The 127568-nt window shown below is 46.7% G+C and overlaps 3 protein-coding genes across 10 annotated transcripts in view; 2 read left to right on the top strand and 1 right to left on the bottom strand.

Moving 5' to 3' along the window:
* The first annotated feature begins 11910 nt into the window (after positions 1-11910).
* LOC115083763 (gastrula zinc finger protein XlCGF52.1-like) lies at positions 11911-47079 on the top strand. 5 transcript variants are annotated; one of them, XM_029587774.1, is made up of 4 exons: positions 11911-12010; positions 12581-12710; positions 23821-23947; positions 44663-47079. In XM_029587774.1, the coding sequence occupies exons 2-4, from the start codon at positions 12687-12689 to the stop codon at positions 45925-45927; spliced, it is 1416 nt and encodes a 471-aa protein (XP_029443634.1). In that variant the 5' UTR covers positions 11911-12010; positions 12581-12686; the 3' UTR covers positions 45928-47079. The 5 variants fall into 5 exon arrangements, with proteins under 5 accessions (XP_029443634.1, XP_029443631.1, XP_029443633.1 ...); XM_029587771.1 differs by having other exon boundaries at positions 44660-47079; XM_029587773.1 differs by having other exon boundaries at positions 11911-12027; positions 44660-47079.
* A 15312-nt stretch (positions 47080-62391) lies between these two features.
* On the top strand, positions 62392-101840 carry LOC115083751 (zinc finger protein 585A-like). 3 transcript variants are annotated; one of them, XM_029587748.1, is made up of 5 exons: positions 62392-62611; positions 75975-76101; positions 88095-88199; positions 89219-89332; positions 97904-101839. In XM_029587748.1, the coding sequence occupies exons 1-5, from the start codon at positions 62588-62590 to the stop codon at positions 100555-100557; spliced, it is 3024 nt and encodes a 1007-aa protein (XP_029443608.1). In that variant the 5' UTR covers positions 62392-62587; the 3' UTR covers positions 100558-101839. The 3 variants fall into 3 exon arrangements, with proteins under 3 accessions (XP_029443608.1, XP_029443607.1, XP_029443610.1); XM_029587747.1 differs by having other exon boundaries at positions 97901-101839; XM_029587750.1 differs by lacking the exons at positions 88095-88199; positions 89219-89332 and having other exon boundaries at positions 97901-101840.
* Positions 101841-117020: 15180 nt separating this feature from the next.
* Positions 117021-127568, bottom strand: part of LOC115083757 (zinc finger protein 260-like) — a 21032-nt gene continuing 10484 nt past the window's right edge. For both annotated transcript variants that reach the window (XM_029587760.1, XM_029587761.1), the window contains 2 exons: positions 126684-126810; positions 117021-119756 (listed from right to left, as the gene is read on the bottom strand). In XM_029587760.1, coding sequence (XP_029443620.1) covers positions 117418-119756; positions 126684-126810 — 2466 coding nt within the window. In that variant the 3' untranslated portion in view covers positions 117021-117417. The remainder of the gene's footprint in view (positions 119757-126683; positions 126811-127568) is intronic.

Here is a 127568-nt window from a genome sequence, read left to right as displayed (position 1 = left end):
AATCTTACCAACAAGGACACAAGGCCAGAAGAGCAGGAGAAACATGAAGGCAGAAAAATACTCTATGGGCCATCCAGTCTGCCCATCTGTTCAATTAATTTAGCTTTATAATTCTCATCACTTCCTCACAGATCCCCTGTATTTGTCCCATGCTTTCTTGAACTCAGATACTGTTTTTCTCTCCACCACTTCCATTGGGAGGCTGTTCCCCACATCCAGCACTCTCTCTCTGTAACGTCTGTCTCCACATGTTTAGAATGAAGACCACTGACCATTTTACTAGCCACCCTCTGCACAGACTCCATCCGGTTTAGATCCCTTTGAAGGTGGGGGGGTCTCCAGAATTGTAGGCAGTATTCCAAGTGAGGTCTCACCAGGGACCTATACAGGGGCAGTACCACCTCCCTTTTTCTGCTGCCCATTCCTCTCCCTAGGCAGCCAAGCATCTTTCTGGCTCTCACTGTCATTTTATCCACCTGTTTGGCCACCTTAAGATCCTCAGATACAATTGCCCCCAGATCCTGCTCTTTCTTTATGCTTAGAAGAAATTCACCTTCAGTACTGTATCTTGCACTGTCCTCTGGTTTTTGCAGCGATTTCATTAGTTTGCTCACCACAGAGTTCAGACTAACTGGCCTCTAGTTCCCAGCCTCCTCCTTACTTCCAGTTTTATGAATAGGAACCACATCCTCCCTTTTACAGTCCTCCAGAACTACTCCAGACTCTAAAGTAGCATTGGCAGGACTGCCAAGACATCTCGAAGTTCCCTTAATACACTCGGATGTATCCCATCTGGCCCCATCGCCTTATCTACTTTAAGTTTGGTTAGCGCCTCATGGAAAATAGATTGAGGTTTACTTCACTTCCAGTCGTATTTGTGTTTGTTTTATGTGGTCCTGCTCTAGGCCCTTCCACAGTGAACACTGAACAGAAATATTTAAGTAATTTTGCTTTTTTTTTTCCCTTCACCTTTGAGTCTCACAATGCCACTTTTGCACTTCCTTCTATCACTAAAATATCTTAAAAAAAAGTCTTGTTCCCCTGTTTTACCGTATTTGCTCTTTTTTCTTCTATTTGAATTTTTACATTCCTGACTACTTTCCTGGCTTCTCTTAATTTTTCCAGATATCGCCTGTCTTCCTCTTTCTGCAATCTTGTGTAGTTTATGAATGCGAACCTTTTCTCCCTTACCCTTTTCAGCTACTTCTTTAGAAAACCATAACTGCCTCTTTTTCTTCTTCCCTTTATTTACTTCCTAACAAAAAGATGAGTTGCCCTTATGATAGCTCTGTTTAGTTTTGCCCACCTGCCCTTCATCTTCTCCTTCCCATCCAGCTAACGACTCCTTGAGGTACTCCCCCCGTTTTAAGAAAGTTAATTTTCCTGAAGTTTAGGACCCCCGCCTTAGAATGAGCCTTCATCTCTTGTATCCTACTATTGAACCACTCGATCTGGTGGTCTCCGGACCCCAGCTGATCATCCACTACAACATCAGAAATACTGTCCGTGGTTTGCCCCTCAGACCGCTGCTCCTACTTTCAGGCCTGGTCCCGGTGCACGCGGCAAGACGCCAATGGTGATCTTGGCCAAGCCGGCCGCTTCTCCATGCGGTGAGACGCTGTTGCACCTGCCCCCCGTGCTTCTGTTTAGGCGCACGCATGTGGCACTGCTTAATTTAAAGGGCCTACGGCGGGAAAAGCTTCGCAGCACCCCTAGATGACGTTGGACGTGCTGGCCTGTAAAAGGCCCTTGCTCCCTGCAGTCCTTGCCTCGGCCACGGCTCTCCCTACGTTCTGTAGTGTGAGTTGCCTCAGCATTCCCTGTCTTCATTCCTGCATTCTAGCATCCTTGTCTCCAGGCTTCAGCTCCAGCATTCATCATTTATTTATTTAGAATTTTTATATACCGACATTCTTGTATCAGATACAAATCATATCGGTTTACATTAAAAACAGAGTATGCAGGAAAATAGGTTTCCTAAGTCAAATACATTGAACATATTTAATAAACAAGAGATTACGAAACACTATGAAAAAGGTTAATTAACAAAGGCAAAACTTAAGGGAATTAAAATAAGCGTAGCACAAAAGATTGCACGAAGGGGTGCACAAAGGGGAGTGCCCCTTTGGCACACCCCTTCTGCGCGCGACGTATGGCGCGCAACGCCTGGTGGAATGTGGCCGTTTACCGGCTCGCCGCTGAGCGTGATGACGTCAGTGGGGGCGGGTCTCTTCATCCCTGAGTTCACAGCATTCTCAGTTTCAGCGCGAAGGTTTTACAATTTTTTTTGTCTTTTTGGTCTCTTTTTCTCTCAGCGATTGCCCCTAAAGGTGCCCGGTACTGGTGGGCTGCCCCTCCGCATCACTGACTGGTGGAATCATCCTTGTCTTCTCTTCCAGCAGTCTTAGCCTTCGACTCCAGCCTGGGTGGTCCTTCTTCAGTCATCCTCGTGTTCCTCACCCGCCTGTTCTGCTCCCCATCTGCCAGCCTTGTCTATCCGTCTCTCTTTTCCCTTTGGGCAGATACTCGATATTGACCTCAGCCTGACTTCTGGACCTTCCCATTGCTGCCTACCTCTGACCACTGCCTGACTTTTGGACCTTCCTGACTGCTGCCTGCCTCCCACCAGAGCCTGCTACTGTCTATGCCTAACCTTTTCCTGTTCTGACTCTGCTACTTCTCCGCCGGCAGAGGCCCCCTACCTGAGACCTGCTGTCCCCGGCACCCAAAGGCTCAATCCGAGGGGGACGTGGGCTAGTAAAGCTGAAGCTCCAACTGGGCCTTTGCCTGATCGGGGTCCACGTGCCAATGGGGGGACCTGCAGGGCTCCTCCCTGTGGGTTTCGTCAACTCCGCTTCAGTCCAAGGGTCCATGCCCACAACAGATTGCCGAGGCTGTGGACCCGGAGGACTTGTCCGTTTTCCAGGCCATCCCTGGCCTAACCATAACATCCTAGCCGCAGATGTGAATCGTCCCACTGCCGGGATAGACACCCTGACTACGCCTGTTGTTCCATCTCCATCAGTAGCGGCACCAGTGCCACCACCAGTAATCAACAGGCCCATACCCGAGTAGGCCGGGGACCCCCAGAAATGTGGACGTTTGAATCCGTGCCACATGCGCTTCTCCCTACAAGCTCCGTTGCTCCCGGACGATTTGTCAGAGACCACCTGCATCCTCTCGCTGTGGGTCAGGAAGACCTTCATATGGGCCTCTCCCCTCTGGGAGGGGGCAGATCCATTGCTGCAAAACTTAGCAACAATTTACTGAGCTGTTTAAAACAATCTTCAAGAAGCCTGGTCATATGACTATTATGAGTTTTGATTTACTCCACCTCCAACAAGACACCAGAATATGCAACGGAGCTCAATGGGCGGGAAGGCTGTCTCCTTACTCTCTTCCTTGAAGGTGTCTCGCCCCCAATTAAAGATGAGCTTGCCTCTTGGGAGCGGCTCACCTGTTTGGAAGCGCTGATTGCCACTCAGCAAAGAGGAATGTAACCTGGGAGGGATCTCACCCTGCTTCAGTCCCTTACTCTTGGTGCGGTGCCTGCTGGCTGCTTCTGCCGACCTGGGCCAAGTTGAGTTGATGCTGTCATCATCTGCCTCCTACCGGGGCCCACTGGGACTGCGGCCTCACTGCTGCTGACTCCTGCAACTTCACGGAGTCGGGACCTGCCTCTGCTGCCATCACGTGGGGGTGACTTAGGGCCTGTGGTCTGGTTCAGCAGCGCGGTCTCGCTAATCCAAAGTTAACTACAAGGACCTTCAGGGAAGAGGAGGGATAGCCTAGTGGTTAGAGCAGTGGGCTACAAACCAGGAGACCAGGGTTCGAGTCCTGCTGTCGCTCCTTGTGACCTTGGGCAAGTCACTTTACCCTCCAACTGCCTCAGGTACAAACCTAGATTGTAAGCCCTCTGGGGACAGGGAAATACCTATAGTACCTGAATGTAATCCGCTTTGAAGTGCAAAAAGAGGAATATAAAATAAAGATGGGAGGACAAGGAGAGCTGGAGTCTAGAATGGGGGCAGCAGGAGGGAGATGAAACAGGAAGGGGGAAAAGAGACAGAAGACAGCAAGCATGGGGGAGAGATTGGGGAGGGGCTGAAGGGAGATGAGGAAAATGTTGCTGAAGGAGGAAGAAAGTGGTGGCAGCAGGATTAGTCCTCTCCCCCTCAGCCCCCTCTTCTCTCCCCATCCTTCTCTTTAACTCCACTGACCTCCCACCATCCTCTGCTCCCAGCCTTCATCATAATCCCCCATCCCCCTTTTCACTCTTCAGCCCCTCCTCACTCCCCCTATTTCCATCGCCCTCTTATTTTTGCCCCTGACCAGGCACCTTGGTGGTACTCCCCCCCCCCCCCCCCCAGGGAGTGCAACGAGCTTTGAAATATTTATTCCTGCTACTATATTGATGGTTTATATTTCTTGATTTGATTTAATACAAATAAGAGAAGGGGCATGGCAAACCCCCCCACACACTCACTCACACACACACTCACTCACACACACTTCGGTCATTGAGTAGCCAGTTCTGGTCTGGGGAAACGTTGGCAGCCCTAGGTGACAGCTTGGGCGGGATGATGTTTCCTGGCAATCCTGGTAGCTTCTGGTGCCTGTTGAAAGAAATAAGAAAATGCCTGCCAAAGTCCCTCCCTTTGCCCCATCTGTCCTGGAAGTGAAATTAGCTAGCCTGTGGCATCCACTGCAATGTTCGTCTCGCTAGTCAGAGTCCCTGCTTGCAGTCCTAGTTGAATGCTCACTTGATGCTTAAGTATTAAGTGCTACCATGACTACTACTACTTAACATTTCTAAAGCGCTACGTGACAGACGCAGCGCTGTACAAACACACAGAAAGGCATTCCCCGCTCAACAGAGCTTACGATCTAATAAGACAAACTTACAGGAGAAGAGACTTGGGGTATAAAGCAAGACAATGGTTAACAAGAAAGTTAGCTGACAAGACCAAAAGCAGACACTCGGGCATAAGATTGAAAAGCGGTTTCAGAAAGGTGGGGTCTTTAGATGTGATTTAAACACGGCAAGAGAGGGAGCCTGACGCCCCAGTTCAGGAAGACGATTCCAAGCTCATGGCGCAGCCAGGTGGAAAGCACAGAGTCTGGAATTGGCCATAGAGGAAAAGGGCACAGATGGGAGTGACTTATCCGACAAGCAGAGTGCGTGAGAAGTGGTGTAGAGGGAGATAAGATAGGAGAGGTAGTGAGGTCCTGCAGAGTGAAAGCATTTGTAGGGGAGAGAGTGGAGCTTGAATTATAAGCGGGAGTGGCTAGGGAGCCAATGCAGTGACTTCAGAAGAGGGGTCTTTGGCGAAAGATAAGTCGTGCAGCTGAATTTAGGACAGATTGCAGTGGAGAGAGGTGGCTCGCCGGGGGACCTGTGAGGAGCAGGTTGTAATAGTCTTGGGTGGGAGGCGATGAAAGAGTGGATAAGGGTTCTGGTGGTGTGTTCAGAAAGGTAAGGACAGATTTTGGCAATGTTATAAAGAAAGATATCAGCACCAAGGGCATTAGTATATAGAGAGAAGAGAAGAGGGCCCAGGACGGAGCCCGGAGGCACCAATTGATAATGGAATGGCAGTGGAGGAGGAACCACCAGAGGAAACGCTCAAAGTGCGAAGGGAGAGGGAAGAAGAGAACCAAGACAGCACAGAGCCCTGAAATCCAAGCAAAGACAAAGTATCAAGGAGTAGGTGGCGATCCACAGTGGCAGAAGCAGCAGACGGGTCAAGGAAGATAAGGACAGAGTAAAGACCTTTGGTTTTAGCCAGAAACAGGTCCTTGGAAACTTTGGCGAGGGCTACTTCAGTTGAATGTAGAGGGCGAAAACCATACTAGAATGGATCAAGAACGGCTTGAGTTGCAAGAAAGTCAAGACAGCGGCGATGAACAGCACACGTTCAGGAGGTTTGAAGGGAGATGGGACAGTAGTTGGCAGGACAGGTAGGACCCAGTGAGGAGTGGTGTGATTACAGCACGTTTGAAGGCAGCAGGAGAGTGGAAAACTGAGGATGTGACAGAGGGAGGGGATGACTGCAGTGGAGCTGGAGCTGAGGGATCGGGTGGGGGACAGGGTCAGAGGAACAAGTAGGGAGTTCGGAGGAAGAGAGAGCACGAGCAGTTTCCTGCAATAAGTGCCTTATCTTATTCTTTCCGACTGCAAAATATGTTTATAAATGTATGGGGTACATCGTTTTGGGTTGTTTCGTTTGTAGACTTCTGTTGCTGGAAGGATAAAAGTAAACCAGAGCAACCAGATATGTATTATACATAAACCACCCCGTGGAACCGATACCTCAGTCCTGGCGGTAACGCAAGATGTTCACGGCCTGCCGTGTCGGAAGGATGACGGCGTGCTTCACTGCCGAGATTCATGGTAATGCACTGTAAAAATGTCTAACTGCACGCTGGTTTTTGGATTGCTTATTCTCTGCATATACTTTCCTGTCTCTTCTTTTATACTTGTATGATTTTCCTTATTCTTAGCTTATTCTTATCCGCATTACAATTTTTGTTCGTCTTCAGTTATTATAGGCACTCAATTTACTGTGACAATGTGAACATTAAGTGCATGGCGTACATGGAACGGCGGTGTATAAAATGCCTAATAAATAAATAAAACTAAACACATATAATTTGTGTGTGTGTGTGTGTGTGTGTGAATTACAAAGAGAAATAATGCCACCTCGTGGAATTAACCCCGCTCCCATTACACATGCGTCCAGGCCATGACCAGTTTCACCAGTTTGACCACCAGTTTGTCCAGTCCTCGAGTACCCCTCTGGTTTTTGGCCTGCACTCCCTCCCCCCCCCCCCCCCCACCCTGTTAACCCAGACTCCTCAAGTGTTTCAAAGATACCTGGCAATGGTTTTATCTGGACTTACATCTCATCCAGGACAGAAGTAACTCTGCGCTGGGATGGACCTCGACATCTCTTGGTCCTGCCCTGGAACACCCATGCCCCCAGCAATGGTCTGCCTCCTTTTTTTCCTGATACAGTAGAGAGCAATGCTGCAGTTGCCTCAAAAGCATCAAGCCTTATTGGTAAAGGGTAGTAATCCCATGCCTTCTGATAAGGGGAGTAACTGGGGCTCTGGATTACCGCACCCCAGACGCAGGACGCTGCACTTCTTGGCACTGAATGCCAGATCTCTGACCACTCTTCCAGCTTTCTTAAATCCCTTTTCGTTTTCTCTGCTCCTCCTGGCGTGTCCACTCTGTTGCAGATATTAGCATCCTCCGCACATAGACATCCTCTACCTTCTATTTCTTCTGCAACGTCGCCGAGAAAGATATCGAACAGACCTGGTCCCAACACCAATCCCTGTGTCACTCTGTCGGTCGTGGAGACGGCGATTGTCCTGAAGATGCCACAGGCAGGGTAAGGGCAAGCAGCAAGTGCAGAACGTTACATGATGTTCCTGTAGTGCCCTTAGCCACTCCAGGAGAGGGGACACATGCAAAGTGAGCACATGAGCAGTAGTAGTAGTGTGTGTGTGTGTGTGTGTGAGTGTTAGAGAAAGTGTGTGAGTCTGAGACAGAGTATGTGTATATGTCTACCTGCAAAGCATGTGTGTCTGTGGCTGAGAGAGTGCGTCAGTGTGCGAGCATGTCTAAGAAAGCGTGTGTGTCGGTTTCTGAGAGAGCGAGAGAATGTGTGTGCGTGAGTGTGATCCACCCCTCTTTCCCCACCAATCTTAGGCGCACCGGCTATGCTGAAACCACTGCGCCATAACATGGTTTCAGCTACTTTTTACCCAAGCGGGAGACTTTACACAGTGGATCTAGTGACTTTTGTTTTAAAGTAGGAGTTGGCAACACTGCTGAGTCTCCATCTTCTTCCCTGCTTATTGTGTCTGCTCATGCAGCACAGAACCCATGCAACTGCGCCTATGATGTTTATTTTTCTATCCCAGGTTCCTAAAAGAATCCTTGCAGTGCTGACTCGGAAGAGTTCAGAGTCATTTCTGCTTCACAGCAAATGTTTCTCCTGGAGGCATGGGATGGGGGTGCAGGGCTTCCCCCAGGGCACACACCCAGTTCTGTACCCAGAGCAATGAGACTGGGCCAGAAAGAAGGAAATCCCATACAAACTGAGAAATAGAAGAAGCTGGACTGCTACAGATCCCTGCTCTAGCCAAAATCTTCTTCTAGGTAACAACCATACCCATGAAAAGGCAACACCTCAAATATTATATAATGCAGGGCTTCCCCCAACCTGTCCTGGGGACCCCGCAGCCAGTCAGATTTTCAGGCGGTGCACAATGAATATGCAGGCGATAAATTTGCATGCCACGGGTACTCAGCACGTGCAGATTTATCTCCTGCATATTCATTGTGCACCGCCTGAAAATCCGACTGGCTGTGGGGTCACCAGGACAGGTTGGGGGAAGCCCTGCATTATATAATATTTGTAGTCAAGAACACCAATACACTTCCTATTGTGTGTGTGTGTGGGGGGGTGTAGACTTATCAAACAGAAGAAGCTGGACTGTGCTCTATCCATAAGGACATAAGAAGTTGCCATACTGGGTCAGATCGAGGGTCCATCAACTCAGCATCCTTTTCCAATAGTGGTCAATCCAGGTTACAAGAACCTGGCAATTACCCAAACACCAAGAAGATCCCATGCTACTGATGCCAGTAATAGCAGAGGCGATTCCCTAAGTCAACTTGATTAATAGCAGTTAATGGACTTCTCCTCCAAGAACTTATCCAGTCCTTTTTTAAACCCAGCTACGCTAACTGCACTTACCACATCCTCTGGCAACAAATTCCAGAGCTTAATTGTGTGTTGAGTGAAAAATATTTTTCTCTGATTAGTATTAAATGTGCTACTTGCTAACTTCATGGAATGCCCCCTAGTCCTTCTATTATTCGAAAGTGTAAATAACTGATTCACATTTACCCGTTCAAGACCTCTCGTGATCTTAAAGACCTCTATCATATCCCCCCTCAGCCGTCTCTTCTCCAAGCTGAACAGCCCTAACCTCTTCAGCCTTTCCTCATAGGGGAGCTGTTCCATCCCCTTTATCATTTTGGTTGCCCTTCTCTGTACCTTCTCCATCGCAACTATATCTTTTTTGAGATGCGGCGACCAGAATTGTACACAGTACTCAAGGTGCGGTCTCACCATGGAGCGATATAGAGGCATTGTGACATTTTCCGTTTTATTAACCATTCCCTTCCTAATAATTCTCAACATTCTATTTGCTTTTTTGACTGCTGCAGCACACTGAGCTGATGATTTCTAAGTATTATCCACTATGATGCCTAGATCTTTTCCCTATGGACTACCCAGTTCTTCTTTTTTCTTCATTCTGGCAAATCTGCAAGGCTGTATAGGCAAGAGGCTGATTGAATTGAATGTGTGTTTGTCCATATGGGATTCCAAGTACTTGAGCAAGTATTTTCAAATACATGTGTACATGTTATATTTTTCACACACATAAAATGTAGGCATGTATGTTTATACAATGGGGAGAGAAAGCATGCATTCTCGTACATTGGAAATATTCACACATACTGAAACAATACTCATGTACTTTCAGAAGAAAACTACGCAGTACTTTATAAAGTGTGCAGCTTGTGCCAGACAGTTCATAAATTACTGGCATTAATCTCCCCACAGTCAGTTACATGCGCAGATGGTGTCCTGCGGATGGGTTTGAAAGTTGGGCTCCCTGTGTATTGTTATCTTAATAGTACCATAGGAATACTGCACCATGGAATGACAAGTTACTGCAGCTCACCCAGCTACAATAAAACCATGTAACATGGCTTCAAACCAATGGGATTTCAGTCGTCCCCCTGGTAAGTCATATTGTTAGCAGAAGTGGACCCACCTTACGGCACATCTTGCTTATAATCAGGGATGGAAATTGTTTTAGAAAATTGAGGCTCCAGTAAAAATTCTCAGTAGCGGTTCTAATTTTTTTTTTTTTTTATGTTTTAAATTCTTTTCTTGTTAATATTTTTTCTCTCCTGTTCCTCTCCCAAGATTTTTCCTCCCCTCCTGCTGTCTTTCTCCCTCACTTTATCTTTTCTTCTGCAGCCTTAGTGGCTGCTGCTGCTCTCCTCCCTAGCTCTTCCTCCTGACCCAAGCCCTGACCGCTGTTGTTCCCCCCTCTCCTCCTGGCCCCAACCCCAGATGCCCTGGGTCTCAGTTGCTCACACCGGTGCCAGGAATGTTAGGCAGGGTCATCGCAAGAAGTGAGCAAGGAGGGTGAGCACCTGAGGTGCCAAGAAGGGAGGGCGAAGGGGGAGGGTTCCAGCCTGCCCTTTCGAGTCAGTCTGTCTGCCTGCAAACATGCATGCTGTAAAATGAAGGGAGATATAGAAAGCAACCCTTGCTTGAAGCATCATTTTGTTCATCAACTACCCTGATGTTAGGAAACATAGTTTTTCCTAGCTTTTCTCAAAGACAAGTCTACGGCCTTTGTTGTCACATTCTGCTAGAATATTCCCCTTTCTGACCAATCCACTGACTACTGGGCCTTCCAAATTAAATTAGGACCACATTCTTGAACAGGTTGGTGTGATTTTATTTTTACTAAGGAAAGACAAAAATATTCTTGCTTAAGAAAAAAAAAAAAAAGATCCTATTGCTAGTATCATATTTTATTTCTGGTTTAAGCAGAGCCTTTCCGCCGGAGGGTGCTGTTCCCTTAATAAAGTGCCAAAGCTCGGTTTCTTTTGAATATATGTTGAAGGGGAAAGGGTTAAATGACCATCAGGAATGTGAGGAACGGGTTATTTATTACAAACGCACTAGCACAACCAGGCAGGTTTTCAGGATATCCACCATGAATATGCATGAGATAGATGTTCATACAAGGGAGGCAGTGCATGCAAATCTAACTCATGCATATTCATGGTGGATATCCTGAAGACCTGGACTGTTGATGGTTCTTGAAGGCCAGAGTTGGCGAACCCCTGCTCTAGCAGAAAATCTCACCTCAGTCACACATTAAAAAAAAACAAAAAACAGATAGACCCTAACCAAATACCGAATAAGTGATTAGAAATAGAAAGAGGCAGACAAACTAAACTGGAAACCCCAAGAAGCCAGACTCTGTGTACAGTGCAACACTGGAGAAATAGAAACAGAAATGCAAAATACAAAGAAATCAAAGATGCATATTTCCCAAAACTAACAGAGAAAATCCAAGACTTCCCACTAAAGGAGCAAGATAAACTTTGGGCGGTCCTGGGAGAAAGAGGAAAAACAACAGCTAAATATGTGGTATCATGCCAGCAGGCCAGAAATTATTTCTGACTAGGGACAATACATGAGAGAAAATGTGCATGTTATGTGCATGCAAATTTTCTCTCATGCATTTTCACTGTGGATATCCTGAAAACCCGACCCGGCTGCGGGGGATCCCCAGGACAGGGTTGGGAACCACTGGCTTAGAAGGAGGAGATTTACAAACCCAGCCCTGGATGGCTGCCCCTCCCGGCATGGATGGAGCTGGTTGGCAGCTGTGACTGTAGCCGGAGCCTCAGCAGCTTTTTGCCAGTCCCAAGATGGCGCCTGCACGAGACCCTGAGACAAGAGATCTGAGACCACGGGACCTCCGCTCTGTTTCTCTCAGTGTTGCCAACCTCGCTTATTTACCGCGAGATTGGGCTTCTTTTTGGCGGTTTTTTTTCCGATTCGCTAGTTGCTTTTAATTGGGCTATTTTTTCTGCCAGTCGCGTTTTTTTGGGCTTGTTGGGCGGGACTTGTACTCTGATGTTACAGTGATTGGCTGCGGCTGCTGCTGCTGCTGCGATGAAGCCTGTCCATAGCAGGCGCACCCTATCCCTATATTGCAGCAGTAAGCCAATCAGAGCAGGAGCTGCAAGCCTTGTTGATGCACACGTCAGGAGCACATTTTGTGGGCAGACCCAGCCAGCACCGCATCGCACGTGGGCGGAACGGGAAGGCCAGCAGCGCAGCATTGGAGAGCAACAGCAAAGGAATCCAGAGTGTGCAGCTACAGCCAAGTATCAGGAGGGAAGGAGTTAGTATGTTGGGAGGGGGAATGAGTATGTGGGGGCTAGAGATGTGCTTGGAGGGGGTGGGGAGGGGGGGGAATGAGAGTGTGGGGGGAGGCCAGAGATGTGCTGGGAGGGGGGAATGAGAGTGAGTGTGGGGGGGGGCCAGAGATGTGTGTGGGGGGGGGCAGAGATGTGCTGGGAGGGGGGAATGAGTGTGTGTGTGGGGGGGGCCAGAGATGTGCTGGGAGGGGGGAATGAGTGTGTGTGGGGGGGGCCAGAGATGTGCTGGGAGGGGGGTGGGGAGAGGGGTATGAGTATGTGAGGGCATTAACTACTATAAAAGAAATAAAATGTTTCAATCTCACGTGTTTTGGGCTTTTTTTGGGCTTGTTTTTCTGGAAAAAAGTGCTTGTTCTTTCATGAAAACCTGGCAACACTGACTGTGACTGAAACCGGAGGCTCAGAAGCTTTTTGTCAGTCACAAGATGGCACCTGCATGGGATCCTGAGACCACAGGGCTTCCTGTCTCTTTCTCTGCCCAGATCCCTCCCTCCTAACCCGGAACATTTCTTGCAGCTTCTCCGCAAGCCTCAGCCCTTGAGAGAGAAGCAGAGCCTGAAGAAAGAGAGAGAGAAGGGAGAGAGCCTGCAGCTTCCTCCCCCCCAGGAGAGCAGGAGAGAGCATGGCCGAGGCAGAGCCTGCACAGGTAAGGCTGGCAGAGGAGAACAGGCAGAGGCAACTTATTACTCCCGGAAGGAAATATTCTTTGTCCTTAACACAGCAGTTTTGCAAAATGATCTGCTGGGCTACTCAAGCTCCGCCGACAGAGGAAATAAAGGCGCAGGAAATCAAACAAAAGGAATGAAGCAGAGCAGCGGAAACCGGCACAGGCCGGAGCTCAGCAGGGGCTTTTTTTTTTTTAAGGTACCCCTGTGTGTGAGAGTCTGGATCAAGTGTAGATAGATTTGATAAGGTCCATTTTTATCTGCTGACTATACCTGGTTATCCAGTTAACTTTGCTCCTCCCTAGAACATCCCTGCCTTATGTGGTTAAATTCTAGAATTTACCCAGATCAATGTCTGACTATGCTGGGTTGTTTTTTTCAATTTAGATGGATTACGTTTAAGTTATCTGCCTAAATGGCTTTCGAACATGGACCTCAGTGTGTTTGGAGAACACCGTATGACATAGATTAAGGGAATAATTGGCAGCTTTCATTATAGATGAAATCAGATTGTGAAAAATCAGTGAATGCTGTTAATTGTCCCCTTGATGTCATACTGTGGTTCTCAAAACTGATGAGATCGCTGACCCACTTACAAAATTGTCTAATAACTCTTTGAGTGAAAGAGTTTTACCATCAGATACTGAAGCAAGTAGCCATACCTCCTAAAATAAAAATATAGTCACAAGCTGATCAAAGAGTTAGCTGATTAAAAGCCAATTTCATTTTAATACATGTTAACAAAAGTATTTGGAGCGGCATTTTTAAAAGGGTTGCAGGATTTCTTGGATGAATATGATGGTCTTGACCAATTGCAGTTGGGTTTTAGGCCAAAAAATTCCACTGAGCTTCAGATGAGATCAAGACTTAGATATTCTCTGGATGAGTTTTGACTCTGCCACTGATTGCATTCGGGTGCTGCTTATCTCACGAGTGGCTGAAACTGTATCTCAGGTACGCTTCTGGCATGGCTCACCAAGTATTTGATGAATGCTACAAGTAAACAATGGACCACAATCCTCCTGGTACCGTTAAAGTCCAGGGTACCATATGGATCATCGTTATTTAATATATATTTAAAACCTGTCAGGCTTAGGGCTTCATTATCAGATGGTATCCAATTTTTTTCACAATTCTGATGAGGTTAATACTTGAGCGCAGTGAAAAGTTGGTTTAACGCATAACAAATTAATACTTAATATAGCCAAAATGGAAATTATCTGACTCGGCAGATTGCCATCTTCCTTTTTCTCATCTACGTTTATGCTTGAAAGAATTTCTATCCAAACGAGTGCCCACAGCGATATACAACAATACAAATTTCAAATATATAATAATAATAAATAACAAAATGCATAGGTAACAATTATATCCTGTAGAAAATAAACAAACAATGTGCATACTGATATCCAAGCATCAAACTAAAAAAAATGAAGATAAGACCAAATCTAAAAATCAGCAATGCAAATAACTCGTGAAAATGCTTGCGTGAACAAGATCCTTTTCCCTGCCGTCCTGAATTCACAATTATCAGCCCCAATTGAAGTTCCATAGTTTGGATTCTGTTTTTTTGTTTTTGTTTTTTTTCAATTTAAGATTTATTGAATGTTGTCACAATACAAATGAGCAATATAACATATCTTACATTCAATACCTTGTTTTTGATTTAGAACAAATACCCCTCCCTTCCAGCCCCCAACTTGAAAACGTTCCCCATATCCCCCATTTACCTTCACACATGCCTGAGGTGCATGGTAAAGACTTCTCGCCCGGTGAAGAAAAAAGGTCAAAGTCCAAGTTCTCCATTAGTTTGAAAAGGAATGACCAGTGTACCCTATCAAACGCTTTTTCAATGTCGAGGGAAAGCAGTAAGGAAGGAACATGCTCTCTATGGACCCATCATAATAAATCGATAATCTTGCGGATGTTATCAGCCGCCATTCGGCCCGGTATAAAACCAACCTGGTCAGTATGTACTAATTCTGGTGTGACCTGATTCAAGCGTTCAGCCAATATCCTTGCCAAGATCTTAAGGTCCAAATTAATTAGCGAGATTGGACGATAAGAACCACACAGGGTTAGGTCACGGCCAGGTTTCACAAGGACTGAAATGCCCGCCACGTTTGCGGCCTCCGTGATAAAGCCCCCATCCCGTATATAATTGAAATACTCAGAGGAGCTACCAAGATATGGGAAAATTTCTTATAATATGCTCTGGAATAGCCATCTAGGCCTGGTGATTTGCGCCTGATTTCAGGGATTTTAAAACCTGTAACACCTCCGGTGCACTAACTGGTCTATCTAAGAGGAGCTTTTGTTCATTGGAAAGTTAGGGCAGAGAAACTCTAGATAAATATTCATCAATAGCCACACCCTCATAGTCAAGTCCTTTTCATATAAGGAAGCATAGAACTGAGAGAAGCACTGCCTAATTTCCTTAGATGAGGTAAGAATTTCCTGATGGGAATTTTTAATTTTAGCTATGGAACACTGCCCACGAATGACCCTTAATCTCCTAGCTAGGTACTGCCCGGCCTTATTGCCCCACTCAAAGTAGGTCTGTTTATTAATGTGCATTTGGTGGACAATAAAGTCATCTTCCGTGCTTGGAACTCAGATCTCGCTAGTGTCAATTGCCTTTGTATAATAGAAGACTGGGACTGCATATGCCTGTGAGGAAGGTCTGCAATTTTGTGAATCAGAGAGCACTGGTGCTTTTCCTTCTCACGCTTACAAAAAGCGGCGCTTGAGATAAATAGACCCCACATCACTGCTTTGGGGCATTCCCAGATAGTGCCAATCGAGGTAGATTCCATTGTATTAAAATGGAAACATTCTAACATTTGTTCTTGAAGGCGTGCACATCTTTCAGTAATGATTCATTCAGGCGCCAGAATTTACTGCCAGGATCTACATCCTGGAAAAAAATATCGATCCAGACCGGAGCATGATCTGACCATGTAATGTTACCTATGTCAGTAGCATGCACCCTGTTCTGCAGCAACTTATCCACCAAGAAATAATCTATGCGAGAATAGGAGTTATGTGGAGAGGAATAGAACATATAGTTACGTGACTTAGGATGTCTTTGCCTCCATATATCCACCAAGCTCCACTGCTTCATTATAGTAGAGAGCATGTTCCTTCCCCCATGAGGAGACTTGGGTGTCGGGGATGACAAATCAAGATGTGGGCATCGAATAAAATTAAAATCCCCCCCAACCAACAAGAGCCCTTCAGCGTGAGTCAATAGGATTTCCCCAAGAGAATGCAGAAAAGACAAATGGTTTCGATTATGTGCATAAAGTTTAACAAATGTAAATCTCAGTTTTAGCAGTAAAAAAACTGCCATGCAGGTCTGCCAGTTGAAATAGAATGTCAAAAAACAAGTTGACCGGATATCGAAATGCCTCTCCTTGTATATTTCTCCCCACAAGTGCTCGCAGCAAGATATTGATAAGGAAAACTCTTCGTAAATAGTAACTTCTCATGCCTTGTTCTCAGATGGGCCTCCTGTAATAAAGCAATGGAGGCTCTCTGAGAAGATAGCCCTTGGTAAAGCGCTGGGTATTCAGGCCTTTAACGTTAATAGACGATGCGAATAGCCATTTAGAAAAGTAAAAAGGTGACCACTCCAATGAGCCCACTAGCGTAATTGGGGTACCATACAAAAGATCCGCATTTCCTGTCTTGTATATTCCATGAATAGTTTGGCTGAAAAAAACATTCACCCGGTTCTATAACCCTCCCCCTCGACCCCACTCTCAACAATAGGATCTACCAGAAACCTCATGTAGATCTCCCCTGCCAGGGTAAGCAGTGACAGTCAAAGGAAGAATGAAGGCCCATCCACACTCCCTGTAAAGGGGCATGAACATAAGTCATTAAAAGAAACATCACTATGAAAATAAGATAAGAATGAGTACAGCATAAGCACCCTTATGGACAGTAACTCAAAACACCAAGCAACATAATCAAGTAATATAAACTTGTCATGTCCGGAAGAAAAGGAGATGTAATTAGGAGTAGAGAAAACTTCGCCCAGTCTAGTGTGGCGCAGGACTGCTCCATCAACCCTGGGCCGAGAGCGCAGAGCGGGATTCCTCCGAATGCCTTCACAGCCTGCTGCCATCTTGGAAAGGCGTTGGTCTGGATCGCAGAGTTAGCTGGCTTCGGTGTTGCGAATTTCACTGGCAGATTAGCCTTTGTAAAGACATCAACAGCCTCAGTTAAGGTCTTAATGCCATTCAGTACACATTGCAGACCAAAAGGGAAAGTCCACCGATATGGAATGTTTTCAGCTCTCAATGCCTCTGTTACCTCTTTTAGCTCAAGGCGCTTGCGAAAGGTTACCAGTGCCAAATCATTAAAATATTGCAATGGCGTAACCCTCCCAGCGCCGCTCTGCTGTCCTCCTTGCTGCCTCATAGATTCGAGACTTAAGCAGGTAACTATGTAGGCAGATGATTATATCTCGAGCCCGGTTAGGAAGCTTAGGGCACGATGCCTGATGAGCACGCTCAAAGATAATTCCTTGTGGTGAATATTCCAATGGCTCTGTGTCCTCCGTAGTATTAGCCCAGGAGGGACTCACCGATCTTCACCGCCACCTCCCTGGCGCTCGAAAATTCCGGCAGCTCAGGAACCCCTCTAATATGCAAATTACACTGCCTAGAGCGGTTCTCTAGGTCTTCCAGCTTTTCTAGCAAAGAATCCTGTTCCGTTTATAGATTTTTCTGTTGTTCTGCTAAGCGTATTCAAGGAGTCGCTCTGGCCATCTGTGCGGGTCTCGAAATCATCCACGCAGCCTCCCAAGGACGCCATGTCTTCCCGCACTTCCGCGCTGGACGCCAAAAAATCGATCTTCTGCTGCGTCATATCAGGGCAGAGCTCCATAAAACAACCACGCATTTCATCTCTTGTGGGTAGCTCGGGAGACCCCGGCCCGTTGCCAGAGGAGCCCTTGCTCTGTTACCAGCTCCTTGCTGCCAAGACTTGCTTCGGCCTGGGCGCCATCTTCGCCCTCATCCTTGTTGCTATGTTTTGTAAAGGAAAATTGCTTTAAATCCGCTGTTTTTCGCTTTGCTGCCATCTGCGATGGGTGATGAGGCAGTATAGCCACTTGAATGCTCCAGAGGCACACAAATGGTTGATATAGGCGATGGATTCAGTGAATGAGGGGCAGGAGCTCTGTAGTTAAGCTTCCTTCTCCAACGATAACGTCACTAACCTCTCCTTGGGTTCTGTTTTATTATCTGATAAATTAATCCCTGTAAAATATCCTGGGTCCCAGCTCCAAGTCCTCCTGGCCTGGACTCGTCTCCCACAGAGAGAGTTTGTGCGTTGGAAGCTGCTGAGTTTGATTGGCTGATTCAGCTTTTTCCTGTGGGTAATTTTTTCATTCCCTTCCTTGCAGGGCGCATCTCCCAGCCCCTGCAGTTTGCCGTTTGGTCTGGAATACAGTACTTTGTGGTACCTAAAAGCACATTCTTTAAGCTTTTTTATCAGAAAACCACGTTCAGAGAGTAGATTGCGACAATCCTATCTAAGGAGTCCCTATAAACTGCTTGGTCTCTGCTAGCGCAAGGGGAACAAGCCTCCCATTTTTAAAACAATTTCTAAATGATTGGATATTGTAATTCAGATCTTCAGAGGGATACCTGTGCTATCCTTTAAGTCTCATCCTCAGATTGGTTAGTCTGTAATGTGCAACCCGCCTCTTGACATTTTTGGATATTGTAAATGCATTTTTCATTTTTAATAACTACGGTAAGTACATTTCACATGACTGCTCTACTCTTCTTCATTCTGACTCCTACATTATTTTTCAGTAGGGGGCTGGGGGGAGGGGAGTTTGTGGATGTTTGCCCTGCTCCCACCTGCCAGTTTCCCTGAAGTCAATAGTCCAGACTTGGGCTGTCTGATTTCCCAAATTATACCATTTATTTCTTTAGGAGACAGACCAATCATGAAAAGAGATTTGGGATTCAAGGGCAGTCATTGGCCTTTATCAAAGATATTTTTGCACATGCTTTATCTATGGAAATGGGATTTTTAGTAACTGTTCAACCTACATGAGGGTAAAATTGCACGTGTAGTGCCACCAGGTCTGCCATTTTACCCACAGTTGGAAGAGACGTTCCTGGGGCTAGGGATGGAGTGGCATTTCAAAATGTGAGTATACTTTTGAACTTTCAAATGTGTGGATTTTAAAATCATTCATTCAAATGATTTTAAAACCCCTATGCGCCCCAGAGCTGGGAGATACATGCGAGACTCGGCCTGGCGCACACTACGCGGATTTTAAAACCTACGCAGGTACGCGCATCTCCCCTGCCTTGTGCACAAATCACAGATAACAAAAAGGGGAGGAGCTTGGGTGGGTCGAGGTTGTGGCATGAAGTCTGCACATAAGTATTGACGTGCACAAACGCACGCCGAGGTACACTACCACGTAACTGTACTTCTGCTATGGATGACATGCAAGTTATAAAATAACAAAATCTAAGCTAGTCCAAATTATCCATATCAACTGAGAAGCAGGTTGTTAATACAAACAAAAAGCACACTTTGAAATGTCTGTATGTCAATGCCAGAAGTCTAAGAATTAAAATGGGAGAGTTAGAATGTATAGCAGCAAATGATGAGATTGACATAATTGGCATCACAGAGACTTGGTGGAATGAGGATAACCAATGGGTTATATCAGGGTACAAATTATATCGCAATGATAGGGAGGATCAATTTGGTGGGGGTGTGGCACTTTATGTCTGGGAGGGTATCAAGTCCAACAGGATAAAGATCATACAAGAGACTAAATGCTCAATAGAATCTATGTGGGTAGAAATCCCATGTGTATTGGGTAAGAGTATAGTGATAGGGGTATACTGCCGTCCACCTGGCCAAAATGATGAGATGAACGATGAAATGCTAAGAGAAATCAAAGAAGCTAACCAATTTGGCAGTGCAGTAATAATGAGAGATTTCAATTACCCCAATATTGACTGGGTAAATGTAATATCAGGACAAGCTAGATACGTAAAGTTCCTGAATGGATAAATGACTACTTCATGGAATAATTAGTTCAGGAATCGACGAGAGAGGGAGCTATTTTAATCTAATTTTTAGTGGACTGCAGGATTTGATGAGAACGGTAACGGTTGTGGGGCCACTTGGCAATAGTGATCATAACATGATCAAATTGTATCTAATGACTGGAAGGGGGAACATAAGAACATGCCATACTGGGTCAGACCAAGGGTCCATCAAGCCCAGCATCCTGTCTCCAACAGTGGCCAATCCAGGCCATAAATCCTGGCAAGTACCCAAAAACTAAGTCTATCCCATGCTACTGATGCTAGTAATAGCAGTGGCTATTTTCTAAGTCAACTTAATTAATAGCAGGTAATGGACTTCTCCTCCAAGAACTTATCCAATCCTTTTTTAAGGATATATGTAAATCTGTAAATCTATATCTCTAACACTAAATTTTCAAAAGGGAAACTTTGATAAAAATGAAAAGTGCAGCAACAAAGGTTAAACCAGTACAACAGGCTTGGACATTGTTTAAAAATTCCATCTTAGAAGGACAGGCCAGATGTATTCCATGCATTAAGAAAGGTGGAAGGAAAGCAAAACCATACCGGCATGGTTAAAAGGTGAGGTGAAAGAGGTTATTTTAGCCAAAAAAAATCCTTTAAAAATTGGAAGAAGGATCCATCTGAAGAAAACAGGAAAAAGGATAAGCATTGTCAAGTTAAGTGTAAAACACTGATAAGACAGGTGAAGAGAGAAATTGAAATGAAGTTGGTGGTAAAGGCAAAAACTCATAATAAAAACGTTTTAAAATATATCTGAAATAGGAAACCTGCAAGAGAGTCGATTGGACCATTAGATGACCGAGGGGTTAAAGGGGCTCTTAGGGAAGATAAGGCCATTGCAGAAAGACTAAATGAATTCTTTGCCTCCGTGTTTACTAATGAGGATGTTGGGGAGATACCAGTTCCGGAGATGGTTTTCAGGGGTGATGAGTCAGACGAACTGAACGAAATCACTGTGAACCTGGAAGATGTAGTAGGCCAGATTGACAAACTAAAGAGTAACAAATCACCTGGACCAGAAGGTATACATCCCAGGATTCTGAAGGAACTAAAAGATAAAATTTCAGACCTATTTAGTTAAAATTTGTAACCTATCATTAAAATCATTCATTGTACCTGAAGACTGGAGGGTGGTCAATATATAACCCCCAATATTTAAAAAGGACTCCAGGGGTGCTCCAGGAAACTGACTGAGTCTGACTTCAGTGCAGGGGAAAATAGTGGAAGCTATTCTAAATATCATAATCACAGAACATAGAGAATTACATGGTTTAATGGAACAAAGTTTGCATGAATTTACCCAAGGAAAGTCTTGCCTCATAGATCTGCTTCATTTTTTTTGAAGGGGTTAATAAACATGTGGATAAAGGTGAACCAGTAGATGGAGTGTATTTGGATTTTCAGAAGAAGTTTGATAAAGACCCTCAAAAGAGGCTTTTAAGGAAACTAAAAAGTTATGAGATAGGAGGCGATGTCCTTTCGTGGGTTACAAATTGGTTACAAGACAGGAAACAGAGTAGGATTAAATGGTCAATTTTCTCAATGGAAAAGGGTAAACAGTGAAGAGCCTCAGGGATCTGTACTTGGACCCATGCTTTTCAATATATTTATAAATGATCTGGAAAGGAATATGATGAGTGAGGTTATCAAATTTGCAGATGATACACAATTATTCAGAGTAGTTAAATCACAAGCGGATTATGATAAATTGCAGGAGGACCTTGCAAGATTGGAAGATCAGACATCCAAATGGCAGATGAAATTTAATGTGGACAAGTGCAAGGTGATGCATATAGGGAAAAATAACCCATGCTGTAGTTACACAATGTCAGGCTCCATATTAGGAGCTACCACCCAGGAAAAAGATCTAGGCATCATTGTGGATAATGCATTGAAATCGTTGGCTCAGTGTGCTGCAGCAGTCAAAAAAGCAAACAGAATGTTAGGAATTATTAGGAAGGGAATGGTAAAACAGAAAATGTCATAATGCCTCTGTATCACTCCATGGTGAGACCGCACCTTGAGTACTGCCTACAATTCTGATCGCTGCATCTCAAAAAAGATATAGTTGCGATGGAGAAGGTACAGAGAAGGGCGACCAAAATGATAAAGGGGATGGTACAGCTCCCCTATGAGGAAAGACTAAAGAGATTAGGACTTTTCAGCTTGGAGAAGAGACGGCTGAGGGGGGATATGATAGAGGTGTTTAAAATCATGAGAGGTCTAGAAAGGGTAGATGTGAATAGGTTATTTACACTTTGGATAATAGAAGGACTAGGGTGCATTCCATGAAGTTAGCAAGTAGCACATTTAAAACTAATTGGAGAGAATTCTTTTTTATTCAACACACAATTAAGCTCTGGAATTTGTTGCCAGAGGATGTGGTTAGTGCAGTTAATGTAGCTGGGTGTAAAAAAGGTTTGGATAAGTTCTTGGAGAAGTCCATTAACGGCTATTAATCAAGTTGACTTAGGAAATAGTCACTGCTATTTTTGACATTAAAGCCAGGTACATGTATCTGGATTGGCCACTGTTGGAAACAGGATGCTTGGCTCGATGGACCCTTTGGTCTGACCCAGTATGGAAAATTATATTCTTATGTAAATAAGTAGATTACAGGAGTCCAAACATCTTTTCCTGGAGAGAAGATCCTGCCAGACAAACCTGACTGAGTTCTTTAATGAGTTGAGAAAAGTGATGGATCAAGGAGGTGCAGTGGATGTTGCTTCCGTCTGGACTTCAGTAAGGCTTTTGACATTATTAAACAGAGAAGACCAGTAAATAAACTGGACAGATGGGAGAAGGGCTGAAAGCCGGTAGACATGGAAATCTGGTTGAGCAGCAGAACTCGAGAGAGTCGGGTTGATGAAGACCATTCTGATGAACATTGTGGATGTGTTCCATAGACACAGTCTGTATGTGTTTCACTGCCACCCTGTATCCTGTTGTATGTATTGTTTAGCTTAGATTCTCTGCAGGTCATGTAACCTTTGCTCTGATAGGTCATTAGATCTTCAATGCGATTGTTCTGAATGGACATTTCCTGTTTTGCATTTCCTAAATCAAGAGTGTTTCTCCCTTCCCCATTGGTCCCCTGAACCCCAAAGCATCCTGGGACAGTTTGATCCTCAGGAGTGAGTCCTGCACTTTGATAAAGGCTCTTCCAAGCTTGCAGCACTTTCTGTTTTCTTTTGTCACAAACCCTGAGGAAAGTGTTGCTTTTTACCCGTTTCATTAGAAATTCAGGTAAATAACTCAGAAAAACTCGTCTCAGTTGCGACAATTCCAAAGAATCTGTGCAGTTGCTCTTGACTCCATTTCCTCCCAGATTTAATCCAATAACCATCCGGTCTTACCGCCACTTTAAAAGGTGCAGAGCAATCTAAAACAGCTACCAAAAATGAGTGAGGTGGCTGCCTGATTATCTGAGTACCTGGAGCTCTGTGGACTTGCTGGACAGAAAGCAGCCACCAGCGATCTGTCAGCACCAAACCAGTTGATTTCTTGAGCGTTGTAGCCTGCTGGTACCAACTTATCTGCTCCATGTCCTGCAGTGAAGGCAAAGACGTGATCAGTGGGGCTCTCGGCTACATCCAATTCATTCTCAGAGTATTTATTGATGATACTGCAGTCGGACTTGAACGATACGTCTGCTTGTCTGCAGAAGATATAACAGGGTAGGGCTAGAGAGACAAGGATGGCAAAGATTACTTTAACAAACAGAATGGTTAAGGGTTTGGCAGCTCTTTCCGTGCATTAAAGTGTAAAGCCTTGCATTTGGCACACAAAATCAATTAGCCAGTTAGCAACTAGGCAAGCAAGAACTGGCAACTGTCAAGCAGGAAAGAGACCTGGGAGTAATCATCTCAGACGAACTGAACATAGAAAATCCTTTTTAGTATCTGCAAACTTTAGAGGCAGCGCGTCAGGAGTTTGTGCTGCTGTGCCTGAGGCTGAGTGGGTGCTGAGCAGGTCCCTCTTCCTGTTCCAGGTCCCTGTAACCTTTGAGGACGTCGCTGTCTATTTCTCCGAGGACGAGTGGGAGATGTTGGAAGAATGGCAGAAGGAGCTTTACAAGGAGACCATGCAGGAGAATTATGAAACTCTGGCATCGCTGGGTAAAGATGATTTTATTGTTCCATTATGAGAAGTTGTGCACTGAAATGTTTTGAATGCCTTTAGTATAAGATAACTAGAAACCTAGCTGGATGTTCTCTTCCCAGCCTTTCATCCCTGTCTCCTGTGTGCCACCTGTCGCTCACTATGCCCTCTCCCTCTTCTTTCTCTGGCTCCCTCTATCCCCATGCTCTCATCTTTCTATTCCTTCCTGTGCCCTCTGTCTCTTTCTCCTTTTTCCTCCCTGATAACCTCCTCTTTCACTCTCCTTCCTCCCGTGTCCCCCTTTCTTCTCCCTCCTTCATGCCTCATTTGTCTCTTCCTTCTCTTCCCTGCCCCTCCTCTCGCTCCCTCCTTACGTCCATGCCACTTGTTTCTCTCCCCTGTGTCCTCCTCCTTACCTCCCTGCACCCTCTCTGTCTCAACTCTGTTTCTATCCGTTCTCCCCTCCTCTCTGCCTGTCCCTCTCTCCTCCAGAGAGCTGCTGCTTACAGTTATGAACTCCTAGCTGAAGAAAATCACTACAGCCACTGGGAAAAGTCGCCAGGACAATGTTCTTATGAAGTGGCGTCAGGGTAACTGGGAAAGTTTGAGCTCTGGCCGTCCTAAGATGGATGTGGGTTGTCAAGTGAGGAGACGGGGGGGAACACACACTTTTTTGCTTTCTCTGACAGACTCACATTCTCGCGCGCTCGCTGACGCAGACGTATACACAGCCTAACTTTCCATCCTATTTGTGGCACTGCATTTGTGTGCATAAGTGAGCGTGTGGAGTGCGAGCTGAACAGTCCTTAACATACCAAGTAGTTCTGTCCCAAAAGTGCGCACACATGCTTCAGTACGCAGGAATATTTCCAATGAGTGCAGGGGTGAGTCAAAACAGATGAATCATCTACAGGCACAGAAACCGTGTGACAGTCTGAATAGCGCTCTCGGTTGAAGCTCCTTACAGCTGTGTTGCTTTAACCGTCTGTACAGCAACTTTGTATTTTTGACCACGTCTGCTAAGAGCTGTCTGTTAACTACATTGGTGAAGATCGGCTTTTGATCTCCTGCTCTGTCCTTCCCGATGCAGCCACTGCGAAACAACGGCCATGCCAGGAGACTAACAGTGAATTACATCATCGTTTTCAAATACAAGATATGTCTGCCTGATAATTATTTTGAGTGAATAAACATCCTTTCTACACTACCACGGTTTCAGTGTCTGTAGATGATTCATCTATTTTGATACACCCCTGCATTAATTGGAATTTTTCCATTGGTGTATCTTGCTCTCCATTTGTCTGGTGGTTTGAATATTTCCAATGCAATGAAAGCACTTAATTTCTCTACATATTTATAAACAAATGCGTGTATATTTTAGGTGCAGAAAAAAATATATGTAAACAGAATAACTCCAATTTAAATATGGAGGCAGGTAAAACACTTACTTGCGCACGTATTTGAAATCACCGTTTCACTGATACCTCTGCCAGTTCACCCAGATCTTCCCGCCCAAAAACAGCAGAGTTGCTTACCTGTAACAGGTGTTCTCCTAGGACAGCAGGATGTTGGTCCTCACACATGGGTGACATCATCAGATGGAGCCCGGCACAGAAAACGTTTTGGCAAAGTTTCTGGAACTTTGACAGTCCCGCTGAGGATGCCTGGCATGCCACTACACATGCGTCCACGCGGGGTCTCCCTTCAGTCTTATAACATAGAATTCGCGAAAAAAATAAAATACCAACCCCCCCCCCCCCCCCAAAAAAAAACCCAATTCCGTGGTGTGGCGGGTAGTATCGTGAGGACTAACGTCCTGCTGTCCTAAGAGAACACCTGTTACAGGTAAGCAACCCTGCTTTCTCCCAGAACAAGCAGGATGGTTGTCCTCACACATGGGTGAATACGTAGCTACAGGCTGCTTCCAAACAACAAACAAGACCGACGGGCATCCAAACAGGTGCCAACGGGCACAACAACCTCGGTGCTGTCAGTCGCAGCGGGAGACAGCCTGAACCCGAAGAAAGGGCCCAAGGTAGGGAGAGTTGGTTTTCATGGCTGATAGATTATGGAGGACCGACTGACCGAAACTGCTGTCACGTCGGCCATCTTTGTCCAGACAGTATTGAGAGGCGAAGGTGTGGAGGGAACTCTTAAGTCGCCGCCCTACAGATCTCATCCACAGGTACCACATGCAAGTGAGCCACTGAAGCTGACATGGCTCGTACAGAAGGAGCCTTGACATGGCCCTCAAGTTGCAGTCCCCGCTTGCGCATAGCAGAATGAAATACAATCTGCCAGCCAGTTTGACAAGGTCTGCTTGGACACTGCAACTTCCAATCTGTTCCTATCAAAGGAGACAAAGAGTTGCGTGGACTGGCGATGGGCCGCCGTCCGGTCCAGGTAGAAGGCTAGGGCTCTCTTACAATCTAGGGTGTGCAGGACTCGTTCACCTGGAAAAAAGGTGAGCAGGACAATAGACTGATTGAGATGGAACTCCGTGACCACCTTTGGTTGGAACTTAAGGTGGTTTTGCGCACGCGTCCTATCATGAAAATATTTTGATTAAGGTGGGTATGACATCAAAGCCTGAAGTTTGCTGACCCTGCATGCTGAGGTGACCGCAACTAGGAAGATGACCTTCCAGGATAGGTACTTCAGGTTGCAAGATCTCAGGGGCTCAAACGGTGCCCTCATGAGATGGGTCAAAACTACACTGAGGTCTCAGGATCCCACTGGGGATCAGATCGAAGGCTTGAGCTGAAGTAAGCCCCGTATGAAATGCCCCATGAGAGCTTGGCTTGAGATGGACAAGCCATCCAATCCCACCAGTGATATGCTCCAGTGGCACTGAGGTGAACTCTTAGGGAGATGGTCTTCAAGCCAGCCTCAGACAGGTGCAACAGGTAGTCCAGAAGTCTCGGGTGGAGCAGGAGAACGGATCCAAACTGTTTCCCTCACACCAGATCGAGAACCTCTTCCACCTAAGATTGTAAGACTTCCTAGTTGAAGGCTTCCTGGACTCCACCAGGACCCGAGACAAGCTCTCTGAGAGACCCAGGGCATGCAGGGTCATCCGGTCAACATCCATGCCGTGAAGGACAAGGCCTGGAGTTTGGGATGGCGCAGCCTGCCCTGATCCTATGTGATCAGGTCCAGAGCAGTTCTCAGACGGATCGGAGCCCGTGAGGATAGATCCTGCAGAAGCGAGAACCAGATCTGCTGTGGCCAATAAGGCGCGATCTGGATCATGATTCCTCAGTCCTGCTAAAGTTTCAGGAGAATCCTTGACACTAGTGGAAGCGGAGGATATGCATATAGGAGGCCGGTGCCCCAATGATGAGCAAAGGCATCTGAAACTGGCCAGCCCACCATCCGTCCTGACTAGGGAACAGAAGCGATCCACCTTCCTGTTGCACAGGAAAGCAAACAGATATATATCTGGGGTTCCCCAAAGGCGGAAGAATTGATCCACCTCCTCCTGTTTCAAGGACCATTTGTGGGGGCGGAAGGCCCAACTCATAGCATCCGCCGTTACATTTTTGGCCCCTGGCAGGTATATGGTTCGCAGGAGAATGCCTTGCGAGAGAACCCAGGACCAGGTTTGTACCGGCTGCTGGCAGAGGAGGAATTAACCCATTTCCCCCCCCCCCCCCCCCCCCGCTTGTTCAGATACCACATCGCCACTTGGTTGTCGGTTTGCACCAGAACTACCTTGTGTAGAGTCATTCATCTGGGATGTGGTTATCTGAAAGAACTATATGCGATGGGGGGTGAAGCGCTGCTGTGCACAGAGCAGTAGAGAGACCTTGAGGTGATAGTGTCTAACGATCTAAAGATGGCGAAGCAATGTGATAAGGCGATAATTAAAGCTAGAAGAATGCTGGGCTGCATAGATAGAGGAATATCTAGTAAGAAAAAGGAAGTGATAACCCCCTTGTACAGGTCCTTGGTGAGGCCTCACCTGGAGTATTGTGTTCAATTCTAGAGACCGTATCTCAAAAAGGACAAAGACAGGATGGAGGCAGTCCAGAGAAGGGCGACCAGGAAGGTGGGGGGGTGTCTCCATGAAATGACTTATGAGGAGAGGCTGAAGAATCTAAATATGTACACCCTGGAGGAGAGGAGGAGCAGAGGAGATATGATACAGACCTTCAGATACTTGAAAGGTTTTAATGATGCACGATCAACAAGAAACCTTTTCCGCTGGAAAGAAACCAATAGAACTAGGGGGTCACAAAATGATACTCCAGGGAGGATGACTCAGAACTAATGTCAGGAAATATTTCTTCACGGAGAGGGTGGTGGATGCCTGGAATGCCCTTCCAGAGAAGATGGTGAAGACAAAAATGGTGAAAGATTTCAAAAGGGCATGGGATAAACACTGTGGGGTAGATTTTCAAACCGCGCGATTTGGCGTACTTTTGCTGGCGCATCAGGCGCCAGCAAAAGTACGCTGGATTTTAGTAGATACGCGCGGAGCTGCGCGTATCCGCTAAAATCCGGGATCGGCGCGCGCAAGGCTATCGATTCTCTATAGCCGGCGTGCGCCGAGCCGCGCAGCCTACCTCCGTTCCCTCCCCTCACCTTCCCCTCCCTTCCCCTACCTAACCCACCCACCCGGCCCTGTCTAAACCCCCCCCCCCTTACCTTTGTCGGGGGATTTACGCCTCCCAGAGGGAGGCTTAAATCCCCGCGCGCCGGGACGCGACCTGGGGCGGGTCCGGAGGGCGCGGCCACGCCCCCGGACCGCCCCGGGCTGTAACCACGCCCCCGGGCCCGCTCCCGACACGCCCCGAAAACGCCGCGCGGATCGGGCCCGCGCCCCGACACGCCCCCCTCAGAAAACCCCGGGACTTACGCGAGTCCCGGGGCTCTGCGCGCGCCGGTGGGCCTATGTAAAATAGGCCCACCGGCGCGCAGGGCCCTGCTCGCCTAAATCCGCCCGGATTTAGGCGGATTTAGGCGAGCAGGGCTCTTAAAATCCGCCCCTGTGGATCCATAAAGGCAAAGGGGAGGGAAATGTATTAAGAGGCATGGGGTTAACTTGCTGGTGTGGCGGATACTACCTTGACAAATAAGCCTTCATACTGTTGATGCAACTCCATCATTGTTCACTGCTTCATCGGGAGGGGGAAAAGAGGAATTGGATTCGGACAACAACCAACAAGGACATTGAACTGTACAGTCTGGGAAAACAAATAAGCATGGGGGTGACTTGCTTGATGTGGCGGTTACTACCCTTAACCAAAAAGTCTGATACTACACTTCTAATGCATCTCCAACATTGCTCTCTGCTTCAACGGCAGGGGGTGAAAGGAACTTAGAGTCAAACAGAAACCAATAAGAGCCCTGACCTTGGCAGTCTGAGTAACTGTTAAGTATGGGAAACTGATAACTATGGGAGCTTGCTGGGCAGACTGGATGAGCTATTGGGTCCTTTTCTGCCATCACTTCTATGTTTCTATGTTGGCCAAGTGATCCCAAAATGCCCATAGAGCGTACCGGATTGCCCGGAGCTCCAGGAAGTTGATCTGAAGACACTGCTCCTATGAGGACCATTGACCCTGGGCGCTGAGGCCTGCAATGTGGGCTTCCCAGCCCATATGGGACGCATCTGTAGTGAGAACAACCTGAGGCGGAAAAACCTGGAAAGGCATTCCCACTTCTAGGTTGGACAGGGTCTCCCACCACAAGAAGGATTGCAAGTGGCGTGGTGACTATGATGCAAGCTCGAAGGTCCTGGGTGGGCTGACTCCACTGAGAGCACAATGTCCACTGTGCTCTGCACATGTGTAATCGGGAAAAAGGAGTGACATGACCATTGCCGCCATGTGCCCCAAAAGACGCAGGATCTGGTGCTCAGAAGCCTGGTGGCTGCGTGAGATTGATTCTGCCGGGGACACCAGGGTCATTTCTCGGTCCTAGGGCAGAAAAGCCTTCTCCTGGACTGTATTGAACCTGGCCCCAATGAAGTCCGCCTGTAGCGATGGAAACAGCTGGGACTTTGGGTAGTTGATTAGAAACCCCAAGGCCTCCAGAATCCGGATTGTGGAGTGGAGCGAGTATAACGCTCCCTGCCTGGCGTCGCACTTGACAAGCCAATCGTCTAGGTAGGGGAAGACATGCACCCGATGCCTCCTTGGATAAGCTCCCACTACTGCCAAGTATTTCGTGAAGACACGGGGTGCAGATGCAAGGCTGAAAGGCAGCACCCAATACTGATAGTGCTCCTCCCACACCAGTAAACTGAGGTATTTCCGATGGCAGGGAGAGATCGCAATATGAGTGTAAGTGTCTTTGAGATTGAGGGAGCAAAGCCAGTCCCCAGTCCTGAGGGCACCCGAGCCCATTTAGAATTTTTCAACACCCTTAGATCTAAGATAGAGCGAAGGCCTCCAGTTTTCTTGGGAATCAGGAAATATCTGGAGTAGAATCTGTCACCCCGCTGATTTGGTGGAATAGGCTTGACCACTTGAGCCATTAAGAGGGTGGAGAGCTCTAGTCAAAATGTTTGCTGGTTTGCCGCAGGCCTCCATAAGAGGCACGGAGGAGATTGTGAAGGGGCCCATTGGAAGTTCAGTCTGTGCCCCTGCCGACCAATGGATAAGGACCCACTGGTCTGAAGTAACTGAGAGCCATCTGTCAGCAAAGATTTGTAGACGGCCCCCCCCATTGGAGGTTCGTTACTTGGCTTGGATTGCTGGCTTAAACTCCCTCGTTGCCAGTCAAAACCCCGTGGCAAGGCTCTCATATGGGGCCAGGTGCGGTCGAGGGGTGCATGGCTGCCTTACTCTTGACCTAGCTGGCGCCCACTGGGGTTTCGCCCTAGTAGCCAGTGGATAATACTTCTGCATCCTGTAAAAGAGGCGTCTTGAGGTTTGCCTTGACAGTTTTTTTCCAGAGGACCGAGTTGCTGGCAGATATCTGCTGGAGGGTTTCATGGTAGTCCTTCTGCTGCACTACTGATTCTTTGATCTTATCTCCGAAGAGATTCTCCCCGGTACAGGGCAGGTCTGCAAGATGGTCTTGTACTTCGGGCCAGAGGCCCGAAGCCAGGCCATGCTTCAAGCTCCAATGCCTGCCACTGCCACTTTCGCCGCTGTTTCAAACACATCATAAGCCAAGCAGACCTCTTGTTTGTCACACTCCTGGCCTTGTTGGACCACCTTCAGGAAATCTTCCTGAAATTTCTGTGGAAGGCGCTCCACCAGATCCTGTACTTGTTTCCAGAGGTTTCTGGAGTATTGGCTCATATAGAGTTGATAACATGCAATCCGGGATGCCAACATGGACACCTGGAACACTCTTCTTCCCAGAGCATCCAGGGCTCTGTGCTCACAACTCAGAGGAGCCGAAGCATGAGTCCACAATCTCTTCGCTATCTTTAATGCGGATTCCACCACTACCGACTAGTGTGGAAGCCAGGGTCATTCATATCCCATGGTAGGTGGCATCAGATAGTATTAGTCTTCCAGTTTACTGGTGGGATGGAAATGGGGTATTCCCATAGCTGGACGACCAAATTTTTAAAGATGTCATGGACTGGTACTGCGATCACCTCTTTTGGAGTGTCCATAAATTGCAGGGCTTCCAGCATCTTATGCCTGGAATCCTGCTCGGTCAGGAGCTGAAAAGGCACCGATTACGCCATAGCTCTCATGAACAAAGTCTTCTGGCGGAGACTTACACCTCTCCTCAGGAGGAGATGGCTCCTCCTTGAATGCTGATGAGAAGAGGACAGCTTGAGGAGGAAGAGGCGGCGAAACCAGATCCTCCCCAGAACTGCAAGGGGGATCTGTGCCTTTCACCGGAATCGGTGGGGATCACCATGGCCCCTCGGGTTCCACGGAAGGTGAAGCTTCCTCAGCCCAGGTCAGCTTCCAAGGCAGTACAGACAGTGCTGGTGCCTTCCCTTGGTCGGACGTATGTGATGACGAGGATCGATGGCAATGTTTTCTCGATTTCTCTCAATGCTCAGCCCAGTCTTTACCTGGAGCCAAAGGAGATGGCGAGGATCCAGAGCTGGAACGAGAAGAAATCAACATCGGATGGTCCCCCACACACAGTTACAGCCAGGTATCCAATAGCAGAGGAGATACCAAGGGGGTTGGGGTCAATGATGCCGAAGTTGAGGGTTCTGACTTTTTGGCGCCAAACAGCTTTTCCATTTTATCAAGGCACTTGCGACGGCCCTTTAGAGTCATCTGGACACAAAACTCTCAGCCCCGGATATCATGCGACGCCCCCAGGCACAAAACGCAGACCTCATGAGGATCTGTGAGGGACATAGTCCTGGGGCACTGGGGGCAATGGCGGAAGCTGGATGACGCCATGGGAAAAAGAATGCGATGCGAGTTTGATATCCGGCGGCTACTAGGAAGCAGCACCATCAGTAATTGACCACGAACAACGAATGACTTACCGCAACGCCCAATAACTAACCCCAAAATACAGAAAGCCGACGGGACTCGGAAAGAGAAGAAAAAGTTTTCCCACTCAAAGAGCTGAGTCCAGGCTTCCCCCTAGGTGTGCATGAAGCATGTCTACCTTTAAAGGCCCCATGGGGGGAACCTCTTCTGGTGGTGCTGGGAGATATGAGCACAATTGATGTTTCAGCAACTGATCACCTTCGCTCCGTTGTATGAGTTGCTGCCTCTGCTCGTCTCTCCAGCCCAACGTGCTTTGTCTCCTCTAGCTCCTACCTGTCCTTCTCCTCGCCTTCCTTGCCTACCCTCGGACTGTCTCCTGGATCTAACCTCAGCCTGGACATCAACCACTCTTGCCTTCTACCTGCCTCTGACCTCAGCCTAGACATTGATTGCTCCTGCCTGCTGCCTGCCTCGGACCCAAGCCCGACTCTGGACCTGCGCTCTAGCTTTCTTCTGAGAGACTCTTGCCTAAGCTCTGCCAGTCCCCAGAACCTGAGGGCTGAACCTAAGGGGAAATGGACTAGTATAAGTGAAGCTCCCGATCTATCTCTTTTTCCTATAGGTCTGCCAGCTGTCGGTGAGGACCTACTACAGCAATAAGGATCCACAAATCTGACAGTTTGCTGAGACCATGGACCCAGTGGTCTTGTCCTCACTCCAGATCATCCCTGGCTTGGCCCAGTGGGTTCAGGAACAGCAAGGTGTGCTGACCCAGGTAACAGCGGCACTAGAACGACTCACCTGCCACATGAACACTGTGTCTCCGGCACCGATTCCACTTCCATTAGCACCTTCTTCTGCTGATGGGCTCTCCACATTGAGGCCGGTATCCCAGCTTCCAGCACCTCCTCGCTATATGTGCAAGCCCCAAGAATGCCATGACTTTATTAGCCAGTGCTACATGCACTTCGAGCCACAGTCCAGTCTCTTCCCTATGGATCACTCGAAGATCACCTATATAGTTTCCCTACTTGGTGGCATGGCACTGGTCTGGACTTCTCCCCTCTGGGAATGTGAAAACCCTTTACTCCTAAATCTCCCCAACTTCCTTCAGCAGTTCCTCATGGACTTTGAGGAATCTGGATGGACCTCCTCCCTGGCTGCTGATCTGCTTCAGATCCACCAGGGGTCCTGCACACTGGCAGAATATGCTATCAAATTCTGAATGCTCGCCTCCGAGCTGTGTTGGGGAAAGGACAGTCTCACTGCCATATTTTTCAAGGGCTTGCGGCCGAATCAAAGATGAGTTGGGTCAAGATGTTCCCCGGTCACTCGCCGCATTGATTGACCTGGCCAGACGAATCAATTGACGCTTCCAGGAGAGGGCTTGAGAGAGAAAGGGCAATCGATGATCCTTGGCTCCTTGATTCCATCACCCGTTGACTCCAGCCCCGGTGCCTGCCCCTAGAGTCCCAAAAGAGCCGATACAAGTGGGTAGAAAAAAGCTGTCTCCAGAGGAGAAACTGTAGAGAAGGCAGTTGGGGCTCTGTCTCAATTGCGCCGGTCAGGGGCACATGGTTTCTCAATACCAAAAGAAACAGAAAAACTGTTGTGCCTAAGGTTGACCGGGGAGGCAACCCTAGGATGAACATTTTCCTCTCCCCAGCTGTTGGTCCCAGTCTTAATTCCCATGGAACAAGGCCTGTTTCATACCGAAGCCTTCCTTGATTGCAGCATTGGAGGGAATTTTATTAATCAAGCCCTGGTCCGACAATGCTGTATTCCTCTCATAGTTCTGAAGCAACTTAGTGACCATATCCTCAGTCTATGGGGATCCTCTTCCTAGCCAGCTCATGGAGACTACTAGTTCTCTTTCTCTTCATATTAGTGTTCTTCATACCAAGACTATCTCATTTCATTTACTCCCTCATGCTGTTAATCCCATTATCCTAGGGTTGCCCTAGCTGAAGCAACACTAGATGACAATCGATTGGTCCTCCTTGGCACTTGCCCAGTTGGGCCCCCTCCTATGCTACCCACATCCTCACTCCAGTACAGCCTTCTGTCTACTTGACTCTCGCAGCTACCATACCAGGTCTGCCTCTACAATACGCCCACTACGTGGACGTCTTTTGCAAGAAAAGTGCTGAAACCCTGCCACCACATTGTTCATATGACTATGGCAAATATCTTCTCCATGGCCAAATGCCTCTGAGGGGAAGGATCTACCTGTTGTCACCTTTGGAAACCAAGGCTATGTCGCAGTATATTAAAGATAACCTGGCAAGAGGCTTTATCCAACCATACTCCTCTCCCTTGGGGGCAGGCTTCTTTTTTGTAGCCAAGAAGAATGGAACACTCTGGCCATATATTGATTACTGAGGCCTTAACACCATCACTTAAAAAAAACGCTATCCACGTCTTCTTATCTCGGAACTCTTCGACTGTATACAAGGCCACAAGATTTTTACCAAGCTGGATTTATGAGGAGTTTACAATCTCATTCATATCCAGCGAGGGGATGACTAAGACGGCTTTTCATATGGATGGACCCCATGAATACTGTGCTATGCACTTTGGGCTGTGTAGCATTCCAACTAGGTTCCAAAACATGATCGATTACATTTTTCGAGACCTTTCTCCATAATAGTCTGTCTAGATGATATTCTTATCTACATGCAATCCCTGGAATCTCATCGAAGGGAAATCAGGCAAGTTCTTCAAAGTCTTTGAGACCACCAGCTCTACACTGTGCTCGAAAAATGTCTCTTTGAGCAAGAATAACTCCCATTCCTGGGGTACATCATCTCTTGCACAGGTTTCCTGATGGAACCTGCGAAATGGAAGGCTATTCTAGATTAGCCTCAACCAGTCAGTCGATCTACGCACTCTACAACGGTTCCCAGGGTTCATGAACTACTATTGTTAATTCATTCCAGGCTATTCCACCCAGCTCATGGCCTTGACTAGAAAAGGTGCAGACACTAAGAATTGACCTCTAGAAGTCATCGAGGCCTTTCTGGCCTGTAAGCAGGCCTTTTTGCAAGGACCTTGTCTACAACATCCAAACTCGGAGCGCCCCTTCGTCCTGGAGGTAGATGCCTTGACCCTCAGGGTTGGGTCTGTCTTCAGTGAACACAGTGCCGAAGGGACCTTTTTACCTAGCTCCTTCTCCTCCAAGAAATTCTCCCCATCTGAGAAGAACTACATGTTAGAGGATTGTGAACTTCTAGCAGTAAAGCTGGACTTGGAGGAGTGGCATCATCTCTGAGAGGGAGCCAAGCACTGGATCACAATCTATGACTGATCATAAAAACCTGGAGGATCAACAACAAGCCCAACAAGAACCCTAGACAGGTACACTGGTCACTCTTTTTCCACCCTTTGAACTTTGAGCTTTGTTACCAACCAGCAACCAAGAACTTAAGAGCAGATGCGCTTTCCCTATCCTTTCAATTAGAGGACATTAAGGAAAGCTCTTGTGGCATCATTGATCAAGCAAGAATTATTCTCGCATGCACTATCCCAGTTCCCACGGGAAGACAGTAGTGCCCAAGAGGGTACAAGAGAGAGTGTGAAAATGGGCTCACGACTCTCGCCTGGCAGGGCATCCCTGGGTAACCTGTACATTCAACCTTCATTAATGCCATTATTGGTAGCCACAAGTGAAATCAGATGTGAAGAAGTAGGTGGACGCCTGCCCTGTCTGTGTGCAGCATAAACCTAAGCATGCTTGACTTTGGGGGCTGCTACAACCATTACCAGCCCCCATGGAACACTGGATCCACCTGTCCACTGATTTCATTGTGAATCTCCCTCTTTTACATGGCTTCACTATGAAATGGGTCATTGTAGACATGTTCTCCAAGATGTCTAGCATGTCTTCAGGTTACACGGACTGCCTTCACATATCCTTTCTGACAGCGGCGTCCAATTTATGGCCCTGTACTGGAGGGAGCTCTGCCAGAAATTCAGCATTACGCTTAATTTTACCATGGCCTACCCACCTGCAAGGCAACAGGCAAATGGAGAGGATTAATCAAGTCCTTAAAACCTTTCTATGCCTATATGCCAACGAAAGTCAAGATGACTGGGCCATCCTCCTGTGGGCCAAATTCTCCCACAATAATCATGTGTGCAGCACCACAGTCTCTTCCCCTTTCCATGTGATCTACGGATGGGATCTATGAATTCCATTACCTCTTCCACTTTCTGTGCCATGTCCGGCAGCCTGACTGACAGCACAAGAACTCCAAAATCTCTGGGCACGGACCAGCCACATAATCTCTGATGCCAGGAGCAGGCCAGTCCCACGCTTTGCTGTGGATGATCTTGTATGCTGAGTACGCAACACTTATGCCATCACATTCCTTCTCTCCACCTGGCACCCCGATTCATGGGCCCATTTCACGTGAGATTGGGCCGGTAACCTACCAACTTAAACTCCCTGCTACCTCAAGGGTACACAACGTATTTCATGCCTCCTTATTAAAGCCTCTGGTCCTCTCCAAAGCCCACTGAACTGTCTTCTGAAGAAAAACACTCTATGAAGTACAAGAAATTTTGGACTTGCGGAAATGATGCAACAGGCTAGAATATCTTATTTCTTGGAAACACTGTGAACCAGAAGAAAATTAGTGGAAACCAGCAGCCAATCTCAGTCCCGTTACAGCTTCGCACTGTTCCTTCCTTCTTGCCAAAGGTAGTCTCGGAGTTTCACCTGAATCAGTCCATTTCCTTACTGTCCCTAGATAGACGCAAGGACACAGAATACTACCGCCTTCTAGGCCACTTAAACATCTGTAGGCTTTTAGTACGGTATCTGGAACGTTCAGAACCGGTGCGCAAGACGGACTGCTTGTTTGTTCTTCACGGCCCCTGTTTGACATAACACTAATATAACAGAAAAGCTGTGTTACTGATGCGGTATATCCTCTTTCTCCCCAATCTCCCTACAGAGCCATCTGGTCCCAGGCAGCAGCCCTCTGATGCCAGCTGGGAGGGCCCAGGCACGAGCAGGGATCCACCAGGGCTGAGGCGGCCACCCATGATGACGAGGCCATTCCATATTGATGCACAAACACAGTGGTCAGAGATCATACAGCTCTTTATATGATCACATTATATTCTTAGTCGATATATAACTAATGAATTCAAGAAGATTATTGTAAGCCCCTGAGGCAGCCGTTTTGAAACGGCGAAACTCGGCCAGAGTCGGGCTACCCTTGTGTCTGTGTGGTCCACAGTCCTACAGTGGCTTCACATATGTAAGGTCGCTACACACACATATGCAAGCCACTCCCCAAGGTTGACTGTCCTTGGTGATAGGGCATGTTGATTGGCTAACCAGTACAGGGCAGTCACAGGTATCTGTCACTTGTGACAGACATTCGTTAGACATAACTGTCCCTCAACAGTACAACAATCATTCACATGCTGCAGAACCCCAGTGGACTTTCCTTCCTACAGGTGTGCAGTTGCGACGGTTACAGGTAAACAACGTTGCTCACACATCATTCTCAGCAGACATTTTACACAGACTGTGTGACCTGTGTCACCATCAGGTTATGTACCCACCTCACCCCCGTTGTGCTACAAACCCTGTCGTGAAGCTCCTGTACCTGCAAGCCTTTCTTGAGGGACATCATGTGGATGGGACGCCTACCCTCCCAACGTAGCGATATGGGTGCATCTATGTCACACGGAGGGACATGTAGGCCCATGTGTGGCCCATATTCCCTATATTCTTGCACACAGCGCAGTTAGCAGTACTGGTACCACCACTGTGCACCAGCTCCTGTGCACTACATACTTGGGAAGCAAGGTAAAGGGGGTCTCCTACACATATGGCCTGTCAGGCAGTGCCACAGGTCATTCAGTATGTGGGAACAGTAATGTTCTGCTGATAATGATGTGTGAGCAACATTGGTTAGCTGTAACCTTCTGACCAGCACACCTGTAGGGAGGGAAGTACACTGGGGTTCTGCAGCATGTGAATGATTGTTGTCCTGTTCTAATTCAGTAGATTATAATGAAGATCTGTATCACTGGGTCTCACACACTTCTGTACTCATGCCATTACTAAGGACCCTGTTGGTGCACCCATGGAGAACACAATCCATGAATGATGGTTTTCCACTGTACGTGGACATCAGGAAGCTGTCACCTGTCGAACGCTTGCCATACATGGTGTACGGTGTTGCCTCCATGTCCATGGCACTGTGTGGCCTGTGTATGCACTGAGGCAGAGGCCAAGTGCAACACTGAACACTGTGATGGTATTTGTCTGCACCCTTAGGCACATCTTGCTTCACTGATACATTCCACCTCATTAAGAACAGGTAGCCATGTCAGAACATACAGCATGTACCGTGCAGCCTGTTTAACGTCTGCGACACCAGGACCACACAACTGTGGTGCAGCAGGTAGCACAATTGTTAAGGATGCACATGTGCTTGGCCAAGTGTGAGGTATTTGAACACTGTGGCCAGCCATGGCAGGGGCTCATGGCACCGTTGGCCCTCCTTATATACCCTTGTGGAGGACATCGCTGGGTGCAGCCAGGTGGCATGCTGCCAGACGGGTGCACCCTCATAAGGTACAGTATATGTAGGCTCCAGGTGTACATTTGCATGGTATCATGGTTGAGGGGCAAAGCAAGAGTGGATGGTGGTGAGGGGTGTGTGTCCTGCAGAGCCTAGGTTCCACCTGTACTACCCCGAGATGCCATCCTGGTATGGGGTGCTGCAGTGGCCAACACCATCATTGTCATATAGTGGCAACACACCAACCTGTGCCATTCACACAAGCTGGGTGGGATGGGTTTGCATATATTGTGGCCAGACTGGGGGGGAGGCAGGGTTATGGTCAGAGCGCAGACCAAACATCATCCCAATTGGTCACCTTCCTGCCCAGTGTACCATTGTACCGTACAGTATGAGGGCGACAGGGCAGTGTATCCTACATACTTTATGAGCCACAAATGCTTCCAGTATGATGATAGAGCCAGCCATTAGTTTGTCACCCGGCCTGACCCGCTGTCATCCCCATCACTGCATGTAGCAAGCGTGGAAACCGCTGTGGCTGTACAGTCATGGGTACCAACTACTGCATCATCACTCACACCCATGCACGTGCTGGTGTACCCAAGAGCTCTGGAACACGGTGCGCATAGGTTGTGTGCTGAAAGGCTGGTCGCCTCTATCCAGACATCTAGCAGACGGTCATTGTTCACCGATTCCTCCTATTCCACACCCACGTTTGTTGCCGCACAGGGGTCATACACATGTTAGGAAGGGAGAGTGGCCCGTACATCAATAGACCTCATCACCTGCCTAGCCGTACGTCTGAACCCCTTCATGCAGACATTGCACCCTGTGCAACCTCCGTCGGCATTCTGCCACCTCCATATCGGCAAGATATGGGTAATGTGGGTTCAGCCAAAGGCTTCGGCTCTATGGACAATTTCACATGTGAGTATTGACGGCCTTTCTTGACAACTCAGGACCTGTGCTGGAGGCCTGTGTGATCATGTGTCATTAGTGACATGAGTTAGTCGTCATACTCAGCAGTACGGCGGCTGTGATGAGGGCAGTGGTAGAGCCTATATAATGATGATGGTTTGTGTTTGCACAGGCGTCAATGACTGTGTGTCTGCTCACCCGGAGCGTGCTGTAGGGGTATAACTGGATGGTCCAAGGTGCTTCCACTGTCCACAACATGCCTTATGTGCTATTGACCAAACCGCAGTGGGTTACGTGGTAACAGCCACATCCACATCAGCGCCTTGTGTAGCTGTGACCTTGTGTAGCTGTGACCCATTTGTGGGTGATTGTGCAGCCCATCTGTTGAGGCCCTGGCCGAAGAGGCACTCTGTTACAGTCCGGAGAGCCGCATCGCCATTTGGCACAGATCTCTATGTTTGAATACATTGCAGCCTGCTACTTTCTGCACCTTATATACATTGGAAGGGCACCTGATGCCACATTGAGGGGCACTGCAGCATGGTGCCTTCCACCTGTCAGTCCTCTGGTGAGGGCTCACACTTCAGTAATGGCCATCTATCACTCCATAGAGCAGTATACACATGCATGCATCCTTCCTCTGCTAGCCTGGCCGATCAGCTGTGCTGCCGGTCACGGGCCCATCCGCAAGGTGGCTGCCAACAGTCAGCCCATCACCTTTGTAGCAACCAATGCGTAATGTGGCTGGGTAGCCCCATGCCACAGCTCCGTGCAGCCAGCACTGCTGACACTTTCTTCAGGTGAGATGTCATGACAGGAGTATGTCCGGCCTGCATTAAATGGTGGCTGTGTGTCCCAACAGGGGACATCTATATCATGAGGGGTCTGACAGCATGTGTGTGTGTGTGTGCTGCTTCCAGGAGCATGCATGGCCAGCTAGCTCTTCCTTGCTTCTGAGGTGCACTGTGTTGCTGAGTAACCCCATCAGATAATGTGTGCCATATCTGGAATGACACAGGTGTGTGGTACACCTTGGATGGCAGAAGTGCACTGCACAGCAACCCAGAGTATGTAGCAAGTGCTTAGCCCAATGGCACAGAATAGGTATCACACATACAGCACCTCAGCAGAGGCTTGAGGCAGCGCTTCCCCACCCTATTATGGCCTACATCCTCTGTGGTAGGGCAGCACCCCAAACAGTTGTTGGCTGGACAGACGTAGCAGGTGAAGCACGTAGCAGACTGAAAGGACCTCTGCACATTAACCTATTTCCTAACCCATCGGTGGGCGAACAGGCCTTCCGGGGCAGAGTTCTGCCCCATGCCAACCTTAAAAGTGTGTCTGTATAAGGTGTTGGTGAACCTGGCTGCCCCTGAGTGTGTTTTCATGCCGTCGTGCACGCGCACATGGGGGATCAGGTCTGAGGTCTGGAGCTAAAGCCACAGGTATTCCATGCTGAAGAGCCACATTATGGAACACACAGCAAAGCAGGATTATCCGAGCAACCTTGGGGGGGGCATACAGTAGCGCTCCCCCACTCTTGTCCAAACATCGGAAGCGGCTCTTCAAAAGGCCGATGGTACGTTCGATGACTGAGCGTGTAGCACGTAAGGCCTCATTATAGGCCAGCGGTCGCGCTGTGGCAGCCTGGAGGATTGGGGTCATAAGCCAGGGCCTGCATCCATAGGCTGCGTCTCCTGTAGCAATGACATAGGGAAGAGATTACACATACTGATGTTTGTGTCCCATGGGTGTATGTGCTCAATACATGCAGTCGAACCGGATGGCACGAGGCAGCCCATTCCAGTTTCCCTACACCTTATGTGTCTGGCGTCAGGATTGCTTTGGCACACAGCTGGTGTGTGGCTATTAGGCGTTATAGCACGTGAAGGGCCCCTAAACAGTGAGATGTATGTCAGCTCTGTGTATGCGGTTGGTGCATTACACCACTGTCCTTACAGATGACATCCCTGTGTTCAAATCATATGCATTATGCACTCCAGTCATTGTGTACTGACATATGTGCTCAAGTACACCTTCTCTGTAGGTATGCCTACCCAACAACATACATGGTGTCAACTGGCTGCCCCTCAATGTGCACAACTGAGTAGAGATGTTCATGCAAGGTCTCAGGAACGTCAGGGCCTCACTAACACCTGTGGATGTGAGCTGCTCTTACATGACAAGTCTCGATTCATCTTGCACACTGCCAGTAGCCATGGCTACACCCAATATGTGTAGGCTGTCCACCTGTGCAGTGAGGTGAGCAAGCCATGGCACATACAGGCCTTACAGGGCCTTCTGTATAGTTTGTGCTTGGCAGCCAATAGGAAGTGGTTGGGTGGCTGAGCCATTCCACCACGTTTGCTAACCCAATGTGCCACTCAGGTCTGTTGTGATGGGGACCTGTGACTCCATCCCAACAGGCATCTACATCACCTTTGTGTCCCATTACAGAGATGACCATTGCAAATATGTTATATGTATGTTAACGTGGATCTTACCTACAAGCCAACCATCGCCATACAGGCCATCTTCAAATTTGCGAAACAGAGCTGATTGCCTGAGTATGAAAGCATCGTGCGCTGATCCCGGAAACCTGGACATCACCGAGAGGATCCGCATTCCAGCATCGCACACCACTTGCACGTTGAGGGAGTGGAACTGCCTTCTGTTGCGGTAGGCTGCCTCCGTCTCACGGGGTGGAACGATGGCCACATGGGTGCAGTCAATAGCTCCAATGACATTCGGAAAGCGGGCAAGGGCATGGAAACCACGCTTCAGGTCCATCAGGTCCTGTCTGTTGCGCGGGAATGCTATGTAGCGAGGCATGCGGTCCATAACTGCTGCAATGACCTGGTGCAGACACCGGGAAAAGGTGCTCTGTGACATCCCACCCACAACAGCTACCATGGATTGGAAGGAGCCACTTGCTGTGAAGTGCAGGGCGGCCAAGAGTTTGGTCAGGCCGGGGATGGCACGGCTCTTTCGGGTTCGGGCCTCAAGGGCACCTCGTATGTCTCCATATAGTTCCATGATGGCACGAGCGCTGAGGCGATATCTGCTGATGACTACATCCTCTGGCATACCCAGCAATGAGGTTCGTGGCAGATAGATCCGCTGCCTGTAACGATGGCGACGTCGACCAACGTCCTGGCGTCTGCGTTGGGCCTGGTCAGCCATGGGGTGCACCTGCCCCATACACTGTGAATGTGTGGAGCACATTCACCTACTAAGAACAGGCCTTTTTATTGGCCAGCTGTACATTTGTAGGTCTGTGGGGATTGGTTTTGCACATTTTCGTTCAACGCGATGTTAGCGCGGTGCGTGCTGTGCGCCGCGATAGACTGTATCGCATTTGAAAGGGTTGTAGTTATTGGCCGTGTTAGGAGCCGCGCTAACACCGCCGCGGGTTTCGCGCCACGCGATACGTCCTCCCTACTTTACATTTACCCCGCCCCCAACTCCACCCCCTGAATACATTATCCCATATTTACATTTGCGAAACGCGATATATGCTTGTTATCGCGGTTCGCGAATTGACCGCACGCGGTACAGCCATATCGCGCGTGGTAACTCCTTGGAAAATGAGGCCCTATATCTCCCATGTTACATTGCTTGCAGTATCTGGCTTTCTGGGGCTTATTATTTTTGTCTGTGCATTTCCTTACCTAATTTGTGGCACCTTATTCTGTATTTGTTGATGGTCTGTCTGTGTTCTATGTGTGACTGAGGCGAGGGATTCTGCCAGCATGTAACTTCTGTGTAGGGATCCATAGCAGTCCAGCTTGTTTTGTTTTCCTAATAGGAGGTGTATTGGTGTTCCAGGGCCTGGGGTAATATTTGCAGAGCTATCTTTTTCTAGGTAGAATTCTTTCTTTTGGAGTGTAGTGAGTTAGTGCTGCTGTAGTGTGGCAAATTTACTACATAATGTGCTGAGTATTTTAGTATTTTTTTTCCAGGATTTTGTATTATTTCATAATGTCTGGTAGTAGAAGAATTTTGTGTTTCTGTAACTTAAATGACAAAAATTTGTAGGGGGGAGATATCTTACTTTGCCCCATTGTTGGAGGGATGTGTGTGTGTAGTGGTGGTGGTGCATATATTTACAGAATTTGAGGTACAGTTCTCAATCTCTCACAGTTACTGCTAGAGCTCTTCTTGATACTTGCGTTGTGCCAAACCACTACACTTTCTTGGTCTCTGATTGCATCTCTTGGTCCTTGATGATCTTCTCTCTCTCTTCATACATAGTGCACAATAGTCCCTTAGTACTGACACTTCTATTCATGATGCAATTTTTGTCATTTTCTCCTTTACCACTATGTCTGGTTTTTTAGCATCAAGCTTTTTATTGGTTGATCTAGGATTGATTGATTATACTTTATGATACCTACAGATTACGTGAATGTAATCTGCTTTGAAGTGGCTGAAAGGTGGATTATAAATAAAATAAAATGTGAAGAATGGATGTAAAGAGAGAATGACGTCAAATGTAATATAAAATAAGAAATTGGCAGTGGGAGTAGCGGGAGGGGGGTGTTGAAGCTGAGGGCAGAGCATGACCTTTGATGCCCCTCTCCATTCAAAAAGATGTTCCACTGCCCCTTCTTTAAATCCCCAAAATGTCAAACACTGACTTATCCCAGGCTGAAGCTAAAGGAACATAAAGGAAGGATTAACAGATCCTCTATGAGCAAACACCTCTCATTGGCTCTTCCTCAGAGATCTGCCTGTACATCTCATCCACTATTTCATTACCTTGCCATGCTCAGATACACCAGGGGTTGGTCCGTCCAAAACTCCATTTTTTGAGGGTCTGAATTTGGAGTCAGAGAACTTTTCCTGTGCCCCCAACATATGAAATAATGTCTGCACTTTCTTTCTTACCCAGCAGGTTATGGGATCAAACATGAAAATAAGAAACACCAGATGGGATGCGCTGAGAACCAGGAAACACACAAGATGCTTCCAGAGAAAGACAAAGAAATGTTTATCCAGGGATCAGAGGGAAAAAGAGACTGGAGGAGTGAGTCTAACTCAAACAAGGAAATTAAAATCCTTGCAAAGCCCAGAAGAGATACAGACACCAAGTCTGAAAATGTGACAACTACCACTATAATCCAGACAAGTTCAGAACAGAATTTATCTACGTGCACACTGTGGGAAGAAACTGGTGAGCTCATCTCTCACCAGATAAGACACACAAGTGAGAAAACTTTTAAATATATTGAAAATAGTAAGAGGTTAAGTTCAATTACTTATCTAAAAGAGATCCAGAAGGTGCACAGAGAAGAGGAGTCATACGGCAAAGAATACAGTCAAAGAATGGAGGTAGCACAACCTGAGAAGCCCCACACAGGAGAGAAGTCACATTTATGTACAGAGTGTGGGAAAGAATGGGAATTTAAAAAACACTCCAGAACTGATATGGGAGAGAAACCATTTACATGTCCAGATTGTGAGAAAAACTTTACTGGTATGTCAAGTATAATGGGCCATCAGAGGACCAATAGGAGACACAAACCAACTACATGTCCTGATTGTGGTAAAAGCTTTACTTGTGTATCGTATTTAAAAACCCATCAGAGGATCCATACTGGAGAGAAACCATTTGCATGTCCAGTTTGTGGTAAACGTTTTACTCAGATATCTAGTTTAAATGTTCATCAGAGGGTTCATATGGAAGAGAAACCATTTACATGTTCAGAATGTGGTAAAAGCTTTACTTGTATACCATATTTAAAACAACACCAGAGGATCCATATGGGAGAGAAACCATTCACATGTCCAGATTGTAATAAACGATTTACTGATGTTTCAAGTTTAATAGGCCATCAGAGGACCCATATGAGAGACAAACCAGGTACATGTCCTGATTGTGGTAAATGTTTTACGCGTATATCATATTTGAAAACTCATCAGAGGATCCATACGGGAGAGAAACCATTTATATGTCCGGACTGCGGTAAATGTTTTACTCAGATATCAAGTTTAAATGTCCATCGGAAGATCCATATGGAAGAGAAACCATTTACATGTTCAGATTGTGGCAAAAGCTTTACTTGTATATCATATTTAAAACAACATCAGAGGATCCATACGAAAGACAAGCCAAATGTCCCGATTGTGGTAAAAACCTTACTGATATATCAAGTTTAATAGGCCATCAGAGAAACCCATATGAGAAATAAACCAGTTACATATCCTGATTGTAGTAATTGTGTTACCTGTATATCATATTTAAAAACTCATCAACGGAACCATACACAAGAAAAACCATTTACATGTAGAAATTGTAAATGTTTTACTCATATCAAATTTAAAAATACATCAGAAAAAACATGGAATTGAAACCATTTACATGTGCAGATTGTGGTAAAAACTTTTCCCATATATTAAGTTTAAAAGTCTATCAGAAGATCCATACAGGAGACAAACCATATACATGTCCAGATTTTGATAAATGTTATACTCATAAATCAAGTGTAAAAATTCATCAGACTAGCCATACAAGAAGGAAACCAGTCATATGTCCAGACTGGTAAAAGCATTACTTCTTTATCATTTTATTAGACCATTGGAGGACCCATATGAGAGACAAGCTAGCTATATGTCCCGACTGTTGTAAAAGCTTTACTTGTATATCATATTTAACAAGCATCAGATGACCCATATGGGAGAGAAAACATTTACGTGTCCAGATTGTTGTAAAAGTTTTACTTGTATTTCAAATTTAAAACAACATCAGAGGGACCCATACAGGAGACAAACCTTATATATGTCCAAATTATGGTAAATGTTTTACTCAGAAATCACATGTAAATATCCATCAGATAATCCATATGGGAGAAAAACCATTCACATTTCCCAATTGTGGTAAACACTTTACATGTATAAAAGCCCATCAGAGGCTCCATGTGGGAAAGAAACCATTTACATGCCCTGATTGTGGTAAATGTTTTAATCTGATAGCAAATTTAAAAGCCCATCAGGGTTTCATATGAGAAACAAACCATTTACAAGTCCTGATTTTGGTAAAAGCTATTGTAAGCAATCAACTTTAGCAGCACACAATAGTGTCCATATGAATGAGACCACAGAATCCACACAAGAGATGTCTGAGGTGAAAGAAATATTAAATGTAGTAAATTTCTCTCAGCAGGTCTTGCTGACTGCATTCACATGGTGAGGCTGTGGTTAGAGCAGTTAGTGTAACTGGATTTTAAAAAGTTTTGGATAAGTTCCTAGAGGAAAAATCCATAAACTGCTATTAATGAATAAGCAATAGTAGCTTGAGATTTAATGTTTGGGTACTTGCCAAGTATTTATGACTTGGATTGGCCACTGTTGGAAACAGGATGCTGGGCTTGATAGACCCTTGGTCTGACCCAGTATGGCATGTCTTATGTTCTTATGACCTCTTTGTTTAACTTCTGGAAGAAATCTCAGCAAGGTGAACAGTACTATTAAAGAATGATAAAACAAATAATAATAATAATTCATACAACAAGTTTGCTTACCAGAAATTGAGTTCTCTATAGACCAGGGGTGGGCAAACTCGGCCCACAGGCCTAACCCGGCCCAACAATAGACTTTTTTCAGCCCTCCTCTTCAATTTGCCCCATTATATCTGGCCCGCTGGCACCTTGGAACAATGTCATCCATAATGATCTGACATTGCACGTCTTTGTTGATGATATGAATCTGGGTGTCAGCGATGATGTCCGGAGCAGGGTGGCCAGTGTGGCAAGAAGGGTAGGTGCATCACAACCCCACTAGAATCATCTGTGTGCACCGCCGGTGGACCCCCCCATCCCGCTGAAAGACAGAGAGACCCATGCAGCCACCAGTGGACACCAACCCACTGGCAGCTGAAGAAATAAAGTTGCAGTTGAGCCCATCTTATCATCGACTGTATTAAAAGCTTTCGAGGATAGCATTTTCTCTATACTGGTCTCGCAATGCATGAGATCAACTTGGAGGAAGTGCTACACCCATGAATTTCGAGTACCGCGGAGCCTGCGGTGAGGAGGAACAGAAGTGCTTCAGTAGCAGCGGTCAGCATGGCTCCTCCACAGTAGGCACTCGGCTTCAGTGACAATGGCAGCAAAGACTGAGAGAGGCTCCGAGGCTGCCAGGAAAAGAAAGAGATGGGGGCCTGCCTTCAGCGAGTGTGTATGTGTGAGAGAGAGAGAATGAATGGATGTCTGCCTGGGGGTCTCTGTGTGTGTGAGAAATGATGGATGCCTGTCTGGGTGACTGTGTGCCTGCCTGGGGCTCTTGCCCACTCACTCATTACGGTCCTCCCAGCAGGAGCTCTTAGTATTACCATCGATAAGAGAAATATATTTTGCAAGATCCTGGGAAATGTGTTTTTCATTTTTATCCCTCTGCCTCTGGAATTCCTTGCCATTTAGCATCCACCTAGAAAAGGCTTACCTAAAATTCAGGAAATATCTGAAGGCACATCTTTATCTGCAAGCCTATCCTCACCTTGATCCCACTTAATTTTTAACTTACTGCTTGTTTATTATTATTTTATTGTACATTTTAGAATTTATTTACTGTTTTAATTCTTTCCTTTTACTCTTTTACTTTACAGTGTTTGCATTATTATTTTATTCTTTAACAAGGTTGCTGTTTTGCACTGGTTATGTTAATTTGCATGATATAATTTGATATTTAATTTGTTTTATAGCTAGTTTTACTGTTAGCCATTTACGCCATTTTAATTTGTACATCGCTCTGTTTTACAAATGTAATAAGATGCAGCTCATCAAGAAATAATAAACATAACCAATGAATGGGAGCCTGCCTGGGGGGTCCTTGTGTATATGAGTGAAAATGAATGGGAGCCTGCCTGGGGGTGGTGTGTGCACATGTGAGAATGAATGGGAGCCTGCCTGTGGGTGGTGTGTGCAGGTGTGAGAATGAATGGGAGCCTGCCTGTGGGTGGTGTGTGCACGTGTGAGAATGAATGGGAGCCTGCCTGTGGGTGGTGTGTGCACGTGTGAGAATGAATGGGAGCCTGCCTGGGGGTGGTGTGTGCACGTGTGAGAATGAATGGGAGCCTGCCTGGGGGTGGTGTGTGCACGTGTGAGAATGAATGGGAGCCTGCCTGGGGGTGGTGTGTGCACGTGTGAGAATGAATGGGAGCCTGCCTGGGGGTGGTGTGTGCACGTGTGAGAATGAATGGGAGCCTGCCTGGGGGTGGTGTGTGCACGTGTGAGAATGAATGGGAGCCTGCCTGGGGGTGGTGTGTGCACGTGTGAGAATGAATGGGAGCCTGCCTGGGGGTGGTGTGTGCACGTGTGAGAATGAATGGGAGCCTGCCTGGGGGTGGTGTGTGCAGGTGTGAGAATGAATGGGAGCCTGCCTGGGGGTGGTGTGTGCAGGTGTGAGAATGAATGGGAGCCTGCCTGGGGGTGGTGTGTGCAGGTGTGAGAATGAATGGGAGCCTGCCTGGGGGTGGTGTGTGCAGGTGTGAGAATGAATGGGAGCCTGCCTGGGGATGGTGTGTGCATGTGTGAGAATGAATGGGAGCCTGCCTGGGGATGGTGTGTGCATGTGTGAGAATGAATGGGAGCCTGCCTGGGGGTGGTGTGTACATGTGTGAGAATGAATGGGAGCCTGCCTGGGGGTGGTGTGTGCATGTGTGAGAATGAATGGGAGCCTGCCTGGGGGTGGTGTGTGCATGCGTGAGAATGAATGGGAGCCTGCCTGGGGATGGTGTGTGCATGCGTGAGAATGAATGGGAGCCTGCCTGGGGGTGGTGTGTGCATGCGTGAGAATGAATGGGAGCCTGCCTGGGGGTGGTGTGTGCATGCGTGAGAATGAATGGGAGCCTGCCTGGGGGTGGTGTGTGCATGCGTGAGAATGAATGGGAGCCTGCCTGGGGGTGGTGTGTGCATGCGTGAGAATGAATGGGAGCCTGCCTGGGGGTGGTGTGTGCATGTGTGAGAATGAATGGGAGCCTGCCTGGGGGTGGTGTGTGCATGCGTGAGAATGAATGGGAGCCTGCCTGGGGGTGGTGTGTGCATGCGTGAGAATGAATGGGAGCCTGCCTGTGGGTGGTGTGTGCATGCGTGAGAATGAATGGGAGCCTGCCTGTGGGTGGTGTGTGCATGTGTGAGAATGAATGGGAGCCTGCCTGGGGGTGGTGTGTGCAGGTGTGAGAATGAATGGGAGCCTGCCTGGGGGTGGTGTGTGCAGGTGTGAGAATGAATGGGAACCTGCCTGGGGGTGGTGTGTGCAGGTGTGAGAATGAATGGGAGCCTGCCTGTGGGTGGTGTGTGCATGTGTGAGAATGAATGGGAGCCTGCCTGGGGGTGGTGTGTGCAGGTGTGAGAATGAATGGGAACCTGCCTGGGGGTGGTGTGTGCATGTGTGAGAATGAATGGGAGCCTGCCTGTGGGTGGTGTGTGCATGTGTGAGAATGAATGGGAGCCTGCCTGGGGGTGGTGTGTGCATGTGTGAGAATGAATGGGAGCCTGCCTGTGAGTGGTGTGTGCATGTGTGAGAATGAATGGGAGCCTGCCTGTGGGTGGTGTGTGCATGTGTGAGAATGAATGGGAGCCTGCCTGGGGGTGGTGTGTGCAGGTGTGAGAATGAATGGGCGCCTGCCTGGGTGTGTGTGTGAGGGAGCAAGTGAGAGTGAGTGCATGTATATTTGTGTGGGGGGAGTGTGAGAAAGAGCACGTGTCTGTGCATGAGTGAGAGAGAACGTGAATATGGGTGGGTGAGAGACAGCATGTGTGTGGGTGAAAGAAGAAAGAGCATGTGTGTGCAACAAGCCCCCCTTCCTCTCTGCCTGCTAATCCATGATCATCTCAGGGCTTCTGGAAATCAAACGTTCCCAGGTATGGAAAGTGGGGACTTTTTTAAAAAAAAAATCCTCATTAGTTTTAATTACTGGGTATTATTTGCTGTGTCGATTTAGAAATATTTGATGGGTGTTTGGAAGATTTTTATATGGTTTTTTAAATATTTCATGTTATTCTATGTATTAATTGTGTCAAAGTACTGTTTTTATTGGTGTGGTTGTTGCTTTGTTTCTCTCCCTACAGGGTACACTTGTCACTGTAACTGCGCCCCCCGCTCACAGAATTCCAAGGGGTCACCCTCCCATGCTCGAGGAGTTCTAAGGGGGGGGACGACCCACCCCCTGCTACGCTAAGCACCAGTAATATGGCCCTCTTTTAAAAAAAAGGTTGACCCACCCCTGCTATAGAAAGCAGGATGAATTAGCCATTACCTGTGGAATGATGTCATCCCTCAGCATTGAATGGACCCCTCTCTCTACATCAGTACTGCCAAACATATATAAAAGAGTTCCCACCTATGCTGCTTTCTAAGCCTCTGTTGTACATCTTAAACTTTAGCTAAGTAGTTGTCTCTCCAGGGAGGTGGCTGGGTATTAAGCATTATCCTTTTGCTAGACTCATCATGGGCGTTAATGGCACCAATTGCACTGTGGACTTCTGAGTCGATGATGCCCAAGGTCTCTGGCACTGATGGCATTGGGAACTTCCCTGCCTACACTGCCCAGGGAAGCTGAGAACTTGTGCATTGATGGTGGTGACGGGTGCTGCTGCTTCAGCGCCAGCAGGCCCCAAGAAGGAGAAGAGGCTCAGGAATGCATCACCGAGCACATCAGCACCAGTGCGCCTTGCTTGATTCCTAAAGCTATGACAGATCCAGAATCTGGTGCCATAGGTGGAGAGGAGCCCATGCTTAACTTGGCACCGAGGAGGCTCTGCTCCGGGAAGATCAGATCTGCCTATCTACCGACCTGCGAAGCTCCACCATATTCTATGCCCAGTTCTGCTGGGTTCTAGGGGACATCTTCCCAGTCCTACCAATTTGCAGAGTTGTGATCAGGTCCCAGACACTTGTAACACATATTGTGGCCATCAGGGATGGATATCTTGCAGCTACAGACATAATCATTAAAACCACTTTGTGTGGTCTTCTTGTAACTGGATGTTCTACTGTTGGTTTGGGTTTTTTTTGGCACACTAAAATGTGCTGTTTAAGGGGCTACCAAGGCAGTGAGGCAAAAAGCAAAATAAAATGAATGCCAAGACAAGAGTCGGGGAAAAAAAACAGTGGAGAGAGAGGACACATGTCTGCGGAAGCTCAGACAAAAAAAAAGACTGAAAGGCTCATAAGACAGCACACGTGGGAAGTCCTGCACATGCTCACTAGTAAAATTTTACTGAGCTAGAGAGATGGGTTGGCTTGGCACTGACAGATGACAGATGACAGATGGCTAATTCAGTCCTGCTTGTTGACAGAGAATGGATAAAATGGTGCCCACTCTTAGCTTCAGTACTAGAGCTACTGATAGTGACAGCAAAATTTATAGCTCCTTATTATCATTTAGTGGAAAGGCTTGGTTTCTCAGATGACATCAGGGATGATATTTGCCCTGGATAAATGTGCTAAGGCAACTTAAGCAAAACTGAAAACATCTTTCTGAGGATTGTAGCATAAAAGAACTTGAGCAGGAAGGTGGATACAAATATCTAGGGGTGGATAGAGCTGCACACATTTAGCCCAAGTTACAGAGAGAAAAGACCAGTAAAGAACAGTAGAGGTGAATGAAATTGATTTTGAAAAGTACTTTAATAGTATGAAATAAGATACAAGGTTAGCAGTCGACTTGCATTTCCTGCACTTTCCTATAGTTTTGGAGTAGTAGACTGGCCCGAAAAGATCTTAAACAGTTTGGGGTAGATTTTAAAAGAAGCACGCGCACGGCCTACATGTGCGCGTGCCACCGGGTGCGCGCACATGCACGTGCAGGTTATAAAATCCAGGGTCGGCGCGCAAAGAGGGTGCACAATTATGCACCTTGCTCGCGCCAAGCCGCGCTGCCTTTCCCCGTTCCCTCCCCCCTAACCTAACCTTTCCCCCCAGCCGTATTCTAACCCCCAAAATTATCTTACCTTTTGACAGCGCAAGTTGCACGCGCCGACAGCTTGCTGGCACGCGATCCTCCGACACAGCGGCAATGGCTGCTCTGTTGGAGGCCTCTGGCCCCGCCCCTTTAGCAAAGCCCTGGGACTTACACGCGTCCCGGGGCTTTACGCAGCTGCCGGGCCTTTTTAAAATAGGCCTGGCACGCATAAGGCCATTTACGCACCTAACCCTTTTAAAATCCAGCCCTTTGGATGTAAGAACATGAAAACTGCTTCATGCATATCATTATAAAAATCAGTGTATGTCGAGATCATTTGTTCCAAGAGCTGAAGGCAGTAAGGGCCTTATAAAAATAATTATATATAAAGAACTCCTATTAAAGGCCTTGAAACATACCTAACATCATCAATAGATCCTAATACTCAACAAGTGCGGAAGTACGAAAGCAAACGGCCAAAATTAGTTTCCATCTTTTAAGATCGGATGATCGTCTTGGAGAGTTGAAAGAATGAGAATTTACCAACACATAATGGGAAAGAGGCAACAGAATTCGTAGAACAAGAGAATCTGACCAGAAGACAAGGACAATCAATTGACCAAAATGTAAAGATAGTGAGAAACAGAGTTGATCCAGAAATTCCATGTGGATCAAGATCGGACTCGGGAATGGTTAAGGAGAGGTGAGCTTAGCCCTAAAGACGAGAGATTGATAATTACAGAACAGGATAGTGGATTACAGACAAGATAGCTCATAGCTAGCATAGGAAAAAAAAAGACAATAAAACAGATTCTGCAAAACAGAACTAGAAAGTTGAGAGATATCCAGTGTTGATGTCAGAAAACCTAAATCGGTGACCCTTCTCATCCACTGGAAATTGTGTAAACAGTAGAACGTCACTGATCCAGATAAGCACTGAGAATTATGACCCTGAGAGTACTGTAAGGAATGAAGAAATTGTGATCACCTGGAACATTCCCATTCCAACAAATGAAAAGCTCAGTGCCAGAAAACCGGATATCATGATAAAGGAGAAAAATCACAAGAACAGTATTGCTGACAGAAGTGTCAGTGGCAAGGGACTATTCTGTAGTTCATATGGAGAAAGAGACGATCCTTGTATAAAGATGCAATCAGAGACCAAGAAAATGTGGCAGAAAGATACAGAAATAATCCCAATTCTATTGGGTGCCACTGGCCTGATTGAAAAGAACTTCCAGGTATATCCAGACGTGTTGTCCATGATTATAACATCTTATGAACTCCAGAAAGGAAACGCTCTTTGACACAGAGAGAAAAGATCAGCAACAAGCAGTACAGGAGACTATTACTAATATGGAAAAGTGCTTTAACAGAGAATAAAAAACAAGCCACAAACCAGTGTCCAATCTCTGCAATTTCTTGTACTTTTTAAATCATAGATTGGCCCCTGAAAGATCATAACAAAATGGATCGAAGAACATAAAATGTCTCTGTCAGGGTGTGAATTAACACATAAAGTTATGGCATGGGTAGAGTCAGTAAATCTGTTCAGAGTGTGAATTAAAACTGCCAGAAACAGCTTCCATTTTCAAGCTCAGATACACCTGCCTAAACATATTCGGCTAACTAGCCAGTTATGTATAACCTGCTAACTTCAGGACAGCCCTATATCCTGACCAGTTAAGCTGCATAACCTATGCGGCTGACTCCACTCCTCCCGGAAAGGCCTCCATCCCACCCCCAATTTTATGCTGCTACATGTTGCATTTAATATCGTCATTTTTCTGTTTAGATGGATAACGTTTCAGTTACCCTTATAAATGGCTTTTGAACATCGACCTCTAGATTTACAAAGAGGAAAAGTACTGGAGAGACCAGAAGTACAGGGGGAGCCCAAAGATCTCCTGCACCAGACTCAAGCTGGCACATAAATGGTTAAAGAAAGGGCACCTGAGCGATTGGTAATCGCAGGGCAGCACAGCAGACCATGCCCAAGATGGTGACATGGAAGCACAAAATTGGGGACTTAATAGACAAAGCAGTGTTGCTTACCTGTAACAGGTGTTCTCCCAGGACAGCAGGATGTTAGTCCTCACATATGGGTGACGTCATTAGGCGGAGCCCTATTACGGAACATGCCATGATCCCTCTGTCCACAGGGATCTCCCTTCAGTCTTGTAGCAAAAAGCACGAGCGAAAAATAAAATAACAAAACGTAAGCGGACCCAACTCCGCGGGGTGGAGGGCGGGTTTCGTGAGGACTACATCCTGCTGTCCTGGGAGAACACCTGTTACAGGTAAGCAACTCTGCTTTCTCCCAGGACAAGCAGGATGGTAGTCCCCCCCCCCTTACCTAACGGTGCCGGCTCGCATTTCGCCCTCTCCCTCGCGTGGCAGGATACCGTACGGGTCAGCCATGCAGGCGCCCGGTGGAGCCTCCGTGCTCGCGCCTGCCTTCCTTGGGGTGGATGAGCGGCCAGGCCGCGCTGCAGAGGGTGCGGGGGAGCCGGTCAATCTCCGAGTGCCACGGCCCCCCTCCGAGCCCGCTAGGGGTCCCGGTAAGCGCAAGGCGTGTGGCATGCGCGCAGGGCAGATCCGCCCTTGGCCTCCCTCGGAGCTCCGAGGGCGGGACAGAGTAAAGGCTTGAAGGGGCGGAGCCGGGGGGAAAGAGGCGGGGATACGCCGACAACGGGAGACCCGCAGCGCCTCAAGAGCCCTAGAGGAGCCCTGAGGAGCAAAGACCCTGCGATTCCAGGTGCAGGAAGAGGGGTAAGCGTAAGCAGTCGGATCGTAGGCATGCGGGGTGGGTTGGGGTCAGGCCTAGTGCCCCCCCTCCTCCCATCCATGAGCCCTGCCCCCCCACTCGGCCTGCCAGGGTGTCCCAAGCCATCTGGACGCCCACACCGCTGGGCTTATTTTGGATATTTTAAGGAGATATACGGGTTCCAGGCTTGGAAATCCCGCTGATAGTGCCTCACCGACTGGAGGGTACAGGGAGGGCTTTGGTGGATGGCAACCGGCTCTGGTTGGCCACCCAGGGGCGGAGATTTTTCCTGCGGACGAGTGATTGCGGCTAGACCATAGCGGTGAAGGGAGGGTGCGGGGTGCCCCCAGGGAGGTTTTTCAGGGTCACTGCTCAAGGTCTGGCGTTGGGACGAAAGTGCCGGGGACGGTTGGGGGACGGGGTTCTTTCACAGATGCGGGGGAAGAAGCAGTCCCAGGGACGTCGTGACAAGAGGCATGGAGAGACCGGGAGTTTCTGGCACAGCAGGACGGATCGATGTCCAGTTGGATAGCGTCCACGGAATATGCAGCGGACGGTTCGAGCAGGGGTGCAGCGGGTTAGCCGGGAAGCGGAGTAGCGGATGCAGGGTCAGGTAAGATAGAGCGGCGGGAAGCGCGCGCAATTTCAGTATCCCATCGGAAGAAAAAGAGGTCCCGGGTCAGTAGTTCCTCCAGCTCGTCTTCTTCATCCTCGAGCTCAAGTGGTGCGGGCCCGAGCCAATGCACGGTTTTAGCGGAAGGGCCTAAGCAGGACATGGGGCACCCGGCCCTGGCGTCCTTAACTGAATTGTGGGAAGAGGTGCCTAAGCGCATAGTCAAGCGTATTCCTAAGCGCAACTTCGTAAATATCTTTAGGCTGTTGGAGGGTAGAAGGGTGGGCGAAAGGACAAGAAGAAGGCTAAGAAGAAGGGCAAACGGGACAGGGGTGGTCCAAAAATGTCAAAGAACATAGTCAATTGGGTTCGCGGTTTTCTGCGTTTAGCTAGCGTGGTTAGCCATTTTGACTCCACCTAGTATAGGGCGTTGCTGTCCTATGCAGACAGCTTACTCGGAGCTTTCAAGGATTATGAAGGTTGGGCATGGCTCAACTACGATGAAAAGTTCCGTGACAAAATGGCCGGGAACAAATTTATGTCCTGGGGCACACAGGATATTCATCTGTGGCTCACATAGATGACTAACAAAGGAGTTAGCGGCCCCAGAAGCGTAGGGGCGGGTGGAGGGGCAAACGGTAGTTCAGCAGGCCTTAGCGCAGGGGGAGGTAAGGGTTCCTTTCATGGTTCCCGGTTTATACGCAAGACCGACGCAGGGAACAAAGGCTCTGGGAGTGGGTCAGACCTCTGTTGGAGGTTTGACAAACTCATGTGCTTGTTTCCGGAATGCAAATTCAGGCATGCATGTGCCTCCTGTGGCGGAGCGCATCCAGCCACTAAGTGCTCCCAGGGCCAGAGCGCTGCCCTTCCCAAGGGTGGTAAGTTATGAAGCTTTGCATCAGAAGGCGGAGTCGCCGACACCGCTTGCGGCTTTAGTCGAGAGCTTGCGGGGTTAAACAGATTCAGAAGTTGCTGCTTTGTTAAGTTTGGGGTTTAGCGATGGGTTTATCATTCCTTATGAGGCTCCAGAGTGCGGGGGGTAGAGCGAGGAATGGCAGGTCCGCCTACAGAATGGCAGATGTAGCGCGTGTGAAGTTGCAGGCGGAAATTCAAGTAGGGAGGGTGGTGGGTCCTTTTGAGGTTCGGCCTTTTGATAGGATGCATTTATCGCCGTTAGCGGTCATCTCGAAGAAGGTGCCGAGCAAGTTTAGGCTGGTTCTGAACTTATCATATCCGGAGGGCTCGTCCGTAAACGATTTTATCCTGCGACAAAAGTGTACGGTCAAATACGCTTCTTTCGATGAGGCGATAGCTTTGGTGCGTAATGCTGAGCCTGGGGCTTTGCTAGCCAAAGCTGATATAGAATTGGCTTTCAGGCTGTTGCTAATTAACCCTTCGTGTTTCCTGCTGTTGGGTTTTTATTTTGAAGGCGGTTATTTTAGTCGATCGTTGCTTGCCAATGGGTTGCGCGGTTTCGTGCACTCTGTTTGAGGCCTTTAGCACTTTCATACAATAATGGGCCACTATGAGGCATAAGGGTTGTTCAGATATGTTACATTATTTGGATGACTTTCTGTTCGTTGGGCCGGGTGGATCTGGCGTCTGCCAGCAGCAGTTAACCGGCTTCTTGGAAGTAGCTAAGTATTTCCGAGTGCCCATTGCACAAGAAAAAAATGAAGGCCTGGTCACTAGTTTGACTTTTTTAGGAATTGAGTTGGACTCCGTGGCCATGGTGTCATGATTGCCGTCTGACAAGGTTGTTCAGTTGCGGGAGTTGGTTGGTCAGGTACGCGGGGCGGTTAAGGTGACATTGAGGCAGATGCAATCTTTGATCGGCTCTCTTAATTTTGCATGCAGGGTTATACCTATGGGGCAGGCTTTTATTCGTAGACTGTCAGCTAGAACAACCGGGGTGAAGGCCGGGCATCATTTCATTCATGTTACTACCGCAGTAAAGGTGGAATTGGGGATCTGGGAGGCTTTTTTAGATTCCTTTAATGGAGTTTGTATAATGCAGGAGGAGGAAGTATCCAACGAGGATATGGAATTGTATTCGGATGCAGCCGGGGCGAGCGGTTTCGGCGTATATTTTCAGGTATCACGGTGCGCGGAAAGGTGGCCGGACGAGTGGGTCTCAGAGGGATTGACAAAAAATGTAACATTCCTGGAGCTTTTCCCGATAATTGTGGCATTGACGATATGGGGCAGGGGGTTGCAGAATAAAAAAGTAGTGTGGAGGTGCGATAATTTGGGAGTGGTTCAGGTAGTTAACAAGCAGTCGCAAAATGCGTCAGAGTTTCGAGACTGCTTAGGGAGCTCATTTTCCTTTGCTTGAAATGGACTGTAACTGTACGAGCCAGACATATGCCCGGCAACAGGAATTTGATTGCCGATGCTCTTTCTCGTTTCAAGTGGGATGTCTTCCGGGCCGCAGCTCCGCAGGCGAGTTCGCAGGGAGAGATTTTCCCGGAGAACCTTTGGCAGCTTGGCATGACGTCATGTGGGACTTGATTCGACAATAATTGGCACCTGCGACGTGGAGATCTTATATAGCAGGCAGAGGAGCTGTGTCTTGTTTTTTGTGGGCTTTGGGATGGAATGGGGAGGGGGTGGTAAGAAAGAGCGAGGTAGTGCAGTTAATTTTGTGGGCTAAGCGGGAGGGTTACTCGTTGGGGTCGGTGCGTTGTCAACTAGCGGGTTTTGCGTTCTTCCAAAAGCTGGGGGGTTGGGGAAATCCGGTGAGTAGTTTCTTGGTGCACTGTGTTTTGGGAGGTTGGAGTAGAGGGTGCGGGGATCGAAAGGACAGGCGACGACCGATAAGGTACGTGGACTTGCTGGAAATAGCAGAGCGTTTGGTTACGGTGTGCCGGTCACGGTACAAGGTGGCGTTATTTCGCGTAGCCTTCTCCTTGGCGTTTTTCGGGGCTCTGCGGATCAGCGGGATTGGTCGCTAGATCTAGGATGAGTAGAGCAGGGACAGGCTTGCAAGCCCAGGATATTTGGGTGTATGAGAGGCGGGTCACCTTGCATATTTGGAAATCCAAGACGGATCAGACAGGAAAAGGGTTTTGGGTTTCATTGGTGCCAGCAAGGGATGAGGTCGCGTGTCCGGTGAGGTGCGCTCTACAGTGTGTTTGGGTACGACCTAAAACGCGGGGTTTCTTCCTAGTTCACGAGGATGGTTTACCGCTGACAATTTTTCCAGTTTACTCGTGTGCTGCAAGGGGCGGTGGCAGAGCTAGGGTGGGATGTTAGGAGATTCTCCCCACATTCGTTTCGTTTGGTGCCGCAGCTACGGCGGCTGAATTGGGGTGGTCAGGTAGGAGGATTCAAATGTTGGGTCGATGGAGGTCAGCGGTTTCCCAAAATTATGTGTGGAAGTAAGAGAGAGAGAGACGGGGAGGGGAGGGGCATTCTTGGTGTGCTAACAAGGTCATTTGCTTTGCAGACACTGATGGGGGTGGCAGCTGATAGGGAATGTGCCTGGGTCGCGGGGCCATTCTTTCGTTCACCGGGAACAGACCAATATATCCTGCTTATATATCCAAGTGCCCACCTCCCAAATTTAAATTTGGGAGGTGGGCACTTGGATATATAAGCATTGGAGTAATTTTTTACGTCATTACGTTTTTGTGACACTTCAGGTTGGGCCGTTGTGGGAGAGCGTTTACCTCTGGTTTGAAGGTAGGATATATTGGTCTTTGAGTTAGTGGTATAGATTTGTCTTTTTCGGTTTAGGCAACAGCTCTTATTCACCCGTAAAATATGTTTTTTCATTGTAGGTCTTTAATAAATAAGTTTCTAAGCAGTTTATGTTGAGAACAGATTTAATTCGGATTGGAATTGTGAAATCTAGTGGAGAGGTGAGTCCCTTTTTGGGTGAAAATTATAGATTTGAGCGTTATGAGACTTTTGCGCTCTTGATATAAAAATTGGAGAAAATTGTTAAACATCAATTTTATAATTACATGGGTACTGTTTTAATTATTATAGGTCATATCCCGTGAATTTATAGTTTGTCCCTGAGGAAGCCCTTTTGGAGAAGGGCGAAACAAGGATCCGTTGTTGGACTGGAGATGCGGATGATGAAGGAAAAAAGCAATCTTTTATGCTAATCGAATTATGAAGGACGCTTAGAAGAAAATTATTGGGAGTACATTGCATGTGTACTTCGTTATAAGATTGGAAACTGGATGAAGAAAAGTGTTTCTATCATATATATAAATAATAATCTTTTTTGATGCATTTTTGCACTTTTTGAAATATTGTATAAACTTCAATGTGTCAGTAGTGTGTTGGTTTTAAAAGTATGAAAGGGAGCGAGTGTTTTTTGTTGATTTTAACTGTGTAATTGTTTACAAGATTTATGAATAAATTTCATTGCACATTAATGGAAAAAGTTCAGATTTCTCTATGTGGAGGTAGAGTACACCTTTCAGACATAGGCATGGACCTCTTTAACAATGCCTTGGAGGAAGGATTTGCACGGCAAATATGTTGACATTGGCCGCAGTGGGGGGGGGGGGGGGGGGGAACAAGGGCAAACAGGTTGCCTTTGTTTGTGGTGGAAAAACCCGAGCCCGAAGTTGTAATGTATTGTATTGATTTGTGAAGAACATTGTGGGGGGGGGGGGGGGGGGGGGGGGGGGGGGGGGGGGGGGGGGGGGGGGGGGGGTGGGGGGGGGGGGGGTGGCGCGATGATGCTTGTGTAGCTTGGGGCTGCTACACGGAAAGGCCTAAAGAGCAAGGAGGGGGCCGATGCTCAGGCCGCACGCTTACCCTCGCTGGTGCTGTGGCGGGGTAAGAGAACGGGGGAGTGTTGAAGCAGGCTTACCACTGGGACGCGGTGGTAAGCGAAGAGGGACAAGATGGCGGTGGGGGCGGGGATTATGTTTTTGGTATTATGTATAAGAAATGGTGGGCTCGGGTTGTGAACTGTGGCCTGGTTGTTTAAAGCCATGTTGATGTGAATGCGTTTTTTGTGAGGGGAGGGGGGGGGTGGTGGGCAAGTGGTGCGAGCTGCTGGTCTTGCTTCCCTATGTTAGTAGTTCCTTAATTTTCGTAAGGAAATCCATCAGGGACTCCAAAATGCTTTTTGGTTGAGGGGGCGGAGCCAAACAAACTAACCATCTGTGCCTGTGCTTTTGCCCCATCTCCCTGCCAGGTCCCATCAATAATTGTATTAAAACTGCACAGTTCATCCACTGAAAACTGAGTAAATGCATCACCGTGCCAGAAAAAAACTGGGATTATGTCTGTGACATTATTGAAAGAAAGAAGTTTATGGTCATCCAGGACATTCATATTGCAACATGAATGATACTAAAGGAGAAAAACACAACAACCGTGACTAGTCTGTTTTATTTATTTATTTATTTATTTATTTGATGAGTTTTATATACCGTTATTCGGTTGAGCCATCATAACGGTTTACAAAAGTATACATTATCTTGTAATTGAGCATTAGTAAGAACAGAAACAGATTCTTAACAGATGGGTTGCAATACAAAACCATTTGAACCATTAAACAATATCAGAGAAATGGATATCAAGTCCAGAATGAATTATTATAAGGTTAGAGGGGGAGGGCATGCAGGTACAGGGAGAGGGGGTGAATTATGCGGTAAACAGTTGAGAGTCGGGATGATTAGATGATTTAGAGTCAGTGAGGAATTTGCGGAACACTAGTGTTTTTAAGTCCTTTTTGAATGTTTTTAGGTCATGTTGAATTCGTAAGAATTTAGGTAGGGTGTTCCACATTTTGGGTGAGGCAATTGAGAAGGCTCTTTCTCTTGTGGTTGCCAGATGTGCATCTTTGACAGGGGGAATGTTTAGGTAACCAGAGTTATTGGATCGTAGGTTTCTTGAAGGCTTTTGAGGGATTATGTTTAGTGAGATAAGACCTTGATTATCATTATTTAGGATTTTGTGGATTATAGTCATTGATTTGTATGCAATACAAATGATCCGCAAGTATCAAAAGATGCAATCAGAAACAAAGAAAATATGGCAGAAAGACACAGAGATATTCAGATCCTGGTATCATCTCAGTAACAGCAATAGAATCGCCCTTCCCTGTCTGGCATATTCTAACAAAATACAAACCTTGCAAAATGAGCAAAAAATAAATAAATACTCAGCAGTCTTGGTTTTATTACTCTTCCTTCTCTAACTCTAAGATCTCTACTGACTAAACGTTAAGAATCCCAGCAAGCAGAGAGAAGGAAGCTTTATATCCGGCCTCTGCCCTCCCGGCTCCAATTACAGCTCCTCCTGCCAAGGACTTGGTTGGCAACTGTGACTGAAACCGGAGGCTCAGAAGCTTTTTGTCAGTCGCAAGATGGCACCTGCATGGGATCCTGAGACCACAGGGCTTCCTGTCTCTTTCTCTGCCCAGATCCCTCCTTCCTCCTAACCCGGAACATTTCTTGCAGCTTCTCTGCAAGCCTCAGCCATTGAGAGAGAAGCAGAGCCTGAAGGAAGCGAGAGAAGGGAGAGAGCCTGCAGCTTCCTCCTCCCCAGGAGAGCAGGAGAGAGCATGGCCGAGGCAGAGCCTGCACAGGTAGGAGGGGCAGAGGGGGAGCAGGCAGAGACACTTCTGGGCAGAGGCAACGTATTACGCACGGAAGGAAAGATTATTTAAGTCCTTAAGACAGCAATTTTGCAAAATGATCTGCTGGGCTACTCAAGCTCCGCCGGCAGAGGAAATAAAGGCGCAGCAAATCAAACAAAAGGAATGAAGCAGAGCAGCGGAAAGCGGCACAGGCCGGAGCTGCAAAAGGCTGAGGATGGCTAAGGGAGGGACTGGCGGTAGGATTGAGAGGAAGGAGAGATCTGTAGGACTAACTGAGGCTGGGGGAGATAAAACAAGGGGCGGGAGGGAGAGAGGCTGCTAAATATTGTGTTGCTCCTTTCATAGATGAAATAATGCTTTTTAGGAAATGTATTCCAAGATCAACTATTTACCAGGATTCGAAGAAAAACTTCATGCTCAGATCGTTCCAAAGGGGGGGGGGGGGGGAAATTAGTGCAGACCCCAGGGTGGGGGGAGACCCTAAAACCTCCTCCCTCTGCTCTGCTTCCATAGATAAAACAAGTCCCGGCTTCCAGCCCGCTGCTTCTATTGGTGCACGGATGGAGTGACAGGCAGCCTGGACCAATCAGCAGAGTTCTGAGACCCTGATCCGACCTCCATCTTATCTGCACTCCTCCCCTTCCCCCTTCCCCATCTTCCTGGATTTCTTCCCACCTCATTTTACATCTAAGAAATGAATGTTTTACCTGTGAAAGCCAAATCCCCAGTACAAATGTGTGCGTGTGTGAGGCAGGATCAAGTGTAGATAGTTTTGATGAGGTCCATTTTTATCTGCTGACTATTCCTGGTTATCCATGTAACTTTAGGACAGGTCCAACTAACTTTGCTCCTCCCTAGAACATCCCCGCCTTATGTGGTTAAATTCTACAATTTAGCCAGATCAATGGCTGACTATGCTGGGTTGGTTTTTTTTTCAATTTAGATGGATTACTTTTAAGTTATCTGTCTAAATGGCTTTCGAACATGGACCTCAGTGTGTTTGGAGAACACCGTATGACATGGATTAAGGGAATAATTGGCAGCTTTCATTATAGATGAAATCAGATTGTGAAAAATGAATGAATGCTGTTAATTGTCCCCTTGATGTCATACTGTGGTTCTCAAAACTGATGAGATCGCTGACCCACTTACATCATCTAGTAATGAGACTAACAGTGTCTCTGTTTCATAACCTTTTTGAAAACCAAATTGATCTTTATGTAATATCTTATTATCTTCCAAAAAAATTCTCCAACTGTATCGACACACACACTGTTCCAGTGTTTTCCTTAAAGAGGAAAGATTGGACACTGGGTGATAATTAGACAACCCTGCACATGATTCAGAGCTCTCTCTTTTAATACAGGCCTTATCTTTGCCTGCTTGAATACACTAAGGAATTCACCTAACTGTAAAGACTGATTAACAATCCTAATCAATACAGCAATATTATTTATTTATTAGCTTTTATATACCGGTACTCGTAGGTACATCATATCGGTTTACAGAGAACTTAATGGCAATACATGGAAGAAGGGGTATGGAACTTGGATGCAAAAAGTAAGAACATGATAAAGAAAGAGAGTATATAGTAATGAATTAAAGGGGGGGGGGTGTAACATAAGGGGAAAACAATATGTACAGTAAGAGAGCGGATAGGGTGCAAAAATGCAGATTTGGAAGAGCCAGAGGGGGCATAGATTAAGAAGGAAGAGGGGCTAAAGTCTTTTCAGGAATTGGAAGGGATAAAACCTGAGATGGAATGGGAGGGGGGGAGGACAGGGGGAGCTTCTAGGGGGGAAGGTAAAGGGGGGGGGTATTTGGTGGGCTAGGAGGACCTGGTAAGATAAAGTGAGGAAGATAGAGTGCTGTTCAGGGTGTGCCTGTTTAAAAAGCCAGGTCTTTAGTTGGTTTTTTTAAATTTCTGGGTGCAAGGTCTGGAGGCATGGAGTTCCAGAGGGCGGGTCCTGCAATTGATAGAGCTCATTCTTTCGTGGAAGTGCGGTGAGTGGTTTTAGGAGAGGGTGTGTGTGTAGGGTTCCTTTGTGGACTGATCTAGTGGGTCGGTTAGAAGTGTGGAAGCGGAGGGGATCGTCAAGCCAGTGCATATTATGGTGGTTGTGTAGAGTTTTGTGAATAATTGATAAAGAGTTTTATAGAGGATTGGAAAGGATATGGGAAGCCAGTGGAGTTCTTTAAGGACGGGGGTAATATGGTCTGTTTTGGGGGAGCCGGTGAGAATTCTGGCCGAGGCATTTTGTAGCATTTGGAGTGGTTTGATGGATGAGGTGGGGAGGCCTAGGAGTAGAGAGGTGCAGCAGTCCATTTTGGAAGAAAATTGTAGCCTAAAGGACTGTGCGGAAGTCATGGAGATGGAGAAGTGGTATATTAGCAGACATTATAGTCTTCAATATTCCAAATGGACAAGGATCTAATTTACAATTCTTTATCTTGATCAAAAAGACAATGGTCTGCCAAGTTTCTGCTCGTTAAAGGGACAGATGTATCTTCACTTATAAGTACTCTGCTGCAGTACAGCGGGTGAAACTTTCATAGAAGAATAACATTTTGTACCATCTCCTGGAAATAAACTGCAAGCTCATTACTTGTTGGCAAATCAGGGGTCTTTCCTTTCTGATGGCTTAACAATTTCTTTACTATAGAAAATAACACCAAAGGTTTATTAACAACGTTCATAACTAAAGATGAACAATCATTCTTTTTTGCAGAGTTGAATAATGCTTTGTATGTTGTCATAGTCTGACCATACTCTTGTTGTTTATGTCAGATTGAGAATAATGATAGATGAAATGTAATGTGGACAGGTGCAAAGTGAGGCCTATAGGGAAGAATAATCCAGACTATAGTCACACAATGCTGGATTCCATATTGTGCATCGCCACCCAGGAAAAGGACCTTGGAATCACAGTGGACAATACTTTGAAATCCTCAGCTCAGTGTGCAGTGGTGGTAAAAAAAAACCCCAAATAGAATGTTAGTTATAGGTATTATAAGGAAAATAAAACCGAACATATCATAATGCTTCTGTATCGCTCTATGGTGCGACCATACCTTGAGCACTGTGTGCAGTTCTGGTTGCCCTATCTGAAAAAAGATAAAGCAGAACTTGGAAAGGTGCAGAGAACGAGGAAAAATAAACAGGTTAGGGATCTTCATCCTGAAGAGGAGACATGAGAGAGGTCTATAAAACCATGAGTGGTGTGGAATGGGTAAATAGAAAACAGTTATTTACCTTTTCCAATAGTACTAGCACTAGAGGACACTCCACGAACTAATGGATAGCACTTTAAAATAAATTGTAGAAAATAATTTTTCACGCAGCGTAAAGTGGAATTAAACTGTACAATTTGTTGCCAGGAGATGTGGTGAAAACAGTTAGCTGGGTTTAAAAAGCATGTGGACACGTTCCTGAAGGAAAAGTACATCCATGCAGACTTGAGGAAACCTCTGCTTATTCTGGTTATGCACAGAAAGGATTGGGTCTATTCTTTGGAATACTTCTGGGTATTTGTGACCTGGAATGGCCACTGTCAGAGACAGGGTGCTGATCCAATATGACATTTCTTAAGGTCTTATGTTAGATCATTCTGGATACTAATCCAGTATTCTAAATATCATTAAAAGTCTGACTAAAAGCCAAGTCTTCAAAATTGTCCACATCTCTGACAGCTCTCTTCCACTTGTCTTTGGTGACAGGGGAGGTTCCCAGAGACCGGAGAAGAGTGGATATTTATTTAGTACTTCATGGATTTAACTTATGCCTTTTCACTATTAGCCCAAGATGAGTTGAATTCAAATACAGTAGGTACATAGCCCCACGCAACAAAAGTGGGAACAAGGAGGAGGCAGGTAACGAGAGATACATTAGTCTTACTTCAGAAGTGGGCAAGGCTATGGAAACAATGTTAAAGGAAAAGAGAGTGCAGCTTCCTAAAATCCAGTCTGGCAGCCCCAGTGCTGCCTTGAATCAGAAAGGGCTCCCAGTAGGAGAACATCACCCTGGTGTAGCAGGAAGTGATCCTATAGCAAGGACCTGCTCTCCAGGTGATGCATTGTCCTCTCGCACTGAGGATGAGTTACTCAGGGCTACTGCCCAGGAGGGAAGGGTTAGGTCGGCCATCATAGTTAGTGATTCAGTTATTAGAAATGTAGATAGCTGGGTGGCTGGTGGGCGTGAAGATCGCCTGGTAACTTGCCTGCCTGGTGCGAAGGTGACGGACCTCACGCGTCACACAGATAGGATTTTAGACCGTACTGGGGAGGAGCCGGCTGTCGTGGTACATGTGGGCACCAACGATGTAGGAAAATGTGGGAGAGAGGTTCTGGAAGCCAAATTTAGGATTTTAGGTAGGAAGCTGAAATCCAGAACCTTCAGGGTGGCATTCTCTGAAATGCTCCCTGTTCCATGCGCAGGTCCCCAGAGACAGGCAGAGCTCTAGAGTTTCATGTGGGAGAGAGGTTCTAGAAGCCAAATTTAGGATTTTAGGTAGGAAGCTGAAATCCAGAACCTTCAGGGTGGCATTCTCTGAAATGCTTCCTGTTCCACATGCAGATCCCCAGAGACAGGCAGAGCTCTAGAGTTTCATGTGGGAGAGAGGTTCTGGAAGCCAAATTTAGGATTTTAGGTAGGAAGCTGAAATCCAGAACCTTCAGGGTGGCATTCTCTGAAATGCTGCCCATTCCAGGAGCAGGTCCCCAGAGGCAGGCAGAGCTCCAGAGTTTCAATGCATGGATGAGATGATGGTGCAGGGAAGGGGGATTCAGTTTTGTACGGAACTGGGGAAACTTTTGGGGAAGAGGGAGACTTTTCCGAAAGGATGGGCTCCACTTTAACCAGAGTGGAACCAAGCTGCTGGCACTAACTTTTAAAAAGGAGATAGAGCAGCTTTTTTTTTTTTTTTTTTTTTGTAACTTATTTTTATTGAGTTTTGAACATAGAAATCCAAAATGTAAAATGTACAAGCAACCCACAATAACAGGTCTGTTACAATAACGACAGACAACGCAATGACACTTGTAGCAATGACATAGGATTCTGTAAACCACATGTAGTCAAGAAGCGCCAGCATATCAATAAAGCAAAAGGTTCTAGGTGTGCGGGTTCCAATCTCAAATACTAAATCAACCGATAGCATAAAAGAACAAGGCAGACATAATGGGGAAGAATCAGTAGCACACACTTTGGCATTCAAGATAAACAGTTATAAACAGATTAACAGTTCCAACTAATCCCCAATCCCCCCTCCCCTTCCCCTTCCCATCCCCCCCCCCACCCCTGGAACTTGTGTGAGGGATAAGCCATAGTACTGGACTAACACAGCAAATACCTGGATGAGGTACGAAAATGCCCATGGGTGTGAGTCTAGCTATGAGTGCGAATTACTCCACTGAATGATTCCAAGTGCCCACAAAGACCGTTCCCCATCTAGTACCTAATCAGGGTATTATGTTAGGCTTAAGATATAGCTCCAACGGCTTCCAAATATTACCCATAATTTTCTGTCTATGTTCAGTAGCTGTTTGGGCACAGGTATACTCCAGAGTGAATAGCTTGATCAACAACCTGAACCATAAGTCATGTTGAGGAGGATCTGCGGAAATCCAACAAGCTAAAATGGCCTTTTTCCCAGTCAGGCTTACTCTACGTAAAAATTGCAGCTCATACTTTCCTAGTCCCACAGTGGAAGTCTGCATCAGCCCAAAGAGCCAGAGAGTAGGGTCTGCAGGGAGCTCCATGGAGAGCAAAGAACTGCAGGTACCAATAAGTTCCGTCCAAAACAAAGAAATAGCATTACACGACCAAAATTGATGGGTAAAGGTGCCCGTCATTACATTACACTTGGGGCACTTGGCAGAGGACGTAATGTGGGCCAAGAAAGCCCTGTCAGACGCCATATAATACCGTCTCAAAAATTTAAATTGGATCTCCCGATACAGCACATTCGCTGACCATTCCGGGATCTTCTCAAAGCATGATAAAAACTCCTGACTGGTAAGAGTGAATTCAGGCCACTGCACCCATTGTTGCCAGATTTTGGTGACTACATCACTCTGAAGATGTAACAGTAGGGCCTGATTGAAAGTCGCAATCGTGAACTTTTGCGGTTTGTGAATAGAGACTACTTTGTGAACCACCCAGAAATGAGGCGTAATCAGCGAGGTCATCTTATGCGTATTACAAAAATCACGCAATTGCCTATAGGCAAAATGGTCTGAAGGCGCCAGGTCGAATAATTGTTGCAAGTCCGAGAAGGGATGAAACTGATCCCCCTCAGAAGAAAAACACTGATACAACCAGGTTAATCCCTTCTCCCTCCATCTGTGAAAGACGGAAGTAGACATCGCTGGAGGAAAAAGTGGGTTACCACAGATCGTTAGGAAAGGTGTAAGTGACGGGGAAAATTTCGCCTGAACGCATAGATACGCCCAGGCCTTCCGACTTGCCCAAATCAGCGGTTGCGTTAGTAACCCCGCAGGCATTTGGGCTCTAGAGAGTTGGAGTAGGGGGTTTAAGGACTGCTGTTGCCACCAAGAACAAAGGAGTGCAAGGGGAGTGTATTGTGACGTATTACCCAGAATATCTTTCACATATCTGAGAAGGCACGCTAGATTATATCTACGTAAATTGGGACATCCCATACCTCCTTTTTTGGGGGGCTGAAATAGAATCGTTAAGGATAAACGAGCTTTACGTCCATTCCAAATGAATTTCCGAAATAGAGCATTTACCCCCCTACAATCCCTCCCCGTCAGCCAGATCGGGGTCATTTGTAGGACGTAAAGCCATCTGGGGAGAATCATCATTTTGAGTAATTGTATTCTTCCAGAGATAGACAAGGGTAAACCTTGCCATTTCCTCAATAAAAACGATGTAGCCTCTAAAAGTGGTTCCACATTCAATCTATGGAAATCCCGCACATCGGACGGTATCTGAATACCAAGATATTTCATATGTGTAGTTACCCATTTAAGAGGAAAAGGGCCTCGCCACATAGGCTTCACTCTACCCCCAACATCCAGAGCTTCCGATTTATCCTTGTTAATACGGAGGCCAGCAAATTCCCCATACTGCTCCAGGATACCCAACAAAGGAGTTATGGACCGCTGTGGTTCCGTAAGGTATATTAATATATCGTCCGCAAAAGCAGCGATAGAGAATGTTTGATGGACTGTGCCATAACCCGATATGGAGGGAGAACCCGCTATTTTCCTAAGTAAGGGATCAATAGCCAAAATGTACAAAAGGGGTGATAGGGGGCAGCCCTGTCGCACCCCTCGTTGTATAAGTACCTCTCCTGACTTACCACCGTTAGCCGTTATGTGCGATTTGGGCTGAGCATACAACATATGAAGATAGGTCAGAAAGTGTCCCTCGAATCCGTATCTCCGTAATACAGAGAATAAATATGGCCAAGACACTCGATCGAATGCTTTTTCCGAGTCTAGACCAATCACTAAGGCTGGGGAACACTGCGAGAGGGAGGAGCTCATAGCTGAAAGCAATTTAAGAATGTGCTTACAGGCTGGTCTGTTTTTAACAAATCCCACCTGATATTCTGAGATTAATTGCGGGAGTATCACGTTAAGTCTGTTGGCTAAGAGCTTGGCAAGTAACTTTAAATCACAGTTCAGCAGTGAGATAGGGCGGTAAGACGCCGGAAGTAGCGGATCTTTACCGGATTTGGGGAGAACCGTTATATATGCCGTATTGAAAAATGAGGGGAATGCCCCCTTATGGACTGCATCATTAAAAAAATCAGTCAAATGGTTGGCAACATGATGTTGTAGGAGCTTGTAAAAATCAAAAGAAAAGCCGTCAGGACCTGGCGCCTTCCCCAGTTTACTAGTTGAGATGGCAGCTAAAACCTCCAGGGGTATTATAGGTCGGTTAAGGAACGATATCTGAGATTTAGTTAGATTCGGTAACTTAAGATTCACAAAGAATGCTTCTTCTTCTTCTCTGCCTCCTTCTACGTCATCTGTGTATAATTGTTCATAGAACTTACGAAAAACCTCACAGATTTCAGCTCGGGAGGAGACCCTAGTGCCCCCCTCAGTACGCATGGCAGGAATAAAGGTCTTCCCTCTATGAGCTCTAACCAAATTGGCAAGATGTTTCCCCGCTTTGTTACCAAACTTAAAAAAGTTCCTTTCCGCTACTTGAAAGGCCCTTTGTGCCCTCTGATGTAGAACACAGTTCAGATCCCTCAAGACAGCGAAATACGCCCTCTGAGAAGTAGGAGACGGGTGGGAGGCAAACTCCTGTTTTAGCTTACCCAATTTACCTTCCAATTCCAGAATAGTTTTGTTAAGATTTTTCGTTCTAGCCGCTACAAAGGAAATAATTTCACCCCGTATAACGGCTTTAGCTGTTTCCCAAAACAGTTGCGGATTCGAGGTATGTTGGCTATTGTGATTGACAAACTCTTCCCATTTGTTTTGCAAAAAAGTTTTGAAGTGCAAGTCAGAGCGAAGAAACCCAGGAAATCTCCACAGCCTTTCTCCACTGTCCCGAGCGTGAAAATGTATATCTACCCAAATTATTGCGTGGTCAGACACCCCCTGTAAGCCAATCACAGCATCAGAAACAAAATGTAGCCCTTCTTTCGGTATCAGGATATAATCTATACGTGATAGGGAGGCATGCACCCTAGAAATGTGGGTAAAATCTTTTTCTGTGGGATGTAACGTCCGCCATATGTCCAGTAAAGAGAACTCAGAACATAAGAATGGGACCCCCTTACCCTCCCTGTTAGGGAGCAAGGCACTCGAAGGCGTCTTGTCTATGCAAGGATCCGCTGGTAGGTTGAAATCCCCCGTCACAATTAAATAACCCTTGGCGTGTTCTACCAGCTGTTCCAATACAAAAATGAAAAAGGGGTGAGAGTAGGCATTAGGAGCGTAGAGAGTGCAGATAGTCACTTCTTGACCATTAAGATGGCCTGACACCAAGAGAAATCTACCTTCCTCATCTCGCACCGTGTTAGAGACAGTAAAAGAAGCAGCTTTATTTACTAAAATAGCTACTCCCCCTTTCTTCCCTTTAGCCTGAGTGTAATAGCAATCACCCACCCAATCCCTTTTGAGTTTACTGCTTTCTAGTGCAGAGAGATGGGTTTCCTGCAAACAAGCGACCGTCGGTTTATGGGATTTAAGTTGTTTGAGGATTTTATAGCGTTTAACCGGTGATCCCAGACCATTGACATTCCAAGATATTATTCGGGTGTTATCAGCCATGAGAAAAATAAGGACCCATTGTAAGATAAGGTAAGAATCGTACCACAGTGATTAATGCTATGACTCTACCCTCCACCGAATAAAAAGACAATGTGAATTCCCCACGTGCCCTCTTCCAGTTGAAAGACACCAACCCAAATCCAAATCCCCCGTACGCACTCACTCTGTGTCTAACGCCCCATCGGGAACACTCACACTCCTTAGCAACCCACACGCATCCCAAATATTCCACACACACAAGTTCTCTTCCCTTCCCCACCCCTCTTACCCTCCCCACTACCCCAATTATAGTACCCCTCCCCCCCCACCCCATTAGAAACCAAAACCAAACAGTTCCAAACGCAACAGAATCTGCCTCGACCCTCTCCTGTAGGGTCGAAACCAGTCTCTCAATGAACTCCCCGTATATAGGGGAAGAGATCACGTCGACATGTGTTCAGGTGCCTCTTTCCTGCCCCCCTCCCCCAAGAGAGGCAAGTAAAAAGAACAAACATAGCTCTTTCAACAGAAGGACTGTGGTGACCCCGCCGCATTATGATCAAAAGTACACATGTGCGGACATCTCAGCAGTACCAATGAAGCGCCCTGAACTTCTCCTCTCTAATGGTCAGCCAGGGATAAGTCCCCCGGTTGATAGCACCACCCGATAGTCAGCGTGATCTTGCGCCAGCCACGCCGAGAAGGTCCATAGCCCCCTGAAGGGAGCAGTCTCTGCGCAACGAAATATCGTACCAGGCAGGGCATAGAAAAACCATCGAAAAGTTAACCCAGGGGAGCAGGGCAGAGGAAAAGAGTCCCAAAGTCAAGTGAAAAAAGCAACTTAGCTGCAGGGTCCCCACGGATCCTCGTCGAGCATGTCTCTGTGAAACCAAAATGGCTGCCGTACCGTTCCATTCAAATATGTAGGGTCATCTTCATAAACTTCTGCGCTTCCTCCGGTGATTCAAAAAAAGAAATTTGATTGTCGTGCCAAACTTTCAGGCGGGCGGGAAATTGCAAGGCGAACCGAACTTGCTTTTCAAAGAGAGTTGTGCAGATGGGGGAGAAGCCCCGTCTCAACCCGGAAACCTTCGCCGAATAATCCTGGAACAAACGAATCTTCTTTCCGTCATAGGCCAAGTCCGGGACTTTGCGATAAGCCTGGAGAAGGACTTGCTTATGGGCAAAGTTTAGAACTTTAAAGATAACCATCCTCGGCCTGGTTTCTCCCTCCTTACGCTGGCCCAGCCGGTGTGCTCTTTCCACTCGGAAGACATTATTTAGCTCCGGCACGTGAAGAGCCTCCGGGATCCAGCTCTCCAAAAAGGTTCCCAAGTTTCCTTCCACTAAGGATTCCGGTAAGCCCATCACCCGTATGTTAGATCTCCGTGCTCGGTTCTCAAGATCGTCTAATTTAGAAGCGTGCGCATCGACCAGTTTCTCCAGGGCCATGATTTTACCCGTCAATGCTAACGTATCATCCTCCACAAGGCTTACCCGACCCTCAAGTCTGTCCAAACGCGGACTTAACTCATCTAGGACCGATTTCACATCCGCGATTTGTGTAGATATGACCCCCAACTTAGAGTCCAAAGCTTCCATGAGGATGACCCTGAAATTTTCGGTCAGATCAGGATCCTGGCCTTTCTGCCCCGCAGATCCTGGGGTCGCCGCCATCTTAGGATCCCCAGCACTTGCCTTGTCCTTATCTCTTCGCACGGATCTGATCGGCATGGCTGTTGGCGAGCGGTTCATGTAATTGGTGATCGACATGTAAAAGGTCAGCAATGTAGATTGAGCTCTTTGGGGAGGGCTTTCGTGCCGGATTACTTGCAGATTATCAAAAAAAAATGGATCGAGGCACCCGGAGCTCTCCTGCACACGTCCACCTTCGCTCACCACATCACGTGATCTCCGATAGAGCAGCTTTTAAACTAGAACAAAGAGGAAAGCTGACAGTCACTCAACTGAAAAGCAGGTTGTTAATACAAACAAAAAACACCCTTTGAAATGGTTGTATGCCAATGCCAGACGTCTTAAGAAATAAGATGAGAGAGAGTGTATAACAATAAATGATGAGATAGATAGACATAATTGGCATCTCAGAGACCTGGTGGAAGGAGGATAACCAATGGGACAGTGCTATATCAGAGTACAAATTATATTGCAATGATATCCCTATCATGAAGTACATAGAGACCAACAGGATAAAGATCAAACAAGAGACTAAATGCACACTAGAATATGGGTAGAAATCCTATATGTGTTGGGTAAGAGTATAGTTATAGGGGTATAGGGGTATCCGTTCACCTGGATAAAATAATGAGATGAACGATGAAATGCTAAAAGAAATCGGGGAAGCTAATCAATTTGGCAGATTTCAAGTACTCCAATATTGACTGGGTAAATGTAATATCAGGACATGCTAGATTTATTTTATTTTATTTATTTATTAAGTTTTTTATACCATCACTAAGACATGCCATCGTAACGGTTTACAAATCATAAAAGTAAATGTAATAGCAAATACAATCAAAACAACTTTAAAAGAATAACAGTTTTTAAATAATAGATACGTAAAGTTCATGGATGGAATAAACAACTACTTCAGGGAGCAATTGGTTCAGGAATCGACGAGAAGGGGAGCTATTTTAGATCTAATTCTTAATGGAAAGCAGGATTTGGTGAGAAAGGTAACAGTAGTGGGGCCACTTGGCAATAGTGATCATAACATGACTAAATTTGATCTAATGTCTGGAAGAGGGCAATATATATATCTATAGCTCTAACACTAAATTTTCAAAAGGGAAACATTGATAAAATGAGGAAAATAGAAAAAAACTGAAAGGTGCAGCTGCAGAGGTTAAAACAGTACACCAGGCATAGACATTGTTTAAAAATTCCATCTTAGATTCGCAGTCCAGATGTATTCCATGCATTAAGAAAGGTGGAAGGAAGGCAAAACGAGTGCCATCATGGTTAAAAGGGGAGGTGAAAGAGGCTATTTTAGCCAAAAAAAAAAATCCTTCAAAAATTGGAAGAAGAATCCATCTGAAGAAAACAAGAAAAAGCATAAGCATTGTCGAGTTAAGTGTAAAACATTGATAAGACAGGCGAAGAGAGGATTTGAAATGAAGTTGGACGTAGAGGCAAGAACTGATAATAAAATCTATTTAAAATACATCCGAAACAGGAAACCTGTGAGGGAGTCGGTTGGACCGTTAGTTGACCGAGGGGTAAAAGGGGCTCTTAGGGAAGATAAGGCCATTGCAGAAAGACTAAATGAATTCTTTGCCTCCGTGTTTACAAATGCGGATGTTGCGGAGATATCGGTTCTGGAGATGGTTTTCAGGGGTGGTGAGTCAGACAAACTGAACGAAATCACTGTGAACCCGTAAGATGTAGTAGGCCAGAGTGTTACGACCCTGCCCGCGGACCCCATCCCGCGGGCAGGCCTTCCACCTACCCGCTACCGCTGCCAGAGGCCCCGCTCCCCAGCCGATGACTTCGCGGCCCTAGCACCGCTGCCGGGACTCCACTCCTTGCGGCCCTGGTGCCGCCGTCGTCGTCTTTCATCTTCACGGCCCCGAGCTGCCGCCGGGATCCTCTCTTCGCAGCTGGGAAGCCACCGCAGACGTCCCTCTTCGAGTGGCAGGAAGCTGCCGCCGCCTCCGCTCACGCAGCCTGAGTGCCGCTGCCGGGACGTCCCTTCGCAGCAGGAAGCTAGGCCCCAGCCAAAAGGCCATGCTGGCACCCCCTCTCTCCTGGAGTGCATGCGCGAATCTATATAAAATTGGGCGTGTGGGTAACCGACAAGGGATGGCAAAAATTACTTTAACAAACTGAACGGTTAAGGGTTTGGCAGCTCTTTCAGTGCATTAAAGTGTAAAGCCTTGCATTTGGCACACAAAATCGATTAGCCAGTTATCAACTAGGCAAGCAAGAACTGGCAACTGTTAAACAGGAAAGAGACCCAGGAGTAATCATCTCAGACGAACTGAACATAGAAAATCCTTTTTAACATTGTATAAACTTTAGAGGCAGCGCGTCAGGAGTTTGTGCTGCTGTGCCTGAGGCTGAGTGGGTGCTGAGCAGATCCCTCTTCCTGTTCCAGGTCCCTGTAACCTTTGAGGACGTCGCTGTCTATTTCTCCGAGGATGAGTGGGAGATGTTGGAAGAATGGCAGAAGGAGCTTTACAAGGAGACCATGCAGGAGAATTATGAAACTGTAACATCGCTGGGTAAAGATGATTTTATTGCTCCATTATGAGAAGTTGTGCACTGAAATGTTTTGAATGCCTTTCGTATAAGATAACTATAAATTTAGCTGCAGTGTTCTCTTCCCAGCCTTTCATCCCTGTCTCCTGTGTGCCACCTGTCGCTCAGTATGCCCTTTCCCTCTTCTTTCTCTGGCCCCCTCTATCCCCATGCCCTCATCTTTCTATTCCTTCCTGTGCCCTCTTGTCTCTCTCCTTTTTCCTCCCTGATAACCTCCTCTTTCTCTCTCCTTCCTCCCGTGTCCCCCTTTCTTCTCTCTCCTTCGTGCTTCTTTTGTCTCTTCCTTCTCTTCCCTGTCCCCCCTCTCTCTCCCTCCTTACCTCCATGCCACTTCTGTGTCTCTCCCCTTCCCTGTCCCCCCTCTCTCTCCCTTTTTTTTTTTGTATCTAATTCTTTTATTGGCAATGTATAACACAAACATAAACATATAGGCAAACGTCAAAGTTGCCATGGTTTTCAAGTTGTTGATACAACACAATGCATAACCTAATACAGAAGAAGAAAAGAAACATCTTGGAAAATATGGGTTAGCATTGCTATCTCTCCACACACACCCCCCCCCCCCCCCCCATCAGGCTTCGAACATGGTATGCAATGGATATCCTACCCCAACAGATCCATTCACATGGCGTAGAAAGCATCACCTATGTGATGCATAAGAAAGTATAGTATTCAGTTAAGCACACAGCATAGATATCCCCCTGAAAATAAACAACTGGAATCATGTACGTTGATAGAACGCAAAGCGTCTATGAGAGGAAATAGAATGCAAAGAGTCTATGAGAGTTCGCCTCGAAGCTTCCCGATAAGTACTCGGTGCTCCAGGTATTAAAGGAATCCCAGATTTTGTGGTAAGCAACCAATCTATTATGGCGCGTGGCCGTGGTATGCGCCAATAACTGCAGGTTCTGTAAACGTTTGATAAGTTTTGATGTGTGAGGAATATCCTGACTCTTCCAGAGACAAGTCAGTTCCAATCTAGCAACAATGCATATCTGCTGACATAACCGTTGTTGGGGAGCAGATAATTCTGGAATTGGATGGTCCAGTAACATGGAAAAAGGCAGTGGGGGTGATTTGTAAATCAAACAGTTGAGTGAGCCAGTCACCAATTCGCTGCCAATATGGTTGAATATGTGGACAGGACCACCACACATGAAAGTAACTTCCCAATTGCCCACAATTTCTCCAGCAGTCAGCAGAGTGTTGCGGATATAGACAGTGGAGCTTCTCTGGTGTGTAATGCCACCTGTATAATAGTTTTAAGCAATGTTCCTGTAGGTTGGTGGAAATAGAGCATCGTCATGCTCTATAAAAAAGACTTTCCCATTCGTCAGTAGATACATCTATACCAAGGTCGGTCTCCCAAGCACTCATAAAAGGAGGTTTAGATGCCGGCAATCCCAGAACCAGTTTTTAAATCTTGGAGACTGCTCCCTTAAGAACCCGCTGTTGAGTGCAATAGGTTTCAAACATGGTTTTCCCTTCTGATAAAAAATGAGAAGTAATAAGATATCGGATAAAGTGAGTTATTTGTGCATATTCCAATATATGATACGAGGTATGTGGTACCGTAGTCAACAGGGAAGCTAAAGATGAGATTTTCCCTTGCTGAAGGAAATGTCCAATTTGTGTTAATCCCTGATTCTTCCAGTCAGAAAAAGCTCCTCTGGGTAAACCCACTTGAAATGTAGTATTGTGATACAGGTGAGAGAAATGATTATAAGGCCGCTCTCCCACCAAGCGATAACGCCAGTGGTCCCAGACCTTCAAAGTGGTCCGGAATGACATGGGTAGAGTAGAGACAGTGCGCCAGGTATGTTTTGGTTGCCACATCATTGCGGTCAGAGGCATATCTCCCACCATATATTGTTCAATAAGCTGCCATGGGCTGGGAGCTGGATTTCTATGAATGTCCAGAATAGCTTTCAATTGCGCTGCGGCATAATATCAGCTTAGATTGGGGAAACCAAGACTACCGGTCTCCTTGGAACGGTACAGAGTCGACCTCGCGACCCTCGGCGGTCTTTTCCGCCATACAAAATCAAAAATCCGTTTCTGCATTTTTCACAGTAAGCTCAGAGAAAGATAAATCGGAAGTGTCTTGAAGAGATATAGTAGGCGTGGTAAAATATTCATTTTAATAGTGGCTATTCAGCCCAGCCAGGAAAAAGATTCCCTATGCCAATGGGAAAGGTCACGATCTATGAGTTTCAGTGAGGGATCATAATTAAATGAATACAATTTTGTAATATCGGTGCCCAAATGGATGTCTAGATATTTAAGAGGTTTCTTAGTCCACCTAAAAGGCAGAGATGTTTGTAACACACCAGTGACTGAAGGTGGGGCATTAATATTTAGCGCTTCCGATTTATCGAAATTCACCTTAAACCCAGACACATTGCTGAATCACTGTAGTTCAGTCATAACCACCGATAGAGTTGAGGAAGGCTCAGTTAGGGTGAACAGGATGTCATCCACAAAGAGTGACATTTTGAATTGGTTATTACCCATTTGTACACCTCATACCTCTTTGGTAGATCTAATTTGTGTAGTGAAAGGTTCTAGAAATAGGGCAAATAGCGGTGAGAGAGGGCAAACTTGCCTGGTGCCTGGTGCCTCTCGCTATGGGAAAATATTTGCCGTAGCCCTCATTCACCTTGACCTGCGCCCTCGGCCCCTCATATAGTTTTTGTATCCAATTTAAGAAATGCGCACCAAAACCCATTTTACGCAATGTGTGGAATAAAATCGGCCAATGCACCATATCAAATGCCTTTTCGGCGTCGACCGATAGCAGAACACTAGGTATGGACTCTGTATGCACCCATCCAAGTAAGTCGATAATGCGACGTACATTATCAGAAGCAGCCCTTCCAGTGATGAATCTCGCCTGATCATGGTGCACTAGTAAGGGCAGTAGAGGATTAAGCCGCTCCGCTAGGATTCTGGCCATGATTTTCAAATCTGAATTAATGAGCGATATCGGGCGATAGGAGCTACGCTGAGTCGGATCTTTTCCCGGTTTTGCAATGACAGTATTCCCCGCTGTGTTTGCATGGGGTCCCAAGCCGCCACCCGTCCGTAAAGCATTAAAGACCTCCATTAGTGGGGCGACCAAAGTGTGGGAGAGCTTCTTATAATATTTGAAAGTTAATCCCATCTAACCCCGGGCCTTTCCCTCCCTTTACCTGTTTGATAGCTTGAAGAATTTCTGCTGTCGTTATGGGGCTGTCCAGAAACTGTCTCTGTACCTCCGTAAGCTGGGGTAACGACACCGCGGACACGTACTCATCTATCTCCGGGTCCTTGATATCAGTATGGGCCCTATATAAAGCAGCGTAGAAATTAGTAAAGCTGCTCCGAATGTCCACAGACTGGGTGAGCATAGGGACCTTTGATCTTAGCAATAGCGTTTTGTAATTGCACATTTTTTAAACGTTGGGCAAGTAGGCGACCCACTTTGTTTCCCCCTTCAAAGTACTGTTGTTTAACTATAATGAGATGGTAGGCGATCTGATTGTCTAACTCTTGTATTTTCTTGTTTATAGCACTTAACTGCGTATAAGCTGTGGATTTGGATTGAGCATATGTTGATGAGTGATATCATCCAGCTCAGTTAATAGTCTCATTCTCAATGCATTACGCTGTTTCTTGCAATGCGTGGCCTGTGAGATACAATGACCCCTAGCAAATGCCTTAGAGCATTCCCAAATAATGGAAGGGTCCATGGAGCTAGTAGTCTGAAGCTTAAAATATTCTAGCATTAATTTAGCAAGGCGGTCAGTAAAGTTAAAATCAAGTAAACTGTCGTTTAGGCGCCAGTACCTGGTACCGCCGTCCAAACCCGCCATAGCTATTGCCAACCAAGTGGGGGCATGATCCGACCATGTTAATGACTCTATCTCAGTTTTACGCACTTGGTTTTGCAATAATTTATCTACTAAAAATAAGTCTATGCGAGAGTATGTGTCATGAGCATAGGAGTAGAAGGTGTAGTGCCTCGATTGTGGGTGCCATTGGCGCCAGATATCAACTAGATTCCAAGTGCTTAGGAGCGCGTGGAAGCGTCTCCTGGTATCCCCTAACGCATGGGTAGTAGAACCCGAATTGTCGAGAGCCGGTTTCAGTGTGATATTGAAATCTCCTCCCACAATTAAAGAGCCTTTGGTATACTGAGTCAGAACGTTCTCTGTATTCCGAATAAACATTTGTTGTTGCGTATTGGGAAAATAAACATTGAGCAAGGTCAATACGTCCGACCCAATGCGAATAGTAAGCATTAGTAAGCGTCCAGAAGGCTCAGCATATTTGAATAGTACTTCATGCACACATTGGGCGGAGATCAGAATAGCTACTCCGGAATATTTAGAGCTAACTGTACTGGCAGCAAAGTATTGCACCAGATAATTTTTATTGGAGAGCAGCTTTTCGTATCTAGCCTTTAAATGTGTTTCCTGGATAAAAGCTATTGTAGCGTTTTGTCGTTGTAGCTCTTGGAACAGTAGCTGTCGTTTGCGATGTGAGTTGAGACCCTTTACATTTAAAGTGAGAAAGGAAATCATGTATAATCTCGATTGTGTAAAGGTGTGCCATAGGTACTTCATACCATGTCTTAGGACCATGTGAAGTAAGCATCATAGACCTCTGCTTTAAGGCCCGATTTGTTCCCCCCCTGTAAAGTTGGTTGTCCCAAGTATCTGCTTCTACTACATAGCAGATCCTTCCCATCATGGGGAGTGCTACCCGCTGAGAAGTCAGACCCGAAACCTAAGTCTGAACCCCGGAGCCCCTCCCCCCCCCCCCCCCCCACCCGTTTATGTAAGCTATTCGTCCCAGATAGTAACGTTAACCATAAACCACCTACAACAAGATCTATGGTGTTTTGCTTTACCGTTGATGGTAATAGGTAGTAATCAGAACCAAGCATGCGCGGTACCATATTCAAACCCCAACATCTAAGTAAAACACACAGAAACACAGTAGCAAAATATATTAAGCATACAATGCAGCCTCCAGCCTTAATCTCTACTAAAAGAGTACATCAGGTAGCAAAGCATGAATTGTACCATTCAGCCTCATGCTGAGATTTAGGATTGCAGTTCTCCAGAGTGGCGCTGAAGACGTCTCCGACATCTTGGAAATTGGTCTCGCTTTGGCAAAGGGGCCGGCTTGGGCACGATGGCAAAATCCACCGGCAAGCCCGCTGTTTTGAAAGCCGCAGCTGCGCCCGCCAGCGTTTGCACTCTGTATGAGGTCCCCTGGTGTGAAAAAAAGAGGCCAAAGGGAAAAGTCCACCGGTATTTAATTTGGGCATCGCGAAGAACTCGCGTGGCTTCCTTCATCTCAAAACGCTTGCGGAGGGTAGTGGGAGCCAAATCCTGGAAAACGGAAATTTTGAAGTCCTCCCAGGGCCACTCCATTTGGCTCCTGGTAGCCTCAAAAATCTTTGATTTGAGCTAAAAGCTACTTAAACAAAGGACTATGTCCCAAGGCTTATTATCAAGGCGCGGGCCGAGGGTTCGATGAGCCCGCTCAATTTTTACTACCTTGTCCAAGTGGGGGATAGTGTCAGGAGAGACCTGCGCTAGAAAATACTCGCATATTTTTTTCTCCACTGACTTGACATCTTTGTAAGCATCAGTCTCTGGGACACCCTGAATACGCAAATTTCCTAGCGTGTAGCAGATGGACTCAGGACCAATGGGTATAGTGTGCTCCTGATAGCAGTTGGAGATGGATCAGATTTCAATCTGACGTCAGCCCTTAGTACATATACCCCTGCAGGAAGTGCAGCTCTCCAGTATTTTCCATCTCCATAGCAGTTAGGGACTGTCTGCACGCTCTCACAGCGTAAGAACCAATTCATCGAAGAAAACCCAAATTTGAAGAAAAACCTACCTCTGAAGACGAGCCCCGCTCTCCTGCGGTGATACCCTCGGGTCCCTCCCCCAGTTGAGATTTCCCGAGGTGATTTCCATGGTCCCTCGGAGGTGAGCCTCGGTCCGGCGGCCGAATCGCACCGAGACCCTAGCCCCCGATCCCGGGCGCGGCGGTGAAGGTATTTGCCTTCTCCCCCCGCAGCCATAGACCGCCCGGAATGAAACCGGGAAGCGCCGAAGACAAGGTAAGGTAGAAATCTTCAGCGTCGATTCCGGTCTCTGAGGTTCGAGGAGTCGCACAGGTCGCCGGCCGGGACCAGTGCCACCGGGTTGATCCGCCCTAGCAGGGCCAGGCCCCTGTTAGATCCAAGGGTCTACCCACGTGGAGACCCTCCGAGGTGGTCGCCATATTGCCCGCGTGGTCGCCGTCGCCATCTTGGCCCTATTCGCCGCTCCGCTCGTAGTCTCAGGCCGGGAGCACAAGTTTACTTATGTGCACAAATTACATGTGCCCATAAAGTTACACGCACATATTGTGCGCACAAGTTACACGCACAAGGGCTGCGCGCATAAGATATACGCGCGCCGCACGCCTACCGCACTAAGCGCATAACCACGAATTGGGCGCACAACTGCGTGCACAACCCACACGCGCATAAGGGTTTATGCGCCGACAACCATGGCACCACCAGAAATGGAGATAAAGGCTCAAGGTCCCTGCCCAGCATGCCATATCAGAGCTACACAAAGCGAGGAGGCCAACGCTATATGCACTCAGTGCGAGGAGGCCCTGGGAGATCCAGCCCAGGGCCAGTCCCACCCAGGGCCAAGTAACAGCTCCTCAGTGGGTACCCCGGACCTAGCAAATCCCAGCGGGACACCCCCGTAGACAGGGGCCCCTAGGGACCCAACGCCCCTCACCTTGGATCCAGCGTCTATCTCATGGGTGGAGTTCTTCAAAGGGCTACACACCTTTGTTCACATGCAAATGGAACCCCTGGCTGACCAGCCACATCCTCCGCCAGAGGACCTTTATGCCCCAGACCTCTCGAGGCCTAGACAAAGGTTTCCACCACCCAGGAGCCCCATCTATGGGGACTTGGACTACTCTGAAGAGGAAGCAGAGCCCCTAGAAGAAGGGGAACTCCCCCCGGGGACAGAGCCTCACCGAACCATGAGACGCTTCTTCACCAAGGACGAGCTCCCTGACCTGGTCACCCATAGCCTGAAGGAGCTCGCTGTCCCAGGCCCAGTCACTTTGGGGGGGGGCCCAAGCCGAATCCCCTACTGGAGGGCCCCCGCCAGACCTCCCACCATTTCCCGCTGGTCCAAGCCATCCAGCAGCTAATTGACCTGGAATGGAGCGCTCCCGAGTCCACCTTCAAAGGTGGACAAGCTATGGCAGCCATGTACCCCCTGGACCCGGCGGCCAAAGACCTTCTCGCATGTCCAGGAGTTGATGCCATGGTCTGCGCGTCTCAAAGCGCACTACTATCCCAGTGGAGGGAGGAGTAGCGCTCAAAGATGCACATGACTGGCGTTTGGAATCCATGCTCAAACAATCCTTTGACGCTGCCGCTATGTCCCTACAAATAGCGGCCTGCTGCACCATAGTGACACGTGCCTGCCTATCTCAGACCAGGAGCAACACCCCTGGGGAAGCCATGAACCAGCAGTATCATTCCTTGCGGACGCTGCCTCCGATCTGGTGCGCACAGCGGCCAGAGGAGTGTCATCTGCGGTGGCTGCCAGGAGGCAACTCTGGCTCCGAAGCTGGTCGGCCGACGCATCTTCCAAGACTCGCCTCACAAGGATGCCCTTCAAAGGATCCCTCCTGTTCGGCAGCGAACTGGAGAAACTGGCTGACAAATGGGGTGAGTCCCCATTGCCGCACCTACCGGAGGACAGGATGAAGAGAAACCAGCGACCCTTCCTCTGGTCCTCCAGGGGCAGAAGTTCACAGCGTTTCAATCCATACAGAAACAGCTATCAAGCGCCCTGCCCTTTCGGAATAAGCACAACAAGAGGAGAACCAGCTCGGGTACAGGCCCCAGCCGTACCCCACAATGAGATTTAGCCGACTCGTCCAAGGGAAGAAACCATAGGGGGCAGACTAGCCCTATTCTACCACAGATGGGTCGAGATAACTTCGGACAAGTGGGTCCTAGCCATCATTCGGGAGGGGTACTACCTGGATTTCCTGCGCATTTCTCCTGACCAGTTCGTAGAGTCCCTCTGCCACGATCTCGCCAAGAGGGCAGCAATGGAAGCTACACTGACCAGACTACTGGCCCTCGAGACCATAACCCCAGTGTCTCCACAAGAAATAAATACTGGGCATTATTCCATTTATTTTATCGTTCCCAAGAAAGAGGGGACGTTCAGGCCCATCCTGGACCTCAAGTCGGTCAACTGCCACCTGAGGATTCCCTGCTTTCGCATGGAAACCCTATGCTCCGTAATAAGGGCGATACAACCGGGAGAGTTTCTCACATCCCTGGATCTTTCGGAGGCCTACCTACACATCCCAATTCATCAGGAACACCAGCGTTATCTACGCTTCAAAATCCTGGACTGTCACTACCAGTTCCGGGCACTACCCTTTGGGTTAGCCACAGCGCCCCGGACGTTCACCAAGATCATAGTGGTGGTGGCGGCAACACTGAGAAAGGAAGGAATCCTCGTACATCCTTACCTAGACGATTGGCTGATCAGGGCGAAATCCCCAGAGGAAAGCCACCAAGCAACCAACAGAGTCAAAACTCTACTGGAAAGCCTAGGATGGGTGGTCAACACAAACAAAAGTTGTCTGCAGCCCTCACAGTCTCTAGATTACCTAGGAGTCCGATTCGACACCAAAGAAGACGAGGTCAGCCTGACTCCCCTCCACAGATCAAAACTGTGGAACCGATTACAAGCCCTGTTGAGCGAACCCCACCCCACAGCATGGGATTACCTACAAGTCCTCGGTCTGATGGCATCCACACTGGAAGTAGTACCATGGGCACAAGCTCACATGAGACCCCTGCAGCGCTCACTTCTATCACGATGGAATCCGCTGTCTCAGAACTACGCCGTACGTCTGTCATTCCCGGGCAGAGTCCGGAGCCAGCTACGGTGGTGGCCAGCCACCTGAGCCAGAGAACAAGACTATCCTCCCCAACCCGGACCCTGCTCACCACAGACACTAGCCTACAAGGATGGGGAGCACACTGCCTAAGGGCAGAAGAGTCAGCATGGAACATCAACTGCCTAGAAGCCCGGGCAGTCAGACTAGCCTGCCTATGATTTGCTCACAGACTCCAAGACAAAGTGGTCAGAGTAATGTCAGACAACGCCACAACAGTGGCCTACATCAACCGGCAGGGGGGAACCAGAAGCCAGCAGGTGTCTCTGGAAATAGACCCCTAATGACGTGGGCGGAAGTACACCTCCAGGAGATCTCAGCCGTCCACATCGCCGGGAAAGACTACATCACGGCGGACTTCCTCAGCAGGGAAAGGCTAGACCCAGGAAAATGGAAGCTGTCGCCCGCAGCCTTCCAAATGATAGTGAACCGGTGGGGAACACCAGACATGGACTTTCTGGCAAACCGGACCAACGTCCAAGTACCCAGGTACTTCAGCCGCAGGCGGGAACCTCAGTCCCAGGATCGATGCCCTGGTACAGACCTGGCCACAGGGGACCCTGTTATACGCCTTCCCACCGTGGCCCCTAATGTGCGCAATCATTCACAAGATACAGCTACACAGGGGACTAGTTCTTCTAGTCCCCTGTGTAGCTGGGGACTAGAAGGCGTACCACGGTCTTCTGGTGGCCAAGAAGACCGTGGTAAGCCGACATAAGAAGACTACTGGCAGGGAACCCCCTACCACTGCCTCCACACAGAGACCTGCTCCAGTGGAGTGTATGATATAAAATCCCAGCGCATTTGTGCTCGCGTGTCCATCCACCCAAATATGCGGACACATGCACTCCTTATAAAGGTAACTGATAAAGGGTAAAGTTTAAAAAGTATGCACGGGTGTTCGTGTGTGCACGGTTCCCGACGCTCGTACACGGACGTGCTGATTTTATAATATGTGCCTGTCGCCGCGGGCATGGTATAAAATTGGCTACCCGCACGCACATGAGAGCAGGTTCCTACTCAACGTGCATAAGAGGAGGTTGTTTTGTGAAAAACGCATGCCGAAGCGATCGGGCATTTGCCCAGTTCCCTCCCGGTCCGCTCCAGTAAAGGAGCGGACCGGGAGGAAGCTTCCCTATCCTCCTACCTAACCTTCCTCCCTTTTCCCCGCCCTGTTTCAAAACCCTGGCACTTCCGTGCGTACTGGGAGATGCGTGAGTGGCCCGGGCCATTTTGAAAGTGCACTTGGCGTGCTGGCGGCCCGGCCACACGCGGGCATCTTCTGGGATTTCCGCACCGGCCTTTGAAAATCTGCCCTTGAGTCGCTACGTTTTAAACCAGCGCGTGTGCACCCCTGTGCGTACGTTCGTCGGCCTGCTCCTGGGGATGTTACTGTTTTATAACTACGTGCATATGTTATGAAAACAGTAATGCACAGGTTCACACAGTGTTGAGTGGACGCGCACCTATGCGTGCAAATGCCAATTCTACCACGTAAGAGGGGGGAATCTTAAAAGAGATGCACACCAATGCCTTTACTAGTTTTCCCAGTTTGTTTCCGATTCGTCCACGTAAGGGACAGGCTTCCGAACCACCCTAGATGAATGGTCTCCCTTCTCCTCTGTTAGCCCTGACCTGTAAAAACTCTGCTAAACTGCCTAGATTTGTTTTTTGTTTTGTTTTACAGCTTCACGTCATCCACAGCAGAAGTAGAGTTACGTGGCAGGGCTCCCCGGCATGCGCCAGTGCGCCTAAGTGTTTACGCGTGCAGATTTCAAGTTTGAATCCAGGAACGCTCGTGCACCCCCCGACCGCACCCATACCCTTTTTTTATTTCTGAACTTTTCGTTTATGCACGAAGCGGCAGAAATACGCGCGTGTGTGCTTGGGTTTTAAAATCTGCGCGGCGCGCGTGAGCCTGACTTGCGCGCGCGCGATCTCGCAGCTTTGGCACGCGCCAGGGTTTTAAAATTCACCTTTTAAGAGTGTCAATTTTAAGACGGTGAAAGTAATGTCAGACACCGGGCGCTTTATAATTCTGCTTGGTACAGTTGATGGAAGAATGTTGACCCACTTGTACCTTGTATGGCCCTAATGTTTGCAATCATTCTTTCCTTACACAACCAACAAACATCTTGTATCTTTGCATATCCGGGGTAGGGCTAATAGACTGCTTATTCGAAAGGCGTGTCTTGAAAGGAAAAAGAGTATTCGCGCAGTGTGGAAATGGATGAGACTCCTTTTATTTGGATACGGAGGGATGCCTTTCCTAATTTAATGAGGATGGGGGAAAAAATGGCAACTGGATGGTCTTTAAGCAGAAATGTCATTTTCTAGAGATTTGGAAGGCTTAACATTCATAGATTGCTCACAAAATACGCATCTCAGCATTAAATGGTTTACATCTGGGAGGCAATTAACATTCTGTCAGTGGACCTGGGCCAAACAAACGATTCTATTTGCTTTGCGTATCCAGATTAATCTTAATATCTTTTGGGCGGCCCTTCCCGATTTGCTCATCTCCTCAAGTACGTTAAGAAGATCTGAGGAAGACTCAGAGGGGTGGGAAGGGGGGTGGGATTTGGTTGTGGACTTTGTTCGAAGTCTGTGACATTCTCATTTGTAATTTGGGAGCCAATGAAAGATATGTATTTACTGTATTTGGCAGTGGCCTGCATCAGAAACCACCACGGGCTGCATTTTGATGACGCTGCACTGATGTGTTTTTTTTCCTTAATTCTGAGCAGTTTAAAGATGAATTCCCCAAGCTTTAATATTTTATCAAACCACATCTCTGCTACGTATTGATGTCCGTAATATTTCTGGCTTCACATTTTGCAAGCGTTAATGTAAAACATCAGTTCGTGCTTTGTGTGACTATTTAGTTTGACCATTCTTTTCCTTCCTGTAGGAGAAAGATGATAGAAATCTTTTTGTCTTGGCACAGGCTCTTCGCTTGAGGAATCTTCTCTGATATCAAAGATCGAGCGTGAGGAAGCTCCGTGGGTCAGGGAGCAGCAGGACCCAAGAGGCAGGAGAAGACTGGAAAGAGGTGAGTGGGAGAGGTCAGGGGCAGGAGAAGGACTCCTGGGGCAGCCTGGGGGCATCTCTGTGTCTTTATGGGGTAGGAGGGACGGAAGAGGCTGGTTTGACACCTTCTTCTGATTCCTAGAGGATGTGGTCATTGGTGGCCTTTCCTACCCTTAGTGTCTGCTGAATTCCAGAGGTTTGGCTGAGTGTCGGCTATCCCGGGATGGCGGAAAATAAATAGTGACAAACAGGCCATTGATGAATATTCTGGGTGAGACAGGGGAAGGTCTTCTCTTGACTGAGTACAACCCCCTCCTGATCCCACAATACAAACATTTCTATCTGCTCCATGTCTGGCACAGTGCTGACGTCTGGAGTCTGGGGATCAACCTGCCCCTCGCAGGATGGGAGTGAGATCAGCACAGCCAGCCTGTGAGTGCTGATACTGCTGGCCGGGCCGGATTCAGGAGAGAGAGTGGCCCTGCGGGCATTGAGAGCTTCACGTTTCTCCACGTGGCACGCATGCTAGGTTGGGAGGCTTTCTGACCTCTCTTGGAGTCAGTAACTCACAACCCTGTGGATTTCACTTTTGGTTCTCATTAATTCTCTCTAAGATTGGTGTTTAAAATTAAACCCCAGAACTAAGGATAAAGTGTAAAACTTCAAGAGTCGAATTTGACTCTGCATTATCCACGATCAGAGCATGTATAGCAGTTGAACTTATTAAATCAGAAAAAGTGTAGAACTGCGTGGCAGTTTAAAAATGCATTTTCTAATTCCATGACCTGCATATGTGTCTCCTCTTGCACTTGCTGAGAGGAGAAGGAGACTGAGTGACTGGGCTGAGTGGAGTGTAGGTGTGCGATGGGAAGTGTGGAGCGCATGTATTATAGAAGATACCACACTATCCTGCACTCTGTCAACACCTTCCCTGCTGCCTCAAGCTCCACTCCCCCCATATCCTACAATTATAGAAAATAAAACAATTGCTTTCAGGAGAGAGATGATATAATTTACTTTTGGTTTTTTCCCTGGGAACAGACTCTTCAGCTGAGAAATTTAATCTGACTGTTGGGACTGAGCAGGAGGTAGATTCTTGTGTCCGGGATCAGCAGGAGCCAAGAGACAGACGAGCGTCTGAGAGCTCCTGTACGGGTGAGTGACAGCTCAGGGAGAGGAGGAAACTCCTGTTTATGAGGTCTTGGGGGTCATTTTTGCTCAGTCACCCAGAATTCAGTTCATTGGCCCCCTGATAAAACTCTGGACCGAAGCATCATTGCCTGACACTGTGTCACTGTCTTTTTCAGCTCTTCCCTGTCACCAACCGTCTCTCCCTCCTTCCCTCTCTCTCTGCCACTGCCTGTCTTCCACAGCTCTCGCTCTCCTCACTGCTTGTGTCTCACAGCTCTCGTTTTCTGCCCGCCAATGTCTCAGTGGACTGCGCAGATAGGGCAAGACTCCAACTAGTGCATCACATCGCGCTTCGCTCATGACCACCATTAATGGAGGAGCAATAATTCCAGTGTTCTGGTGACTCCAATTTATCCGGCCAGGCTGGAGTCATGGCTCCATTTAAGTACCCCTTCTTGCAGTCTTTGGGGGCAGTTACAGCAGCTGCAACCACAATCCTCACATCTCGTAACGTGTAGCCGGATGGATTCAGGACCACTGGGTTTATGCGCCCTTGCCAGCAGATGGAAGACGGAGTCAGGTTTCAAAGCTGATGTCACTCTAGATACACTGCTGCAGTGACCTCAGCCCTTCAGTATTTCTCCGTCTCCAGCAGCTGTGGGCATGCTTTCCCTATGGGGATCGCTGTACCTTTTGGAAGAAGAAATTCTACTTTTAAATTGGAGAAAAGATTGAGCCCCGCTCTCCTGCGGTGATACCTAATGGTCCCCCCCCCCCCAGTTGAGAATTCCTGAGGTGATTTGCGAGATCCCTCAGTGGTGTGCCTAGGTCCGGTAGCTGGTTCCCAGCGTGGACTTTGCTGCTGAAGCAGCTGAAAGGCAACGGGTGCAGGAAGCCGAGTGCAGTGGTGACGGCCAAAGCCTTCTCTCCCCGCAGCTGGAGACCATCTCTGTACTCAGCCGGTAAGCGCTGAGCCCAGGTAAGTAAAAAAAAATGAGAAGAGGATTTCCTCCCAATTCAGAGACATTGGAGGGGTTTCGGTAAGATTTCCTCCGGTCTCCATGCTCAGCGCGCCGTACCGACATCATTCCCGATCCCGTTGGGGTAAGGGGAAGTGGGCTTCCGAGCAGGTTGAGCAGCTAGGCCCTGCTTTAGGCTTGGCTGGCACACCGCACGGTAGGCCGCAGCGGCACCATCTTGCACGCGTTTTTGTGCCTGTATTACCCATTAGAGAGCTGCGGTACGCGCAGTGCATGTCGGCCGTGCGCATGACACCACGCACAACTTACTTGGCGCAGAATAAAAGAAAAGCTGGACGCGTGGGCTGTGCGCATTGCTCGTTGTGACCCGCGTAGGCACCCGAAATCTGTGCACATAAAATTTTAAGCGCAAGCCGTCTGAACATACAGTTACCGTCGCCAATGGCTCTGGCAGCAAAGAAACATAAGTGCCTTGCTCTCTGCGCTGCTTGTCATATTAGGGCTGCACAGTCTGACCTGGACTCCGACTTATGTCAGCACTGTGAGGAAGCCCAGGGAGAGTTGGCCTCCCCGGACTTTGCTAAGCCCGGCTCCTCCCATTCAGAGGATGGGGTCAGCCACAGCCTTAACCGGAAGTACCCCAGATCTGTGTAACCCCGGGACTGGGTCATCCGTGGGAGAGGGAAATTTAGTGGCACCCACCCCAGTACCTCCTGGGCTAGGCATGGATCCGGCTGCCTTCTCTTGGGTGGAATTCTTTCAAGGACTTCAAGCCTTCGTACAGGCCCAGTCTGCTACCTCACTTGCCCTGTCCGGACAGAACCTCAGCCGGTTAGCTCTCCCTCTCCCAGTCCTATCGGCAGACCTCGAGGCATGCCTCTCGCCTCACAGAGGGTATCCCTGGCAGGGACCCGGACAGCATGGATGAAGATGGAGAAATCCCCCCTGGTTTAGAACCATATCGGACCATGTTACGTTTTTTTCCATAGAGACGAATTGCCAGCCCTGGTTTCCCAGACTGTGAAGATGCTGGGAGTTCCTGGAGCAGACTCTATGATGAAACCAAAGAAGAACCCCATTCTGATTTCCCTACGGAAGGCCTCCTGCTACTTTCCACTACTGGAAGCCATCCAGGAGTTGATTGACCTGGAAAGGGATGCCCCAGAATCAAGTTTTAAAGGTGGAAGCTCTATACCCAGCAGCGAGAGAACGTTTGCGTTACCCTAAAGTGGATGCACTGGTCTGTGCCATCTCTAAGCGAACAACTATCCCAGTGGAGGGAGAAGCGGCCTTAAAGGATGCGCACGATAGGTGGATGGAGTCCATCCTTAAACAGGCCTTTGACGCAGTAGCAATGACCTTACAGATTGCTTCCTGTTGTGCCCTGGTAGCTCGTTCATGCCTGTTCCTCTCTCAGGAAGTGGATGACTCGGGGGCGAATTCCAGAGTTTTTATGGAACTCGCCGCCGCCTTTTTAGCTGACGCACGCTCGGATCTAGTCTGTAGTTCGGCCAGAGGAGTGGCCTCAGTGGTGGCGGCCGGAAGACAGCCACGGCTGAGGAATTCATCAGCAGACACAACCTCCAAGACAAATCTTACAAAGATGCCCTTTAAAGGCTCACTCTTTTTCGGAAGTGAATTGGAAGAGCTGGCCAGTAAATGGGGTGAATCTCCAGTTCCCCGGCTACCAGAAAATAAGAGAAAGCAGTTACAGCACCCCTCCCCTATGAGGGGTCGATCCAGGAGCTCCTAACACTTTCGCCCCTACAGAAACTCGACATTTCCTAGCATGTAGCAGATGGACTCAGGACCAATGGGTATAGTGTGCTCCTGATAGCAGTTGGAGATTTCAATCTGACGTCAGCCCCTAGTACATATACCCCTGCAGGAAGTGCAGCTCTTCAGTATTTTCCGTCTCCTTAACATTTCGGGACTTTATACAAGCTTGCACAGCGTTAGAGTATTCTAACCAAAGAAATCCAAAACAAGAAGTCTTACCTCTACAGACGAGCCCCGCTCTCCTGCGGTGATACCTACGGGTCACTCCCCCAGTTGAGAATTGCTGAGGTGATTTCCGCGATCCCTCAGAGGTTAAGCCTCGGTCCGGCAGCCGGCCCCCGGCGTGGTCTTAGCCCCCAGCATCGAGTGCGGCTGAGAGGCAGCGGGTGCAACCTCGAGCACGGCGGTGAACGTACTTTTCCCTCTCCTTCACCCCCCGCAGCCGGAGACCGCCTGGAATGAGACTGGGGAAACGCCGAGACAAGGTAAGGTAGAAAACTTCCTAAAAGTTTCCGGTCTCCGAGGCTCGAAGAGCCGCACAGATCGCCAGCCGGCGTCAGTGCCACCGGATTGGTCAGCTCTAACCGGGCTAGACCCGGTCCGATACGAGGGTCCTCCCACATGGAGACCCTCCGAGGTGGTCGCCATATTGCCCGTGTGGTCGCCGTCGCCATTTCCATTTGATCACTGCCCTGTCCGCCGATTCGTTCTGTGCGCACAGAGGCGAGCCGTGCGCACAAAATGACTTGTGCGCACAAGTACCAGAGACGCGCACGAGGGCGCCAGGCACACAGCCACACGCTCAACTGTGCCGGGCGCATAAGTAAACCCCGTGTGCACAGCGGCGCGCGCATCTTTTTGAGCGCGCATCCGACCTACACACACAACTTCGGCGCACCCAGAGCACATAACTCAGCCTCCCGGCGTACGCTTGAACACACAAACCGGAGTTTTTCGGCGGCACACAAACCATGGCACCACCGGTCAAGAAGCGCAAGGCTCGGGTCTTCTGCCCAGCCTGCCACATCAGAGCTGCGCAGCACAAAGAGGCCACGACTCTGTGTCTACAGTGCGAGGAAGCTCTGGGTGAACCAGGCCAAGGCCCTCCCCAGCCGGTACGGGGATCCGCATCCGCAGCTACCCCCAGCGGGAGCCGCCTTCAAACGGGGCTCCCCAGGGACGCAGGCCTCTCAATTTAGACTCAGCATCTTTCTCCTGGGTAGAATTTTTCAAAGGCCTACATACCTTTGTCCACATGCACCCGGCGCCCCTGATGACACAGCCACAGCCTTCCCCGGAGGCCACGTTCAAAGGGGGGCGAACCCTGGCAGCCCTATATCCCCTGGACCCCGCTGCCAAAGATCTCCTGGCATTCCCCAAAGTGGATGCCATGGTCTGCGCGGTCTCAAAGCGCACTACCATCCCAGTCGAAGGAGGAGCAGTGCTCAAGGATGCCCAGGACAGACATCTGGAATCCATCCTCAGTCATTCGACGTATCAGCTATGTCGCTACAGATTGCGGCCTGTTGTGCCGTGGTGACACGCGCCTGCTTATCTAAGACCAGGAACGCCGCCACACCCGTCGAAGCACTAGAACCAGCAGTGTCATTCCTCACAGATGCGACCTCCGACCTGGTACGCACCGCAGCCAGAGACGTTTCGTCCATTGTGGCAGCCAGAAGGCAACTCTGGCTCTGAAGCTCGTCGGCTGACGCGACGTCCAAGACAAGACTCACGAGAGTGCTTTTTAAGGGAACCCTCCTGTTAGGAAGGGAACTGGAGAAGTTAGCAGACAAATGGGGCGAATCCCCACTCCCGCGGCTACCGAAGGACAAGAACAAGAGAAGCCAGCGCCCCTCCCCCCCCCGAATATCTAAGGGCAGGGGATCACAGCGCTTCAAACCGTACAAAAGTACATATCAAGCATCTCGCTCCGCAGGCAGGGGCCAGTCCTTTTGGAATAAGCACAACAAAAGGGCAGCTGACTCAGGTCCAGGCCCCAGCCGCACACCGCAATGAGAATCAGCCGACCCATCCACAGGAAGAAGCCATAGGGGGCAGGCTTGCCCTATTCTACCAAAGATGGGTCGAGATGACTTCTGACAAGTGGGTCCTAACCATCATTCGAGAGGGATATTACCTGGACTTTCACAACATTCCTCCGGATAAATTTGTGAAATCTCCCTGCCACGACCTGACCAAATTGCTCGCCTTAAAGGCCATAACGCTGGTACCTACGCAACAACAAAATACTGGGCACTATTCCATCTATTTTATCATTCCCTAGAAAGAGGGTACGTTCTGACCCATCCTGGACCTCAAGTCCGTCAACCATCACCTGAAGGTCCCTCGTTCCCGCATGGAAACCCTTCGCTCGGTCATAAGAGCGATACAGCCGGGAGAATTCCTCACATCCCTGGATCTGTCAGAAGTCTACCTGCACATTCCGGTCCACCACGAGCATCAGCGTTTTCTACACTTCGTGATCCTGGACCACCACTACCAGTTCCGGGCACTACCCTTCGGGCTGGCCACAGCACCCTGAACGTTCACCAAAATCATGATTGTAGTGGCGGCGACACTGAGGAAAGAAGGAATCCTCGTACACCCATATCTGGACAATTGGCTGATCAGGGCAAAATCCCCAGAGGAAAGTCATCAGGCGACCACCAGAATCAAAGCTCTACGGAGAACCTTGGGTGGGTGGTCAACACAAACAAGAGCTGTCTGCAGCCCTCTCAATCTCTGGAATACCTGGGAATCCGGTTCAACACCAGACAAGACAAGGTCATTCTGACTCCTACAAGGAGAACAAAGCTGATGAACCAATTGCGAAACCTGTTATACAGTCTTTGCCCCAAGGTGTGGGACTACCTCCAAGTCCTCAGTCTCATGTCATCCACACTGGAAGTGGTCCCATGGGCAAGAGCTCACATGCGACCCCCAGAATTACTCCAGCTCCCGGAGGAAGTTCGAACCCAGCTCCAATGGTGGCTACAAGAAGACCATCTGAGCAAGGGAGTAAGGCTATCCCCACCAACCTGGATCTTGCTCACCACGGACGCGAGCCTACGAGGGTGGGGAGCCCACTGCCAGGAACTGACGGCCCAGGGACAATGGAACAAGGAAGAGTCGGGGTGGAACATCAACCGACTGGAAGCCTGGGCAGTCAGACTAGCCTGCATACGGGTCAGTCACAGACTCCGGGGCGAATCCATCAGTGTCATGTCAGATAACGCCACGACAGTTGCCTACATCAACCACCAGGGAGGAACCAGAAGCCAACAGGTGTCCCTGGAAATAGAACCCCTAATGGCGTGGGCGGAAGCAAACCTACAAGGGATCTCAACCGCCCATATCGCGGGAAAAGACAACGTCACTGCGGATTACCTCAACAGAGAAAGTCTAGACCCAGGGAAATGGAGGCTGTCGAACACAGCCTTCCAGTTGATAGTAAACTGCTGGGGACACCAGCCATGGACCTCCTGGCAAGCCGGTCAAATGCCCAAGTTTCCAACTTCTTCAGCCGCAGACAAGAACCACAATCCCAAGGGGTGGATGCCCTCGTCCAGACCTGGCCACAGGAAGACCTGCTATACGCCTTCCCCCCTTGGCCACATCTGGGCGGGATCATCTGCAAGATAGAGCACCACAGGGGGCTAGTATTTCTAGTGGCCCCAGACTGGCCAAGAAGGCCGTGGTACGCAGACATGCGAAGACTCGTGATGGGGACCCTCTACCTCCACACAGGGATCTGCTCCTGCAAGGCCCGATCCTCCACGAAGACCGGGCTCGGTTCTCTCTTACGGTCTGGCCATTGAGAGGACTTGCCTGAAGAAGAGCAGATACTCGAGGGCGGTGATTGACACCTTGCTCTGAGCACGCAAGTTCTCCACATCACTGACCTACATACGAATATGGAGAATATTCGAAGCTTGGTGCAAAGACTGCAAAATCCTTCCGTGGACAGTCAAAATTCCCACGATCCTGGAATTTCTGCAGGACAGCTTACAGAAGGGGTTGTCTCTCAACTCCATCAAGGTTCAGGTGGATGCGCTGGCCTGTTTTGGAGCCAAAGTGGAAGGCACCAGCCTAGCATCTCATCCGGACGTCTCCTGCTTCCTGAGAGGGGTCAAGCAGGTTCGACCACCCCTAAAGTGGCCGGTACCCCTATGGAACCTCAATCTAGTACTAGACTTCCTAGCAGGAGCCTCCTTCAGACCTATCCGAGGTCTGCCTCTATGACTCCTAACCTTGAAGACGGCATTCCTAGTGGCAATATGTTCGGCCCGTCGCATCTCCGAACTTCAAGCACTATCCTGCCGAGAACGTTCCTCAGGTTCACACCGGAACCATACAGCAACGCAAGGTCCCCTCCTTCCTCCCAAAAGTGGTTTCTCACTTCCATCTAAACCAAACCATCTCGCTACCATCGCCAGACGAGCATAAGGACTCGGAAGAATCTCGCCGCCTTCGCCATCTTAACGTCGGCAGACTCCTACTCCGATATCTGGAAAGGTCGGAATCCGTACGAAAGACGGACCACCTCTTCGTCCTTCACAGCGGGAAGAAGCAAGGGGAAGCGGCCTCGCGGGCAGCCATAGCCCGCTGGATCAAAGATGTAATCAAGGCGGCCTACGTAGAGGCAGGCAAGCCTCCACCTCTACAAGTCAAGGCCCATTCCACAAGGGCCCAGGAAGTGTCCTGGGCAGAAAGCAAGATGCTGTCACCCACCGAGATCTGTCGGGTGGCGACATGGTCCTCCATTCATACCTTCTCGAGGTTCTACCGCCTGGATGTCCAGGCTCGGGAGGACACAGCACTCGCAAGGGCAGTAATAAGTGGGTCACGGGCAGCCTCCCACCCTGTAGAGGAGGTAGTTTTTGTGCATCCCATTGGTCCTGAGTCCATCTGCTACATGCTAGGAAATGGAGAAATTACTTACCTGATAATTTTGTTTTCCTTAGTGTAGACAGATGGACTCAGCATCCCACCCATGGCTGCCGGCAATCACGGAACCTCGGGTGACAATCCCCGCCAGCGAGACAAGTACGGGTAAGCCACGCTTTACTCTAGTTAAGACACCCATAGTTACCGGGTGTCAGCGTTTCTCGGTTGAGTGCACTGGTGGTCTCCAGCTATAGCCAATATCAACCAGCTCAAGTTAATCACGTTATTCAAGTTAATCAAGTTATTCAAGTTAATCAAAGTTAACCAAGTTAATCAAATTATCCAGACACACATATATCCACAATTGCTTTTCGAAGAGAATACTGAAGAGCAGAGCTTCCTGCAGGGGTATATGTACTAGGGCTGACGTCAGATTGAAATCTGATCCGTCTCCAACTGCTATCAGGAGTACACTATACCCATTGGTCCTGAGTCCATCTGTCTACACTAAGGAAAACGAAATTATCAGGTAAGTAATTTCTCTAATAAAATAAGAAATTGGCAGTGGGAGAAGCAGGGGGGGGGGGGGTGTTGAAGCTGAGGGCAGAGCATGACCTTTGATGCCCCTCTCCATTCAAAAAGATGTTCCACTGCCCCTGCTTTAAATCCCCAAAATGTCAAACACTGACTTATCACAGGCTGAAGCTATAGACACAAAAAGGAAGGATTAACAGATCCTCTATGAGCAAACACCTCTCATTGGCTCTTCCTCAGAGATCTGCCTATACATCTCATCCACTATTTCATTACCTTGCCATGCTCAGATACACCAGGGGTTGGTCCGTCCAAAACTCCATTTTTTGAGAGTCTGAATATGGAGTCAGAGAACGTTTCCTGTGCCCCCAACATATGAAATAATGTCTGCACTTTCTCTCTTACCCAGCAGGTTATGGGATCAAACATGAAAATAAGAAACACCAGATGGGATGTGCTGAGAACCAGGAAACCCACAAGATGCTTCCAGACAAAGAGAAAGAAATGTTTATCCAGGGATCAGAGGGAGAAAGAGACTGGAGGAGAGAGTCTAACTCAAACAAGGAAATTAAAATCCTTGCAAAGCCCGGAAGAGTTACAGACACTAAGTCTGGAAATGTGACAACTACCACTATAATCCAGACAAGTTCAGAACAGAATTTATCCACGTGCACACTGTGGGAAGAAACTGGTGCGCTCATCTCTCACCAGATAAGACACACTAGTGAGAAATCCTTTAAATATATTGAAAATGGTAAGAACTTAAATTCAACTACTTATCTAAAAGAGATACAGAAGGTGCACAGAGAAGAGGAACCATGCAGCAAAGAATGCAATCAAAGAATGGAGGTAGCACAACCTGAGAAAACCCACACAGGAGAGAAGCCACGTTTATGTACGGAGTGTGGGAGAGAATGGGAATTTAATAAACACTTTAGAACCAATATGGGAGAGAAACCATTTACATGTCCAGATTGTGAGAAAAGCTTTACTGCTATGTCAAGTATAATGGGCCATCAGAGGACCAATAGGAGAGACAAGCCAACTACATGTCCCGATTGTGGTAAAACCTTTACTCGTATATCATATTTAAAAACTCATCAGAGGATCCATACTGGAGAGAAACCATTTACATGTCCAGTTTGTGGTAAATGTTTTGCTCAGATATCCAGTTTAAATGTCCACCAGAGGGTTCATATGGAAGAGAAACCATTTACATGTTCAGATTGTGGTAAAAGCTTCACTTGTATACCATATTTGAAACAACACCAGAGAATTCATACGGAAGATAAACCATTCATATGTCCAGATTGTGGTAAAAGATTTACTGATGTTTCAAGTTTAATAGGCCATCAGAGGACCCATATGAGAGACAAACCAGGTACATGTCCTGATTGTGGTAAACGCTTTACGCGTATATCGTATTTAAAAACTCATCAAAGGATCCATACAGGCGAGAAACCATTTACATGTCTACTTTGTGGTAAATGTTTTACTCAGATATCAAGTTTAAATGTCCATCAGAAGATCCATTTGAAAGAGAAACCATTTACATGTCCAGACTGTAGCAAAAGCTTTACTTGTATATCATATTTAAAACAACATCAGAGGATCCATACAAGAGACAAACCATTCACATGTCCAGATTGTGGTAAAAACTTTACTGATATATCAAGTTTAATAGGCCATCAGAGAACCCATATGAGAAACAAATCAGCTACATGTCCTGTTTGTGGTAAATGTTTTACACGTATATCATATTTAAAAACTCATCAGAGGAGTCATACAGGAGAGAAACCATTTACATGTACAGATTGTGGTAAATGTTTTGCTCAGATATCAAATTTAAAAATGCATCAGAGAAACCATATGGAAGAGAAACCATTTACATGTGCACATTGCAGTAAAAACTTTTCTCATATATTAGGTTTAAAAGTTCACCAGAGGACACATACAAGAGACAAACCATTCACGTGTCCAGATTGTTGTAAAAGCTTTACTTGTATATCAAGTTTAAAAGTCCATCAGAGGATCCATACGGGCGATAAACCATATACATGTCCAGATTGTGATAAATGTTTTACTTATAAATCAAGTGTAAAAATCCATCAGAGGATCCATACAGGAGAGAAACCATTCATATGTCCAGATTGTGGTAAAGGTTTTACTGCTGTATCATCTTTATTAGGTCATCGGAGGACCCATACGAGAGACAAGCTAGCTATATGTCCCGACTGTGGTAAAAGCTTTACTTGTATATCATATTTAAAAAAACATCAGAGGACCCATACGGGAGAGAAACCATTTATGTGTCCAGATTGTTGTAAAAGCTTTACTTGTATTTCAAATTTAAAACAACATCAGAGGACCCATACAGGAGACAAACCTTATACATGTCCAGATTGTGGTAAATGTTTTACTCAGAAATCACATGTAAAAATCCATCAGAGGATCCATACAGGAGAGAAACCATTCACATGTCCAGATTGTGGTAAAAGCTTTACTGACGTATCAAGTTTAATAGGCCATCAGAGGACCCATATGAAAGACAAACCAGTGCTATGTCCCGACTGTGGTAAAAGCTTTACTTGTATATCATATTTAAAAAAACATCAGAGGGTCCATACTGGGGAAAAACCATTTACCTGTACAGATTGTGGTAAAATGTTTACTTACAGAAAAAGTTTAAAAATTCATCAGAGAACCCATACAGGAGAGAAGCCATTTACTTGTGCAGATTGTGGTAAAAGTTTCACTCGTATAACAAGTTTAAAAGCCCATCAGCGACTCCATACGAGAGAGAAACCATTTGAATGCCCTGATTGTGGTAAATGTTTTAATCAGCTAGAAAATTTTAAAGCTCATCAGGAGATCCATATGGGAAACAAACCATTTACAAGTCTTGATTTTGGTAAAAGCTATTGTACGCAATCGACTTTCAAAGCACATCATGGTATCAATATGAGTGAGACCACTGGATCCACACAAGAGATGTCTGAGGTAGAAGAAATATTAAATGTAGTAAATTTCTCTCAGCAGGTCTTGCTGACTGCATTCACATGGTGAGGATGTGGTTAGGGCAGTTAGTGTAACTGGGTTTAAAAAAGGTTTGGACAAGTGCCTAGAGGAAAAATCCATAAACTGCTATTAATTAATAAGCAATAGTCGCTTGAGAAGTATTTAATGTTTGGGTACTTGCCAGGTACTTGTGACTTGGATTGGCCACTGTTGGAAACAGGATGCTGGGCTTGGTGGACCCTTGGGCTGACCCTGTATGGCATATCTTTTATTCTTACGATCTCATTGTATAATGTCTGGAAGAAATCTCAGCAAAGTGAACAGTAGCATTACAAATTGATAGGAAAGAAAAATAATTCGTACAGCAAGCTTACCAGAAATGGAGTTCTCTGTAGACCAGGAGTGGGCTAACTCAGCCTGCGGACCTATTCCAGCTGAACAACAGCCTTTTTTCAGCCCTCCTCTTCAATTTGCTCCATTATCTCTGGCCCACTGGTACCTTGCAACAATGTCACCCATAACGCTCTGCCATTGCATGTTTTTATGATGATATCAATCTGGGTGTCAGCAATGATGTCTGGAGCAGGGTGGCCAGGGTGGCAGGAAAAGGAGGAGCATTGCAGCCCCACTGGAATCAGTTGTGTGCACTGCCAGTGGATCCCATTCCACCGACAGCTGAAAGACAGACCCTTGCAGCTGCCGGTGGACCCCATCCCATCCCACTGGCAGCTGAAGAAATAAAGTCGCAGTTGAGCCCATCTCGTCATCTACTCTGTGCAGGCCTCGCTGTATTAAAAACTTGCGAGGATAGCTTTTTCTCTACACTGGTCTCGCAATGCATGAGATCAACATGGAGGATGCGCTACACCCATGAATTTCTAGGACCGTGGAGCCTGCGGTGAGGAGGACCGGAAGTGCTTCAGTAGCAGCGGTCAGCATGGCTCCTCCACAGTAGGCACTCTGCATCGGTGACAATGGCAGCAAAGACTGAGAGAGCCTCCGAGGCTGCCAGGAAAAGAAAGAGATGGGGGCCTGCCTTCAGCGTGTGTGTGTGTGTGAGAGAGAGAGAGAGAATGAATGGGTGTCTGCCTTGTGGGGGTATGTGTGAGAATGAATGGCTGCCTGGGGTCTGTGTGTAAGAGAATGAATGGCTGCCTGCCTGGGGTCTGTGTGTGTGTGAGAATGAATGGCTGCCTGCTTGGGTGACTGTGTGCCTGCCTGGGGCTGTGTGTGTGTGAGAATGAATGGCTGCCTGGGGTCTCTGTGTGTGTGAGAATGAATGGCTGCCTGGGGTCTCTGTGTGTGAGAGAATGAATGGCTGCCTGGGGTCTCTGTGTGTGTGAGAATGAATGGCTGCCTGGGGTCTCTGTGTGTGAGAGAATGAATGGCTGCCTGGGGTCTCTGTGTGTGTGAGAATGAATGGCTGCCTGCTTGGGTGACTGTGTGCCTGCCTGGGGGTCTTGCCCACTCACTCATTACGGTTCTCTCAGCAGGAGCTCTTAGTATTACCATCGATAAGAGAAATATGTTTTGCGAGATCCTGGGAAATGTGTTTTTCATTTTTATCCCTCTGCCTCTGGAATTCCTTGCCACTTAGCATCCACCTAGAAAAGGCTTACCTAAAATTCAGGAAATATCTGAAGGCACATCTTTTTCTGCAAGCCTATCCTCACCTTGATCCCACTTAATTTTTAACTTACTGCTTGTTTATTATTATTTTATTGTGCATTTTAGAATTTTTTTTTTAGTGTTTTAATTCTTTCCTTTTACTCTTTTACTTTACAATATTTGCATTATTATTTTATTCTTTAACAAGGTTGCTCTTTTGCACTGGTTATGTTAATTTACATGATCTAATTTGATATTGAATTTGTTTTATAGCTAGTTTTACTGTTAGCCGTTTACAATATTTAAGTTTGTTTTACAAATGTAATAAGATGCAATTCATCAAGAAATAATAAACATAACCAATAATTGGGTGCCTGCCTAGGGAGTCTCTGCATCAGTGTGAGAATGAATGGGTGCCTGCCTGGGGTTTGTGTGTGTAAAAATGAATGGGGGTCTCTGTGTAAGTGTGAGAACAAATGGAATCTTGCCTGGGTGTGTGTGAGGGAGTCAGTGAGAGGGAGTGCATGTGTGTGTGAGGGAGCCAATGAGAGGGAGTGCGTGTGTGTGTGAGGGAGCCAGTGAGAGGGAGTGCGTGTGTGTGTGAGGGAGCCAGGGAGAGAGTGCGTGTGTGTGTGAGGGAGCCAGTGAGAGGGAGTGCATGTGTGTGTGAGGGAGCCAGTGAGAGGGAGTGCGTGTGTGTGTGAGGGAGCCAGTGAGAGGGAGTGCATGTGTGTGTGTGGGAGGGTGCGTGCATGTATCTGTGTGTGTATAGGTGAGAGAGCATGTGAATATTGTGGGAGAGAGAGAACACGTGTATGTGCGTGTGGCTGAAAGAGAGCACATATGTGTGCAACAACCCCTCCCCCCGTCCTCTCTGCCTGCTAATCCATGACAAGCTCGGGACTTCTGGACATCAAAAGTTCCCAGGTATGGAAAGCGGGAAACTGTTTAAAAATCCTTATTAGTTTTTATTATTGGGTGTTATCTGATGTGACTGCTTTTGAAATTTTTTAAAGGTGTTTGGAACATTTTTATATGAATTTTTAAATAGTTGATGTTATTCTGTTTGTTAATTGTGTCAGATTGTTTTTATTGGTGTGGCTTTTGTTTAGTTTCTTTCACTAAGGGGCATAGTTAAATCACTTCCCCCCTCTCACGGAATTCTAAGGCACCCCCTGTCCCATCCCATGTCCCCGTCCCCCACTCATGAAGTTCTAAGGGGGACCCGGCCCCCTGCTACAATAAGCACCAGTAATGTGGCCCTCTTTAAAAAAGTGTTTGCCCGCCCTGCTGTAGACAGCAGGATGAATTGGTTCAGTACCGCTGAGCATGTGCAGGAGTCCCCACAGGTGCTGCTTTGTAAGCCCCTCAATCAATATAAGGCCTGGATCTGCTAAGCGCAGCCTAACTTGAGCTGAGGGGGTTGATTCTCCGGGGAGGTGAGCAGCTTTTAAGCATGATTAATTTATCCTGCTATCTTTGGAGAACACTGTTTAATGGCAAGCAGACTCACTTTCTCTGTTGGCGAGCAGAGCCGAATTAGCCGTGACCCATGAGGCGTCCCAAATCGAGGGCTGCAGAGAAAAGTACTTGCTGAATAAGGAACCTGGCTCCCCCCTACGGAGCGAAACTGCTTGCCCAGATTTACTCTGTCGTTCCTTAAAGAGAGTGTCCAGGCAGTCATGGGACATAAAGGTGGGTGCAGATAAACCAACTTGCAGATGTGCATTTGTCTTCGCTGGAGAGGCTTTAGTGAGCAATTGAAATTTGCCATGGGTTTCACTTGAGGAGCTTTGACAGAGTCTGTAATTTGAAGGGCAGCCAGCACATAACGATGCACAATCCAGTCTGCCAGCCAGCTGTTCACAGTTGATTTGGCAACCCCGCCGTGCCCAATCTGCTGGGATCGTAGGGTACGAGCAGCTGAGAAGCCTGATGATGTGGTTGAGTTCTCTGACAGTCCACCGGTGGGAGAGCTTTTACACCTTTGTGCACATGTGGTCAAAAGAATAGCTTGATTTACAGTAAGTAAAAAGCAGAAACCACTTTATTTTTATTTTTTTTTATTTATAATTAACAATTTTTATCGAAGGTTAACAGGTGTGAAGCGGTACATACAGATCAGCTTAATATTCACCTAAGACCATCAAGTTCCATATAATAGCAGATAATACGCTGTATACCATAAACTGTAAACCTTCCCCTCCCCCCCCCCCCCCCAGTTTGCATCAGCTTCATTATAAAAGTTTTAACCTGTTAACTGGAATAACATGACAATTAGGCCAAGAGTGCCCCAGAGTAAAACCTAAAGAGGTATAAAAATAGAAGTAAACAAAAGCATTTCGAAGGGTGTTTTCATATAGAGAAAGGAAATGCACAGCCAGCAATACAAATGAAACTACTAGAAAACTACTAGGACGGAGTCAGGGAGTAGCCCCTGACTCCGTCGGCACCAAGCATCATTGCATCATGGTAGTTAGATCAACTGGGACCCTAGGATTCCATCTTGACAACGGTCTCCAGACTTTTTGGAATACCAATCATTGTTTTATGTTTAAAAGCCTGTATGGTCGCCATCCTATGATAAAATTGGAGTCTCATTTAAGACTGCTTGCTGTGAAGGGACGACACTGCACGTCCATCGTGAGGCCACTTCAAATCTAGCAGCTAACAGGTAACCGCAGGTGCCGTAGGCACTAACGCAGCTCTTCCTACCGCTCGGTACTGGATAGGCCTGATTGCCCGCTGGCTGAGCCGCTGTTGAAAGGTGTCTAGGTGAGGCGATGGAACATTCAGCCCTGCGTCTTTTAAGCCCGACACCGAGAGTCCTTTTTCTACCCACCCCCACCGCTTGCTCCCCAAAAAGGGGGAGATTGCAGGGCAGGTCCCCCAAATGTGAAAAAAAAAACCGAACCCAAATTGCCGCAGTCTCTCCAAAAGAGTTCACTAATGGATGGGTTCATACGGTGGGAGCTGGGTACCAATGAAATAGCATTTTCTAGCACCGTTCTTGTAACTGAGCCGAAGCAGAGCATTTACCAGTAGATCTAAGTATATCTGATCCCACACTTCAGGTTCTAATATTGTGCCCAACTCTTTTTCCCATGCCTGGATGGGTGGGGGTTTTCCTTGTTGAGATCCTGATATAATAGAGAATACATTTTTTGCAGCCCACCCTCGAGTTTTATCTGATTGAGTACACAAGTGTTCAAGCAAGGTTTTGCCCGTTATAAAATGACGCAGCTGAGAGTAAGCTGAAGAATCCACGCTCTCCAAATGATAAGCATCAGCCAGTGTTTCTATGGGTAAGATGGAGGCACCTTGCAACAGTGCCCTGCTCTCTCCAAATCTGAAAAGTACGATTTTGGTGCCCTGCCGGGAAATGTTTGTTATGAGAGGAATAAAAGTAAACCCTAGTCCCAACTAATCGCTGTTTCCATTTGACCCAAATTCGATCAGTGGTAAGGAGAGCTAGAGGGAAGGTGGGGGGTGTGTGCACCAGGTGGGCACCAGAATATAGCTGAGATTGGCATATTTCCCACTCTATGTTTCGCCCTTCCCTCTCATCTAATCTAATAGATGCAGCTAAAGGATCCATAACCAGATGGCAGGTGGCCCCGTCTACTGCTGCAATCAAAAGATTGTGACTCCGTTCCATTCACCTTAACCACCGCCCTAGCACTGCGATCCATCGGTTGTATCCATCCCCTCATACGGTCACCAATGCCAATCACCTCCAGCACTGCATCCATAAAACTTAATTCTCCTCTCTGAAAGGCTTTTCCCACATCAAGGGAGATCAGGACCGCATCCTTCAGCCCTCCCTGAGCAGCCTTAATTATTCCAAGAGCACACAGCAAATTCTCAGTAGAATGCCAACCCAGAACACACCAGCTCTGATCCCGATGCAGCACCTTCTGCAACACACGTTCCAATCTCTCCACCATCACTTTAGCAAATGTTTTCTAATCAGTATTCAAGAATGAAATAGGTTATGCCTAGCCTTGCCTTCCTTATGAACAACATTGATAAGGGCATCATATCATAATCGCTTCAGCTGTAGGACTTCTTGAAGAACTTGTGCCAACAGTGGGGCTAGCTGAGGGGCAAAAACCTGGCAATCTAACCCAGGGGCTTTTCCAGATTCCAATTCTTCAATAGCCTGATAAGGAGATCTTACCTATAAAGTCTTGATTAGTCAGTCTTCTGGGGGCTAACTGCAGGGTTTGAAGAGATGGCTGACAGCATACATTCTCTCAGCAGAGCACGTGTCTCATGAAGATTTCTCACATTCAGTACAAGCAAATTGTTTTACTCTAGTTGGGGATTCCCTGGATTGTGAGTGATTGTATTTGATTGATCCTTTTACCACACTTGGTATTGTTAAATGGTTTCACTTAAGGAAAATGTCTTCAAATGAGTTAATTTTGCACATAACTTGATAGACGTGTGCCTTACTCATAAGGCAGGCTATGTTGAGTATAATCTCGCTCTCTCAATTTTACTTTTAAAGCTTTTCTTAATACTTCTATTGTGCCAGAGATTTCTTCTAGAGCACATAAGATGTGTTGCCTGTGCATAAGACAGCACAAACAACAAAGAGCACTCTTGCGGTCCTGTGTTTCAATGACCAACGTAAAAAAAGGCACCGCTACTAATGATTAATGTCCCATCAAGGAGTGAGATATATTAGGAAAATATATATAAGACAGAGGTTTGGATACCTTTTGCGAGACCTTGCGTCCATCTTCAAGAGAGATACCCAAATTCTTCAAATACCCCTGAGGAAGCTATGCCCTCCAGTGAAACACCGGCCGCTGTCGGGTCGTGAATATTTCTTGTTCGTGGGTTAATCACTCCAAGTCGGGACATTGGTCAAAAATTCATTGTGTTCAAAAATCATCATAAAGCGCTCCAGCGTTCTAAAATTTGGTATGTGCTGCAAATGATTAGTAGCCCGGACGGTTCTTCAGTGCTTAGAACATGTTGCCTGGCTTTCCAATGCGGCATGTACCCATATTTAAATATTTTCCCAATATATCTCTCACTCCTTGATGGGACATTAATCATTAGTAGCGGTGCCTTTTTTTACGTTTGCCTGTGCATATAACATCTAGATGTACCTGGAAGCTCTTTTTATCAGGTCAGTGGCACCTAATAAAATTGGGCCTATTTCTGTATCTTTCTACCATATTTTTACAGTCTCTAATTGCCTCATTTGATACTTGAGGATTTTCTCTTTCTCCATGTGATACACAGAATAGTTGCCTGGTACTGGCACATCTGTCAGCAATGTCAGTCCTGTGATTTTCTCCTCTCACCAAATCCAGTTTTCTTGTACAAAGTTGTTTATTGGTTGGGATGGGGATGTCCTAGGTTATCGCAACTTCTTCATTCTCTACAATTCTCTCAGGTGCTTAGAATTTCACCTGCAATATTGTACCTCTCCCCCTTGGGTTTTTGCAGCCTAAATGCATTACTCTGCATTTTTAACATTAAAACTTAGCCGCCAGTCTCTAGAATAATTCTTGAGCTTCACTAGATCCCATCAAATGTTTTCCACTTCTTGCAACTCTGCTGCAGACTTTTGGTATCATCGGCAATCAGACAAACCTTCCACCATGTTGCTCACGAAAATGTTGAAAAGAATTGGTCCCCAGCATACTTCTAATAATGTCCCCCTCCTCAAAGTAAACTCTATATTCCACTACCCATTGTCACCTCTGCTTAACCAGTTTCTAATCCCAAATCTCTAGGTTTCATACCAAGGCCACTCAATTTATTTTAAGTATTCTGTGCAGAAATGTGTCAAAATAGGAACTACAAATATTGTCTCAGACCCAGAATCTTGCTGTCATCCTTGACTGTAATCTGCACATTTATACCCATAATGAAATCTATGGTGAAGGTAACCTTTTTTAAGGTATGTATACTCCAAATACTGAACCCTCAGGACTTCCACACTTCAGACCATGTTTTTTCAGGCATTGACTACTTCAAAGTGCTTTTAAATAATGTTTCTGCTTCTTGGAATAATTCAGTATTATATATTTACAAATCCAGTACACTCCTTGGAACTGGCAGCAAGGTTTACTAGAAATTACCCATCTCAAAGAAACTTTGACATTGAGTTTTTTCCACTGCAGGCCCTCTATATTGGAATACTCTACCTGGGCAGATATGGTCTATAACACAGGTGGCAAACTCCGGTCCTCGAGGGCCACAAACAGGCCAGGTTTTCGGGATATCCACAATGAATATACAGGAGATGGATCTGCATGCTCTGCCTCCGATGAATGCAAAACTATCTCATGCATATTCATTGTGGATATCCTGAAAACCTGGCCCTTGTGTGGCCCTCGAGAACTGGTGTTCGCCACCCCTGGTCTATAACCTCGACAAAATCATTTGAAAAAGTGTTTAAAGCTTTCCTATTTAACTTTAGAACTGGACCCTTAGGGTTAAAATTAGTTGCCAGCCAGTTGTTGTAACATCCTCAGGTAGCATTAAATCGTGCAGGTGAAGCTCTTTGCTAATGTGTGTTAATCCTGCTTTTATGGTTTATTATTGTGTATGTCTGCCTTGCACCTCACTGCAAATTATACTGAATGCGTGTGGGCTATAACTTTTTAAAAAATAAAGATCTAACAGTCTGAAGCATAGAAAAAAAAAGTCAAACCATACAAGAACCAGTAGGCTCTGCAAGAACATTTCCTCCCTGAGAATAAAAACATACAAATCTCCCAAAAAAAAAAAGTTGTCTCTGCCTGCCCCCCCCCCCCCCCCTACCTGTGCAGGCTCTGCCTCGGCCATTCTCTCTCCTGGGGAGGAGGAAGCTGCAGGCTCTCCCTTCTCTCTCACAGGCTGATATAGTAAAGCATATCTGTCCCAAGCAGCCTTTCTTTCAGGCCGATACAGTAAAGTGCGGCCGCGGTTACCCTGCTTCTAACCCGCTTTCTACTCACAATTTGTCTGCGTTAGTCCAACCCGCGATTCACTATCCCTTTTAACCCATTCTTACTGCCTCTTTAAATCAAGGAGTAACCCTTAACGCCCGCGGCATGTATATGAGATGTAAACGATTAGCTTAGCTATTCCCCCCCATTCAGTAACGCACGCCCCGACTATCGCCTTTTTAACCTGCAGTTTAGCCGCGTATTTAACCTGCTAATTTACCGCCTACCCCTACCCCTGCGTTAGAGGCAGGGGTAAGGGTAGATGGCAAACTTTCCCCCAAAAGAAAACCTAAAAACCTAAAATCCCCTCCTCCCGAAGCGACTCGACATGTAAAATATGTGAATAAGTGTAACCAACTTACTTTTTGTTTCTTTTTCAGCCCTTTCAGCCTTCTCTGCCGTCCTCCGGAGGGGGCAGCCGGCGGCGAAAGCGGCTTCCAGCGGCCCCCGCCGGCGAAGACGGACGAACGCACGCCCGAAGAGCACGGGCGCTCAAGCCAATGAAAGCACATGGACGGGCTAACATGACGTACGCCGTGACGTCACGCACGTCCGTTCATGTGCTTTTCACTACACTTTCGCTGGCTTGAGCGCCTGTCAATTTGGGTGCTCTAGCCAGCGTAGCGTATGAACGTACGCCGTGACGTCATGCGCTTCGCTGGCTTGAGCGCTCTAGCCAGCGAAGCGTACGCCGTGACGTCATGCGCTTCGCTGTCTAGAGCGCCCAAATTGACGGGCGCTCAAGCCAATGAAAGCACATGAACACTCGTGCGTGACGTCACGGCGTACGTCACGCACGCCGGCTTGAGCGCCCGTGCACTGCAGGCATGCCTTTGTCCGTCTTCGCCGGCGGGGGCCACTGGAAGCCGCTTTCACCGCCGGCTGCCCCCTCCGGAGGACGGCAGAGAAGGCTGAAAGGGCTGAAAAAGAAACAAAAAGTAAGTTGGTTACACTTATTCACATATTTTACACGTCGAGTCGCTTCGGGAGGAGGGGATTTTAGGTTTTACATATTTTACACGTCGAGTCGCTTCGGGAGGATGGGATTTTAGGTTTTACATATTTTACACGTCGAGTCGCTTCGGGAGGAGGGGATTTTAGGTTTTACATATTTTACACGTCGAGTCGCTTCGGGAGGAGGGGATTTTAGGTTTTACATATTTTACATGTCGAGTCCCTTCGGGAGGAGGGGATTTTAGGTTTTTAGGTTTTCTTTGGTTAAAGTTGGGATCCACTTCCTGGTGCCTGTCATTTCAAATGTCATTTGAAATGACAGGTACAAGCGCACCCAGGATACTGTATAGGTGCTGTATAAAGCACCTATACAGTAAAATGGATTGCGCTTCATGGACACGTGTTGGACGCGGCTTGAATTTGCATGCGATTTTAATACAGTATCGAGCGGTAGGTGAGCCGGACTGTGCGTGCGGCAAACGCAGGTGTGCCCGGCACTAACGCAGCTCTTCCTACCGCTCCTTACTGTATCGGCCTGTCAATGATTAAAGCTGCAGGCACTGCTTGGAGCACAGTGATGACATCACATGGGGGGGGGAATAAGGATCTTTACATTGAGAGCACAGACTGATGACATCAGATGGGGCGGGAGAATCTTTATATTGAGGTCACAGACTGATGACATCTCACATGGTGGGAGGAGTTTCACCATGAGAGCACATACTGATGATGTCACATGGGGGGCGGAGCTTTACACTGAGCACAGAGGGGAAGGAGGAGGCAGCGCTCGGAGTGGCTTCTTCTGTGTCCGGGGCTAGGATTCAGGGCTGCGCCCCAGTGGCGGCTCCAGGACAGCGCTGGCAGAGTTCACGCTGGGGCTGATGGAAGAAGCTGCGCTGGGCTAGGTTTCTTTAGCACTGAACCAACAAAAGCTGATTTTAGCAAATCAGTTACCTACCCCTCCTTTAACAAAAAATTCACGTTACTTACACACTTAGCAGTATCGTTCCTGCGGCATTTCAGAGAGGCATTTGAGCATTCACTTAAAGGAAAGAAGTTGGTTTTAATATTTCCAATCACTTCTGAAGTTACTTTCTTAAATCTTTCCCAAATAGGAGGATCTATGTCTTCAAGGTCTTCAATGTTGACTATAGGAAACGCTGATAGATTAACTATATTCATGAAGAACTGTCCTATAACATTGAGACTTCCACCATTCAGTAAATGGTTTCTTTGAACTTGATGTTCTGTTAACGTACAAACAATATGGAACAATTCTCTGGGTTGATTTGGGACATTATGAAACTTGTTGGCAATATATTGTCGTTATAAATTATCTGTTCACATTCTGTATTCATTCAGTTTCCAGTTTTGTGCTGAAATCTCTCTTATCCTGTTCTAACACCTATTTACGTGTCTATTTTTTATAGGCGCTACATGCTCCAAGGCTAGTTGTAAGATCTGTTTCCAATACTGGACGGCTTCATCAGTGCTATTACGTGACATCATTTAATTTGCTCAACCAAGCCTCCTGTTTACTTGTTTACCACTACATTCTTATATTTTCTTTCATATGAGCATTCCCTATCCTAATGCTAATGTGTGTGAGGAACTGGTCAGATCAGGGTACATTGCAGCAATCAGCCTTATTATGCTGTTTGAAAAAACATGATTTAGTCTTAGTAAATAAAAAAAAAAAGTCTAAATTATGTCCCTGTGTTTAGGCTGATGTATTATTTGATCCCACCCCAGTGCTTCCAAAGCACTTAAGAAAAACATGCAACTCACTGATGTAGACTGAGTGTCGACATGTATATTAAAATCTCCCATCACTAGGAATTCCTTCATGTCAGCATCAAAAGTGGAAAGAATATCTATAATTTCTGTTGGATCACTCTCTAATTTATTTGGGTGAGAGTACACCCCAGTCAGAATTTGCTATGGTTGTGGGGAAATGAAAGCACATTAGAACTGTTGTGGTTAAGAAAGCCTACCACCTGTATTTTGGCTGCAAAACTGGAGATCAGGACAAGAGCTGAGCCCCACACCTATGCTGCAACACTTGTGCAACAAATCTTCACCAGTATTTGAACAGGAAAAGGAAATCTATGCCTTTTGCAGGGGCAATGATTTGGAGATTCATCAGATCATATCAACAATTCTTACTTATGCATGGTGGCTCCAACTGGGAAAGGTTTGTCCAAGAAGAAAAAGTGAACCGTGCAGTATCCAAATGTTCCAGCTGCTATATGCTCAGTACCCCACAGAGGACAGCCGGTTCCTGATGCACCAGAATCATTAAGTCAGCCAAGATCCTGAACCGTCAGTGGGCACGTGGCCCAGATTTTCTTCCATCCTCCTCCTCTGAACCACAGAATGAACCGAATGACCTTGTCAGGGATTTGGAAGTCCCCAAGAGTAAGGCAGGGCTGTTGGGCTCCAGACTTCAGCAGTGGAAGCTCCTGGCAGGTGGTGTTAGGGTTTCCATGTTTACAATTTATGATTAAAACTCTACTATACAAGAGAAATAAGCGTAACATGTAAAAACAAATATCAAGGAAACAGTAGCCAATCAGATGGTTTAATTGTCATATTTTAATTCAGCCCTTCAACATCAGTAATAAATGGCACATTTTATTGCTGAAGCAGGCAACTTCGAAAGTTTTGTAAACCAGTAACATGGGATCTATTTACTGTTGGCTTCTTGCTAGCTCCTTGTGACCTGGATTGGCCACTACTGGAAAGAGGATGTTGGGCCTCATGGACCCTTGATCTGACCTAATATGGCAATTTCTTGTACATCTTCATTACTGATCTCCTAAAAACCCAGCCTATTTGTGGGTCTTGAAGACTGAAGCTAGTCACCCTTGTCCTATAATACTTTTAACTGGTCTTTTCTGTCAGGAACTTGTGTTGAATTTTTTTCACTTCCATCCACTCCTGCATATTTGTATACATTTTCCTGCTCAAATTCTTTTAGCCTCCAGTCACGAGTGGAGATTTTTTCATAAGAACATAAGAAAATGCCATACTGGGTCAGACCAAGGGTCCATCAAGCCCAGCATCCTGTTTCCAACAGTGGCCAATCCAGGCCATAAGAACCTGGCAAGTACCCAAAAACTAAGTCTATTCCATGTTACCATTGCTAATGGCAATGGCTATTCTCTAAGTGAACTTAATAGCAGGTAATGGACTTCTCCTCCAAGAACTTATCCAATCCTTTTTTAAACACAGCTAAACTAACTGCACTAACCACATCCTCTGGCAACAAATTCCAGAGTTTAATTGTGTGTTGAGTAAAAAAGAACTTTCTCAGATTAATTTTAAATGTGCCCCATGCTAACTTCATGGAGTGCCCCCTAGTCTTTCTACTATCCGAAAGAGTAAATAACCGATTCACATCTACCCGTTCTAGACCTCTCATGATTTTAAACACCTCTATCATATCCCCCCTCAGTCGTCTCTTCTCCAAGCTGAAAAGTCCTAACCTCTTTAGTCTTTCCTCATAGGGAAGCTGTTCCATCCCCTTTATCATTTTGGTAGCCCTTCTCTGTACCTTCTCCATCGCATTATATCTTTTTTGAGATGCGGCGACCAGAATTGTACACAGTATTCAAGGTGCGGTCTCACCATGGAGCAATACAGAGGCATTATGACATTTTCCGTTTTATTCACCATTCCCTTTCTAATAATTACCAACATTCTGTTTGCTTTTTTGACTGCCGCAGCACACTGTACCGACGATTTCAATGTGTTATCCACTATGACACCTAGATCTCTTTCTTGGGTTGTAGCACCTAAAATTTTTACTTAATTTTCTTTTAGGGAAAGTCACCTTTCAGTCCCATGTGGAATCTCTGCTGACTCTTGCTGTTTGTTCTCTCAGTGAATCTTTTAATCCAGTGTGGTTTCGATAGTGGATTCTGAGAGATGACTTGTAAAGGAACCTTTTACCACACTCAGGCCACGTGAATGGTTTCACACCAGTGTAGATTCTCTGGTGGATTTTGAGAAATGTCATGCAACTTAAGCTTTTACCGTACTCACAAGCCTTTGCAATAAGGTATTTCGTGCACTTAATAATAACCGCCGATACAACAAAGAGATTAAAGCACTGAAAATGCATGTTCTATCAAACACCAGATAGCTCCCACACATGTAAATTCCATAGAAATGAAGAAATTAGCTATTATTACTGTGCAATGCAGTGTAGAATGCCCACACATATTTTTTAACACGGGAAATTTAACTCCCACTCTGAGGTAAAGATTACTAATAATTAAGAGCTTATACCAACATAAAAAAATTGGTCCTCTGTGATGCAATAAATGTGTCCTCCTCCTTATGATAGGAACGTATTGTAGAAATTATTCTTGCTGTTATATTAATTGTTTACCTTCCAGAAAATAAACATTTTACAGCAAATATTTCAATTTAGTTATATTTTAACCTAATTCTAGCTAATAAAGACTGAATGTACCACTTATTTAACATTTTTATATACCGAAATTCATGTAGCAATGTTACATATCAATTCAGTTTACATTATAACATTAACATGCATGTAAGGATGCGGTTACATTGAACAGAGAGATAAATTTGGAACAAGTAACTGGGGAATAAATTACAACGAATAAATAAAGTAGTGCGAGTTCTCCTGCGAAGTTGAGACTAACCTGACTAAATATATAGGAGCTTATAGAGGCTTATAGGATTCAATAGACACGGAACATGGAGCACCTGATTGGATAGATAAGGAGGCGATTATTGGCCTAGATTAAACGCTTGTTCAAATAGCCAGGTTTTGATTCTCTTCTTAAATGTGATTGGGCAAGGTTCCTTCCAGAGTTCTGGTGGTAGAGAGTTCCATTGCGCGGGGCCCGCTGTGGATAGAGCTCTTTTATGTAATGATGTTTTGATAGGAGGGGCAAGGAGCCCCTCCTATCAAAGCTGGATTCCTTGATCGTCAGATCAAGGAAACCAGCCAATAATCGCCGCCTTATCTATCCAATCAGGTGCTCCATGTTCCGTGTCTATTGAATCCTATAAGCCTCTATAAGCTCCTATATATTTAGTCAGGTTAGTCTCAACTTTGCAGGAGAACTCGCACTACTTTATTTATTCGTTGTAATTTATTCCCCAGTTACTTGTTCCAAGTTTATCTCCCTGTTCAATGTAACCGCATCCTTACATGCATGTTAATGTTATAATGTAAACCGAATTGATATGTAACATTGCTACATGAATTTCGGTATATAAAAATGTTAAATAAATTAAATAAATAAATAAATAAGTGGTACATTCAGTCTTTATTAGCTAGAATTAGGTTAAAATATAACTAAATTGAAATATTTGCTGTAAAATGTTTATTTTCTGGAAGGTAAACAATTAACATAACAGTAGCAAGAATAATTTCTACAATACGTTCCTATCATAAGGAGGAGGACACATTTATTGCATCACAGAGGACCAATTTTTTTATGTTGGTATAAGCTCTTAATTATTAGTAATCTTTACCTCCAGAGTGGGAGTTAAATTTCCCGTGTTAAAAAAAATGTTTATTTGACGATCAAGGAAACCAGCTTGATCGTCAAATAAACAAACAATGTACATATATTTTAGTAACTTATTTAATAAGCGCTTCAAGAGTGAAAGTGTTAAAAGCATACAAGGTGCATTCTATGCAGAGTGCAAATGCCAGAAAATACTGTGGCCAGGCCCTAGTGCATGTTCTAAATAGCAACCTTTGAGAGGCAGTCAGATTTCTATAGAGAGAGAGAGGAGAGAATGGGCAACTGTTTGCTAGATAGAAACAGATTTATTTATTTATTTGATTTATATTCTGCCTTTCAGCCACTTCAAGTAGATTACATTCAGGAACTGTAGGCATTTCCCTGTCCCCAGTGGGGTCACAATCTAACCCCCTCATTTATCAAAATGCGCTAAGGCGTTTTCGCATGTGTTAGAGCTTATTGCATGCAAATCCGAAAAAGAGGAGGATTTAGGGATGGGAGTGGGCTGGGTTTACATTTTTGCGAAGTCCTATCGCATGACTTTAATGCCGATTTTAGCTACAACGTTTTCAGTAGCGTTAAGCTGTGCGATAGCTTGCATCATGGGGCTAGCGCATTTCGTGATGTCTCCTCAAAGGCCTGTTTTAGTAGGTTTGAACCTCCCGGCGCACCAGCCTAGCCATCTGGGGGGGGGGAAGAGAGAGAGACTAGTCATAATGCCCTCTCCCTAGATAGGTACTTATATCCCTATGGGAGGCCCACCTAGTAAATCGAGGTGAGGTTTAGGTATTAGTGTAGGGGGTTGGGGGCCACTTTGACATTCAAAATGATATGTACAAACAGAACAGCGGTCTCTTGTGAAGGTTTGATGACCTTCGGAGTGAGGAAACTCACTCAAAGATGAGATTTGTGCAATGTTCTCTCCACTTAGCTTGATGTTACCCAGGTAGAGAGAGTCCTTTTCGCATAGGTATTAGCACAAATAGCGATAAAACTATTAGCATAAAACATACCCCTTTTGCTATCGCATGCGATACTTATCGCATTTTGATAAATCCAGGCCTAAGTTTGTACCTGAAGCAATGGAGAGTGAAATGATTTGCCCAAGGTCACAAATAGCGGCAGTGCGATATGAGCCCTGGCTTCCCTGGTTTGTGGCCTACTGTTCTAACCACTAGCAAAAATTCCACTCCTCCCCAGAAGACGACATGTCCAAGACAAAATGAACTTCCTAGAACTCAGCAGCTACTATGTGGTTGAAGAGCGTTTTCATTTTACCTTTCAGTCAAGGTCCATGACTTCGATTCCAGGTGTTTTAAGAATATGTCTTAGCAAACCTGAAGAATTTTTAAATATATAGCAAGAGGAAAGGGTCACTGCAGGGTAAGGGCCTGATTTTCTAAGGCTTTGTCTCCCTGCACCCTTTATATAGCTTGCAGGATCCCAGCACCTCATTGGGGGGGGGGGGGGGGGGAACAAGGTTTTCATAATGCATTCTTCAATATTAAAATCAGCAAACCTATAAATCTCAGCACTAAAATCAAAATGCAGTACACTTTTGCTATGCATGTACAATTTAATTGCTTGATGCACTAAATCCCTTTGCATGCCAGAAAGGCACATTTTTCCCTCTGTGTGACATTTATTATGCCACACTGATTACAGTATCAAATGAATACTGCATCAGCTGCACAAGGGACATGGATGCACGTTAAGAAAAGAGGCGCTTTACTGCAGAACACATTTTCAGTGCATGTTTTATTGCATTGGACTGTGAGTACATGTAAATTATTCCATTTTAGTGTGAACTCTCTGGTGAGTTTTAAAAAATCTTGTGTGTCTGAATGTTTTACCACAATCAGGACATGTAAATTGTTTCACGTTACTGTGGATTCGCTGGTGGCTTGTAAGGTATGCCTGCTGACTGAAGCTTTTACCTCACTCAGTACATGTAATGCTTTCATTCCAGTGTGGATTCTCTGGTGATTTATGAGGTTTGCCTTCCGATTAAAGCTTTTACCACATGCACTACATGAAAATGGTCTCAATTTACTGTGGATTCTCTGATGGGATGTAAGGTTTGATTTGTGACTAAAGCTTTTCCCACATTCTTTACATGTAAATGGTTTCACACCAGTGTGGGTTCTCTGGTGGCTTATGAGGTTTGACTGCCGACTAAAGCTTTTACCACACTCAGTACAAGCAAATGGCTTCATTCCAGTATGTATGCTCTGATGGTTTTTGAGGGTGCCCTTCCGAGTAAAGCTTTTACCACACTCAGTACAAGCAAATGGTTTCATCCCAGTGTGTACGCTCTGATGGTTTGTGAGCGTTCCCTTCCGTGTAAAGCTTTTACCACATGCACTACATGTAAATGGTCTCACTTTACAATGGTTTACCTGGTGGTATGTGAGGTTTTCCTTTTCGCTGAAGCTTTTACCACCCTCAGAATATGTAGATGGTGTCTTTCCAGTGTGGATTCTCTGATGGATTTTGAGAGCTTGTATGTAACTGAAGCCTTTACTACACTCAGGACATGTAAATGGTTCCAATTTATTGTGGATTCTATGGTGGAGTGTGAGGTGTATCTTCTGATTGAATGTTTTACCACACTCACCACATGTAAATGGTTTTAATTTACTGTGGATTCTCTGATGGGATATGAGATTTGATTTGTGACTAAAGTTCTTACCACATTCTGTACAGGTAAATGGTTTCACTCCAGTGTGGGTTCTCATGTGGTTTATGAGGTATGACTGCCGACTAAAGCTTTTACCACACTCTGTACAGGTAAATGGTTTCATTCCACTGTGAATTCTCTGGTGGAGGGTGAGGTTTTCCTTTCGTCTAAATCTTTTCCCACACTCATTGCATCTATGTGCTTTTATCCCACTCTGTATGTTCTGGTGGCATATGAATTTTGGCTTCTGACTAAAGCTTTTCCCATACTCAGTACATCGATATGGTTTTATACCAGTATGCATTCTTTGGTGGCATATGAATTTAGGCTTCTGACTAAAGCTTTTGCCACACTCAGGACAGGTAAATGGTTTCACTCCAGTGTGGGTACTATGATGGAGTGTGAGGTGTATCTTCTGGTTGAAGGATTTACCACACTCAGTACATATAAATGGTTTCACACCAGTGTGAATTCTATGGTGGAGTGTGAGGTGTATCTTCTGCTTGAAGGTTTTGCTGCATTCAGTACATGTAAATGGTTTCACTCCAGTGTGGATTCTGTGGTGAACCATAAGGTTTGCCTTACGACTAAAGTTTTTACCACACTCAGTACATTTAAATAGATATAATCCTGTAGGGAGGCTCCGATGATTTGAGAATTTTGTTTTCCGATTGAAACTTTTACCACATTTCACAGATGTTAATTTGCTCTCTTCGTTGTGGACATTTTGCTGTAGGAGGTTTGCCTTCCTACTGAGGCATTTTTCAGATTGAATACAGAAGAATGCTTTCTCCACAGTATTGGTTTTCATTTGTTCTGGAAAGACTTTCCTCCGACAGAAATCTTTATTGCATTCATTACTTGAATTTTCTCTCTCTCTTTGGCAGAATTTGGGTTGCTTTGTGAAGTTTTCTTTCTGATTGAAGATGTCACCATCAGTAGAAGAAACTGTTCTCTCTTCGGTGCAGCTTTTTTTGTATTTTGTGGGGCTTGCTTTAATAATAAAGCTTTTTGAGTACTCTGCATTTGTACACAGTCTCTCTCCTTTGTTGAGTTCCTGGTGTTGCATTAGTTCTCGCTTACTACTGAAACCTCTCCCACACTCAGAACATGTAAAAGGTGTCTCTCCTGTGTATGTTTTCTGTTGTACTGGTAGCTCTTCTTTCTGACTGAAGGTTTTCCCACAGTTTGCAGATGGAGATGGTCTCTCTTCAGTGTGAGATCTCTGCTGTGACTTCAAAGTCACAGGATCTCTGAGGAATATCCCACATGCATCACATACACATGTTTCTTCTGTTCTCTGCTCTTCCCCTGTATGTGGGGTATTTTTGGCTCTTTGCTCACTCAGAGCTGAGTCTCCTGTTAGATTTATTTGCTTTTTTTCTTTTATGGATTGATCCCGGCACTTTTCCCCCCACTCAGAGCAGGAAGAAGTGTCCTCTGCATCTCTTTCTGAGAACATCTTGCTCCCTTCTGGATTCGCACTGAGCTCCCAGTAATGCGTTTCTGTATTACTGTATCTGGAATTGTCATTTTCTAGATAAGAAAGTAAACATTGGGCATTACTGTAGGAGGACAGTTTAATGAGTTGATTAATACAATAACATTTCTTTATTCTTGTTGGGTCTTGTCCTATTGCATGTGAACAAATATTTTCTGCCTCTGGTGATTGTGGAGGACAAAAAAATGAAGCAGATTTGTGAGGCAAGACTTGCCCTGGGTAAATCCATACTGACTTTGTTCCATTAAACTGTCTTTCTATATGTTCTGTGATTTTGATCTTTAGAATAGTTTCCACTATTTTTCAGAGCACTGATGGTCAGGCTCACTGGTCTATAGTTCCCCGGATCACCCCTGGAGCCCTTTTTAAATATTGGGGTTACATTGGCCACCCTCCAGTCTTCAGGTACAATGGATGATTTTATATTTAACCAAACTTCCCCTCTTCCCTACTAACTCAACTAATGCCCCAAGGAATAACAACCCATCCAAGCTAAGGGCCAGGTGAAGCCTAAACCTATTGAGGGCAACCACATTCCTAAGCTGCCAACAGTCCCTCTGGTGGGAACATCATCAGAATCAGGGAGCCAGCAACTCTTGCCCAATCCCAACCATCTTTATCCTCACCCCACCCCTCCCCTCCCACACCCATAGGAGAACAATCCTCAAAGAATGAAGCTCCAAAATGGACTGGTAGCGCGTGCCCCTGCAGCCCAAGATACAAGAAGTCAAAATAAGAAAAAGGAAGAAAAAGAACAGCAATTGTCACTTGGTCAACGAGCTATTATCTTATTACACTACCTATTTTCTCAATCCTATTATGCAGAAATAAACCTGTATATTCTTTTTTTTTTTTTAATTCTTTATTTATCAGTTTTAAATTTTACAAACTTAATTTGGAAATATGAAAAACAAAAGGAGGTCTAGACATTGATTCCTAAGAAATACTTAACATCAATCATCAATCCAAAACAGAAAAACATTAAAAGAAAATTAACATATAGCCTCCATTTACCATAAATCAATATAGTTAATGTGGGGATCTGATATAAAGGGAGTAAATTACAAAGAAAAAATTTTATAGAAATTACTGCACTTCTAAGCTTCCGTATTTCACTAAGTTATGGGAGAAGAGGTACCGTATTTTTCGCTCCATAAGACGCACCTGACTATAAGACGCACCTAGGATTCAGAGGGGGAAAATTAATTTGTGCTAAACCGGCTCTGTGTCTGGGCGTCTTATGGAGCAAATTAGGGGAGTGCATAGCTTTTTTTTTCCTCCCCATTTTGTTTTCGGGTCTGGGGAGGGCCATTTCGGTCCACTCCCCAGATCAGAAAACTTTTCTTTCTCTGGGAACCCCTCCCCCCCAAAAAAAAACCCCCCATCCCAACCCTTTAAATTAACAACCCCCACCCTCCTGACCCCCCCAAGACTTGCCGACTTAATTTACTACAACCCCCCACCCTCCTGACCCCGCCAAGACCTGCCGACTTAATTTACTGCAACCCCCCACCCTCCTGACCCCCCCCCCCCCCCAAGACCTGCCAAACGTCCCTGGTGGTCCAGCGGGGGTCCGGAAACGATCTCCTGGGCTTCGGTCGTCGGCTGCCAGTAAACAAAATGGCGCCGACGGCCCTTTGCCCTCACTATGTCACTGGGACCGACCGCTGCTATTGGTCGGTCTCAGTGACATAGTGAGGGCAAAGGGCCGTCGGCGCCATTTTGTTTACTGGCAGCCGACGGCCCACGCCCAGGAGATCGTTCCCGGACCGCTCCTGGACCCCAGCTGGACCACCAGGGACGTTTGGCAGGTCTTGGGGGGGTCAGGAGGGTGGGGGGGTTGCAGTAAATTAAGTCGGCAGGTCTTGGGGGAGTCAGGAGGGTGGGGGGGGGTTTGTTAGATTTTTTTTTTTTTTTTTAAATTTTCGCTCCATAAGACGCACATACATTTTCCCCCCACTTTTGGGGGGAAAAAAGTGCGTCTTATGGAGCGAAAAATACGGTAATGGGAGTTTTAGTTTAAAGAAATTCTTTCACTTGCTCAACAGTAAAAAAGACATTCAATTCTGCCCCCCTCTTCAACACACATTTACAAGGAAACTTCAGCATGAAATTGTAACCAAGGGAAACTCTCTCAGGGCGTAGGGCTAAAAATTTCCTACGCCGCTCTTGTGTTATTGGAGAGAGGTCAGGAAAGATTTGTATGTTTGCATTCATAAAGGTAATTGGGAATTTTCTGAAATACATTCTCATAATATTTACATCTGTTAAGGTTAACAAAGAAACTAGAAGAGTGGCTCTAACTCTTAAGTTTGAACTCTCCAAAATTTCAGTTAGATTTTCTTGCAAATTTAACCTATTAGGATTTGAAAATGTTTTTAGTAAAAAATAACATTTATTAACTTCAGGTGTATTCCCTTCCTCAAATCCTAAAACTTCTTGAAAAAACCTTTTTAAGGAAACATATGGGATTTCTCCCAATGTACGGGGAAAGTTTAAAATCCTTATGTTTAAATGTCTATTAAGAGTTTTCAAGTGCTTCTACTCTTCTAGTAAGATATTGTCTGTCTTTAAAGATATTGCAGCCTTGAAAGCCAAATTTTCACATTCTTTCCCTTGTAGTTCCAACACTTGTTTAGATAATACATCAACCTTCTTCTGAATTTCAGTGGAATTTTGACTGTTTTGAGAAGCAAAAAATTCCACCTTGGTGTTTAAATTGTTCAACGTTGTAGCAACCCCCACCATCAGGTCCCATAGAGCCATCATTGTTACAACCTCCGGACGTTCAGGAATCCTTAAGGGCTTAACTTCGGGGTTTGTCTCTGTCAGTAATTGCAGGCTATTACCAGTCGGACTTACACCTACTGCCCCTTCTGCTGACATGGCAATCGATGTTTCCGCGCCGCTCAGCACTCCCTGTGCAGATTCTCGCTCAACGGCCACCCGAAGAGCCAGAGTACCAGGTGACTCCGCTGCTAGCGTTCCAAAAGGGATTTCCTCCTTTTGCGTGCCGTGTAGAAACGTGAGCCCGGAGCATTGTTGGGGGACTGATCTAATTTCTGGGCTCAGCGTTGTCTCCTCCGGGGCCGGAGCTTCTCCCTCAGTTCCGTGCTCCAAGGGTTCCTCGACCGCTGGTTCTGTTGAAGCTTGTGAGGTAAGGAACCGAAATATTTCCTGCTGCATTACCGAAGATGGTGGGGGTGTTGAGGGATATACCCTAATCTTCCCCTTCCTTTTCGGAGGCATGAGAAATAAGTAATAGGAGAAAAATTCTCGCAAAAAGCAGGACCTCTCTCGGCTCTTACACACGAGGTGCAGCCATCTTGGATCCCCACCCCAAACCTGTATATTCTTAACTGAGATACTAACCGTAACCATTTGCCCTTCTACTGCAGCCAACCGATGTTCCAGATCCATAAACGTACTGGATGAAACCCCCTGAGAAAGCAAACAATTGTCAGACAGACTGGGTTAAAAGAAGTCTCCATTCTAGAGACAGCTTGCCAAATGTCTCCGAGGGTTACTTTTGTTGGTTCCTCTGTGTCCCCAAATATCAACCCCTTCTTTTTTTATTAACAATTTTTATTGCTTTCAACACAAATTTCTTGCTCAGGGGTCTGATTGATTGCTGTTGGAATTGGAACTTGAGAATCCACATCTGCTGCTCCCAACTGTTCTCGGTGTAATTGTGGAGAACCATTGGGCAGAGGCAGGAGGAAATTTTCACCAGTTCCTTGGTCTTGAAATCACTCGTCCATCAGTGAGAAGGCATTACCTGGAGATATCAAATCTCCTACACATACAGCTCTGACTATAGGGGGAAGGAGTTCATTCACCCACACTCACAGAGATCTCACTTGTTCCTCCTACTGCTCCTACCACAGGATTTTCCGGGTGAGGTGTTGATCCATCAGCCCTGTACTGGGTGTTTAGGCTAAAGGGCTTGAAATCAGCTTCCCCTCTTTTTCCCATTCCAGACTCCATAGGAAGTGCTAGAAGGGGTGCGCCCGTTTGGCTCTTACTCCTATTCCTTCTCTCTTCAACGCGTCTCTTTCAGCCTCAAGATGACCCCTCTCTGCCAGATTCTCTCCCTCCCACCCCCTTTTCTCTCCCCACTCCATCTCCCAATCTCTTTCTCACTCTCTCCCTCTTCACATCCAAAGTCTAAGATCATAATAAGCAGCATCTGTGGGAGAAACACCTGAAATAGCCCCATCACATCATAGCCACACTGTGCCTAGAAACTCTGAAGGAGGAGGTTTCCACCAGTAACGCCCAAAGGAAGAAGAGAATCAGAATAAAAAACAGATGATGCTTTGTGAAAGACCCACGGGATGTCTACATAAGAACAAAGGGCCATCAAGCCCAATATTGTGTTTCCAACAGTGGCCAATCCAAGTCACAAGCAAGTGGATCACAAGCTATCATTGCTTATTAATTAATAGCAGTTTATGGATTTTTCCTCTAGGAACTTATCCAAACCTTTTTTAAACCCAGTTATGTGTAAGAGACTGGGAACACTGCAGCTACGTTTCCAGTTCCTCCTCTACTGAAGGTCTTCAAAACATTTCAGTGTAATACTCTTAATTTAGTTAACAAGACGAATGATTTTCTCTTTTCTTCAAGAAAAAAAAAGTTCAGGCCCTTCAAGATCAGATTTCAGGGGTTTCTATCCAGATTACTGGACTTGAAAATACAGTGAAAGAAGTGCAGGGGTTTAACTTGGGCCCCTGTGAAAGACCGTAACATGCTTTCCAATCCACTTGAACATCTTGAAAATAAGGCCAAGGCATCTCAACCTCCGTTTACTGAATTTCCCCAAACTGTTGGCAGAAACAAATCTTTCTACTCTGAAAAGGTATTTTCAAGAGGTCTTAGGTATTCCATCGCATCCGCTGCTATTTTTCTGGCTACGAAGGTTTCTACTCCTGCAGTGATTTCTGAAGCCCCAGTTTTGAATCTGACTGAATTCTCGGAAACTACTTCTTTCTTGAAACTATTGGTCGATGCACTCCTGTGGTTTCTTTTATTTCTTCTTCTGATCTAAGTAATGTGATGCGGAGCTATTTTCCACAGTTTTCTCTTTTGTTTCATGGGCAGTCTGTGAAAACATTTCCTGATTTAGAACAAATTACTCAATTAGGAAAGCATCTCCTTAGGTTTCTCTTTTAGTTTAAGATACCCCTTGTAAATGCATCATCAAACGTCGGAATGAACGCTTTATTTTTTTTTTCCTGAACAATTAAATTCTTTCCTTTACTCCCGAATTCCTCTCACTTCCCCCACAAGGTTTATTGATTTTTAGTGGGTTACAGATAGATTTTTTTCTGCTAAACTCCGTTCTACGCTAATGGCTAATTCTCCTTGTGTCCCGAGGTAGTTAAGCCAGAGAAGATCCGAAGGCTTTAGCTATCAGCAGACTGTGCTTTCAAAGGTGGCTCCACCCTGCAGGACTGGCCGTATCAACCAGGTAACTCCTTGCTCAGGTGCAGCAGCTCAGAGTAGGATCACGTAAATAGCCCCTGCTTGTTATAGTGCCCCGCGGGGGCTCAGCTCCGAGGGACAGAAAGTCCACAAACAAGAACCACATTAGCAGAGCACTGTGTTAACGAACTCACCTCCTCGCCATTACTGGTTGAGGAGCCATGTCCCTTCTTGCATTTATACCCAGAGTCCAGCTTTCTTCTCAGGTACAGATTTGCCAGGGACAACTCCCAGGACTGCCGAGTGGCAGTTCTCTTTACTGGCCGCTCCGGATCACGTTCTGCCTTTTCCACTCATATCTCCAACAAAACCAAATTATGGGGCAGATTTTGAAATGTGCGCGCAACCCGGCACGCACAAACGTACGCCCGATTTTATGACATGCGCGCGCAGGTTATAAAATCAGGGGTCAGCGCGCGCAAGGGGGTGCACACTGGTGCACCTTGTGCGCGCCAAGCCTTCGGAGAGACCGGCTGGCTTTCCACGATCCCCTCCCTTGCCCTCCCTGTCCCGCCCCCCCCCAGCCCAAACCTCCCCCACCGTACCTTTATTTCACAAGTTACGTCTGCCAGAGGCAGGCGTAACTCACGTGCGCCGGCTCACTGCCAGCGCGCAATCCCCCGATCCAGCGGCCTTGCAGAGGCCTCTGGCCACGCCCCCGGACCGCCCATTTTTTCAAGCCCCGGGGACTTTCACGCGTCCCGGGACTTTATGCGCCCCGCCGGGCCTTTTGAAAACAGGCCCGCGGGTAGGGCTTTTAAAATCTGCCCCTATAAGTTAATTCAGTTCTTAAGGAGAAAGAGACAAAAGAAGCTTTTGCTCTAGGCCTGCTAGGCAATAGCACAACAAGCCCCTTCACCCCACCGCTGTGCTGCAGGCAACAGTCTTCCCAGTCCTCCAAGCAAACAACCAATAATCCGAGTAACCTCACTTACTCTATTTCCATCTCAGCCTCCGGGTAATCCACCTCCATGTCTTCTCCTCCCGTCCTGGAGCCGACCTCTGATTTAAAGTCCTCAGCCTCGTCCTGCATCTCCTCCTCCCTCATCAGGGGTTCAGGAGTGTGCGTTCCCTCCCCCGATGTATGACCGGCCCTCTCTCTTTCCTTCTTCCCATTGGTCTGGCCTCGGCTCAAAGAGCCTGGGAAATGTGGTCTCTCTCTGGGCTTTGCTGCCTGGATCTGCCCCCTGGCTCTTCCTGGGGTAATCCAGTCCAGGTTTTTCCTCCCTGGGTAAACACTGGACCTCATCACACTTGATATTCTTTTTTTTTTCCCCTCTCCCTTAAAGGTTTTCTGATCCTCCCCCCTCTTCCCTTTCCCCTTTTTTGCATTACTATATATTGGATCTTGATATTGTAATTCATTGTTTTCTGGACAAATTTTTTTCTTTTTTTTGTATTTTGAAAATGTATAAATAAAGAAAAATACATTTCAGTGCACAACTTCTCATAAGGGAACAAAAATTAATCTTTACCCAGCGATGTCAGGGTTTCATAATTCTCCTGCATGGTCTCCTTGTAAAGCTCCTTCTGCCATTCTTCCAACATCTCCCACTCGTCCTCGGAGAAATAGACAGCGACGTCCTCAAAGGTTACAGGGACCTGGAACAGGAAGAGGGATCTGCTCAGCACCCACTGCACATCAGCACAAACTCCTGACACGTTTCCTCTAAAGTTTGCAGACAGTAAAAAGGATTTTCTATGTTCACATTTGGGGAGAACCTTGGGCATCATCTGGAATGCTAAATCCAAGGAACACTGCCCTCCAAATCTGTCCCAAGCAGGCTCACATCTTGGTGCAGTTTTGGTTGCCATCTCTGCTGGTAAGAAGAGAAGTATTTCAAATTGTTCTCTCTTGTACTTTATTTAAATCTGCTAAATATGCAAACGTCTCACTCATATGCCTCCTTTTGCGTCTTTCTTCCAATAAAACACCTTGCACACATCTTGGACACATGGGTTAAAAAATGTTTTGGACAATTTCTTGGAGGAAGAATCTATAAACGTGTATGTTTGTGTCTGCCTGTGCATGTTCCTGTATGTGCGTGCGCCTGCCTGCCTGCGCCTTTTTGTGCATGTGTGTAAGCCTGACAAACAGGGCTTTGCAGAAGGAGCAGATTGTTTTTGCAAAGTGCCCCTTCCAATGTTCCAGGCATCACCTGGTCACCAAACCCAAATACAACAGTGCTGCTGACTGACCGACTGACACGATAAGTCTTTAGATAGATAATTTTCTGTAACACTGGAACCATTTAGTTCACAACTCTTCCTGGGTGTTTCGGTCAATACGGCTCTAGCTTCTTAATCAGAACAGCTTTGATGTCTTCTCTCTTTAGTCCTCTTCCATTTGGGGCAGAGAA

The sequence above is a fragment of the Rhinatrema bivittatum genome, chromosome 2 (genome assembly GCF_901001135.1).
Source record: "Rhinatrema bivittatum chromosome 2, aRhiBiv1.1, whole genome shotgun sequence".
NCBI lineage: Eukaryota > Metazoa > Chordata > Amphibia > Gymnophiona > Rhinatrematidae > Rhinatrema > Rhinatrema bivittatum.
The sequence above is the reverse complement of the archived record's forward strand: the minus strand, read 5'-3'. Positions and strand labels throughout refer to the sequence as shown.

Coding starts and splice junctions, on each gene's coding strand:
- LOC115083751 (XM_029587747.1), top strand. CDS start 62,588: ATGGCCGAGGCAGAGCCTGCACAG. Junction 88,200..89,218: donor CAGGAGAAGACTGGAAAGAG/GTGAGTGGGAGA, acceptor CCCTGGGAACAG/ACTCTTCAGCTGAGAAATTT. Junction 89,333..97,900: donor GTCTGAGAGCTCCTGTACGG/GTGAGTGACAGC, acceptor TCTCTTACCCAG/CAGGTTATGGGATCAAACAT.
- LOC115083763 (XM_029587771.1), top strand. CDS start 12,687: ATGGCCGAGGCAGAGCCTGCACAG. Junction 12,711..23,820: donor CCGAGGCAGAGCCTGCACAG/GTAAGGCTGGCA, acceptor TTCCTGTTCCAG/GTCCCTGTAACCTTTGAGGA. Junction 23,948..44,659: donor TGAAACTCTGGCATCGCTGG/GTAAAGATGATT, acceptor TTTCTTACCCAG/CAGGTTATGGGATCAAACAT.